At 46.5% G+C, this 114,197-nt stretch overlaps 4 protein-coding genes and 1 pseudogene across 9 annotated transcripts; 3 read left to right on the plus strand and 2 right to left on the minus strand.

The window, feature by feature from the left end:
• Window positions 1-9,715: 9,715 nt before the first annotated feature.
• On the plus strand, window positions 9,716-29,877 carry TFIP11 (tuftelin interacting protein 11). Of its 2 annotated transcripts, XM_017853053.1 has the most exons (14): window positions 9,716-9,829; window positions 10,048-10,124; window positions 11,931-12,148; window positions 15,320-15,473; window positions 15,788-15,944; window positions 18,563-18,690; window positions 20,299-20,451; window positions 22,367-22,894; window positions 23,024-23,130; window positions 25,089-25,257; window positions 25,668-25,911; window positions 26,846-26,988; window positions 27,481-27,646; window positions 29,437-29,877. In XM_017853053.1, exons 3-14 carry the CDS (start codon window positions 11,940-11,942, stop codon window positions 29,790-29,792), a joined length of 2,514 nt encoding a protein of 837 aa, XP_017708542.1. In that variant the 5' UTR covers window positions 9,716-9,829; window positions 10,048-10,124; window positions 11,931-11,939; the 3' UTR covers window positions 29,793-29,877. The 2 variants fall into 2 exon arrangements, with proteins under 2 accessions (XP_017708542.1, XP_017708535.1); XM_017853046.1 differs by lacking the exon at window positions 10,048-10,124 and having other exon boundaries at window positions 9,739-9,829.
• On the minus strand, window positions 29,865-37,889 carry SRRD (SRR1 domain containing). Its single transcript, XM_017853063.1, has 7 exons — window positions 37,702-37,889; window positions 35,746-35,786; window positions 33,503-33,762; window positions 33,303-33,401; window positions 31,568-31,722; window positions 30,719-30,764; window positions 29,865-30,331 (listed from the first exon to the last, which is right to left on the minus strand). Exons 1-7 carry the CDS (start codon window positions 37,866-37,868, stop codon window positions 30,122-30,124), a joined length of 978 nt encoding a protein of 325 aa, XP_017708552.1. The 5' UTR covers window positions 37,869-37,889; the 3' UTR covers window positions 29,865-30,121.
• A 7-nt stretch (window positions 37,890-37,896) lies between these two features.
• On the plus strand, window positions 37,897-68,894 carry HPS4 (HPS4 biogenesis of lysosomal organelles complex 3 subunit 2). 4 transcript variants are annotated; one of them, XM_017853079.1, is made up of 15 exons: window positions 37,897-37,994; window positions 39,477-39,996; window positions 42,315-42,405; window positions 44,528-44,671; window positions 48,714-48,821; window positions 49,230-49,346; window positions 50,356-50,433; window positions 50,952-51,046; window positions 53,082-53,154; window positions 55,678-55,714; window positions 56,657-56,753; window positions 57,378-58,287; window positions 63,651-63,783; window positions 64,263-64,371; window positions 67,566-68,870. In XM_017853079.1, the coding sequence occupies exons 2-15, from the start codon at window positions 39,956-39,958 to the stop codon at window positions 67,735-67,737; spliced, it is 2,205 nt and encodes a 734-aa protein (XP_017708568.1). In that variant the 5' UTR covers window positions 37,897-37,994; window positions 39,477-39,955; the 3' UTR covers window positions 67,738-68,870. The 4 variants fall into 4 exon arrangements, with proteins under 4 accessions (XP_017708568.1, XP_017708573.1, XP_017708560.1 ...); XM_017853071.1 differs by having other exon boundaries at window positions 37,905-38,085; window positions 67,566-68,894; XM_017853084.1 differs by lacking the exon at window positions 50,356-50,433 and having other exon boundaries at window positions 37,897-38,085; window positions 67,566-68,894.
• Window positions 68,895-76,271: 7,377 nt separating this feature from the next.
• On the minus strand, window positions 76,272-92,500 carry ASPHD2 (aspartate beta-hydroxylase domain containing 2). The gene is made up of 4 exons (XM_017853092.1): window positions 92,279-92,500; window positions 87,261-88,359; window positions 78,754-78,867; window positions 76,272-78,222 (listed from the first exon to the last, which is right to left on the minus strand). Exons 2-4 carry the CDS (start codon window positions 88,144-88,146, stop codon window positions 78,113-78,115), a joined length of 1,110 nt encoding a protein of 369 aa, XP_017708581.1. The 5' UTR covers window positions 88,147-88,359; window positions 92,279-92,500; the 3' UTR covers window positions 76,272-78,112.
• A 6,330-nt stretch (window positions 92,501-98,830) lies between these two features.
• LOC108515778 (40S ribosomal protein S3a pseudogene) lies at window positions 98,831-99,484 on the plus strand (annotated as a pseudogene). The gene has a single exon (XR_001881620.1). The product of XR_001881620.1 is annotated as a 40S ribosomal protein S3a pseudogene (transcript).
• Window positions 99,485-114,197: the final 14,713 nt, after the last annotated feature.

Raw genomic sequence — 114,197 nt, forward strand, 5'->3', positions numbered from 1 at the left:
TTTTTTTTTAGACGGAGTCTCGCTCTGTCCCCCAGGCCGGAGTGCAGTGGCGCGATCTCGGCTCACTGCAAGCTCCTCCCAGGTTCACGCCATTCTCCTACCTCATCCTCCTGAGTAGCTGGGACCACAGGCGTCCACCACCACGCCCGGCTAATTTTTTGTATTTTAATAGAGACAGGGTTTCACCGTGTCAGCCAGGATGGTCTCGATCTGCTGACCTCGTGATCTGCCCGCCTCGGCCTCCCAAAGTGCTGGGATTACAGGTGTGAGCCACTGCGCCCGGCTGAGCAAACCATCTTTTTTGAGCATTCCACTTTGGCTAGGCCCTTAGGCTGTTAGCAGTTTTCATCACTACTGGCAAAGCTGCAGTGGACGTTCTCCTGCACATATAACCTCTTGGTGCCACTGTATGAGTGAGTCTCTGCAAAATGAGAAGTAGAATTGCTAGGGTGAAAGGCATACATATTAACTTTTTTGATTAATTCCACCCATGTACCCTGATTTGGGCAGAATTTTAATCTCACTGTGAAATCAGGGCTTTGTTCTAGAGCCTTTCTTGGGGTTCCGTGGAGCAGTGGGTCAGCCGTCACTTGTGCCCTGGCGTATCCTCTGTCCAGCTTGGGCAGCATGCATCATCCATTCTGATTCCTTAATTTGCCACATGTGAAAGCATGGTAATCTATACATTACTTGGGTGCTATTACTATATATAACTAGCTTTGGAGTCAGAACTAGCATCTCATCCTGGCTCTACCACTTTCCAACTGTGTGACTGTGGCCAAGTGACTCCACTTCTCTGAGCCTCAGTTTTCCTCTTCTGTAAAATGGGGTAAACAGATAAGAACTGTAGGGGATCTCAGGGAATGGTTAAGAGAAATCCATGAGATAAGCAAACACATTATCTAGTTTAGTAAAGCTAAGCAATGAAGACTTACAGCCCCATGGTGAAGCCTTATTAAATGGTAGCTATAATGATTACTATTACTATTGTGAAATAAGAGATAGGTTGTGATGAACCAACCGTATCTTCTCATCGGGATGTGTGTTTGTCCAACTGAGAGCCAGCCATTTGTAGTCAAGACCTGGGGTTGGAGAATGGTCTTCTGCACATGTGCCAGATGGACTGAATATAGATCTTCACCCTCGTTAGCAGCCGCCAACCTGGTTGAACCATCCAGGGCCTCAAAAGCATGTGGCAATTTTCATCGAGGAAATAAAAGAAACAAACGCTTAACCTATGTCTACCCAAAGAATAAATCCGCTATCCCTCCAGGGTAAGGGATGGACAGCTGATGGAATTACAGACCCAGGAAGCTCACGGTCACCAGTCATTGGGTAGCAGAGGACATCCAGTCTCATCCATTGTTCCACTCCTCTTGCGGCACAACCAAGCAGCCCCAAGCTGAGTGACTTAAAGCAACTTGTTTGTTTTTTTTGAGACAGAGTTTCACTCTTGTCACCCAGGCTGGAGTGCAATGGTGTGATCTTGGTTCACTGCAACCTACACCTCCTGGAGTCAAGCAATTCTCCTGCCTCAGCCTCTGGAGTAGCTGGGACTACAGGCGCCTGCCACCACACTTGGCTAATTTTCGTATTTTAAAGATGGGGTTTCACCATGTTGTCTAGGCTGGTCTCGAACTCCTGACCTCAGATGATTCACCTGCCTCGGCATCCCAAAGTGCTGGGATTACAGGCATGAGCCACCACACCTGGCCACGACTTGTTAAATCTCTCAGTTCTAGCCAGGTGCAGTGGCTCATACCTGTAATCCCAGTATGTTGGGAGGCCAAGGCAGGAGGATCACTTGGGCACAGAAATTCCAGACCAGCCTGCACAACATGGTGAAACCCTGGTTTCTAGAAAAAAATAAAATAGCTGGGCATGGTGGCATGTGCCTGTAGTCCCAGCTACTGGGGAGGCTGAGGTAGGATCACTTGAGCCTGGGAAGTGGAGGTTGCAGTGAGCTGTGATTGCACCACTGCACTCCAGCCTGGGGACAGAGTGAAACCCTGTCTCAAAACAAAACAAAACAAAACAAAACAAACAAAAAAAAAAACCTCTCAGTTTCGGGAATTAACTAGAGTGAGCTGGTGGTTCTCTAGTCAGATGGCAGCTGAAGGTTTCTTTCATTTATCTGGTACCTGGGCTGGGATGGTTGGAGCGTCTAGAGGCTTAATGGGATATCTGTTATCCATGTAGTCTCTCTGCATGGCTAGACGGGGCTTCTTCAGGACATGGCCATCTCAGGGTGGTTAAACTTCATACATGGTGTTGGCTTCCTCCTGAACAAATGTCTCAAGAGTCCAGGAGTTCAAGACCAGCCTCGGCAAAATAATGAGACCTTGTCTCTACAAAAGTTTTAAAATTAGCTCGAGCTGGGCATGATGGCTGATGCCTGTAATCCCAACACTTTGGGAGGCTGAGGTGGGCGGATCACCTGAGGTCAGGAGTTCGAGATCAGCCTGGCCAACATGGTAAAATCCACCTCTACTAAAATACAAAATACAAAAAAAAAAAAACAACTAGCTGGGCGCAGGGTGCGTTGGATTACACCTGTAATCCCAGCACTTTGGGAGACCAAGGCGGGTGGATCATTTTGAGGTCAGGAGTTCAGGACCAGCCTGGCCAACATGGTGAAATCTCCTCTCTACTAAAAATACAAAAAAATTAGCCAGGTGGTAGTGGCGCATGCCAGTCATCCCAGCTACTCAGGAGGCTGAGGCAGGAGAATCGCCTGAGCCTGGGAGGCAGAGGTTGTAGTGGTTAGCCAAGATTGAGGCATTGCACTCCAATCTGGGTGACAGAGTGAGACCCTGTCTCAAAACAAAACAAAAAATTAGCCAGGTGTGGTGTCTCACGCTTGTAATCCCAGCTATTCGGGAGGCTGAGGCAGGAGAATCACTTGAGCCTGGAAGGCAGAGGTTGCAGTGAGCCGAGATTGTGCCACTGCACTCCAGCCTGAGTGACAGAGTGACACTCCATCTCAAAAAAATATATATTAGCTGGGCATGGTGGCAAGCACCTGTAGTCCCAGCTAATTGGGTGGCTGAGGTGGGAGGACCACTTAAGCCCAGCAGGACAAGGCTGCAGTGAGCCTTGATTGTGCCACTGCCTGCACTCCAGCCTCAGTTGACAGAGCGAGACCCTGTCTCAAAAAACAAAAAACAAACCACCACCACAACAGAAAACCCATCAACAATTGGCCACAGTTATCCTTAAAAAACAACTGATCAGCCTCAATCATGGGTCAGCAAATGGCTTTCAGATCTCTGGGATACACTGATGTCAGCAGAATGTTCCCTTTCTTCATTTTGGGGTAGAAAATGAAAACATTTCTTTCATCTGCTATTTAAATTAAGAGGCTGGGTCACCCAAAAACTCAGGCTTCTTTGAGGGTTTCCCCAGCCTCTTCCTTGGGACCAGGGACAACTGCCCTACCAATGGAAGTGTTCCAGGCCTCTCCGGATCCCACATCTGGGCCCAGAACCAGGAGGACACCTCTTACCCCTATCCTCAAAATTGGCCTCATTCTGTGTTCTAAACCAACACTGCTCAGGATAATTAACAGTAAGAATTGCATTCCTGCTGGACGTGGTGGCTCACACCTGTAATGCCAGCACTTTGGGAGACCTAGGTGGGCGGATCACTAGAGGTCGCGAGTTTGAGACCAGCCTGACTAACATGGAGAAACCCTGTCTCTATTAAAAACACAAAATTAACTGGCCATGGTGGCGCATACCTGTAATCCCAGCTACTCAGGAGGCTGAAGCAGGAGAATCACTTGAACCCGGGAAGCGGAGGTTGCAGTGAGCCAAGATTGTACCATTGCACTCCAACCTGGGCAACAAGAGCGAAACTCCATCTCAAAAGAGAAAAAAAAAAAATTTCGATTTCTTCAGACAGAACCCTTGGCTCCACCCATCAGTCCCTTCTCCAGTCCTTTCATGAATTTGGAGTTTTTTTTTTATACTGAGTCTTGCTCTATCACGGCTGGAGTGCGGTGGCGAGATCTCAGGTCACTGCAACTTCCACCTCCTGGATTCAAGCACCTCTCCTGTCTCAGTCCCCTGAGTAGCTGGGACTACAGGCATATGCCATGATGCCCAGCTAATTTTTGTATTTTTGGTAGAGACGGGGTTTCGCCATCTTGGTCAGGCTGGTCTTGAACCCCTGACCGCAGGTGATCCACCCACCTCAGCCTCCCAAAGTGCTGGGATTACAGGCATGAGCCACCACACCCTGCCAAGTCTGGATTATTTTGATCTAACCTTGCTTCCATTTCCAAACAACAGCTGCTTTTTTTTTTTTTTTTAATGGGTTGTTTATTAACTTTTATTTTGAAATAATTATAGACTCATGTGAAGTTGAAAAAGTAGTGCAAAGAGTTCCATGTGTCCTTCACCTGGCTTCCCCCAATGCTGATCTTATGCAACTGTAGTGCAATAGCAAAACCAGGAAATTAGCATTAGTAAAAACGGTTAACTAGACTACAGACCCTATTCCGTTCTCGCCATGTTTACATGCATTCATTTGTGTGTGCTTATGGATTTAGCTAAGGTTCAAAACCATGCATTTCAGGGTTTTATTTCCTTCTTTTAGCAACAGAACCCTCCATATACCCCTTATATGCCCATAGAGACAAATCAAATCACATGTAAAAACTCAATCTATAAAGCAAACGTGGGCTGGGTGAGGTGTCTCATGCCTGTAATCCCAACTCTTTGGGAGGCCAAGGTGGATCACTTGAGGCCAGGAGTTCAAGACCAGCCTGGGCAACATAGCGAGACCTCATCGCTACAAAAAGATCTTAAAAAATTAGCTGAGTTTGGCTACTGGAGCCTGTAGTCCAAGTTACTTGAAAGTCTGAAGCAGGAGGATTACTTGAATCTAGGAGGTTGAGGCTGCAGTGAGCTATGATTATGCCACTGCACTCCAGCCTGGAAGACAGAGCAAGACCCTGTTTCCCCTCTTCCCCAGGAAAAAAGTGGGTATTTTAATGAGGACCCCATCCCTGCACCAAAAAAAAAAAAAAAAAAGGGACCATTTTGATGAGGACCCCATCCCTGTCCCAAGCATCAGCTATTTCTCTCTGAAGTACTTTTATCATTGTTAAGGTTTTGTATTTATTTCCCTGCTGGGTTGATTCAAGTTGATTTTATTCAACAGGCTACAAACTGCATGAGTGCAGGAATCATTATTTTCATTGTTTACCATTTATTCCGAGTCTACCATGCCCAGCATGTTAAGGTTGTAGAAGCCAGCTTCCAAGATGGCCCCCAGTGAACCTGGCCTCCTGGTATTCACACCCACTTTGGCATATTTTTCAAAAGTTTGTGCACTGAATAGGGTTAGGGTTCCAGATTAAATACAGGATGGTGGTTAAATTTGAATTTCAGATAATTTTTTCGCATTTTGCAATATTTTACGATACATACATACACTATTATTCATTGTTTTATCTAAACTTCAAGTTTAATTGGGCATCCTATATTTTTATTTACTACATCTGGCAACCCTATATAGGGCTGAATGTGTAACCAATAAGATATTGCAAAAATGGGCCAGGCGTGGCCAGGTGCAGTGGCTCACGCCTGTAATACCAGTACTTTGGGAGGCCGAGGTGGGTGGATCACGAGGTCAAGAGATCCAGACCATCCTAGCCAACATGGTGAAACCCCATCTCTACTCAAAATATAAAAATTAGCTGGGCATGGTGACGCACACCTGTAGTCCCAGCTACTCGGGAGGCTGAGACAGGAGAATTGCTTGAACCCGGGAGGTGGAGGTTGCAGTGAGCTGAGATTGTGCCACTGCACTCCAGCCCAGTGACAAAGCAAGACTCTGTCTGAAAAAAAAAAAAAAGAAATGGGCCAGTCGTGATGCCCCATGCCTGTGATCCCGGCACTTTGGGAGGCTGAGGCAGGTGGATCGCCTGAGGTCAGGAGTTCGAGACCAGCCTGACCAATATGGTGAAACCCCGTCTCTAATAAAGTGGCATGCGCCTGTAGTCCCAGCTACTCAGGAGGCTGAGACAGGAGAATTGCCTGAACCTGGGAGGCAGAAGTTGCAGTGAGCCGAGATCATTCCAGCCTTGGTGACAAAGCAAAACTCAAGTCTAAAAAAAAAAAAAAATGCAGAAAAATGACAGTGTGACTCCAAAACTAGGCCATAAAAGACCCTGTGGCTTCTGCCTTGTTCTCTCTTGCTTTGCTTGTTTTGAGGGAAGCTTGCCACTATGTCATAAGGACACTTGGTAGCCATATGTAGAGGTTCACATGGCAAGAAACTGAAACCTGCCAACAACCAGCACCAGTTTGCCAGCTATGTGAGAGAAGCACCTTGGAAGTTAGTCATCGAGCCCTGGTCAAGCCTTCAGATGACTGCAACCCCACGAACGACCTTGAGTCAGAACCACCCAGCTAAACCACTCTCAAATTCCTACCAAAAGAGATGATGTGAGACAATGTTTACTGGTGTTGCAAGCCGCTACATTTGGAGGTAACTGTTACACTGCAATAGATAACACATAGGTACTCATTAAATATTTGTTCATGACTAAATGAATAAATGAATGATGAAGGCTGTGGTTTCTCCCCTTACTGTGTTTTGCGGTATGTGATTTACAGATAACACCCCGAGCCTATGGAACCTCACGTTCCAGCTTTCTATATAAGGATAGTCTTCACGAATTCTTGAAAGAGAAATAGGGTAGAAACCATCTGTAAGAAACATTTAGAGGGAAACCAAATTGCTAATCTCAGCTGATCTGGGTTCTCAATTCTGCCAAGTTCAGGACACCATATATATATTTTGGGACAAGATGCAAAATAAGAATAAGCCATGTGCAACTGTATAATGTCACTGTCCTAGAAAAAGTACATGTGCTAGTCTTTAAATATATCAGCTTTGAAATGCCACTTATGGATTGTTTCTATGGTACCAACCTATTTAGAGTCATAACTGAGCGAGGATTTTTTTCCCCCAAATCTTTTGTAGGCAATATGGAAAGTGTGCTGTATGGCATAGGCTGTAGAAATAAGAGGTTAGGAATGTGGACTCGGGGGTTATAACAAGCTACCTTGGAAGGTTGATGAATCAAAGCAATGATGTCTGAAGAGTTTGGCTCTGTGGCCCTGAACACACAGGAATCATGATGTGGGACCCTACGCATGCTTTTGCAAAGAAAGCACCTGCCTGGGTGTTTGAGTTCCTGGGTTTCAGGCCTGGCCCTGTCCTTAAACTCACTGTGTGGTGCTGGCACCTCCCCTCTGCCAGGGCCTCCCCCACCGCCTCAGCTGTGAAAGGAGAGGTATAGACCCATGAGTGTTGGAGGGCCCTGCCAGACTCCTCCTGCCCAAGGAGCCTTGTTGCTTGGTAACCCCTTCTGAGAAGGCCACATGTCTAAGCACCTCATTGGGAATGCAGAAATGAGTGTGGATGTTCCCAAATCTCAAAGCAACGTTTTTGTTCCCCCCCACCCCCCCGCCCGGGAAATGACAGGAGATCGCGATAATATGAGACCTTGAACCTAAAGTTCTGGCTGCCTTGTAAAACTTTTCCTTGTTTTTCAAAGTGTGGGCATTTGATCCCAGAAATCCTGAAAACCATGAATTTTGAGACTGAAAGGGGTATGACATTGGGTTTTTAAAAATGAAGGCTGGCGCAGTGGCTCACGCTTGTAATCCCAGCACTTTGGGAGGCCAAGGCAGGCGAACCACAAGGTCAGGAGTTCGAAACCAGCCTGGCCAACATGTTGAAAACCCATCTGTAATAAAAATACAAAAAGTAGCAAGGCATGGTGGTGCACACCTGTAATTCCAGCTACTCGGGAGGCTGAGGCAAGATAGTTGCTTGAATCCAGGAGGCATATGTTGCAGTGAGCTGAGATCATGCCACTGCACTCCAGCCTGGGTGACACAGTGAGACTCTGGGAGAAAAAAAAAATTAAATAAAAAAACAAAAATCAGCTGGGTGTGGTGGCATAACGCCAGCTACTCGAGAGGCTGAGGTGAGGCATGAGAATCACTACAGCAGCACCTGTAATGCCAGCTACTCGTGAGGCTGAGGCATGAGAATCACTACAGCTGTACCTGTAATGCCAGCTACTCAGGAGGCTGAGACATGAGAATCACTTGACCTTGGCACTTTCTAAGATTACAATTTTGTATAAAGCATGTCTCTTTATGTGGGTTTGTCTGATGTATCCTCATGATTACATCCACCTCATGATTACCTCATGACTCTGATCACTAAATCAGAGCCTGCACTCTTAACTACCCCATGACAGTCCACAAAGGTCCCTTCTTCAGAAGCCACAGAGTGAGTTCCACTTGGTGACGTAAATCCACTAGCATCAGTCCCTCATGATCAAAGTAATTGCAGCTCCATAAAATCTGCTGTAAAGCCATAAACATAGCTACAGAAAAGCCAAACTTATGTATGCTTTTGACTTTTGAGCCACAAACAGATTATATACATTCAGGCACAGACTAAAAACACTTTTTTCCCCTTTGTTTCCCTCACTCTGCTCCTGGCAGGCCTTGTAGTCTGTTAGACCCTCTCTCCTGGCCTTAAATGCTAAAACCACATTTCTTTCTTTTTCTATTTCTTTCCTGAGTATATACTATGTGTCAGGCACAATGATTCTACATGTCACTAGGAATACAGAGATCATTAAGACACAGACACCATTCCTACGCAGCCCACATTTAACTGGGTACACCAAAATTGTTGTTTTAATTCTTAACAACTACTTGACGGTAGACTTAAGTATTTGACTCCAAGTCCTGTGCTCTTTTTACATTCCAACGATTGCCTCTTGGATCTTTTCATCACATAAGAGCAGAGACAGAAAATTAAGCAAAATTAACAGCTAACACTTTTCAGCACCTACTGTTACCAGGTACGGTTTTCGTTGCCTACAGTTTTATCTTATTGAATCCTTAACCATTTTGCCGAAGAGAAAACAGGCTTAGATGTAATGACTTGCCCAAGGTCCACAGCTGCTAAATTGCAGAGTCAAGGTTGGAACTCCAGAGCCTGTGGACACTTATATGTCTACACGGAGTCCCTGGGCTAGTGAGGGCTTCCCAGGGAGGGCCCATGACTGTTCTGCTCATTGTATCACATTGGCCTAGCAGCACAGGTGAGGGGCACTCACTACATTTTAATTAGATCAGTGAATACATGAATGAATTTACCAGCCTGCTGGAAACGAAGAGAATGGAAACATGTCCCAGAGAGAATACTTGGGAACTCTAGAGTTTGCCCATTCATTCCTTCATTCCCTTTTAAACTCCTGCATAAAGGCCACTGCCCTGTGCCCACGACAGCGTCAGACACACAGGAGTCACAACCTTGACCTTCATTATTCCCATTTGAATGTTGTGTCCCAGGCCCCTTACTGTCTCACAGTATTTACCACAACTACCCTATGGGCTAATCCTACAACTCTATTTCACAGATTTACACTCTCAGAGTGGCAAAGTCTCCTTAGGCCAAGGTGGCTCAGCGGATTCCACACCAGTCATCACAGGCTGAGCGTCGGACTACAAAGCAGGCGCGGCAGCGAGGCCGACTCCGCGGGAAAACCACTCCCCAGCCATTCTGGACCTTGCAAATCCACCCCTCCTTTCTAAGATCCCAGCCGGCCGCTCTACAGCTATATCCCGTAGCGTTCCACGCTGCCGGGGCAGCCAGTAGGACAGCGCTGTCGACTAACGTCATTTCCGGCGCGCCGGTCACGACGCATCCGGGTTCTGGCGTAGGAGCGGCGGTCTTCTCGCGCGGATTGTGAAGCTGAGTTTTGGTACGCTGGACCCTCGGAGAGGTGAGCAAAGCTGGCTACGAGGGGACTCAGCGCCAGTGGGAGTAGGGGCGAAGACTCAGGGAAGGCGAGCTTCGGTCCAAGCCGTTGCGGTGTGGGGAGGGGAATCCATTTCGTAGACAGCTCTGCCGAGGCACGGAGAGGGGCGGTGCTGCTTGGGGTCTACTGGGATTTAGGGCTTGGGTTCAGTTAAGAACCTGAGCCTCCTTTGCCAAACCTAGACAGCAAGAGAGAGACAAGCCCGAGGCCTGACTTCTAGCTCTCCTGAGTTTAAGCCCTATGAGCAGTGGAACCTAGGGTAAGTTACTAACTTCTCTGAACCTCCTTTTTCTTATCTGAAGCATGAAAACTAATGGTACCTACTTTGCAGAAGTGTCTTGATGCAGACAGTTGACAGTCGTTCTCAAACGACCAGTTACCTAGCATCTACTGATGAGGGCTTCATAACTTGTGACTACTCACTCAGGGCTTATTACCACCTACTATGCCCACGGAGGCAGTGGTATTATTTAAGCTTATGTATTTGAGAGTTCTCACCTTTTCTGAAAACCCTTCTGTCCTAAACACTCCTGGAAGAGGTTGGGACCAGCTACATCCAACCAGTGCACCAGTGAATAGAAGAGGGCAGAGTTAACGTTTTGCCAGAGGTGACCAGAGTTGGACACTGCCTGTGGAAGTAGTGAACTCCGTGTGCCCTAAGGCCGCTTTCAGCAAGACAAGAATCACAATTGCTCTCACCTGTTGAATGTATTATTGTGTAGTGCACCATGCTTGGCGCTTCGCGTGCATTTAATTCTCATACACTGAGTGTCTGATAGAGTAGAATTGGAACTCAGGCCTTGATTTTAGCGTGCCTGATTTTACAATCACTTTGCTAAGTTTACTCCCTGTTGCCATAATAGTAATGATGATTGTGATGGTTAATACTGAGTGTCAACTTGATTGGATTAAAGGATAGGAAGTACTGATCCTGGGTGTGACTATGTGAATGTTGCCAAAGGAGATTAACATTTGAGTCCATGGGTAGGGAAAGGCAGACCCACCCTCAATCTGTGTGGGCATAATCTAATCAGCTGCCAGCACGGCAAGAATATAAGCAGGCAGAAAAATGTGAAAAGAGAGACTGGCCTAGCCTCCCAGCCTACATCTTTCTCCGTGCTGGATGCTTCCTGCCTTCCAACATTGAACTCCAAGTTCTTCAGCTTTGGAACTTGACTGGCTCTCCTTGCTGCTCAGCCTGCAGACAGCCTGTTGTGGCACCTTGTAATAGTGTGAGTTAATACTTAATAAGCTCCCCTTTATATATATATATGTCTATTCCATTAGTTCTGTCCCTCTAGAAATCTCTAATACAATGATTAACCTAATCATGGGACTAAAGTAGAAGCTATCGTTTCTTGAGCACTTATTTTGAACTCATTGAATTTGCCTTATAAGCATTCTCTAAGGTTGGTATAGTAGTTTATCCCAATTTAAGAAATACAACTGAATCTGGTCACTCAGCTACCATGAGGTAGATTCTCTATATCAATCCCTGGCCATCTAACTGTTAAAATAGTGTTCATAATTACTACAATCTTTCAGCTCATCAGAAGAAATTCATTTTTTGCGAGGAAAACTGAAAATTTTGTTTCATCAAGTGATGTATTTCAAAAAGCATATTCTAAAAAAAATCACTCCTAGGACCACCAAGGATCCAGATATAATTCTTTCCTCAGTAATAGAAAGAAGAATCTGGGATCTAAGAAGATATCCGCTCATTTTCTAAGGCAATAGTGTACAAAATAATCTACTTAGTTATTTTTGTGTGGTTTGTGTATGTGTGAATATGTGTGATATTTATGATATTGGCTAGGACAAAGAAATATATACTTTTAAAGAATCATAGACGGTTGGGACTAGTATTTTGTTCACCTGTTTTAGTACTGATTGTTTTCTAAAAGTAGGTTTTTAATATTTTTTTTATTGAATAGTAATGCCGATTTTAATGGACTTTGAATTCAGAGAAAGTTCTGAAGGCAGCAAGGAATAGAGACTCACAAGGAATCCTCCTACTGCTGCCCCCAGGACTTTTGACCTGTGCCCTTTTTGTCTCTTCCTTTAGTGACTGGCCATGTCATTGTCCCACTTGTACCGGGATGGGGAAGGCCGCATTGATGATGATGATGATGAGCGGGAGAACTTTGAGATCACTGACTGGGATCTCCAGAATGAGTTCAACCCCAACCGACAGCGCCACTGGCAGACCAAGGAAGAAGCCACCTACGGGGTGTGGGCAGAGCGAGACTCGGATGATGAGAGGCCCAGCTTTGGAGGCAAACGGTACTGCCTGGCATGGGGGCTGCTTCACCTTGCTTTAGGGAAGAGGGGGAAGGTGGGCAGGGAGTGGAGGAGATGCCCTGATAAGTATACTTCTCTCCTGGCCTTGCTGAGACTGTTAGCTGTGACATCATCTCGAGAGGTCTGGTTTCCTCTTTAGGCTAGAGTGCTGCTCTTTCACTTTTTTATTCTATTCTATTCTATTCTATTTATTTATGAATGAATGAATGACACTGTTTCACTCTGTTGCCCAGGCTGGAGTACAGTGACATAATCTTGGCTCGCTGCAACCTCCACCTTCCGGATTCAAGTCATTCTCATGCCTCAGCCTCCCAAGTAGCTGGAATTATCGGCACATGCAACCACCTCCAGCTAATTTTTGTATTATTAGTAGAGACGGAGTTTTGCCATGTTGGCCAGGCTGGTCTTGAACTCCTGACCTCAAGTGACCTACCTGCCTCAGCCTCCCAAAGTGATGGGATTACAGGCCTGAGCCACCATGCCTGGCCTCACTGATTTAATTATCAGTGTTTATTGAGCAATTACTATGTATTAGGCCTGTGCTGTAGACCCATTCTTGCCTTCCTGGAGCCCAGACTCTAGAAGATGTAAATAGGCATTTGAAACTTGTAACTGTGATATAGGACACGAGGGACATGAGGACATGAGGGAGAACACATTTTAGGGCATTTCACCTATTCTGAGAGGTCAAGGAAGATTTCTGTGGAGAAAATTGACGCTTAAGCAAGCTGATATGACTGACAGTAGAAGGTAACTAGGGTGGTAGAAGAGGTCTTAATATGCAGAGGCCTTTGATGGGAAGCATCACAGTATCCACAAGGATATGAAAGGCTTGGGGGCTGGAGCAGAGAGGGGGAAGGGTAGCATAGTGTGTGTGATAGAGAGGGTGTGATGTGGGGCTGGGTTATGTTTTGAGAAGACCCTTTTGCTGGTGTGCTCAATAGGCATGGAGCCACAGTGGAAGACTGTGAGGAGGCCAAGCCAGTGGTCCCTGCACAGGTAGTGGAGGCCTGGTCTAGGATAGTGGTGGGCGATGAGGATTCAGGCTGCATGTCTTCTCCCCAGCGCAAGGTTATATGTGCCCTGGCTGAACCTCACTCGACCAGGGTGTGCCAGGTTGGGGGTTTTTCCTCCGATGAATGGCCCCACCTGTGGCCTCTAGGCTCCATCCTATTGAGAGTGTGCCTTTTCTTTTCTTTTCTTCTTTTTTTTTTTTTTGAGATGAAGTCTTGCTCTTTCGCCAGGCTGGTATACAGTGGTGCAATCTTGGCTCACTGCAACCTCTGCCTCCTGGGTTCAAGCGATTCTCCTGCCTCAGCCTCCTGAGGCACTACATGCGCACGCCATCACGCCCAGCTAATTTTTGTATTTTTAGTAGAGACGGGGTTTCACCATGTTGGCCAGGATGGTCTTGATCTCTTGACTTCGTGATCCACCTGCCTTGGCCTCTGAAAGTGCTGGGATTACAGGCATGAGCCACTACACCCAGCTGAGAATGTGCCTTTTTCAAAGGAGGCTGGGGGAGAAAGAGTACAGAGATTAGTTGAAACTTCTCATCCACAATGATGTCTGCAAGTGGATGACAAATAGATCAGGGATCAAAAATTGCATAATCATAATAATAATAGCTAACATCTCTTGGCTGCTTACTTGTTCTGGCTATTTCACAAGCCTAGATTAATTTTCCTTATGAGAAAGGTACCATTATTATTCCCATTTTACAGATTAAGAGACTGAGGCTAATGGTCATACAGCTAGGCAGAGGCTAACCTAGAATTGGAACCTGGACCTATCTGACTCTAGAGTTTGGGATCTGAATCACTAAGTTATGTTACATTTTTAGGAATAAAGTCTCTAAATTCTGTTGTTGCCATGAGGATGTTGAATTACTAGGTTGGTCATTTTACAAGGCATCACTTTATTTGCTGTATTCCCAGGGTTTTTTTTGTTTCTTCAAAACACAGTCTCTGTCACCCAAGCTGGAGTGTACAATGGCATGACCTCAGCTCACTGCAACCTCTGTGTCCTGGGTTCAAGTGTTTCTCATGTCTCAGCCTCCCAAGTAGCTTGGGATTACAGGCGTGTGCCACCACACCCAGCTAATTTTTTGTATTTTTATTAGAGATGGGATTTTGCCATGTTGGCCAGGCCGGTCTCAAACTCCTGGCCTCAAGCCTCCCGAAGTGCTGAGATTACAGGCATGAGCCACTGTACCCAGCTCCAGGGTTTTTTATTGTAATTTTTTCTTTTTTAAACCACACAGTACAAATATATCAATTTTATTTTATACGAAAAGGACCTGAGGTTAATGGCTTAATGTAAATGCTTGAAGCAGTCAGAGTTTAAATCAATATATTTCATTTTACAGAGTTAATTTCTTATTTCTTAGGGGACTTTAGTGTAATTTTCTTTTTTTCTTTTCTCTTTTCTTTTTTTTGGGGGGGGGGGACATGGTCTCACTCTTTCGCCCCGGCTGGGGCACAGTGACATGATTATAGCTCACTGCAGCTTCAACTTCCTGGGCTCAAGCAATCCTCCCATCTCAGCTTCCCATGTAGTTGGGACCAGAGGCTTGCACAACCATGCCTGGCTAATTTTTATTTATTTTTTTATAGAGACAAAGTCTCAGTATGTTGCCCTGGCTGGAAATTTTCACATTCAATAAATTTAATGGATAGGAGCTTTTTCTGAGTTTGATTAATATAATTGTTATATGCTTTACATTCATATAATCTTTCAGTGGGTTTTATTTATTTATGATTATCCATCAAAATTTCTCTCTGCTTCTGTTGGATTTTTGTACTTGCAATAGTTTTCAAAACAAATGCTTTTTATGATAAATTAATTTTTTAAAATGTAGGAAAACTGTATTATCACATCATATTTTGAATTTATTATCAACCCTACATTGATGTGATAACTCTTCAGCCGTAGAGGAATATGTCAGATAAAATGTTAAATGTGACTACAGGAAGCCAAATCTGGGGTCCTTTAGATATTTTGACACATTAAAAAATGTGTTACTTTTTTTAAAAACCTTCCTTCATGAAGTTCATTCTAAGGAGTTTTCAAGCATGTAGTTTCTGCAAAGGGATTGCTGCAGAGAAAAGAGTTATTTACCAACCCCGTGGGGCTTTGTTTCTGTGCCTGCAGGGCCCGTGACTACTCTGCACCAGTCAACTTCATCAGTGCGGGACTCAAAAAAGGGGCAGCGGAGGAGGCAGAGTTGGAAGATTCTGATGATGAAGAGAGACCTGTTAAGCAGGACGACTTTCCTAAGGATTTTGGACCAAGGAAGTTAAAAACGGTAGAGTCTTTATTGCAGGATTGTGACTCCAGTAATATCCTTCAAATGTCATTGTGGCCCAAGCATTTTCTAGCCAGGGAGAAACTTATCTGGAATGCATTTTGTGACTATCTCCTTTTGGTGGCAGGCTTCTGTGAGTTGTGAAGTGTGTAGTGTAGTCTCTTCCTTCCTGACACGTATCACACACATTTTTGGTTCTTGTGACACTTTTCATAGAGCTGTGTAACTTAGACCATTTTCCTGTTGGCCAAGCTTTCTTAGATTTTTCTTCTTTTGTTTTCCATTAACTAAGCTTTGATTTATCTTCTTTGCAGGGTGGCAATTTTAAGCCCAGCCAGAAAGGTTTTGCAGGAGGAACCAAATCTTTCATGGACTTCGGCAGCTGGGAAAGACACACAAAAGGAATTGGACAGAAGCTTCTTCAGAAGATGGGCTACGTCCCTGGACGGGGCCTTGGGAAGAATGCACAAGGTATTACACTTTTGTCCTCTTGCGTGATGGAGGGCAGGCAGAGGGAAGGAGAGGGACATTGGGAGAGGAGGTTTGCTTTTCCCTTTTAAAAGCACTTTCTCTCTCTAGCCTGGTTTGCCAACACAAGACATTTGCACTCCTAAGCTACCTTGCTTTATCAAAGCTCAAGTTAAATAAGTAATTGTTTCAAGAGGAAGAAAAGGGTTAGGGTGTAAAATAGGCTGCAAACAGGTTGGAGACAGGCTTTTTTTCTGGTCCTGACCAGCTACTCAGGAGGCTGAGGCAGGAGAATCGCTTGAACCCAGGAGGTGGGGGTTGTGGTGAGCCGAGATCACACCACTGCACTCCAGCCTGGGCAATAGAGTGAGACTCAGTCTCTAAATAAATAAATAAATAAATAAATAGAATAAATAAAAACAAAAATGAATTAGTTGCTAATATTTAAAAAACAATTTCACCTAAAATTCTAGATTTTGCCTGGCAGTACTTAGTTGAGGCAAGTGAGAGCTGCTCCTGGGACAGTGGACATGGTCTTCTCTTGAAGGCAGTCTCCACGGCCCCCTGTTGTCTTCCACCCCAACCCACAGGAACTTTTCTTGGTCCCGAAGTCATTTGAGTTTGCCATCCCTACTCACAAGGGTTTTAGTTTTGCAGAAACAGTTATTTGTCCTTCAGGAATATCAGTAAAACATTGTGTGTAGCTTTTTTAATAACTAGAGCCATATGGCTGTAAAATTGGCTGAGCAAATCCTGCATTGGTTACTTCCATCTTCGTGTAGTAGCCCAGTCTCCTCCTGTTTTCTCATGGCCAGCCTCACTGAGACACAGCTCCTGTCACCCTCTTAACTCTTGAGACCAAAGCCTCTCAAACCAAACAGTTGGATTCTTCCTACAGGAACATTTCCCCTTCTTCTTGAGCTATTTCCTATGCATGATTGCCAAGTAGATATAATCAAATGTATCCTCCATATTCAAATTCGAGTCTCTAAGTAATACTAATAACATTATTTTTTGAGATAGAATTTCACTCGTTGCTCAGACTGGAGTGCAATGGCATGATCTTGACTCACCTGCAACCACCGCCTCCCGGGTTCAAGTGATTTTCCTGCCTCAGCCTCCCTAGTAGCAGGGATTACAGGCAGCCGCCACTACACCCAGCTAATTTTTGTATTTTTGGTAGAGGCGGGGTTTTACCATGTTGGCCAGGCTGGTCTCGAACTCCTGACCTCAAGTGATCCACCCTCCTCGGCCTCCCAAAGTGCTGGGATTGTAGGTGTGAGCCACTGCACCCAGCCTCTAAATAATTATTAAAGTGAAATCCAGGTTATGTGTTGAAAACATTAGGTACATGAAAAATACATGAACTTAAGCAAAGATACGCTGAATGAGAATGAGGGGACAGCTTTTTTCCTTTTTTTGATACAAGGTCTCACTCTGTTACCTAGGGTGGAGTGCAGTGGCATGGCATGATCATAGCCTACTGCAGTCTCAACCTCCTGGGCTCAAGCCTGCCGAGTAGCTGGGATCACAGGCACACTCTGCCATGCCTGGCTAATTTTTTCTTTTTTTTTCTTTTTTTTTTTTTTTTTTTTTTTGAGGCGGAGTCTCGCTCTGTCGCCCGGGCTGGAGTACTGTGGCCGGATCTCAGCTCACTGCAAGCTCCGCCTCCCGGGTTCCCGCCATTCTCCTGCCTCAGCCTCCCGAGTAGCTGGGACTACAGGCGCCCGCCACGTCGCCTGGCTAGTTTTTTGTATCTTTTAGTAGAGACGGGGTTTCACCGTGTTAGCCAGGATGGTCTCGATCTCCTGACCTCGTGATCCGCCCGTCTCGGCCTCCCAAAGTGCTGGGATTACAGGCTTGAGCCACCGCGCCCGGCAATTTTTTCTTTTTTTGTAGATGGGGTCTTACTATGTTGCCCAGGCTGGTTCAAGACCTTGGCCTCCCAAAGTGCTAGGATTACAAGCAAGAGCCACCATGCCTGGCCCAGGGATAGCTCTTATTTGAGACTTCAACTGTACTAAATGGAAGGGAGGCAGGGATGGAAAATTTGGAGGCGGGGCAACATCTTCATTGAAATGTTGTGGTCCTATTCGTAAACCCTTTTATGAGAAAAGCAACATTTATTTCTAGGGCTTAAACTTGTTATAAAAAAGTTAAACATAGGAGATAGGAACTCCTAAGTAAAATACATGAGGAGTCTTATATTAAATTGCAGCTTCACTTCAGTCAGAATCAATATAGTATCTTAATTATTGCATTTTCCCTAATAGAGGCTTCCAAAGAAGTGAAGTATAGAATTTAGTATGCTGGAGTTCTCAGTTATAAATGTAGTGTTCTGTTTTCTTCTTGTCCACTGAAACAATCCAAGTAGAAATGGAAATCTATTTGGGATATAAATAAACCAGTCAGCAGACTGTTCTGTGGTAGCATAAATGCTCATACGTTTCAAATCACAAGGGACAAGAGTAGTGTTCTGCGGGCAGAGAATAACTCTCCTTGAGTAGCGTGTTATTTTGTGGAAGGAGCAAGAAACTGTCATTTCACTGAGTGGCTGATTCACATACATGAATTGCTGTGATCATAAGACTCTCTTTTTATCTTTTGCTGAAATTCCTCAGGTATCATTAACCCAATCGAAGCCAAGCAGAGAAAGGGAAAAGGTGCTGTGGGGGCTTATGGATCCGAGCGCACCACGCAGTCAATGCAAGACTTCCCTGTGGTTGACTCAGAGGAAGAAGCCGAAGAGGTAACTGGAAGTCAGGAGACATGGGTGGGTGGTGTCCTGTCCATTTCTAATGGCTGTTCATTTATCCCTTCATTCTATTAGTCCTCAGATGTTTATTGTACACGTACCATATGCCAGGTACTGGGCTGAAGGCTAGGTGCACCATGATGAGGGGGCGCAGAGTTGACAGAGAGTAAACAAGCAGCTGTGGTGTGGAAGTGGCAGTTGAAATGGCAGAAGGTGCTAGGACCTGCCTAGACAGAAAATAAGGTTGGGGGTTGGGAGGTGGTGTTGACCTACTTTTATAAATAGGCTGGTCAGGGAAACCTTTGAGGAAAGGAAACATTTCAGTTGAGACATGGCAGAAGGGTGAGCTGAGAAGCCTGAGGACACTGAGAGGCTCTGAGCTTGCTAGTTAAGAAACCATAAAGGAAGCCGTTGTGGTGGGAGGGTGGTACACAAAGCAGAGGGGAAGGAAGTGCATTCAGAGGGGTGGGCGGGCCACAAGATGGGCCTTGACAGCCATTTTTAGGTGCTTGGGTTTCATCCCAAGTGCAGCAGGGAGCCATCTGCTGGCAGCTGTGTGTCCCTTTTCCCCAGTGATAGAAGGGGCCAGCTCTGTTGATTGAAGTATTACTCTTTTCCCATTTGAATTTATGGGGGAAAGCAGGATATGGCAAAGAAACACGTTACTCTTCTTGTCACTGACCTTTTGATGACACAGTCATCTGATAATGTGGGATTGACCACTCTGAGTCAGGGGTTCTCAGACTTAGAAGCCTACAGGTGCCAGGCACACCACAGAAGCAAGTAAGATGAGCCAGGTGCTAGACAATAAAGAGTGGTGGGGACTGCGGCACAGAGGTGAGGCCTTAGCCTGTCTAGAAGGTAAATCTTTATTCAGCTCTAGGTGATTGTTGCTTATGAGGATGTGGGCTTAGTATTGCCTGATCCTCCGATTTTCCCAAAGTAGCCAGATGTGTAGATACTTTTAGAGAAAAAAATGACAAGTCTTAACCAGTATGAGAAAAACATAATGACAACTCCAAAACCAACTTCTGTGGGCTGGATTCTACTACCGTCACGCTAAGAAAGTTTACAAATTTGCATTGGGCCACATTCAAAGCTGTCCTGGGCTGCGGGTTGGACAAGCTTGCCGTAGCTCCTCCTGTAGAAAGGTTTTGCAGACCCTCATTATAAGAGATACCTTTGCTTTGAGAGTCAGGGCCTGCTTATTTATCTTCATTTTAAAGTGAGAAACAAGATTTTGTGTACTTAAAAAATCCTTTACATTGCATTTCTAAGTTTTACATGAGGTACATTTAAACTAGTATAGTGCCTGCCCGTAGTAGATGCTCAATGCATGTTGTTTCCTTTATCTTTATTTTTGTTTCTCCCTCCCATCTGGTGTACCTGCCTTCTGAACCTCATTATTTGTAAGAGGGTAAATGGGGTCAAGGAGTTATCATTAGATAGTTTTGGTGTCACGCAGGTGCATCCTTTCCTTCCTTCATATAGAACCTGGAAATAAATCTAAGACAGTGAATGGTGACATCTGTTAATGGTCTCAGCTGTCTCACCTGTTGTAAAAAGTGGTTTGCTGCATCTGACTGTATCCTTCTGGTTCAGGAGTTTCAGAAGGAGCTGAGCCAGTGGAGGAAAGACCCAAGTGGAAGCAAGAAGAAGCCCAAATACTCTTACAAGACCGTGGAAGAGTTGAAGGCCAAGGGCAGGATTAGCAAGAAGCTCACTGCTCCCCAGAAGGAGCTTTCTCAAGTCAAGGTATGGGGGCCTTTGGACACCTGGTACAGGAGCCACACCCCAGAATTAATCACTGAACATGTTCTAGGGTTTTTTGGCTCTTCTGGCTAGGCTTTTTTTTTTTTTTTTTTTTTTTTGCTTTTCTCACTTATTTTATGGGAGTGTAATGAATACTATTAATATCATGTTCCTATTCATTACACTCCCATATTTAGTAATAGTTACCAAGTTCCTTCTCTGCCAGGCACTCTTCATGGCACTACACTGGTGAACCAAATGATGTTCCTGTGTTTCTGGAGCTTACATCAGTGAATTCAGTAACATTCTTATTATTAAAAACTCACTGTGAAGATTTATAATGAGTGCATAATTCCAGAGAGTGGCTGTACTGTATTACTTGATCCTACCTCTGTTGTTAGGCGTTGAGCTTTTATCGGGTTTAGTTTGGATTTTTGACTGGTTAGTTTGTATATAAAACTTTGTCTTTGAGACATTTTTTAAGGATAGACATACATGTGCAATCACCATGTTAAATACAAAAGTACTTAAGGCATTCAAATAGAAGGTTGTATTAACTCTGTCTGACCAGGAGGGCAGGAGAGAGTTCCCAGGGCTCCTTAGCCAGCATTGAGTATTTTCTTTTTTTAAGATAGATTAAATTTTCACTCACTGTTACATGCATATAGTGTATTATGTTTTCCATTACTTTTTCCAAGTAGTCAAAGAACAGTGGTGACAGTTGCCTGTTGTCATTTGCTGTAGGATATATAGTGTGTCATAGACCTCAAAGCCTTTAGTGGGGTTCTCAAACGTGTGCTGTTATATTATCTGGACGACCTGATAAGAAATACGGGCGTCTAGGTGCCTCCCAGGAATTTTGAGTTTAAACTGAACCTCAAGACTCTTTTTTTTTTCGATTCTAATGCTGGTGGTTCATGGATCACACACTTACTTAAAAAGTGGTGATGAATCATTCTGCTTCAGAAGTGCAGTCCATATTCACATTTCCTGTTTTCCTAAAATACTGGAATTAGCTCATTGCCTAGGTTGCCTTTGTTCAATTAGCCTTTTGTATGTTTTATTTTAAAATTAAAAGGCTGGGCGCGGTGGCTCACGCCTGTAATCCCAGCACTTTGGGAGGCCGAGGCGGGTGGATCAGGAGGTCAGGAGATCGAGACCTTCCTGGCTAACATGGTGAAACCCCGTCTGTACTAAAAATACAAAAAATTAGCCAGGCATGGTGGCGGGCGCCTGTAGTCCCAGCTATTCGAGAGGCTGAGGCAGGAGAATGGCGTGAACCTGGGAGGCGGAGCTTGCAGTGAGCTGAGATCGTGCCACTGTACTCCAGCCTGAGCACCAGAGCAAGACTCCGTCTCAAAAAATAAAAAAGTTTAAAAAATTAAATTAAAAAAGCAACTTCGTTATTATAATAGTGTGTAGTACATTTTAGAAAGTTAGGAAATAGGCAGAAATATAGGAAATATTTTCCATCCTTCCAAGATTACCAAATGTTAACATCTTGTTATACATCCTAGATCTTTTTCTATGCTTATGTGCATTTTTTTAATCAAAATGTGAGATTCTGATTGTGTTACCTTCTTTGATCAGTACAGCTTCTACCTTTCCATTAAAATAAATTTTCACATCTACTAATACTCAGTCCCTATTTAAATTTCATGTTTCACTAAAAAGTCTTCTCCATCTGGCTTGCTCAAAGTGATCCAACCTAGAACTGCTTGCTGCATCTGATTTTGTCCCTGGAGTCTCCTTTAGGCTAGGACAGTGTGGATCCCACTTTACAACACTGCCCTTCTCCAGCTCTGTTGAATAATGTGGTTTCTACACACTTCCCTGTCATGGGGCCTTCCCCTGAGCTTAGCTGTGTGTTTAACGGGGCCATGGTGGTGTTAACCTTCGTCCCTCTACGTTTTCCAAGGTCATAGACATGACAGGCCGGGAGCAAAAGGTCTACTACAGCTACAGTCAGATCAGCCACAAGCACAATGTTCCCGATGATGGGCTGCTGCTGCAGTCCCAACAGCTGCCACAGTCTGGCAAAGAGGCCAAGGCTCCGGGCTTTGCGCTGCCCGAGCTGGAGCACAACCTGCAGCTGCTCATTGACCTCACGGAGCAGGAGATCATCCAGAATGACCGGCAGCTACAGTATGAGCGGGACATGGTGGTCAACCTCTTCCACGAGCTGGAGAAGATGACCGAGGTCCTGGACCATGAGGAGCGGGTCATCTCGAACCTCAGCAAGGTCCTGGAGATGGTGGAGGAGTGCGAGCGGCGGATGCAGCCCGACTGCAGCAACCCCCTCACCCTGGACGAGTGTGCCCGCATCTTCGAAACCCTGCAGGACAAGTACTATGAGGAGTACAGGATGTCCGACCGTGTGGACCTCGCCGTGGCCATCGTCTATCCACTCATGAAGGAGTACTTCAAGGAGTGGGATCCCCTCAAAGTGAGTTGTTGGGAAAATCAACCTATCCCTGCCTCTTGGTTGGGCTTACCCTTGCTTGATGAGTTGGTCCAGTGGGCAGGGAGGGCTGGAGAGCCTGCTGCCCCTTAGCTGCTCTGCCTTTCTCCTCAGGACTGCACTTACGGCACCGAGATAATCTCCAAGTGGAAAAGCCTCCTGGAGAATGACCAGCTCTTGTCTCATGGTGGACAGGACCTCTCGGCAGATGCCTTTCACAGGTACCACGGGGCAGGGCTTTGCACTCCAGCTCCTTTCTCCTGGGGGGTTGGGAAGGACTGCTGAAGGTGGGGGAAGGCAGCAGTGCTGGCCTTGATTAATTCTCTGTTCATGCTGATACCGCTTTAGGAATTTAAATTCATTTGGCCATGAATTTATTTTTTATTTTATTTTTTTGAAATGTTTTATTTCCACAGGGTTTTGGGGAACAGGTAGTATTTGGTTATATGAGTAAGTTCTTTGGTGGTGATTCGTGAGATTTTGGTGTACCCATCTCCTGAGCAGTATACATTGAACCCAATTTGTAGTCTTTTTTTTTTTAAACGGAGTTTTACTCTGTCGCCATGCTAGAGTGCAGTGGCGTGATCTCAGCTCACTGCAACCTCCAGCTGCCTGGTTCAAGCAATTCTGCCTCAGCCTCCCGAGTAGCTGGGATCACAGGCATGCGCCACCACACCCAGCTAATGTTTGTATTTTTAGTAGAGACAGGGTTTCACCATGTTGGCCAGAATGATCTCCATCTCCTGATCTTGTGATCCACCCGCCTTGGCCTCCCAAAGTGCTGGGATTACAGGCGTGAGCCACCGTGCCCGGCTCAATTTGTAGTCTTTTATCCCTCACCCCATTCACTCTTTCCCCAAGTCCCCAAAGTCCATTGTGTCATTTTTATGCCTTTGCATCCTCATAGCTTAGCTTCCACTTATGAGTGAAAACATGTTTGGTTTTCCATTCTTGAGTTACTTCACTTAGACTAGTAGTCTCCAATTCCAACCAGGTTGCTGCAAATGCCATTAATTCATTCCCTTTTATGGCTGAGTCATATTCCATTATATATATACATACACACCCCAGTTTCTTTATCCACTTGTTGATTGGTGGGCATTTGGGTTGGTTCCACATTTTTGCAATTGTGAATTGTGGTGCTGTAAACTTGTGTGAGCAAGTATCTTTTTCATACAATGACTTCTTTTGTTTTTTTTTTTTTTTGAGATGAAGTCTCGCTTTGTCACCAGGCTGGAGTACAGTGGCGTGATCTTGGCTCACTGCAACCTCTGCCTCCCGGGTTCAAGCGATTCTCCTGCCTTAGCCTCCTGAGTAGCTGGGACTACGGGTGTGCACCACCATGCCCACCTAACTTTTGTATTTTTAGTAGAGATGGGGTTTCACCGTGATGGCCAGGATAGTCTCAATCTCTTGACCTCATGATCCGCCTGCCTTGGCCTCCCAAAGTGCTGGGTTTACAGGCGTGAGCCACCACGCCCAGCCATGACGTCCTTTCTTCTGGGTAGATACCCAGTAGTGGGATTGCTGGATCAAATGGTGGTTGTACTTTTAGTTCTCTAAGGAATCTCCACAGTTTTCCATAGTGGTTCCATTTGGCCATGAATTCAGCTGACACTTGTCAAATGTCTGTTGAGTATCATGCTTGTGCTAGGTGCTGGGCTTACCCTAGGAGTACAGCAGACAGCCTCTGTCTATAGTACAGCAGAAAAGGCAGATGGGAAATAGGGTAGTGAACAAATAAAGGCAGGATGCACACCAGGTACAGCGATAGAGAACTGGAGGAGCGACCTTGGAATGGGGGTTAGGACAGAGGTCTTAGAGGAGGTGACATTGAAACTGTGATCAGAGGGTGAGAGATGTCAGCTCATGAATAGAAGCCTATAGGTGGGAAAGCACTTGATACCTAGGAAGAGACTTTTGTGACCCTAAAGCAGCTCTGCCAGGTGGGCAGGCACTGCCTACGAGACCAAGGCCTCAGTTCGAGAGGAGAGTCACGAGAACAAGGAAGAGGCAGGCTCAGGTCTGGCCGGCATGGTGACTGGCCTGATGGTTTCCTCTGATCGGATTTCTATGCTGTTGCATTTTTATTTCTGATTCTAGAGAGGTGGGCGGTGGTGGTGGTCTTTGAAACCAATCAGTGTAATTAACCAGCCTGTCCTCTGCCTTTCTCCCATAGGTTGATATGGGAAGTCTGGATGCCTTTTGTTCGAAATATTGTCACTCAGTGGCAGCCAAGGAACTGTGACCCGATGGTGGACTTTTTGGATAGTTGGGTGCACATCATTCCTGTGTGGATCTTAGATAATATACTGGACCAACTCATCTTCCCCAAGCTGCAAAAGGAGGTGGGATGAGAGTCACAGGAACAGCTGTCATCACTAACCACAGGGACTTGTTCAGTCTATGTCTTCGTTATCTCAGTGCTGTTAAAACGCCTGGAATTAACAGAATTTGTCAACACAACTATTGACCTAGAGTGTTAATTCCAGCCTTTTTCTCAGCACTTTTCCCCCCAAGCCACCCTCAGGAAGGAATTCATTTTCTTGATTTCTTCACTAAAATTAGAATTATGCTATTTCTGATATGTAATCAAATGAATGGGCATATTTGTTTGGCGATGTACAAAGGACCGTGGGCCTTGGAGAGCATGGGGCCTCCTCCAGGGGCAGCTCTTGCCTTTAACCACACGGGTGTTATGTGACTGCCCCACAGGCGACATGAACTGTTTCTTCTGTTTCTTCTCCCCACTGTGCAGGTGGAAAACTGGAACCCGCTCACAGACACTGTTCCCATCCACTCTTGGATCCACCCATGGTTGCCCCTTATGCAGGCACGGCTGGAGCCGCTCTATTCCCCCATCCGTAGCAAGCTGTCCAGTGCCCTGCAGAAGTGGCACCCCAGCGACTCCTCTGCCAAGCTCATCCTCCAGCCCTGGAAGGATGTCTTCACTCCTGGCTCCTGGGAAGCATTCATGGTCAAAAACATAGTGCCCAAGCTGGGTAAGGATATGGGGAAAATGCAGTCCAAGCCCAGCAGCTTTGGTGCCCTGGTTTCTGTGGTCAGTGGTGATTTAAAGCATAGCCTTTGTATTCATGAAAGTGCTTAGTACACAATATTCCTTGCTGTTCAGAGGCTGAACATAAATGTAACTTGGGTCCTTTCTGCTGTTTATTTACAACAGCGACTAATAGTTGACAGTAACAACATCAGACTCTGTGCCTTGTGGTTTTCCCGATTGGCTTTGGCTTCTGGTAACAGGACAGCCCTTGGAGTTCTGAAATTTTTGTAGTATTTTATTCTAAATTATTAGGGAGTTATTTCTGGGTTAGCAAAAAATATATATATATACTTTTTTAAGAACTGCTATGTCAGGAGCTTAAATTTGACCTTTAAAAGCAGATTAAAGCCTGAGCAACATGGTGAAACCCCATCTCTACCAAAAATACAAAAACTAAACAGGTGTGGTGGCATGTGCCTGTGGTCTCAGCTACTAGGGAGGCTGAGGCAGGAGGATGGCTTGAACCTGGGAGGCAGAGGTTGCAATGAGCTGAGATCTGCCATTGCACTCCAGCCTGGGCAACGGTGAGACCCTGTCTCAAAAAAAAAAAAAACCGCCAGGAGCTGTGACTCATGCCTGTAATCCCAGCACTTTACGGGGCTGAGGTGGCAGATCACCTGAGATCAGGAGTTTGAGACCAGCCTGGGCAACATGGCAAAACCCCGTCTCTAATAAAAACACAAAAATTAGCCGGCCGCGGTGGTGCACACCTGTACTCCCAGCTACTTAGGAGGCTGAGGCACAAGAGTCACTTGAACCCAGGAGGCGGAGGTTGTTGTGAGCTGAGATGAAAACGGACATTGTCTTTGCTCTTTGTGCTTCTGTGGCTTTGCCGGTACTAAAGCTGTGCCTTACAGACCGCGTTTCTCTTCCAGGGATGTGTCTTGGTGAGCTGGTCATTAACCCCCACCAGCAGCACATGGATGCGTTCTATTGGGTGATCGACTGGGAAGGGATGATCTCTGTCTCTAGTCTGGTGGGACTTCTTGAAAAACACTTCTTCCCCAAGTGGCTTCAGGTACACTTTGTTTTGCTTGGCTTTCTGGGGGAAGGAACTGGCTGAGGATTAAGTTAATTTTCTGCCGAGGCCTGACTGTAGGTACAATTCCATAATAAAAATAAATTACATGGTAGGGTAGGAATGAGTTAGGTCATCTTAATAGTGGGCAGCATTTATTGGACATTTGCCATGTATCAGAAGCTGTTCCAAGCACTTCAGTTGCTTTATCTCACCTCCTGTCAGCAACCCTATGGGGTAGGGTCTATGGTATCCCTGTTGTGTAGACATGGAAACAGAGGCTCAGAGAGTTTACACGCAAGGGCACTGTAGCTACCAGGCTGACTCCAAAATCAATATTCCTGAGTCCTAGACTGTTTAGCTACTATAAATCCCTGTAAAGTGGTGTCACTAGCCTGCAGGACCAGGATCAAAACAAAACAAATGGCCCCTTCGGAAATCTTGCCTTCATTTGTTGCCACCATGGATGCAAGTAATTTTTCTTTTTGGTAGGTGCTGTGCTCTTGGCTCAGTAACAGCCCAAATTATGAGGAGATCACCAAGTGGTACCTGGGTTGGAAGTCTATGTTCTCAGACCAAGTGCTGGCGCATCCATCTGTCAAGGACAAATTTAACGAGGCACTTGATATCATGAACCGGGCGGTGTCCTCCAACGTTGGTAAGTGAGGATTCCCATTTTGGATGTCCTGGCCCTGAGTTTCAGATTTTACACATGTAAATGACACAGAATCAGAGTTTTCTGGTTCCTGTAGGCAGCCTAAACCTTAGGTCACACTTTTGCCCATAGCAACAGACTCTCACCCTGCTGATTGGGGTACATGGTCAGCTGGCACCCACTGCCCAGGTCTACCATGACTGAGAGGGGCGTCTTCCCTGAGTGGAGACTGACTTAAGCTGGATTCAGATGTCAGTCTAACCCCAGGCCCCGCCCTCTTAACCACTGTGCTGTGTGGCCTTTTAAGGCTCATTCAGCCCTGAACCTGCTGCTCAGGTGACACATCTTACAGTGTGGGGATGGGCACACGCTCTGACACTTGGTGATTGCTCAGCCTTCATCAGCCCCATTTGACCTGTTAAACAGTAAGGTCTACTTCGTAGGCTAAAAGGGGGACTGAGTTCATGCTTGTGTGTAGCCTTCAATAGGTGGTGTCTGTGTTGTCAAAAACAGGCAGTTCACTGTTCATGTACTATATCTATTCCCAAGTTCTAGGCAAGTCATTCTGCCTAGATCATAAGTAAATGAAAGTATGTTTATGTTTCTACATTTGGGAGCCTATTTCAACCAGTCCTGTGCTCCAGTGTTGCTCATTAGCCGGTTCACAGCATTGAAATGGGATCATCTAGTCTGTGTTTCACAGATAAGCCCAGTGAGGCTAAGAGCCTGTTCAAGGTCACATAGTTAAAGGGTGGCAGTTAGAACTAGAATTTCTATTTCCTGAGTCTTTAATTCTTGTTATTTAATAGTTAGCCTAGGCCAGGCGCCGTGGCTCACGCCTGTAATCCCAACACTTTGGGAGGCCGAGGCGGGTCAATCACAAGGTCAGGAGTTCGAGACCAGCCTGAACAACATGGTGAAACCCCATCTGTACTAAAAATGCAGAAATTAGCTGGGCGTGGTGGCACATGCCTGTAACACCAGCTACTCAGGAGGCTGAGGCAGAAGAATCACTTAAACCTGGGAGGCGGAGGTTGTAGTGAGTGGAGATCGCAAGCACTGCACTCCAGCCTAGGCAACAAGAGAGAGACTCAGTCTCAAAAAAAGAAAAAAAGAAAAGAAAGAAAAGAAGAAAAAATAGCCTATTCTGTGAAAACAGAGATTAAGTAATAAGGCAAATATACTTCTCTGCTTCCGTAATGATCAAGTTCTTTCTAAAAACTCTTCTTTAGCTACCCCTGGCCTCATGTTTCCAAAACTGTTCCCTGTATATACCCCTCAGTGAGCACTTAGCATTTATAGTCTTGTATTATCCTTCAACACCAATTTCAGCTCCCCAAATATATGTGAACTCCTTTCAGGATGTGGGGCCTTTGTGGGTAGGTTAAAAATAAAGCCAGCGTGGGCCTGTTTTCAAGGTACTAAAAGCTGCCTCTTTGGTGGTGTGAAGTGGAAACTCTATAGAGCAAGGTGGAAACAGGAGAGTGGCTGAGGACTCTCTGCTAATGTTTCCAGCTCTGAAAGAAGAAATCCCTTGCAGATACTTCATTTTAAAATGCTGAATATTTAATAATCTCTTTGGTTACTAGATACTAGCCAGAAACCTTCTGAACAGTTTTTATGTGATACTGGCCAGTTGTCTAAACTTCCTCCAAAGCTGTATCTTTGAGGCAGAACTGCCCTTCCGTGAGTCACAAGCACTCTGGCACACCCAGACCTGGGCCAAGTCAGCGTCAACTTCCATACACCTGGAAATACCTCTCCTCACTGCCCTGTCCTCCTGTATCTCTCAGGTGCCTACATGCAGCCAGGAGCACGGGAGAACATTGCCTATCTCACCCACACGGAGCGAAGGAAGGACTTCCAGTACGAGGCCATGCAGGAGAGGCGGGAGGCTGAGAACATGGCCCAGAGGGGCATTGGCGTGGCCGCCAGCTCTGTGCCCATGAACTTTAAGGACCTCATTGAGACCAAGGCTGAGGAGCACAACATTGTCTTCATGCCCGTCATTGGGAAGCGACACGAAGGGAAGCAGCTCTACACCTTTGGCCGCATTGTGATCTACATCGACCGGGGAGTGGTCTTTGTCCAGGGCGAGAAGACATGGGTGCCCACCTCACTGCAGAGCCTGATCGACATGGCCAAGTGAACTGTGGCAGGTCCAGAGCCAGCCAGAGACTTGCCCCTGAGAGGGATGTGTTGTGAATAAACAGTATTTTAGTTCACCTTCAAAAGCGTAACTTCTTTACTCAGGAGCTACTCCACATTGGGCCAGGTCACGAGGGAAGGATGTAAAGCGGGACAATGCCACTTAGCAGTGCAGGAATCTATACCAAGTCCTTGTGGGGTATCGTCCTCAAAACAAGACAGCCAAGTTGATGTTCTTTCCTGGCAAAGGAGTTCTCTGTAGTTCCTCCATGGCAGCCTTCCCTTTAGTCTCCGGTGGCAGCTTCTACCTCAGCCAACCTCACAGTGAGTTCAGTCAGTAGCAAAAGGATCTTCTGTCTTGTTCCTGATGATTTCAAGGTCCTCACAGTCCTGATAATCTGGTTCTTCCTGAAACTCCCAAATATCTGTGGAGAGCTGTTCTAGCTTTTGCACGGGGAACCAGTGGACAGAGGTATCATTAAATATGTCCATGTATTGTGAAGTCTGAGGAAACTCAAGCTCCTCCAGTCCTTTTAAAATCTGAGCAGAAAAATGCAAGTGTGAAAACTTTAGCTAGTCACAGTAATCCCCACCCTTCTGGGAGAAATTGCCATTTTACTTGTCATCCCATTTTCCTTTTTAAAAAAATAACAAATAGGATATTTCAATTTAAATGCTTTTGCACAATGAATTGGGCGCCCCAAGGACAGTGGATATCATGGACTGTGATACTGGGAATAAAGGAAATAAGGAAAAAACTAAGAGATGCATTAAAGAGTCATAGCTTTCTGGAACACAGACCCATGGAGAGAGCTGACAGTACACTAGCGCCACTTAGCCCCTGAGTTTCCTCCTACACCTGTAAAGATAGAATTCTTCACAGTTTCACACCCTTTTCCATCCCAGCCCCTTTATTCAGATAGATACCTTTGCAATGTAGGGATAATTTTTATGCAGAATCCTTGCCAACAACCTAGAAATTAAAAAAAAAAAAACAAAAAAAAAACCATGATTAGGAGGTATGAGGATAGTTTCATTCAACTTAAGACACAGAAGGGCAAGATGATTGAAGTATAGGAAGAATTCAGGAAAAAACTCGAGATGTGGAGTAAACCAGTTAAATAGTTGAAAATGCGGGCCAAGCGTGGGTAATCCCAGCACTTTGGGAGACTGAGGCGGGGTGGATCATTTGGGGTCAGGAGTTCAAGACCAGCCTGGTCAACATGGTAAAACCCCATCTCTACTAAAGCCGGGTGTCCTGGTGCATATCTGTAATCCCAGCTACTCCTTAGGCTGAAGCAGGAGAATCGCTTGAACCCAGGAGACTGAGGTTGCAGTGAGCTGAGATCACACCACTGTACTCCAGCCTGGGGGACAGAGTAAGACTCCATCTCAAAAGAAAAAAAAAAAAGAAAGAACATACTCCAGTAATTGTGCCCATTTCATCAAGACAAATGACTGAGCAGACTCCTAAGCACTGTGAAACAGAATGAGGATGTGGAGCTGTAGGCAGAGGAATCAAATAGCTTTTCCCTGTTTTCAAAACCATTTCTGTGTATCACAATGGAAGGGAGGAATTCGTGGCAAAAAGACTCCTTCACTTGCTTCACAGCTTGAGTCAGGGTTTGACACCTCCTGTATTTAAGCCTTCATCCCGTTCCCTATGGAAAAGCATTTCCCCAGTACGGAATTATCAAGGAAACGTTTTCTGTGTGTAGGTCAATCTGAGGTATGGGCTTCACCTCAGGGCCTGAATCTCAGCATTCTCAGACTTACCTCTCCTCAAGTCCTTTGAAACTGTTCCCAATGATGACCATCTTAGAAAGGGCATCTACTGACCAGTTACTCCACAAAAGATTGTTGTACAAGGCCGTCCCACAATGGAGCATGTAAAAGATGGTAGGCTCCCCGCGAATACTCCGTTTCCCTTCCTGGGGATACGATATTCATAGGTGTAAACATGCTCACAACCTATTATTTACAGTAAGGTGAGGGAGAGGTAAGGATGGGGTTAATCATGAGACAAACTAAAGGATCAAATGGAAAAAAGCTCATTTTGTGGAACAGTTACACTCGTATATGAAATCTATACAGTTAACAGAACTAGAGTCAGGAAATCATGATGTCCCGAAAGAACTCATGTTTACTTAACAAATGTGTGTCTCATGAACACAAAGTCTCATGAACACTAATGGAGGGGCTTCCTGGATCTATGATAGCAAGGACAGGAGGGATAGTGATGTTACTTACCCCATGTATTTCCCCCATGTTCGGTAATCCACACTTCCCATGTCACTTCCTGCAGATCTGTATAACTAAGTCCTCTTCCGATGTCCCTGAGGCACAATCACCCCTCCTGAGAACCACTGCTCTATGGCCAAATTCTAGCAGGGAACATAAGGCCCTTTGACCCTTGCCCACCTCTGGCCTGCCTCTCCTCTTCTTGCAGCTTCCCTTGTGTTAATAACAAACTGGCAGTGGTTTCCTGAACAGCCAGCACTGCACAGCTACCTGCAATCCTGGTTCTGTCCCACTAGCAAACTGCTGGTAGACCTTCAAAGCCCAGCTCAGACCCAGGAATCCTTCCTCCATCCCTCCAAACACCTCTCTTGTCTCAGCTCCTAGTACAAGGTTCTGCCTCACTATTTCACTCCTCATTCACTTGTTTACAGGTCACATGCCCTGATGTGACCACGGGCTCCCTGAACACTGGGACTGGGTCCCATTTTTTTTGGTCTCCCCAAAGCTCCCTGCCTAGCACACAGCAGGCACCCAGAAAGATGATCTGAACTGAGTGACAGTGTTTTAGGACCTTGCCAATATCAGGGAATGACTCTTCTCTCAACTTGAGCCATATTTTCATACATAAGCAGTAAGATGGCAGTTTCAGGACACACACAGGAATCAAATGATTCTAATCCCCAAGACAATGTAAAATCGAAATCGGAGGGATTTGCTCATACTGGTTTTGGCCCTGTGCTTGAGAGATGCATTTCTTTATTCCACAGGTCTCAGAAATGTCAAATCCCAGCTATTTTGGGGCGTGCAAATGTGAGCAGAGAATTAATCCACAACTCACAGCCAGGTGCTATGGGTTTGCCTGGGTTATAGCATCAAAGAGGAATGCTGCAACCCCTTTTATTACCTCCCTGGGACAGGGTAAAATCCAACTAGAAAGACCTCGCTTGAGGCACCTAGATTTTTATTTTTCAATAGCAACAGCAAATACCAAGTTAGCATAATTTCCGGACAAATAATTCTCACAAAAGTGGTTCAGACCTAACGTGTTCTGGTTCATGCCATCTGTGTAATTTCTTTCTGATGGGCACAACACAAGCCAAAATGTAGGTAACTGATTGGCTGGTTACATCGTTCAGGTACTACAAAAGTGAGCAGGCAGTAAGAGAGGAATGGCTGCCACTGCAAAGAATGCTGGTGTTAACAGGCAGAGCCTGGAGTGAGTCTGGTCAGGATTTTTATACTCCTGTCTGCTCCCCTTTAAACCACTTACCTCGTTCTCACTGAGAACAGTCACGCCAAGGGTGTTTAGTACTTCAATTTCAAGTTGGCTAGACAGAGGGTCATACACCCAACAGTGACTTCTGGGAATCTAGAAGGGAAGAATGAGTTGTTTACTTCAACCCAAACATCTGTGTGCACCCATATATAAGACCAGAGGAGGAGGAGATGAAAATGAATCCAAAAATGTACCTGGCACTTTTCCAACAAAAGCAGCAAAAACGTTAGCTGGTTTCTAGCTATGATGCAGGTGGCAAAGTTCCCAATGCCGTAACACACACACTTCAAATGGCACGTTCCTGTGACCAGGGTCTCTCTTGGGATAGAATCAGGGGCCACATCTGACTCATCTGGCAATGAGTCAAGATGCAGGTTTCCAAAGATGTCCGAAAGAGACCCCACAGGGGCCTTCAGCTGTTCCAGATGTTTTGTGAGACATCTATTGATGGTTTCTGAAAGACCAGGCCCCCAAATGCAGTTAGAGGGCATATGCTCTGACCCTGTGAACCAAATCATCCGCAAAAGAAGTTCACAGATTTGGGGAGAAAGAGATCAGGGCAGTAAAAGGTTTCAATCCTTCAGAGAGAGAAGCTGCCGGCCTCATTCCCAAACATGCCTGGACATACAGTCACATTCACCACCAACTGACAGGCTGTCCCGGCCCCTGGACTCCCATGGTCCAAAACCCAAGAGCATGTTGCAAGCAGAAATTGGGTTTCACTCAAGGGCAGTTTCCATCTAAAACTATAATGTGAACTCATTCTAATTTAACAAGAGGCTCCTAGTAAATGTAGACTATGCTCTGAAATGCGTACTTTTAAGGTTGTAACAGACCAGGTGTGATGGCTCATGCCTGTAATCCTATCACTTTGGGAGGCCGAGGTGGGTGGATCGCCTGAGGTCAGGAACTGAAAGACCAGCCCGGCCAACATGGTAAAACCCCGTCTCTACTAAAAATACAAAAAATTAGTCAGGCGTACTGGCGCACGCCTGTAGTCCCAGCTACTTGGGAGGCTGAGGCAGAAGAATCGCTTGAACCAGGGAGGTGGAGATTGCAGTGAGCCAAGATCACACGGCCGCATTCCAGCCTGGGCAACAGAGGAAGACTCCATCTCAAAAAAATAAAATAAAGTTATACTCTGTTTAAGTCTTTTCATGTAGAGGCAGATTCTCTTATCTCTCCTTTTATTGTACTGGTACTGAATTTAGCAAAACAAAAAAAAGCCATGCATTCCAACAATAAGATACCAATTTTTCACTTAAACCAGCAAAGGGCCGGGCATAGTGGCTCACACCTATAATCCCAGCACCTTGGGAGGCTGAGGTGGGCAGATCACTTGAGATCAGGAGTTCAAGACCAGTCTGGCCAATATGGTGAAACCCCATCTCTACAAAAATACAAAAATTAGCCAGGGGTAGTGGCGCACACCTGGAGTCCCAGTTACTCAGGAGGCTGAGGCAGGAGGATTGTCTGAACCCAGGAGGTGGAGATTGCAGTGAGCTGAGATCACACTCCTGCTCTCCAGCCTGAGTGACACAGTGAGACTCCGTCTCAAAAGAAAAAAAAAAAAGAAAGCAAGCAGCAAAGATATCTTTAAATAAGACCCCAGGCCAGGAAAAACTGGCTCTTCAGGTCAGTTTTGATAAAATAATTGGTGAAAACTTTTTGGATAACCTGACAATAGATATCAAGTTGGTCACCACCTTTTATTTAATTCCACTTCTGGGAATATATCCTAAGAAGATCACCCTAAGTTTGGTAAAAGCTGTATGCATAAAATTGCCCATTGCAAAATTATGTATAATAACTTCAAAAGGCTGGTTGTGGTGGCTCAGGCCTATAATCCCAGTGCTTTGGGAAGCTATAGGTGGGAGGATCACTTGAGCTCAGGAGGTAGAGGCTGCAGTGAATTATGATTGCACCATTGTACTCCAGCCTGGGTGAAGAGTAAGACCCTGTCCTAAAATAATAACCGAAAACCAAAGGAAGAAAACTCAATGTCCCACAATAAAAATGTTACCTATGGTATGTCCACTCCATGCATAAATATTATGTTTCCACCCACACACTATGTTTAGGAAGAGATTATCACTGCATGAGAAAAAGGCTACATTGTAATATCACGGAAAAGGAACAGGATAAATATAAATTTCAGCAATAATAATGACAACATTTATTGCCTTGTATGCAGCAGGCAGGCGTTTAACTAAACAGCTTCAATTCCCAAAACTACAGGATATACACATTATCCCCATTTCACAGATAAAGAAACTGAGGGTCAGAATTAAGTGCCAAAAGACACACAGATATAAGTGGCGGGGTGGGGGGAGTTAGAACCCAGCAAGTTATCCCTCTGTGAAGCAAAATGTCCTCAAATGAGGACAGATTCTCTTTTCAGCCCCATAATCCCTACCCTTGGCCACGTCATACCCACCTAGTGCTGAACTCCAGAAATCAGAGATAAACAGGTCCTTCCTGTTGAGAAAAAAAAATGGCACAGTCATGTCCCATCCATTTCAGGGCTGCCCCAACAGTAACTTTCCTGATCATGACCTGAATGCATACAGAATGAGGTGCCCTGCAATGCAGGGCCCACACTTACCAAGTGATAAGAGGGGGATGTATGTTGAATATGTCCAGAGCCAGAGCACATACTGCTGGGGCTCAGAGACTGCAGGAGAGAGGATGCTGGAGGAGGTCCTTGATTCCCAGAGAGAGGTCTGGGTTTATTCTCGCTCTACAACAGAGCCTAGTATAGAATTGCAGCTCCATAAATGGTTGTTAAATGCTCAGAATTAGCCTTTCTGAGCTTTAGTTTCCTCATCTCTAAAATGGGGATAAAAATCATTCCCAACACAGAGGAGTTTAGAGGCATAAAATGGGTTAACATTCTTAGCACAGTGTCTGACATAGCAGGTGCTCAACAAATGTTATTTGTTATTATAAATAGTTCTAAGGGGAAAGTAAAGAGACAAAACCAACTGTCTGGGCTTTCTTTATTCAAGTCAACTGGTTTGACCCAGAGCAAAACAAAGTCAACAGTGAATTAAAATGAACTGGATTTGAACTGACAAGCCACGGCCAGAGACAGTGATTATGGGTTCAGAAAGGGGTACAGAGAATTGAAAGTCGGCCCTGAGGCTGCTGCACATTTCTCACAGAGGGTAAAGGAGAGAGTTCTGATGTACGCAGGAATGTTTTATGAACTGGTAAATGCGTGCATAGATAAGTGCGTAAAATGCTGGCCCAATCTCAGAGCGATGGGATTGCACCACACCTAGGTGTTGGGAGAAGCAGGGAGCTCCTGGGGAATACTGAAGCAGTTGAGGAAATCGTGACAATGTCAAGGGATATGAAAAATGTCTTGAGTTCTCCAAGCACCAGCCACATTTACTCTTACTGGCACCCTCTGAGAGCTTAAAAAGAATCACAGGTACTTTTTATTCAGGCTGAGCCAAATGGTCAACAACTTTCTCTTCGGACGTAAACTCTGGGACATTGCTGCCTCTTGACCCTAATTCTAGTGGAGAGGAGCCCACAAAATTAATCCAATATCTGCCCTTGTGATGGTCCTTCAGATGCTGATCTTCAGTGCTAACTAAAGCTGTTATGTATCGAGCCTAAAAAGAACTGCAAATAAAGGTAATAATACTAAATAACATTAATAGGTAACATTTGTGGAGTGCTTCCTCTGCATTAGGCACTCTTTATGTACTTTCTAAGGTATGGAGCAAGGTATGTGAGAATCTGAGCTGGGATAAGCAACCAGCATAATGGAGAGCTGGAAGCACTGGTTTTTGTCACAAAGACCTGGGTGTGAAATCTGGTTCCACACATTTTCTTTGTCTCTCTGAGAATCACTGAGCTACCAGGGTCCTAGCGTGCCTGCAATGTTTAACATAAAGTGTGCAGAATGATTAAGCTAGTGTCCGACACATAGCAGTTGCCTGATGATAGCAATCCCGTGTTCGTGTTGCTTCCCTTGTGTTGCCGCCACCAATAATACCAACATCGGCATAATATTAATAGCAAACATTGGTACAGTGCTTATCACGTACCAGAAAATGGTTTCCGTTTACCAATTCATTGAATCCTCGAAACAAACCTACGTATGTACTGTTTTCATCCCCATCTCACAGATGAGAAAACTGAAGCACAGAGATTACAAATTGTCCAAGATCACGCAACTGTAACCGTAATAACAGGGAAGGCAACCTTTAACTGAGCGCTTACTATAATCCAGATCTTTAATGAGCTCGTTACCTACGTTAAATCTTCACAATAACTCCTTAAAGGGTGTGGCTTATATCGCCATTCTACAGATGGGGAGACTGTGGCTCAGAATTGTCCACGGGCGCAAAGATTCCACCAGGGCCCACCCCGCACTCACTCAGCCTCCCAGATGCGACGAAGCACGACTCCGCTGTCAGACTCGAACTCCGCCTCGGAACTCCGGGGCGCCGCCTCCCTCAGCCGAGGCCGTCGAGCCGCCGAGCGCCTCTTCCGCGGAGCCGCCGCCTGCCAGGATTCGAGCGCGGTACCTGCGGCCGCAGCCATTGGTCCCTGACGTCAGCGGCGCGCGGCTCACTCGGCACGTCATCACCGCGCGCCGGCTCGCCAGGAGCAGGAGGAGGCGGTAGGCGGGGCGGCGCATGACCTAAGGCCTCTCTGCCGCGCGCGCAGGTACTGGGCCGGAGTCGCAGGTTCCCAGCTGCCGCCCACATTTCTGTTCCAGAGTCCCGAACCCGGAGCACTGGGATGCCTGGCTACTCCGGTGGGTGGGCGGCGCTCGGAGGCGCGGGGATAGAGAGGGGCGGGCCCCCAGTCTAGAGTGTGACCCGACCCCGCCTGATCTTTAGGCCTTCGCCCACCATTTCCCAGTCCCCTGGAGGTGGGGCCAGACACCGCACAGCCCCCGTGCTGTGACCCATCGCTGCCTGCGCCCCGGGGGCTGTGCCCAGCAGCTTCCTGGCCCTTCTCCAGCCATTAGCGTCCGTTTTGCAGCCCTGCTGCTCCAGTGAGGCCCCTTCCCCAGGTTGTTACTATCCCTTCCCAGGCTACCAGAGCCTTTTATGCTTACATTCCGACGTCTGTCCCTACGCCAGGGCCATTAGTGGTCTCTTCTGGACCTTTCAGAGATAAGAGAGGACCTCGGTAGTGTAGGGCCCAGTCCTCTGGTAACAAGGGATGGGGAGTTTTAGGCTGCTGTCTTGGTTCCAGGAACAGAGATACCCCTTCCACAGGCACCCAAATATGCTCCACAGAGTACAAAGAGTATAGTCCTATGGAGGCCCAATCCAAAATATCTAGAGCTGAGAAGAGATAGAGATTTTACAGGCCGTCAAATATTCAAGACTTTAACAGACTGTATTTGTGTACCCATAGATTGCAGAATGGTGAGCAAGTATTTGAGACCATGTTGCTAGGGCATTAGGCTTGGAGAAAGTGACAGTAGGAATGAGACAGTAGTTTTGAAGTGACCAAGAGGTTGTCACATGGAAGAATTAGACCTTGTTTTGTGTTTTCCTGCCGAGTGTTATCCAGGGTAGCGAGTGGGAGGCAGATGTAAAATAGGGAACGCTGATTTTAGTTTGTTGGAAAGAGAAATGTAACGTCGAGAACCACGTATTTCGGGAGGATGTAAAGCAGAGACAGCCAAGATAATTTTTGGAAAAGAGTGCAGGAGAGTAGAGTAAATGATGCCAGGGTTCCTTCCGACTCTGAAATTCCATGATACACTGAACTGTCTTTCTCTCGTGGAAGTTTGAAAGCCGTTTGATAAAGTTCTTTTCATTTTTTAGAAACTTGCCCCGCTCTGGAATTCTGCATGTTCAGGTTACTTTTGGACTGTCAAGATGATAGTTCCTTAATTTGGGTTCCACTATTAACACAGCAACTGGTTTATTTGTATAGCTGTCCACACCTAGAGCATTTTCACCCTATCATTTGATTTTATCTTCTGTGAAGCTTGTGGTGTGTTTCCCTTAACTGTTCAAGAGACTAAAGCCCTTACTCTGAAGTCTCTGCAGGCCTCCCTCTTTGATTTTGAAGTATCATTGTCACCCTTACAGAAAGCTCTTTTGAAATACACCATTCGTTTAATCCTGCTGGGTCATATGCTCTCTCACGAGTTTCTGAAATATCTATTCCTTGTGTTTATTTCAGAGCCAAGGCACTGATGTTTGAACTGGAAACTTCAAAACTTTTAGTAGAATCTTCACGATGGGTTTGAGCTAGACAAGCTAGAAATTTCTTTAGAACCCCTGCTCTAGCATGCATCTCCCACGTTTGGCTTTCCTGGAGAGGAGCTTGAAGTGGTGGTTCTGTGGACAGCCACAGTGACACTCAGGAAACCAGATAAATGAATTTGACTTTTCTGCTAGGATTCTCTTTGTTATAGTTTCTCCCTGAGTTGTAAGAGGCATAGAAATATACATGAAACTGAAGAACCTGCAAGGAAGGGAAGTGGTACTTTCCATGCTGAGTGAAAACTAACCAAGTGGCAGTGGTGACTGAAAACATTGAAACCTGCCACATCCAGATTCGCTGGATTGGGAGATAAAGGAACGGTCACAGCTGGGGAGAAAGAACTGATACTGGAAAAGAAAACCTAAATGAAGAGGTTGAGGATGACTGCAAAGTAGATGGCCACCTCCACCTCCACAGAGACAAAGTCAGCCTCGTGGTGAGTAGCAGGGCCTGCCATGGCATAGCTTTCGCTGGGCTGTTGGATAGATTTTTGGGGTTAACATAACAAAATACCACTTTCCTCGGAGCAGCTGAATCAAGCACATGAGCCATTTCTCTCCGAAGCTAACGTGTTTTAATCTTGCGAGCCTCTCCCAGTGTTTGAATGAGTCTGGCATTGCTGGAAGATTGTAGAAAAGATAAGCCACAGCCTGATCATGTAGCCAGCTTTGATGATAATGTGGGTATTGTAGTCTTCAATTTGCAGAGATGAGGTATGGTTGCAGTTGAGAATTACACCATGTGGAGAGGTTTGGCCAGATTGGGTATTGAAGGGTATTACTCAATGTCTGTCTGAAACCCGGTTCCCTTCTCAACCCTAAATGCATTAATCCTTTCCCATAATTAGGTTTAGCAAACATCAGTTGTGAAGGAGATGAAGGTGAAAAGCAGGTTTAGCTAGAATTAGTAGGATTTAGTGACTGATTATTTATGTGGAAGTCAAAAAGATGGTGCAGTTCAAAATGACACTCAAGTTTTCTTTTGTGTGCCCACACAAGCAGGGATGCTTTCACCCAGAGAACGTGGGGACAGGGGAGGATGGGGTGCACATGGAGTTTCTGAGTTGCCTGTGAAACTTTTTTGAGGCTTTTTGATCTGAGCTTACTCTGCAGCCATTTATACATCCAGCCCTAGGTATTGGGAAAGTGGACAGTGCCAGAGACCAAGTTGGTGCTTTATTTATTTATTTATTTTTGAGACAGGGTCTTGCTCTGTTGTCCAGGCCAGAGTGCAGTGGTGTGATCTCAGGTCACTGTAGCCTCACACCCCAGGCTCAAGTGATCCTCCTGCCTCAGCGTACCAAATAACTGGGACCACAGGTTCACCCCACCATGCCTGGCTAATTTTGTCTATTTTTTTGTGGAGATGGGGTTTCACCGTGTTGTCCAGGCTAATCTCAAACTCCTGAGCTCAAGCAATCCTCCTGCCTAGGCCTCTCAAAGTGCTGGGATTGTAGGTGTGAGCCACTGTGCCCAGCCAAGTTGGTGCTTTTTCATCAGGAAGGCAAGGTGGGAGCCATGGAGGGAGGCCTCAGAGAGGGCGTAGATCCAGGGGAGAAGAGAGCAGATGACAGATTGGTCCCATTGCTGCTTTATGTTATAGTCTCATAAATGTGTTCTCAGAAACTTAGAAGTAAAACAGGTCCAGCCGGGCATGGTGGCTCACACGTGTAATTCCAGCACTTTGGGAGGCCAAGGCAGGATTGTTTGAGTCCAGGAATTTGACACCAGCCTGGGCAATATAGTGAGACTCATTTCTACAAAAATTTTTTTAAAAAGTAGCTGAGCATGGTGGCACACTCCTGTAGTCCCAGCTACTTGGGAGGCTGAGGCGGTAGGATGGCTTGAGCCTGGGAGGTTGAGCACTGAACCGCAATTGCACCACTGCACTCCAGCTTACAGGGCTACAAAGTGAGACCCTGTAAAAACAAAACAAAATTGAGGCCCAGCCTTTGAAGTGTTTGTTTTATGGTCTTAAAGAGGTAATTAGATAATAACATTAAGTAATATAGTTATACTGCAGTGTAGTCTATAAGAGTCTTTGAGGAAGAACAGAGGGTCATGGAAATTCGGAAGAAAGAGGTTATCTCTGGGCCGAGGGAATCAGGAGACGGTTAATGAGGAAGTGTGCTTGAGTGATACTTGGTGAGGTTTGGCATGGTAGAGAGGAGTTCAGAGTTTCTCTGTAAATTCTCACAGGCCTCGTTTTTTCCCTGTTACGGACTTATGGACTCACTGTCCTGCATTGAAACTGCGTGTTTGCTCAGCAACCGCGGAGCTCACTGTGGGCCCTCAGTCAGTGTTTAAGTGAATGCATGAATTCCTGGTAGAAGGGCTGTTCTGGAAATCTTTATGCTCAGCACTTACGAGGAGTGCATCTAATATATCCTTAACTTCTTTTGTTATCAGAGCCTTAAAAGACAGTGTATCAGACCATGTGGTTGTATAGTTAAGGTTCAGTGTTTCAAATAAGAGCAGTCATTGTGGGCGCCTCATTTTTTTTCTAGCTACTTATGTCTTCTTTGGCAGATGGTCTAACGGCTGGATAGAGGCATATTTTTAGTTTGAATTTCCTGCGCTTACAGAACGTTTTTATCTAATTTGTAGCTACTGGGGTTGTTTCTTCTCTGGGGCCACCTGAAGTCTTTCAAACACAGTAATGAGCCCTCCTCGGGCTGGGAAATAGGAAGCTATGTTTTAAATGCCGTGATCACTGGATGAAAGGAAACATGGCTCCATTCTGTTCTCTTGCCAGGTGGAATTATTTTTTTCTTTATGATGGTTCCAAGGTAAAGGAAGAAGGCGATCCAACAAGAGCTGGCATTTGTTATTTTTATCCTTCCCAGGTAAGCCACACAGCATTTTATTGTTCGGTGGGGATCCCAGTGCCTCCAAGTGATAACTTTTCAGAAGTATAGGGTTTACATTGGGACAGTTGGGCTAATCCAGACAATGACATTTCTACTGTCTTATTCTTAGTTGTACTATTTCTTGTGGTTCTGGTCTTAAAATTTCCAGGCAGCTCAGCACTTTCATTGTCTTTAGCTTTCTATTTCCATCGTGATTTTTGTCTGCCTCCCTCTACCCCCAATTTTTTGATCAGCTCAGTTTTTAAACGTTAGTATTCAGCTGGGCACGGTGGCATATGCCTGCAATTCCAGCTCGTTGGAAGGCTGAGGCGGGTGGATCACCTGAGGTCAGGAGTTCGAGACCAGCCTGGCCAGCATGGTGAAACCCTGTCTCTACTAAAAATCCAAAAATTAGCCGGGCGTGGTGGCATACTCCTGTAATCCCAACCACTTGGGAGGCTGAGGCACGAGAATCACTTGAATCCGGGAGGCAGAGGTTGGAGTGAGCAGAGACCGCACCATTGCACTCCAGCCTGGGCGACAAGAGTGAAACTCCATCTCAAAAAAAAAAAAACAAGTTTGTATTCAAACATATACAAAAACAGAGAGGCAAGTATCATGAACCCTCATGTGCCATTAGTAACTTCAACAATTATCAATACTTTGCCTTTTTTTTTTTTTTTAAGACGAGTCTTACTCTGTTGCCCAGGCTGGAGTGCAGTGGCACGATCTCGGCTCACTGCATGCTCTACGTCCCGGGTTCACGCCATTCTCCTGCCTCAGCCTTCTGAGTAGCTGGGACTATAGGCGCCCGACAACACACCCAGCTAATTTTTGAATTTTTAGTAGAAACGGGATTTCACCATGTTAGCCAGGATGGTCTCAATCTCCTGACCTCATGATCCACCCGCCTCGGCCTCCCAAAGTGCTGGGATTACAGGCGTGAGCCATCGTGCTCGGTAATACTTTGCCCATTTTATATGACATATCTTAACCTCCTCTTCTCTCTCTTTTTTTTTTTCCTGGAGTAAATTCAAGGTGTTGCATTATCTCACCAGTATCAAGCAACATCTCTAACTAAAAAGGACATTATTTTAAACATTACCACACCTAACAAAAGTTACAGTAATTAGTAACAGTAATTCCTTCATACTACCTGATACCCAGACTATATTCAAATTTTGCCTAATATATTGTCTTGGATGTTACTTACTCTGCTCTTTCTTCCTTCCATCCACGTATTCTTCCATCCTTCCATCTTTCTCTTTTTCCTAATAAGGATCCAAACAGCATCCACATATTCTATTTGGTTATTTTGTATTTTAAGTCCTTTTAATAACAGTCCTCACCCAGCCACTCATCTTTTCCCCCCTCCTCCATGCCATTGAATTATTGAAGAAACCAGGTCATATGTGTAGTAGAGTGTTAGAATGTCCCACACTCTAGATTTGGCTGCTTTGTTTCTCATGGTGGTGTCATTTAATGTCTCCTATCCACTGTATTTCCTTTACATTAGTAGTAAGATCTAGAGCCTTGGTTAGATTCAAGCTCAGTTTTCTAGGTAAGAATTCTTCCTGGGTGCTGTCTACATTTCCTGTGCAGCCCATACTGTCTGGCTGTCCTGTGCGTTAGTTAAGACTAAGGTTGATTAGGAGATTCTGTATTTTCCCTCCTGTGACCATGCTCTGACATAGATAGTTGGGGTTAATCTGGGTCACTCTGGCCACTCTGTGTGGGAGATTTGAGTAGGAGTGAAAGGCTCATGCTTCTGCTAAGCATATGCCTATAATCCTAACAACAGAAATGCAGTTCTGTGCAGTCATCTCATGTGTTCCTGCTCGGTGTTCTCTTAGAGTTAAGTCATCTCGGGCAGGGGTTGGCAAACTTTGTAAAGGGCCAGACAGTAAATATTTTAGGCTTTGCAAGGCACATAAGGTCTCAATCACATATTCTTCTTTGTTGTAACCTTTAAAAAGTTTAAGAACCATTCTTAGCTTATGGGCCATAGGAAAACAGGCAACAGACTGGATTTGGCTTGCAAACTTCAGTATGCTGTAAGAAATGATGCAAGAGTTCAAGAATTTCAGCTTCCTATCTGGAATGTGCTCCTTTCCCACAGACCCTGCTTGACCAACAGGAGTTGCTTTGTGGACAGATTGCTGGAGTTGTCCGCTGTGTTTCTGACATTTCTGACTCTCCTCCTACTCTTGTTCGTCTGAGAAAACTGAAGTTTGCCATAAAAGTTGATGGAGATTACCTTTGGGTAAGTTGAATAGGCAGAATCAGTGCTGAAGTGTTGCAATGATAAGTTTAGGAAGTTACGCTGTTTCTGAGTCTTGAATTTAGAATTATGCCCCCAACCACCGCATCCATGTACTGTGTTTAGTAATCACCCTCGCTTCCTGTGGTACTCTCTGCATCTGCCCATCATTGTTGAGTGCTCTCCAAAACATTTCTAACATATCCTGCAATGCACATGGCTGGTTTCTCCTTTCCTTTCAAAGACTTAGGCCAACTTGTGGAAATTCTGTTTACTCTGTGTTGTAAATTGAATTTTTATCATCATCTTTTCTTCTCCATACTCTCTACACTTACTGGGTAAGTGACCCAGAAAAAACACTGATAGATATGTGTTAGGTTTCAGAGAACCCATTTAAAAAAATAAAAGAGAGTATTGCTTGAGTCTAGGAGTTCGGTATCAGCCTAAGCAACATAGTAAGACCCTACTTTACCAAAAAAATTAAAAAATTAACCAGGTGTGGTGGCTCATGCCTGTGGTCTTAGCTACTCAGGAGGCTGAAGAGAGGATTGCTTGAGCTTAGGAGTTTCAGGCTGCAGTGAGCCATGATTGCCACTGCACTCTAGCCTAGGCAACAGAGTGAGACCCTGTCTTAAAATAAATAAATAAATAAAAATCATTCCTTTACATTTTAATAGTAGCATATAATCTAAAGTGCTGTTTCTCATGGCTACATTTATTTTAAGGCTTCCTGAGGTAAAGGGATGCTTAAGTGTGGGATGCTGTATTCAACTTTGTAGGTATTCTTTCCAGCATTTTATTATGAAAATTTTTTAACATACCGAACAGTTGAATTTTACAGTGAATACTCATATACCTCCTTAATTCTACAATTAGCATTTTATTATAGTTGTTTTATTACCTATCTATTCATTCCTTTACCCTCCCATTAATTCAAATTATTTTTATTTTATATTGTTGAGACAGGGTCTCAATCTGTTGCCCAGGCTGGAGTGCTGAGATGTGACCTTGGTTTACTGCAACCTCCGCCTCCCAGACTCAAAACGATCCTCCCACATCAGCCTTCTGAGTTGCTAGGACCACAGGCATGCACCACCATGCCCAGCTAATTTTTAAAATTTTTTCTAGAGGCAGGGTTTCACCATGTTGCCCAGGCTGGTCTTGAACTCCTGAGCTCAAGGAATCCTCCCACCTTGGCCTCCCAAAGTGCTGGAATTACAGGCGCAAGACACTGTAACCCAGCCCCAAATTATTTTGTTACAGTTTTCAAAGTAAGTTGCACACGTTAGTGTACTCTCCATGCAGATACTCTATCATGCATATCATCAACTAAAAAATAGTGTTTGGGGCCGAGCACTATGGCTCACACCTGTAATCCCAGCACTTTGGGAGGCTGAGGCGGGCGGATCACCTGAGGTCAGGAGTTCAAGACCAACTTGAACAACATGGAGAAACCCTGTCTCTACTAAAAATACAAAATTAGCCAGGCATGGTGGCACATGCCTGTAATCCCAGCTACTCAGGAGGCTGAGGCAGGAGACTCTCTTGAACCTGGGAGGCAGAGGCTGCAGTGAGCCGTGATTGCACCACTGCACTCCAGCCTGGGCAACAGGAGTGAAACTCCATTTCAAAAAAAAAAAAAAATTTAATGTTTGTTTGTGGTTACATGCTTTACAGGCATCTGTCTTGCCACTTAACATTTGTGAAATTAGTTCATGTTGTTGCATCTATCAGTGTTCATTCCATTTTATTAAACAGTATTCTGTTGTCTGAATAGATCACAATCTAGTCTTCTTTTGATGGACATCTGAACTGTGTCCTATTGGGGACATTAAGGATAAGGCTTCTAGGAGCATTCCTATACAAGTATTTTGGTGAACACATGTTTTCATCTCTCCTGGGTGAATATCCAGTCCTGGAATTGCTGGGTCATAGAGTAGGTGTATGTTGGATTTTATAGGAAACTGTTAGACCTTTTCCTTTAGTGGTTGTACCATTTTACATTCCTACCAACAATGTTTGAGAATTCCAGTTACTCCACATCCTCGTCAGCATTGAGATTGACAGTCTGTTCATCTTAGCCATTCTGCTGCATGTGCAGTGGTATGTTACTGTGGTTTTAATCTTCACTTCCCTAATGATACTGAGGCCTTTTCATGTGCTTAATGACCACTTGAATATCTTCCTTTGCGAAGTGTCCAAAGCCCTGCCCATTTTTTAAATTGGGTTTTATTTTTTTAATTGTATTTCTTTTTATATCTTAGATACCAGTTCTTTGTCAGATACATCTTTTTAAAATAATTTCTCCCAGTTTGTGGCATGCCTGTTAATTTTCTTGATGTCTTTTGATGAGCAGAAATTTTTCATTTTAATGAAGTCTAACTTATCAATTTTATCTTTTTATGGTTATTGCTTTCTGTGTCCTGCCTGAAAAAAACCACTGCCTATTCCATTGGAGGAGATAGTCTCCCTTTTTTATTTTTGTAAGAATTTTATAGTTTTAGCTTTTAAATTTAGATCTATAATCCACTTTGGGTTAATATTTGTGAATAGTGTGAGTAGAGGTCAAGGATCTTTTTTTTTTTTTTTTTTTTTCCACCTGGATGACCAGTTCTTCCAGCATCATTGTTGAAAACATTTTCCTTTCCCTGTTGGATTTCCCTTTGGTTCCTTTACCAGAGATCAGATGACCATTTAAGTGTGGGTCCATTTCTGGACTCTCTTTGGCTTTTCCACAGATCTGTTTGAAGATTATGTGTGAGTACCACATTGTCTTGACTTCTGTAGCTTTATAGTAAGTCTTGATACCAGATAGTATAAGTCCTCCAACCTTATTCTTTTCTCAAGATAGCTTTGGATATTTCAGGTTCTTTGTGTTTTCGTTGTATAATCAGTTTATCGGTTTCTGAAGAAAAGCTGGTGGGATTATGATTGGAATTGCATTCGGTCTGTTTATCAATTGGAAGAATTGAACACTTCTTACATGCCAGACTGTTGTAAGGTCTTGGATTACATCTGGGAAGAAAGCAAAGATCCTTGTGCTACTGTAGCTTACATTCAGAGGGAATTTTTGTTTATTTGTTTTCTGTCAGGGTTTATTAGTTTAAATATCTGATGATTCCCTTAGGACAGATTCCTAGAGGTAGATTTATTACATCAAGTAATAGGAACTTTTTCAGACTCTTTAAACGTATGACCAGATTACTTTCTAACTCAGCAAGCACTTTTTTTTTTGAGACGGAGTCTTGCTCTGTTGCCAGGCTGTGCAGTGGTGCCATCTCAGCTCACTGCAACCTCCGCCTCCCAGGTTCAAGCGATTCTTCTGCCTCAGCCTCCCGAGTAGCTGGGTCTACAGGCGCACACCACCACGCCCAGTATTTTTAGTAGAGACGGGGTTTCACCATGTTGGCCAGGATAGTCTCGATCTCTTGACCTTGTGATCCACCGGCCTCAACCTCCCAAAGTACTAGGATTACAGGCATGAGCCACTGCACCTGGCCAAGTATTTATCTCCTATAGAACTAACCACTACTCTCAGCATTTTGGAGATCTAGAGCTGGGAAGATTGCAGTCAGTTCTTGCTCTTAAAGCACTCCATCCAGCTGGAGAGACATGATGGCCATTCATGAAGGAGTTTGAGTCCTGTCCATTGTTTGTAATGGAATCCAGATTAAACATCCACTGTCCAAATAACAGTCCTAACAATGCAAGGGTCAGAAGAAAGGTCAGCATTATTGGCTCGAGTTAATAGAACAGACCTCATGGAGATACTGAAATCTGGTGGGCACTGAAGGTTATGAGTAAGTTCTGGGGAAATGAACAATAAGGAAGAGGACATTTGAGATTGGGCAACATGAATTGAGGTACAGTACTTACTTGTCTGTGGAGATTAACTTGGCCAGAATGGAGGGTGTGGACTCGGATAATAGAAGATCGATTTCAATGGGCCAGTGAAGTCAGGTAATTGAGAGCCCTGGATGCCAGGATTCTGGGCTTGGACTCAAAGAGAAGGAAAATGCTTGTCTTCTGGTTTCTCTCTTTACAGGTGCTGGGCTGTGCTGTGGAGCTCCCTGATGTCAGCTGCAAGAGGTTTCTGGATCAGCTAATTGGATTCTTTAATTTTTACAATGGACCTGTTTCCCTAGCTTATGAGGTATGAGTATGGGGTTGAGGAGTCTTATATTGGGTCTCTTTATAAAAACCGATATTGCCAGAATGCAGCACTTACTCTGGGGTCTGTTATACTTCCTATAAACACATTGTGTCCGGGGACAAGATCAGGGGCTCTCGGAGCCCCGTCATATGCCTTTGGGCCTAGTGAAATAGGTCACATTTATTCCAAATGTTTATCCCCTTCTCCTCTCTGGGATGTTTAGAAAGCACAGGCCTTGCTTGCCACCCCCACCTGGCAGGTGGATCCATGATTGGGTAGGTTTAAAACAGGTCCTCCCTTCTGGTCAGTTTCCTGTGTGAGGAACAATTTTTGAGGTAGCTGGGACTCTGGCCAAAGAGTCTGTCCCTCAAAATCTCAGATATTGACCTGAGGCTCTTTCTGTTTTAGAACTGTTCTCAGGAGGAACTGAGCACGGAGTGGGACAGCTTCATCGAACAAATTCTGAAAAACACCAGTGATCTGCATAAGATTTTCAATTCCCTCTGGAACTTGGACCAAACTAAAGTAACATTTTCATCCTTATTCATTTTATATGTAAGATTAGGACTTCTGGATACTTTTTAATATTCCCGAAGTGAACTGTATCTGGAAAAGTGAGTAGATTGTCACTTCTCAGGCAGGGCCATGACAAGGCATGTCACCTCTCAGCCTCATTTCCCTTTTCCAGAGAATGGTGTCAGCATACCTGCCTTCTAGAACTGTTTTGATGGTCAAGTGAAGCCGTACCTCAAATGACACCAAGTAAATGCTCAGTAAAGGGAATTACTGTTTTGTTCATGCCTCAGAAGTGTTGAACTCAGTAATCTGAAGGCCTTCTCTCTTGATAGTCTTACCATATGATCTAGTTATTCCCAGCATCAAAAATGCCCAGCATGAACATTACAAACACACGGTTGCTGTCTTTTAGAGACAGTGTTTGGGAACTGTTTTTGTATCTCTGAGCCACTCCATGTGCAGTTAACACTCAGTGAAACCGAGGCTGCTTGTGTGGCTGGCCTGACCACCTGTGCTGCCCCATTAAGAGGCAGCTACCTGGGCCCTGACTCACAACCCTGTCCTGTGTCTCACTGCAGTAGTAAATAGTGTCCCTGTAGCAGGGGTGTGGCGCTGTGATTCAGCCTTCACAGAGCATGACTCCACCAGACATGGGGAAGGGTTTTCCCTGCTCCAGTCTGGAAAACTTCCTGCAGCTGGCCCCAAAACTTTATAGAATGGCTGACTGGGACAGAGCACAGTCTTGAGGCTATGAGGAATACATTTCTTAATGTGTCAGCAGCTCTGGAGGCTCCATTAACACTAGTTCTAACAGCTGGTGGATACTTGCTGGTTCTAGCTGGCAGGTGGAAGTCTGAGGAGGCTGCTGGCTGTTGCTGGCTCTTCCTGACCAGGTCCAGATGCTTTTCTTGTATTTTTAGGGACTTCTAGGCCACTGACTCCATACAAGGAATGTGGAACTGAGGCATATTTCCCCGAGTGAAAGAGCATGATGTTTTCATTTTTTGTGATGGAATAGAGTCATGGAACCTGGTCAGACATCAGGCCACCTGTATCACCATGGGGATTGTGCTTCAGAAGGAAGGTGGAGGATAGGGTAGGTGGGTTTCGCCTGGTACCATGACGTGTATTTATAGGATACACCCTCCTCTTCTGCTGCCATCAGGTCTTAGCATTGTCAGTGTAGATAGGGTCTCCCAGGCCATCTACTCTGACCCCTTTGGCAGTTTGGTGGGCATCTTGCTCTTTCTGTGTGTTTGTGCCCACCAGTACATATATGCCTATATTGATTTTGTTTATTTTTGCTATCTCCTTAAATAGGATCACATGGTTTCTTAGTGCATATAGTACATATGCCATATTTGCTGTACCTTCTAGCTTCTGTACAGGCCTCCTTGTTCTAAGAATTTGGCATTTAGTGGTGTCAGCCATTCCGGGTATAGAGAGGTAGAATAGTCCCAAGCCATGGCACAGGTTTTACTGTGTGATGCATTCTCCTTTTCCAGGCTTTGAGCTACACCCTGTCCAGCTGTTCTGTACAACCCTTTCCCCTTTTCTCCCTTCCTGATTGTGAGCATGCTGATGGGTGGGCATGATGCCTCTTGCCCTGCACAGGTGGAGCCCCTGTTGTTGCTGAAGGCAGCCCGCATTCTGCAGACCTGCCAGCGCTCGCCTCACATTCTCGCTGGCTGCATCCTCTATAAAGGACTGTGAGTAACTCCAGACCCCTCTCCTCCACCCCCATTCCTCTGCTGCACAACTGACCATCAACCACCTCCAGATCATGATGGGGAGCTCAGTCTCTGGCCAGTTCTAAATGGGCTAGTTTTGTCTAATATCAGGTAGTTTAGAAAGACAGGTGTGTACCGGTCTTTGAGCAAAGCTGAGAAATTGGAAATAGTTGTGTTCGGAAAAGAGTTAAGAATATACAAGGAATCCCTATAATTCTCAGTATAGGGCATGCTGGAATAGTTGTCAGTCTGCAAAATGCTGATGCAGAGTCCCCAGCTTTGCCAGCAGCCAGCACTGTAAGTCAAGAGACATGGAAGGAGCCTGCTGTGGCCCTCCTCCTCCTGCGGCCCTCCTCCTGCTGCTGCCCTCCTGCTGCTGCCCTCCTCCTGCTGCCCAGAGGCCCTGGTGTGCTTACCTCGGCTCGGCTCTGCAAAGCAGCCTTACAGGCCCTTATGCAGCTGCCTTTCAGCCTCTTGGCTGGGCCTGTGTCTTGGTTGGCCTCTGAGAATTCACTGCACTTCTTCATGTAATTGGAGGGCCTCTTCGTGAGTCTGAGTGCCCAGAGCCACTCTAGGTCATCTAAGGCCTCTCTCCTCATGGAGGGTTTGTTCTCACAGCCCAGGGCAGGCAGGGCCATTGTGCTGTGCCCCAGATTCTCTTTCTTTTGCCAGCCATGTGGCCTTGGGCGAGTTGCTTAGCCTCAATTTTCTCTTCTGGGAAATAGACATCCCTTGTGAAGAATGAAGTAAGATGACAGATGCGGAAGAACCGAGCATAGACCCTGGTGCGCTTTGCACTCTTCTTCCTTGCTCTGGTTCTTATCATGATGGTTCTGAAGCAGCTGTAGGACTTCCAAGTTCGTCAGCGACATACCCACCAAAGAGAGTACTTTTTCCCCTTTTCTCATTTTGCATTTCTTAAATATATATATTTGTCTTTTCCTTTTTGTAGGGACGAGGTCTTGCTGTGTTGCCCAGGCTGGTCTCAAACACCTGGCTTCAAGCGATCCTCAGCTTCCCAAAGTGCTTGGATTATCGGCATGAGCCACTGCACCCAGCGTGTATTTAAATTATATAGCTAATATAGGAATGCATTTTCACTGTAAACAAATCAATCAATAGAGGAACACACAGAGCACAATTTAAAACCCCCTTTTTTCTTCCTGTTTTTTGTTTGTTTGTTTGTTTGTTTTTGAGACACAGTTTTGCTCTGTTGCCCAGGCTGTAGTGCAGTGGCATAAACACAGCTTACTACAGCCTCAACTTCTTGGACTCAAGTGATCCTCCCACCTCAGCCTGGGACAGCAAGCACATGCTACCACACCTGGTTAATTTTTTTTACTTTTTTTTTTTTTTGTAGAGATGGGGTCTCACTATGTTGCTTGTGGAGGTCTCAAACTCCTAAGCTTAAGTTATTCTCTGACCTCAGCCTCCCAAAGTGCTGTGATTACAGGAGTAAGCCACTGTGCCCAGCCTCTCCCTCACTCTTAACCTGTCCTCATCATTGGCAGTTTGATGGGGATCTTGCTCTTTCTGTGTGTTTGTGCCCACCAGTACATGTCTGCATATGTTGATTTTGTTTATTTTTGCTGTCTCCTTAAATAGGATCACATGGTTTCTCAATGCATATAGTGAGGATTTATTTACCAGTTCATATGGGTCCACCTCATTCTTATGAGGGCTGCACACTCTTTGGGACTCTGGCTGTGTTGTGCTTTACTCTCTTGTTGATGAACATTTTGTTGGTTTACTCATTTTTTAATTGTTTTTACCATTCTCCGTGTAATGAATATTCTTATGCATACATCTTGGTACAAGCTGAGTCAAAGTGTTTGGATATTTTAAATGTTGGCAGGAACTACCAGAGTGCCCTCTGTAAGGGTTTTACCATTTGAAACTCCCACCAGCCAAGTCCCCAAGATCCTTGTCAACACAGGCTGTTAGGCACCTTTAAAATTCAGTGTTTTGGTGTATTTCTTCTCATGGTGTTCTTGTTCTGTGTGTGGCCTCCTAGGATTGTCAGCACTCAGCTCCCGCCCTCCCTCACTGCCAAGGTTCTGCTTCACCGAACAGCACCTCAGGAGCAGGTATTGTAAAGTCCACCCACCTGACTGGATGGCATCCCCCAGAGCACCGGTCACTGAGCCTGAGGCTGGAGGGATCAGGAGCAGAGAGCAGTTGTTTCTCTCGGGCTTGTCAGGACCCCGAGCCCTCCTCAATAATGAAGCCATTGGCAAGGCTGAAAGAAAATGTTTTCTTCCACAAGCTAGGCTTGGATAGTTTTTTTTCCTTCAAACCAAGTAAACCTGTGAGAATTCCACTTTCCATTAGAATTTGATATCTCTTTATGTCAGGGAGATGTTAAGACTTTTCAGAGACAGACTGTAAAGGGTGTGTCTTTAGAAAGATTTAGGGGGCCAGGCACAGTGGCTCACGCCTATAATCCCAGAAGATCACTTGAGGTCAGGAGTTCAAGACTAGCCTGGCCAACGTGATGAAACCTCGTCTCTATTTAAAATACAAAAGTTAGCTGGGTGTGGTGGCACACACCTGTAATCCCAGCTACTCGGGAGGCTGAGGCAGGAGAATGGCTTGAACCTGGCAGGCGGAGGTTGAGGTAAGCCAAGATCGCACCACTGCACTCCACCCTGGGTAGCAAGAGGGAGACTCTGTCTCAAAAAATAAAAATAAAAAAAAAAGGAAAACAGACTCTTCTAAAATACTTCCATTTTATATTTATTTAATTGTTTTTATATTGAAAAAAAAAAGTCATGCATGCTCATTGAGAATAAAATTGCCCATCATTGAACTGTACGGGGATAACCACTGCCAGCATCTGGCATATTTCCTTCCAGTCCTTTTTTTCTTTTGTGTATGAAGCTGTGGTTTCCAGTGTATCATGAGACTCTTTTTACATTTATTAGATGAGCAGGCCTGTGAAATGCTGGTGGGGCTCTAGTCAGCCTCCTCATCCACTGTTGCTGTAGGTGTCAATTTGAGCAGCCTTGCTGGGAAACATTTTGATAATGAGAACGTTAAGGATGCCCTTTATTGTTTCCTAATAATTTGACTTCTAGGAATATATCTGAAGGAAATAATGTAACTGCTGAAAAAAATTTATACTCAAAACTTGATCACGACAAGCTTTATGAAAGTGAAAAATCAGACAAAACTTGAATGCTTAAGGTAGGAGTTGGCAAACTATGGCCTGTGGGCCACCTGCCTACAGATGAAGTTTTATTTTGGCTGCTTTTGAGCTATAATAGCAGAGTTGAGTAGGTGGGACAGAGCCCATATGCCCTGCAAAGCCAAAAATATTTACTGTGTTGTCTTTTACACAGAAAGTTTACTAATTACTGGTCTAAGGTAGGTAAATGATTAATTGACTCATATCACTTAAACCTTCATAACATTTTAATCAGCCACTTAAAATGGCCAAAGATGTTTTAATGGCAGGAATTGCATGTTACTGTTTTAAGCAGAAATACGGACTTTTATATATTGTGGTCTCAAAAGTATAAAAAATGCATAGGCTTAAGGGAAAAATACCCAATATTAATAGTACTAGCTTGGGGGTGAGGGATTATATGTAATTGTTTTGTTTTTTTTTTTTTTTGAGGCGGAGTCTTGCTCTGTCACCCAGGCTGGAGTGCAGTGGCCGGATCTCAGCTCACTGCAAGCCCCGCCTCCCGGGTTCCCGCCATTCTCCTGCCTCAGCCTCCCAAGTAGCTGGGACTACAGGCGCCCGCCACCTCGCCCGGCTAGTTTTTTGTATTTTTAGTAGAGACGGGGTTTCACTGTGTTCGCCAGGATGGTCTCGATCTCCTGACCTCGTAATCCACCCGCCTCAGCCTCCCAAAGTGCTGGGATCACAGATGTAATTGTTTTTTTGTTTCAACACTTTGTCTAGAGTAAACTGAGGTTAGGCTTAGTAATCTAAAGCATGATTTTTTAAAAACATGAGAAAAGAAAGAACACCATATGATTCTAAGATTGAAAGTCATTTTGGCTAGAAGAGCAGTTCTTGTTTGGTTTGATTTTGGTGGGTTCTTTTGGAACCCTCAGATTGAGATGAGAGATGTTTTCATTTTTGAGAAAATCATCAGGTTTCAGGCCTTGATTGTGAACCAGAACAAACGAGAGATCTGGTATAGCATTTTGTTTAGGTCACGTCCTTTATAGTGAGAGTCACAGTACTTTGACGTTTTTATTATAATGGAATTTATGTGAATTCTACATTGGGGCTGTGGCAGATGTGACCATATTCTAGAATGAGTTGCCCAGAGGTGTGAAAGAGAACACGAATCTTCGATTTGATTCCCAGAAGGGAGAGTCTGAGAAAAGCAGAACGTAGAGTGTGACGTGAGTTTGGGTGGAGCTGCTGCCTTGAAGCCTGTGGGGGCCTAGGTTCTTGCTTCATCCCAGCCATAGTGGGAGCCAGCAGGTTGGGGGAGCTTCTGTTCCATCTGCTTGGCTCTTAGCATGTGGTTGGGACAAGCTTTCTGGGCCTGGCTAAGTTTTATGAACAGATGGCACAGCAAATTCCTGATGGTTAGGTCAAGAGGAGAATGTGGTGCCCAGCGCCAACTTCTGTGTGTGTTTGTTTTCAGAGACTCTGTATGGGAGGGCATGCCCCGCAGGAACATGGTAAGTAGTGAGGCACATGGTTGCCTCTTGAGAACGGAGGTCTTTTATGCTACCTGTCCCTGTACAAGTTATGTGATGGGCCGAGCCATCCACATGTTTGTTTCCTCTGCTCATAAGATTAGGAAAATGGTTGTAACAGAGCTTCAAGAATCGAGTTACCCACCAGAACCGGAACCCTAACAGTAAAGCTATGATTTTAGGCATGCCTGTCAAATTCCTGCTTTCAGACCCTCCTTAACTTCATATTGTGAGACTGCTCGGTCCAGTGCCAGGGGATTGTGGTTGGGAGAGGGTAAAGATAAACAGCGACTGACAGAAAGACCTTTTGCAGGATATGGAGGCATCCTCAGGAGAGTTACTTCAATTTATTCTGAAGCCTAAGTTGGAGCAGATCCCTTTCTTAGCTTATATTTTATTTTAAAAGTGCTTTTCAACCTTTCCCTCCTGAACATCTTCCTTCTCCAAAGCTGGGAGTCATGTTGCCTGCAGGGACTCTTTCCTTATTGGGGCCAGGAATTTGAGCTACAGTTGGGCAACCTGTGTCCTGGGCTGTGGAATGCCTTCACAGCACCCCTTTCAGAACTGGTGTGTGGGTTGGATGCATCTCAGAGCCAGTGTGTGGGTCAGATGCATCTCAGAGCTGGTGTGTGGGTGGGATCCATCTCAGAGCTGGTGTGTGCGTTGGACGTGTCTCAGAGCCGGTGCCTGGGTCGGATGCATCTCAGAGCCGGTGCGTGGGTCGGATGCATCTCAGAGCCGGTGCGTGGGTCGGATGCATCTCAGAGCCGGTGCGTGGGTCGGATGCATCTCAGAGCCGGTGCGTGGGTCGGATGCATCTCAGAGCCGGTGTGTGGGTCGGATGCATCACGCCAGTGCAGTCATTGCCCCTCTGCCCTCTCTGCCTTGGGGGAAAGCCCTGTTCATGTTGCTTTGCAATTCCAGGAGCATCATTGCCCCCAAATGTCCAGATTATCCCTGTTTTTGTGACCAAAGAGGAAGCAATTAGTCTCCATGAGTTCCCGGTGGAACAGATGACAAGGTAAGGGAGTGCACAGAGGGTTATCCTTACACCACACCTGAGGGACCCCATTGCATGACTTGTTAAAAAACAAACCTCTGATACATCCCATGCTTCCTTAATTCCATCTCCCCCACGCCCTGTCTTGTAAGGGAACATCTGGATCTTGAGTTCGTTAAGGAACAGAATAGCATAGTGAGATGATACTGGCTTTCACATCCCAGATCTCTTACTTACCAGCTGTGGGACCTTGGGCAAGTCCATTCCCTGCCTGAGCCTCACTTTTTTCATCTGAAAGGCAGACACAATAGTATCCCTTTCGTGAGTTCATCATGACACTTGAAAATAGTATATGTACAGCACCTAATATAGGGCCTGATGCATAGGAGACTTTCCAAATGTGGGTCAGTCTTATTCAGTGGGCTCTTCTATTTTCGGTAGGTGAGCCTGGTGTCACTATGTGAAGCCCAGAGGGCCAGAAGTTTCTGTATTTTGACTCCTGTGATTTAACTCCAGTGGCCTCTTAGGCTCTGTGGCCTCAGACACTACCTTGTCCTTGATGCCTGTGCTTTAGTTCTCACTGTGGAAGGGCACTTGCTCTGCAATCTGTCGACGTGCCCCTTCCTCACATCTCTCGTTTGCCAGATCTCCAGCATCTCCAGCAGGATTCCAGGATGGTTCAGCCCAGCACCATCCAAAGGGTGAGAGTACATCTGCCCTGAAAGAAAACGCCACCGGCCATGTGGAATCCATGGCCTGGACCACCCCAAAGCCCGCATGCCCTGACAAAGCTTGTCCAGATGGCAGGAAGGAGAACGGATGCTTGCCTGGCCGTGATCTGGAGAGCATCAGGCCCACAGGACTGCACAGCACTGCCAGGGACGAGGTTCTTGGCCTTAGCTGCTCCCTGGGGAAGGAACTAGTCTTTCTCCAAGAGGAACTTGACTTGTCTGAAATCCACATTCCAGAGGCTCAGGAAGTAGGCACATCCTCAGGTCATTTTGCCTTCCTACATGTGCCTGTCCCAGATGGCAGGGCTCCTTACTACAAGGCATCTCTCAGCGCCTCCAGCAGCCTGGAACCCACGCCTCCTGAGGACACAGCTGTCAGCAGCCTGCACTCTCCCTGCGCTCCTGAGATGCTTACCCAGCCTGGAGCCCAAGAGCAGCTCGAAGACCGTCCTGGCTATAGCAGCCAAGCCCCCATTCCCAGAGCAGACCCTCTCCCCAGAAGGACCCGCAGACCCTTGTCATTGCCTCGCTTAGATCCAGGACAGAGAGGAACCAAGCTTTCCACAGGAGAACAAGGCCTGGATCAAGATGTTGATGGGTTCTGTGAAAGCCACGCAGCCCCCGGTCTGGAATGCAGTTCAGGCTCAGCAAACTGTCAGGGTGCTGGCCCCTCTGCAGATGGAATCAACTCCAGGCTGACACCAGCAGAGTCCTGCATGGAGCTCGTGAGGATGAACCTCTACACTCACTGCATCAAAGGGCTGGTGCTGTCCCTGCTGGCCGAGGAGCCGCTGCTGGGAGACAGCGCAGCCATAGAGGAAGTGGTGAGTGTCCTCAGACCTTCCCCTGCCCCTCTGCGGCCTCTGCTGATCTCCTGTGCTTCCCTCACAGCACTGTGCCAACACCCAGGGAAGGGATAGAGGCTCAGCCCTCAGTTGTGTGACCCTGGGCAAAACGTTCTTGTTTAGAAGATGGAGGTAGCACCTGCCTCTGTGGGGTTTTGTTGGGGTAAGAGTGAGTCAAGCGCATAGCACTGGTGGCACATTGGCATCCAACAGGTGTTCTCTTCTTGCGCTGCTTCTAGTTTTGCAGAGTGCAGGCCTTGGAGGAAGGGAAGGCCTGAGATGGAATCCTGGCTCTTGTCCTCTAGCTGTGTGAACTGGCCCAGACCTTTGTCCCCCTGAGCCTCAACTAACTCCTCAGTCATACAGGGGTGGTGGTAGACCCTCCTGTTCCAGATGCAGTGAGATAATGCAGCCAGAGGCTGCATGCACACATGCACAGTCACTGGTGTGCCGCCCCTGCTCATGGCCTCATTTCCTAGCATGGACAGCTCTAGGTTCCATGTCAGCTGAAAACTCCTCTGCAGTGTGTCACAGCCTGGGTTGGAAGTTCCCTGGAAACCCTGTGTTTCCCTCCATAGCCCCAGCATCGTACCTGATCTGAAACTCACTCCTAGAAGGCTGGGACATCTGAAATCCTAACTGGCTCTGGAGGGCTCTTAAACTATTCCAGCCCCTTCCTCGCTTAGAGGCTTAGAGTGGTAAACTGACCTTCCCTGGGGCCCACGCTGGAGATTCGGTTGCTATAGTAACAGCCTTGCTTTAGTAGGCAAGGAAAGTGGTAGCAACAAGAACAGCAGGTTGAAATTGCTGGAGGGCAAATGGTGTCTTGGGGCTTTCCTTATTTTTATTCTTAAAACGTATATTATTCTAAGCTGATCTTAGTAGCATGCAGGGCTTGTGACCCTCCATAAATGAGCTAGTCATCTTGGAACACAGAAGAAGAGATAAGACTGCACAGCAGCTTCCTTGTACAGAACTCCTAGCAAGAGAGTGCTCTCTGGAGCTGTCAGGCTTCTCTGTCCCCTTTCCACAGACACTGGATCACTGAGTTACAGCTCATTTGCTTCCTGTATCCCCATTCACCATAGCTATAAGTGACTATCCACCTCCTTCTTATAAGAGTGCAGGGAGTTCTGGCTGCAGTGTTACACGCCTCATCTCCCTGCCGATGCCTTGGTTTTCATGGTCTATTCTGCACAGTGTTGAGCCTTAAAAATGTCATTTTGAAGGGCCCAGTGTTTGAATGCAATAAAGTGGATATAATACCTTTCTTTTACCTTACCCACAAAAGGAAAAAATAGCACAGGCTGCTCTTTGAGGAGATGTATTCTGTACCAACTATATGTGAAATACTTTGCATCTCTTATTTTAGCCAAGCCTTAGAACAGTTCTGGGAGGTAGGCATTGTAACTCCCCTTTGCCAGTAAGAAAACAGCCTCATTGAGATGAAAAGACCTCATGCAAGTGGCAGGTCCAGAGTTCTTGCTGGTTTCTGGTTCCCTGCCCCAGCCTCTCTGTCCCCCCCACTGCCCTGCCCTTGCTGTGATAGCTGGGAAGCTGAAGAAAGAGGGTCAGTGTCCTGCCTTCTGTGGCTCGTGCTCTATGGCCTTATCCCCTGGTTTGTCAAAGTCTGTCCATGCTGTTACGACATCAGCCTCCATGGGTTTCCATGGAAAGCAGGGTTTGGTGCTGGCTAGGCCCCAGGAAATAGACTGCAGTTTTATGGAAGAAAAAAAGCTAATCTTTTCTTTTTTTTTTTTTTTTTTTGAGATGGAGTTTTGCTCTTGTTGCCCAGGCTGGAGTGCAATGGCATGATCTCAGCTCTGCAACCTCCGCCTCCCAGGTTCAAACGATTCTTCTACCTCAGCCTCCCAAGTAGCTGGGATTACAGGCATGCACCACCAGGCCCAGCTAATTTTGTATTTTTAGTAGAGACGGGGTTTCTGCAGGTTGGTCAGGCTGGTCTCGAACTCCTGACCTCAGGTAATTTGCCCGCCTTGGCCTCCCAAAGTGCTGGGATTACAGGCATGATTGCGCCCAGCCCTGAAAAGCTAATCTTTTCTAGTATGGAGTGACTAACTTTGATCAGCCCACTGGTTTGAGAGTGGGTTTGTTAATCAGACCCAGAGGATTTCTGTTTTATAATTGAGAGAGGTGTTTGATTGCCTTTCCAGACTAGCCTTGAAAATACTTTACCTGATTTCCCTGTAGCCCCTCTGCTACTGTCTAGAAAAACCAAATACCCCCAGTTATGTTGAGCACACCTCTTTTGCAAGGGCTCCTTAATGATGGAGGCTCCTACATACTCCCTTATCCTTAATGATAAGGGCTCCTACATACTCCCTAGCTGCCCTCGTGTCATTTGGCTGTCTTGTCTTTGGCTGGATCAACTTCCACAGGGAGTAGGGGTGGGGTGAGGGGCAGCAGGGCTTGGGATGGTGGAAGGAGCTGTGGGTGGAGCAGCCAGGAGAGTTGGGGTTGGGGCTGGAATTCCCTCAGAGGGAGCGGAATAGGCTCACACCAGGGGGCAGCATAGAGCCGATGATAGTCCATTACTCAAAACCCAACATAATCTCACTGACCTTCAAACACAGTGATCAGATTATTTATTACAATAGGACATTGAGCTTCTCTGTACAGTAGATGAGGCTTGATGTTAGTGTGAGAGTGTTGCCATAAAACATTTTATGAAAAAACACCTTCCCCCAAGTAGGAAACTGGTACCTCTAAGGGAATGTGTGTTCCACATATTACTCCTACATGCTGTGTCACATGCTGACATTTGTGCCACTTGCTTTTGTGTGCAGTAGAAGTCAGAGGACCCAGGAATTAGCCTCAGCTCTGCTTCGCCTAGGGCCGTTGTGAGGATCACATTATATAGCAGTATATATCGGGACCTGGCAAATGTTTTATGTAAAGGACCAGAAAGCAAATATTTTCAGCTTTGCACAGCTTTTCAGCTCTGCTGTTGTAGTACAAAAACAGCCATAGACAGTATATAAATGGTATGGCTGTATTCTGGTAATTATTTATGGACGTGGCATTGGAACCTCATATAATTTGTACATGTTACAATATTATTCTTTTGACTTTTTTCCCCAACCATGTAAAAAATATAAAAACCATTCTTAAGTCTCAGGCTGTACAAAAACAGGCAACAGGCTGGATGTAGTTTATAGGCTGGAGTTTGCCGACCCCTGGTATATGTGAAAGCACTTGGCTATCAGTAAAAAATTATCCACATGTCATCTGACATAGCATCTTGTGATTAACTGTGTGTTTATTATTAAGTGATCCTATCTTGAGTGCAAGTTAGGCAGAAGATTCTGGAAGCAGAGCTCAGCGCCTGTGGGGAAACAGTTTTCGGCATGGCTCACTCTCTGTTCCTATTGTTTCTTCCTCTGGATACCAGCTCAGCATAGAAGGGATGACTGTTAGCAGATTCTCGAGGTCCAAAAACTTTCCGTGAGGCTGTGGTTTGACTTCATGGTGAATGCTTGTGTGTGCCCATGCGCGTGTCGGTGCATGCACACACACACACATCTGTTCAAATAAGAGGCTCTGTGTTAAACTCAAGTGTTGGTCAGGCTCTCTCAGTGATCTGAACATGAGATATTATGCTTGTCTTTCCTGAGTACTTACCTTTTTACATAACTCTACACCCTTGATTTAAACCAAATAGCTCATAAGTTGGCAGTGCTTGGCATTAGATGTGTTCATTTAGTCATTCATTTACTGGATTCATTTACTGAGCACCTACTAGGAGTCAGGCACTCTACTAAGCATTGAGGATACAAAACTGAGCGCATAGTAGAAAATAACTTTGTATGTCACACCTATGGACTTGAAATATCATTTCTGAGACATTCGTTCAGGAAAACTGATTTAACACCCCAAAATAACATGTAAGCTTCATGACATTTTCTTCAGAAGCATTCTGTTTGCATCTCTATACTTTTTATGTGCACTTTTTTTCTTACATAGCTGTTGAGAAATAGTCCACAAATTATCTGTGATCTCTAAAGAGATACCGTTTCTTTTGTATGATTATTTTCATTTCCTTGACTCTGTAAAAAGGCCCTGCCTCAGGATAGCACTTTAGAGTTTATGAAGGACTTTTGGATGTGTCATTTCATTTAAGTCACTTGGCAGTCCTGTACTGTTCCCATTTTGCGGATGAATAGAAAAATGAGGCACAGAAAATTTGGTAACTTGCTCCTGGTCATTTGACTAAAAAGAGGCTGAACTTGGGATGTTTTTTACCTGGGAACTGCAAATGCTGGGGGACAGTCGCCTTCTTTCTTGTGGCTGAAGCAGGCCCAGGAAACCCCGTTTCAGACCAAGCCCATTACGATGGGCCTGGCGTACTGAGTCAAGCCCTCAGTGGAGCTTGAAGAACGCCACACAGCCATTGAAGAATTATATGATAGAATATTTAAAGATGAGAAAAGCAGTTCGTGCTTCGTTGTTAGGTTAAAAAACTATCAGTCATTATTTATGATTTGATCTCATTTTTACTTTACAGAAAAAGAGTTACACAAAACAATATAGTCCAGTGTTTTCAATTGTACTTAAACTTCATCTCCTTGGAGGTTTGTAAAAATACAGGTACTTGAACCCACCTCCTTGACAGTCGTCCTCAACTGTGTACCTCCTCTGAACCATCAAGCGCAGAAAGCTGTTTGACTGACAGTCCTTCCAAGAAAGCCAGGACTAGGCTATCAGTGCTAGATGTTGCAGAGAGAAGTTACCTTGTTACATCCGGTGAGGGACTTCTCTCCCAGGGGCCAGTGAGAAACACTGGATGGTCCCAGGCTGTTTGTATGGTGGAATCATGCAGCCTGGGTAGGAAAGCCGTGGTTAAAATAAGATACACCACAGTGGCTATTACTGGATGGTGAAAAGATGAGCAATTTTTCTTATTAGTTTATTTTTTTACTCATCTCTTTTCTCAGTCTCCTACAATATAATCATTAATTTAAAAAATATTAGAACATAAGGGTGAAAGAAAAATGTTGGTGAGAGTCCATTTTGCTGGATCAAGTAGGCAGTAAGATACTCCATGAATGATTTTTTTATTTTTTTATTTTTTTGTTTTTTGAGACAGAGTCTCACTCTGTCACCCAGGCTGGAGTGCGGTGGTACGGTCTCGGCTCACTGCAGCCTTGAACTCCTGGCTCAAGTGATCCTGCCGCTACGGTCTCGCAAAGCCCTGGGATTACAGGTGTGAGCCACCATACCTGGCTGGAGGATTATTTTTTAACTAAGTCTGTGGTTAACTAACCCTCAGAAGGCTTGCTGAGGTCAGCCCTACAAGCCCATGGCCCTCTCCCCGTTTGCAGTACCACAGCAGCCTGGCATCGCTGAATGGGCTGGAAGTCCACCTAAAAGAGACGCTGCCCAGGGGTGAGACAGCCTCCACGAGCAGCACCTACAACTTCACACATTACGACCGCATTCAGAGCTTGCTGATGGGTAAGAACCAGGCAAGGGACCTGGGGCGATGGGGATGCCAGATTCTAGAGACGGGTGGAGGTGAGAACTCGAGCCCCAGCATCGTGATGACACGGCTGTGCACAGAGTTGTCGGACCTGCATTCAGGGCTCTCTCCTCACCGGGAGCCCACTCCCACTGTGTGTGGCGTTCGCTGGGCAGACGCTTCTCTGCTTATGTGTCTGTTTTTGGTGTTTCCCAGTGTTTTGAGAGAAGTTCATGTTCATATAACTGTGATAGGTTTGTCTCAGAATGTTGAGATCTGCACACAGAAACCGGGTGCTGCATCGCATGGCGGCAGCAGCAGAAGCCCAACGCCCCAGGCCTTTGTCTCTGCCCCGGGCAGCCACATTCATAGCCTTGAGCCGTGCTCAGTCCGCGTGTTCAGTACCAGGCTTCAGGGGGTGGGAGGGCGGAGGGTAACTGTCTGCTCTTCACAACACTGTGTCCTCTTCTGGAAGCAAACCTGCCGCAGGTGGCCACCCAGCAGGATCGCCGCTTCCTCCAGGCCGTCAGCCTGATGCATAGCGAGTTTGCCCAGCTGCCCGCACTTTATGAAATGACCGTCAGGTGAGCCTCCCTGAGTCAATCCCCCACTACTCTCCACGGTCCTGCTCACGGGAACCACCTGTGGGGCCCAGGCAGCGCCTTATTCCTAAGTAGATGAAGAACTTTCTAGTTACTCTCCTTAAGGCCTTCCTTTGTTCCTGTTGCCGCCATTATCCACTGTTGTGCAGTCACGTGCCATGGACTTTCTGCTTCCCTTCCTACTTTAGACGCTTGGGGTCCAGCAGTGAAGGAACCTGAGGTCCTCGCCATCATGGAGCTACATCCATTACTAGGGACGGCGGCTCCGTCTCCTTGCCAGAAACAGTGTTGAAATATTGTTGTCTTTCTAATTAAAAAGTCATATGGCTGGGCACAGTGGCTCACACCTGTAATCTCAGCACTTTGGGAGGCAGGCGGATCACTTGAGGTCCAGGTTCAAGACCAACCTGGTCAACCTGGTGAAACCCTATCTCTACTAAAAATACAAAAAATTAGCTGGACAGGGTGGTGGGTGCCTGTAATCCCAGCTACTCAGGAAGCTGAGGCGGGAGAATCACTTGAACCCAGGGGGCAGAGGTTACAGTGAGCCAAGATAACACCACTGCACTCCAGCCTGGGCGACAGAGTGAGACTCCATCTCAAAAAAAAAAAAAAGTAATACATGCTGATTATACAGTCATGCAGAATGCTTGGAAATCTATCAAGTAAAACATTTTCCTCTCACTTCACCCCATCACACACCAAGAAATAACCACATTTTACAGTTTGGCATATATTGCTCCAGGCTTTATTGGTTTTTGGTTTTTATTTTTTGTACATATTGATTAATTGTATTTTTAATTATTTTAAGTCTTCTAGAAAATAGGATCCTACTAATATATAATTTTACAGTTGTCTTTTTTCACATTATGGCATAGCTTGAACATCTCCATGCCAGGAGAAATATAGATCTATTGATGATTATTGTAATTTATAGTTTTTAACCAACCGAATTTGGTTTTTTCTTTCTACATGCTTCTCTTATGAAACTGGAAAGGGAGTTTGGGCTTTAGAGATCACTTTATAAAAGCCCTGGGAGGCTGGGACCTGAGAATTCAGTTGACAACTGGTAACAGAAAATAAAGCAAGGTAGCAGGTCAAGGGCAGTGCTGGCAACGTGTATATTAGTCCACGTAGCCCTTGGAACCATATGGTCAAGGGCATTATTTTTTATTTATTTATTTTGAGACAGTCTCACTCTGTCGCCAGGCTGGAGTGCAGCGGCTCAATCTCGGCTCATTGCAACCTCTGCCTCCCAGTTTCAGACGATTCTCCTGCCTCAGCCTCCTGAGTAGCTGGGACTACAGGCACCTGCCACCATGCCCAGCTAATTTTTGTATTTTTAGTAGAGATAGGGTTTCACCATGTTGGCCAGGATAGTCTTAATCTTTTGACCTCGTGATCCACCCACCTCGCCCTTCCAAAGTGCTGGGATTACAGGTGTGAGCCACTGCGCCCAGCTTCAAGGGCATTTTTTAAATTCTCATTTTACAGATGAAAAAATTGAAGGATAAGCAGCTTGCTCAGGGTTGTATTCTTCTTAAGTGGCAGGGCCAGGATTTGAAGCATTTTCTCCAACTGTTCAAGCACATGTATGACCTTTCCACACAGGTTTCAGTGTCACGGCAGTGTGGTCCAGTGCGAGGGGCATGGGTGGTGAACTGACAGCCGGGTGGGTGATTAGGATGGTTCCGATGCCCTGTCACCCGCCACACTTGAGTGCCAGGTGTTCTGCTGCCTCACACTGTTTCCAGCCAATATTTCAATAGATCTTTCTGTCAGAAATGTGTCTTCTCTGGCTTTAATTCACAGCTGTCCCAGGCTGGCAACCCAGAGGCGACTTGCATCGACAGTCACTGGTTTGGGAACTGGCTGTGTTGGGGGGCATGTGTCTGTTTTGTGGGAGGTGGAAACAAGTAAAATGTCAGCATCTGCTCCACCAACAACCTTGTGGCCCTGCAGTACGTCACCTTTCTTGGAGCTGAGAGGGGTTTAGTGTTGAGATACATAGCTCAAGGCATTTGTTGAGAGATTATTTTAATAATAGTAATAGAAACAACAGCTACCATTTCTTAACTACTCACCATGTGTTAAGCACTCACTTAATCTCATTCTTAAAAAAAAACACACACACAGAACTTCACTGAGGGCACATACTGTTGGAACATCCACTGTACAGATGAAAAAGCTGGGACTCAGAAATGTTGAATAGCAGCCCAGGACACACCCTAGGAAGTAACAGGGCTGGGATTAGCACCTGAGTGTGTGTGACTCTAGATCCATGCTCATTACCACCTGGCCTCGGAGCCCTCCCACAGGGCTATAAGAAGAGATTGTCCTGTCGGGCCAGTGGGTGCACCCACTAGAGACACTGAAGCTTGGAATAGGGTGGGATTTTTCTCCCTTCTTACAAGGAAGGAGAGAATTGAGTGCGGGGAGCCTTAGCAGTCCCTGACTCCACCCTTTTTCACTAGATTTGGGGGGAAACTGAGGCCCATAGGATAGTTGGAGAGGCAGGATCCAGAAACCAGGGGGTTTACCTTGGCCTGGAGTTGGCTCCTCCCAGGTGGCTCTGCCTCTGTGTGGTGCTCTTATCCCTCCCTCTGTGTCCACAGGCTTCCTGTCACTTCCTGTCACATCCCACTCCTGTCCTTCACTCCCCCTCAGTCTATCCAGCTGCCCCCAGTGTGGAGAACAGACTAGACTCCTTTCTCAGACACTGCCATTGCCTTGTCATAGAGGCAGGGCAGCCCCAGCTACTCACTTTGAGCCTCAGGGTCCTTGTCTGTGAAATGGGATTATATCACCGCTGCAGAGCTTATGTGAGGGGCAAAGCAGAGACTATGCAGAGCACATTGCATAGCTGCCAGTATATCAAAAGCCGGCACTCCACAGTTCCTTTATGCAGCACTTATGACTCCCGTCTCTGTGGCTGCTGCCACCGTGGATGGTCCCGCCACGGACTCTTCCAGCATCTAGTGAGCTAAAAGGAAGGAAAGATGGTATTGGCACTGAAGCCTGAAACTCAGCTGAATAAATAGAATCCCGTTCCATGACAGCTGCACATGCCACATTGGGTGTCCTGCGTCCTCTGTGACAAGAACCTTACTGAGGTCTCTGTGTGGTCTATTAGCACCAGCAGCATCGGACCATTGTCTTCTTTCTTCTTCCAACAGAAACGCCTCCACGGCCGTGTACGCCTGTTGCAACCCCATCCAGGAGACGTATTTCCAGCAGCTGGCACCTGTAGCACGGAGCTCTGGCTTCCCAAACCCTCAGGATGGCGCCTTCAACCTCTCTGGCAAAGCCAAGCAGAAGTTGCTGAAGCACGGGGTGAACTTGCTCTGAGCTGCGCCCAGGAGGTGACTGGGAAGGAGAAAACCAGCAAAGGAAGTTCTGCCTTTTATAATCGAAAAGGCCTCTCTATTTTATTTTTCTTGAAAACATTCCCTTTTTTAGGAACATAATGATATTTGAGTTTTTGTTACTCCTTTTGCAGATTGGGATGTGTTTGCGGGCAGGGGTTAGTTCTTTATTTAGGTCAGGAGACCTAGAGCACTTGATAAAGAACTGTATTTCATCGGTGGTGTTGGGGCCGGGATGGGCTTGGCTCCCTCTCTGCCACACTGAGCCTGAGGTATTTCATATCTCCTGCTACTGTTCCATCCCAGCTTGAACTGGTGCCATAAGATTCCAGGTTGGCATTTTTTCTAGAACCTGATCGTCCACTAGCCCAGAGTGTGTGTTCAACCCCGACACCAGGTGGGTGGTAGGCGGTGTGACTGCACAGTGAGGAGCCGGATCTGTGAGCAGGCAGACTCCATGCCCACGTCGCAGGTAGGTTTCTCCAGTGCGGTCCTGCTGGGAGGTCCAGATCATTCCTGTAGGGAAGCAGCAGCACACGGAGACCGCCTGGTTGAATTCTGTTGGAACTCGACTCAAATCTAGGGGTGTCTTCTTTGGACCCACAATGGGGGCAAGCCTTAATAATACGGAAGGGAGTTTGGGCTTTTGAGATCCCTTTATAAAAGCCCTGGGGGCTGAGCCCTGAGAATTCAGTGACAGCAGGACCAACCTGCGCTGCCTTTGACTACAAGTGGGCTGTGCGGCTGATTCCTCTTGAGCGAGTGTCCCTAAATAGGAGTTTACAAGATGTTTGGGGGTAAAAGCAACTGTGCTTTTCAGTGGTGGCTGTGTGAAAGGGAATGACATTCATTTGTGTGTTCCTGGACTTGTGTGGTACTTAAAACCTCAGTTCTATTACATTATAGTCAGGCATTTTTTTGACAGTATGAGACAGATTGCAGGATGAAAATACTTGTCAAAATCTTAACTGAATGTTTACTGGAAGTACTTGAGATTCCATTTGAAAGTTGTATGGTTAATAATTTCATGTCAGTGAACTGATATCTGATGTTTATGATTTGGTGTCTTTTTCTTGAAACAAGCTTCCAAGGACTAAAAATAAAATAGCCAAAAAACACTATTGAGTTCTGAGTAATTAAGTGGCAGCATTTTTTGTGGCAAAGGTAAGGGTTAAGACCGTGTGTGTGTGTGTGTGTGTGTGTGTGTGTGTGTGTATGTGTATGTAACGTGGGCACATCCCTCTTTTCCTTCCCTGAGTTCAGTGTGGCTGGGTAAGGACCGTCTGTTTGCTGGGGTGCCAGGCTGCTGCCTGCTGCTCCAGGGAGCACCAGCTGCAGCTGATCTAATACACCAAGCCTGTGTGACCCTCTTCTGTCACCTATCTCCAGGATCCCTCCTGTCTCTTGGATCCCATCTCCCTAGATGGAAGAGTGTCCTATCTGAAGCTAGGATAAATGTTGTCTTACTCCTCTACTATGTTCTCCCAGAAAAAAATTCATTGCAAGTTCTCTGCTGTGGTTGCTGCAGCTCCAGGAAGCCCCTGCAATGTCTCGCCTTATCTTTGACCAGTGGTCCCCAGTACCAGGCCAGAGAAGACAACTTTATAATGTCATTTGTGTTGTGAAAATTCTTCCACTGACCCAAAATGGAACCGTACAAAGCCTATCCCTGTATATGGAAAAGTCTCATCCACCTGGATTAACTCAGAAAAAGTAAAGTCCTGAAACTTGACTTTGCAGGTGAGCCCCTTTCTTACCTCCTTTGATCCTCCTTAGTTTCTGCAGTGGAGGTTCTGCTCAGAGCCCCAGGGCACTGGCAGCTGCAGCTGTTATCTCTAAAGCTTGGTAACTGGCCCAGAGGCTGCAGAAAAGAAACACTTAGCCCGCTGTTTTCTTGTTTTAATATTTCAGAGGTTTCAGGGGGTCACTCAGGACACGGTTTATCCCACAGCCCCAGGCCCATCCCCTCAAAATTAGCGCCCCCAGAGTACAGGCCCAGCGACGGATGGCCAAGCAGCATGTTCTTGCTGGAGTGGGCACCACAACCTCCTATAGCCATGTTTCCCAGGGGAAGGCGGTGTTTGTAGGACAGCCTGCTCACCCTGGACTCCTACTTGACACCGAGTGCCACTGTCAGTGATCCAGGACCACAGATTCTAGTGGCTCTTCAGGGCAGAAAAGCCTCTGTTTTGGCTCCGTCTGTGCCAGCCATCTGCCACCTGTGAACTGGAAGGATAAAGGTCCCATGAGTGATTAATAGTGGTGTATTAGTCCGTTCTCACACTGCTAATAAAGACATACCCGAGACTGGGTCATTTATAAAGGAAAGAGGTGTAACTGACTCACAGTTCCGCAGGGCTGCAGAGACCTTGGGAAACTTACGATCACGGCAGAAGGGGAACCAAACACATCCTTCTTCGCATGGTGGCAGCAAGGAGAAGTGCAGAGTGAAGTAGGGGGAAAGCTCCTTATAAAACCGTCAGATCTCGTGAGAACTCACTATCACAAGAACAGCATGGAAGTAACCACCCCCGTGATTCAATTACCTCCCACCAGGTCCCTCCCACGACGTGGGGATTATGAGAACTATAAGATGAAATTTGGGTGGGGACACAGCCAAACCATATCAAGTGGCAATGCGATTCCTACTGGGAAAGGACCCCCTAGAGGGGACGTTTGAGCTAATCAAACTGTCTCCTCCCCTGGAGGGAAGCATCTAGACTTCTGGGCCCTTGTCACTTCCACAGATAGTGGTGGTAGCAAGTGGAGCCTAGGGGCTTTGTTGAAGTCGCTTTCCATGGTGTCTGTCTTGCATATTTAACCCCCTTGGTGGTCCCTTCCAATGTGGCTAAGATGTACTTCCCATGCTGCCCAGTTACTGCGCTCTTAACACCCCGCCCTTAACACCTCACACCTCTCTGGTGTGAGCCTGCCTGCCACAGGCCACTTCCCCGTGTGTGCAGTGAGCTGAATGGTGGCCCCCGAAGATCAGGTCCCAATCCCCAGAACCTGTGAATGTTGCCTTGTTGGATCAGATGTTTGCAGGTGTGGTTGAGTGAAGGATCTTGGGATGAAGAGATGATCCTGGCTTATCCCGTGGCCCATGCCCTCAAGTGTGCTTTTAGGAGAGGGGCAAGGGGAGGTTACTCACACGGAGGAGAAGGCCGTGTGAAGATGGCAAAGACTGGGGTGATGCAGCCGCCAGTCAAGGAATGCCAGCAGCCACCCGGTGCCAGAAAAGCAAGAAGTGGATTCTGCCCTAGAGTGTGCGGAGAGCCTGTGACTGTCAACATGCTGAATTCGGTCCCGTGAAACTGATTTTGGACTTTGGCCTCCAGAACCGTGAGAGCATGGGTTTGTGTTGTAAGCCTCTGGGTGTGTGATCATTTGTTACAGCAGCCACAGAAAACAAATCCATCCTCCTGCAAACTCGCTTTCTCCTTGTGATGCCCAGTTCCCTCTCTCTTAGTAGCGCCAAGCCACAGAGCACAGGTAGGGCATGAGAAGAGCTGGGGCCCCACACGAGATTCCCATGGTGCGGGGCACAGGGGAGCCTTTAAGCAGGGGAGTGGGACGGGCGCAGTGTCACGCCTGTATAATTCCAGCATTTTGGGAGGCCAAAGCAGGTGGATCACTTGAACTCAGGAGTTCAAGACCAGCCTGGCCAACATGACGAAACCCCCTCTCTACTAAAAATAACAAAAATTAGCCAGGTGTGGTGGTGCGTGCCTGTAATCCCAGCTACTCGGAAGGCTGAAGCAGGAGAATTGCTTGAACCTGGGAGGTGGAGGTTGTAGTGAGCCAAGCTGAGATTCATTGCACTCCAGCCTGGGCAACAGCGAGGCTCTGACCCCCCCAAAAAAAGAAAAAAAAATGCAGGGGACTGACATGAGCTGATTCTTGTGAGGAAGGTCACTAGCTCCTGAGTAGGGGATAAGCTGGGCAAGAGTGGAGACCACCAGGAGGCTGTGGTCGTCCAGATGGGAAGGGGAGTGGCTGAAGCAGAGAGGAGGCCAGATAATGGGCAGACACACATGGGCACAGATTAGGTTTGGGGCAGGGAGGGACAGCACCAGTGGAGAAGGCAGCCAATTCCTGCCCTGAAGGAGCTGGCGGAGGGAGTGACAGGAAACCCACACTAATACTCAGCCTGTGTTCCCAACACACACACGCCTGTCCCAACCCCTCAACCCACCGCTGCTCCTGGGAAAAGGGCAGTGGGTGTGGGAAAGCACTTGTCCTCTGCTTTGCTTCTTGATTCTGCTGCCACCCGGCTCTCTGTGAGGAGACGGGGGAGGGCAGGTGTCAGACCCACGCTCGGCATCCTAGCTTAGAAATAAAACCTACTCTAGATCTCTCTCTCTTCAACATGTTTGTTGAGTTTAGGAAGCTTACAGTGAAGATTCTAAGGGCTTCAAGGTGAAAATAGGACACCTTTTCTGTTGATCCAGGATTTAAATGTCCAAACCTGAAATTAGCTGTACTTCCCCTGAGAATAAAACCCAGAGAGTGCTTTGGAATCCTGTCAAGAGCTGGGAGGTGTTTTATGATTGCCTGTGCATGCTGAGGTCCAAGCCAAGAGTTGGAACCCTTCTCCCCTGCCCTGCCTTGCTATTGGCTGGGCCAAGCACCCCAAGGAAAGGCCTTGGGGCCCTGGCCGCCGAACCCATGGGGAGGAGAGGGAGACAAGTTTTCTGCCGAGTGTGCTGTTAAAAGGCACCTTGTTTATCCTTCCTCCCCACCCAGGCCAGGCCGGCTCCTGTGGCTGTGGCAGGAGCACATGGGCTTTGGTGTCAGACAGCTGGATTCAAATTGCAGCTCTGCAACTTATTGCTGGAGATCAGGGCAGCTTGCTTTTCTGTCTTGGAGCCTCAGTGTCCTCTTCTTTAAAACAGACAGGAAAAGGAAATGTATGTAAGGACTTGGCCTATCATGGGCCCTCAGCCAATGGAGGGCCCTGTTGAGTGTTCTGAGAAGGCAAATAGCCTCCCAGGACAGGGAGAAGGACCTGGGGGCCAGAGGGGTGTGGTCCTTCTGCATGCTGAGGAAGTGAGGCCTGGATGTGTGTCCAGACTGCAGAAGAGGCACTGTGCTGTGAGCCTGGATACTCGGCTTCCAATTCCCGCTCACCCTCCGGCTGGCCGCGTGACCTTGTTCATGTCAACTGCCCGCTCTGAGCCTGTTTTCTCATGTATTAAATGTGCAGTTGACAAGGATAAGATAGGGGAAGGAACCTCGTAGGGTGCACAGTACTCTCCATGCTCAAAGAAGCAGGTGCCCTCACGTTGAACTTGGGGGTGGCTAATGTGTGGGAAGCAGGGAGAGATGGGGAAGGGCAGGTACCCAGAAGTTAGAAGCAATGTGTGTGCCTGGGAAAGAGGCGGAAAGTAAACCAATCCCCGTGTGTGCTGCCTCCTGCCTCCTAAAGCTGCAATCTGCTTGAGTATTTTCCCTGCCATCTGTCAGCAGTTCTAAAATATGTGGCCTTATTCTGTCCTGTTCCCTGTGTTTACATCTGGTTAGCAAGATTCGGCTGGGGAGTTAAATGTTATGGAAGGTTGCTGGCAGCAGGCGTGATGGTCCTCAAAAACCTCATTTTGCCAGGCGCGGTGGCTCACGCCTATAATCCCAGCACTTTGGGAGGCCGAGGCGGGCGGATCACGAGGTCAGGAGATTGAGACCATCCTGGCTAACACAGTGAAACCCCATCTCTACTAATACAAAAAAATTAGCCGGGCGTGGCGGCAGGTGCCTGTAGGGAGGCTGAGGCAGGAGAATGGCGTGAACCCTGGAGGCGGAGCTTGCAGTGAGCCAAGATCGTGCCACTGCACTCCAGGCTGGGCGACTGAGCAAGACTCCGTCTCAAAAAAAAAAACACACCTCATCTTGTGCTTGGCCTCTGCTACTCATATGTATATTTTGACACTGTATATGGAGTACCTCTCCCATCCACCCAGACCACGACATAATAGCATCTGACCAAAAGCTCACTTGACACTCACAGAGTGGATTAAGACTTTTGGTGGCAAGGGATAGAAACCACAACTCAAACTTAGCTTACGAATAAAAAGCACGTTTATTGGCTCATGTAACAGAAAAGTCCAGAGGTAGAGCTGGTTTCCGGCAGAGCTGTGTTGAGGACTCACGTGATCTCCACAGGGCGGGCCCCGCTTGCCTCCGCCGGTTTCTCTCTCGGCTTCTTTCCCTTCACCCCACCCACCCAATAAAAAGTGGCCTTTCTTTCGCAGTGGTCCCAGAAAAAGAACTTGGATCACGTGCCCAGCCCTGACCCAATCTCTCAGTAGCGCAGAGTTTGGAAGACTGATTGGTTTGGAAGACTGATTGGTTGGATCTGGATCATGGGCCCAGCTCTGGAGACCCAAGGACTGAGCCTGGGGATGTTATGGTCTTGCAAGAGGCTCATACTGTTGGCAGGACAGCGTTAAAAGCAGTGGCTGCCGGCCAGGCGTGGTGGCTCACGCCTGCAATCCCAGCACTGTGGGGGGCAGAGACGGGCTGATCACTTGAGGTCAGGAGTTCGAGACCAGCCTGGCCAACATGGTAAACTCTGTCTCTACTAAAAATACAAAAATTAGCCAGGCATGGAAGCAGGTGCCTGTAAGTCCAGCTACTCGCAAGGCTGAGGCAGGAGAATCACCAGAAGGTGGAGGTTGCAGTGAGCCAAGATTGTGCCACTGCACTCCAGCCTGGGCAACAGAGTGAAACTCTGTCTCAAAAGCACAAAAACAGACAATAAAAAAACAGTGGCTGTCCTCTGGAGACCAAGGTTAGGTGGCCTGCCTGGTGTTACACAGGGGCATAGCTCAGACTTTAACCTCCAGGCTGCGTGGTTTCAAAGGCCTTACCCTTCTTGCTACTCACAGCAGCGACTCTCGACCCGAACTACACATTATAATCATAACCAGAAGTGAGTTTAAAACAAAGACCCATGCCTGGACCCCACTCTCAGAACAATGAAAAAAGATGCTTTGGGAGTGGGGTGTGGACTTTGGGGTTTCCCACAAGTTCCCGGGTGACTGCATCGTGCAGCCAGTCAAGGACCAGCACACCAGGATCACTCCTCTCCCCTACAGTATGCTACAGAGCACTCAATGTTAGAAGTTCAGTCGCTGTCACCAAGGACAGAACCCAGACAATCTGGGTGACTCTAGGGGCTGATGAGCAAGTGCCTGGGAGAAACGGTTTGGGATCAGAAGACCTGGGGTGTGACCTTGTACAAATAGTAATTGGTCTGGCCTCGAGTACACGGGAACAGAGGGAGCTTGAGGCCAATCCAGGATGTCTCGGGTGGAAATCAGGATTCCCGTTTGCAGCCGGCTGGCTACCCTTTCTCACCTTGAGCCTCCAGAGCTACAAGATGTAAATTAGTTTAGCAATTGCCTAGTTGGCAATGCATACTTGGGGAGGGTGAGAAACATCACAATCCCAGGCGAGTGGTGCTCTTCCCTTCCGCTCGCTGTGGCAGCCCAGCCAGGACTGCTGGCTGGAACCCCGCTTGCAGGCGAAAACATGCGACAGCCCGGCTGCTTCTAGGGCTCCTAGCTGGGAGACCCCCTGTCTCCCTCTCTTCTAAAGGGAAAAACATGAAAAACGTAGCTACTGAGGGACATGTTTCTTCCCCTGTGATCAGACACAGGCAATTGAAAGTAGCCACTGGCTTCTCTGGCCACACCCACTGCTGTCCCGATGTATTTTCCCATCTCTTCCGTCTGGCAGCCTTCCTCTTCACCTGTTTCTCTACTCCGCTGTGGCAGAAAGGGAAACAGTGTTGTTGGGTGCCCTTTATATGGCAGGTACTGCACATACCCACAGAGGAGAAACTGAGGCTGCGAGAGGCTAAGGGACTTGCCCAAGATCCCGAGGGTACAAACTCCTGGCACGGAGTCCTAAATCCTCAGCTTCTCGGAAGCCAGAGTCCTTGTTCTTTGCCCAGTTTGACATCTATTGCTCCTTAACATACCCTCGATGTGCTCTTGTTGCCCCCACCCCGCTAGTCCCATTACTTTGGGACATTTTGCTTCATTCACTATCCACAATCAGTTCTGTTGACCCACCTGTCTCTGTGACATGACTCAAAACACAAGAGCCTCAAAGTCATTTGCCCTCTTCTGCCTGGCAAGTCTTTGTTTTTTTTTTTTTTTTTTTTTGGACAGTGCCTTGTTCTGTCCTTGTTCTTGGCTGGAGTGCACTGGCACGATCTAGGCTCACTGCAGCCCCCGCCTCCCAGGTTCAAGTGATCCTCCCACCTCAGCCTCTCAAGTAGCTTGGACCACAGGTGTGCACCACCACACTCAGCTAGCTTCTTTGTTTGGTAGAGACAATGCCTCACTATGTTACTCAGTTACTCAGTGCCTCACTATGTTACTCAGGCTGGTCTCAAACTCCTCGGCTCAAGCGATCCTCCCCACTCAGCTTCCCAAAGTGCTAGGATTACAGGCGTGAGCCACCGAGCCTGGCCTAAGTCTTTCTTTACAACAGATGACCTCATCACTTCACTCTGGTTTTCAGCAAGATCCTTTATTTATCTTCTGTTCCTCAACCACGTCACATGAATGCAGGTAGCTAGGTACCTGCGCGGGCTGTTGGTTTTGTAAACGCAGAGCAGAGTAGTCAGGATGTGTATAAATCATGCACCTCAGTGATTCTTTAACAAGATACTTAATGAGTAAAAAACTTCAGGTGTGTTTGAAATGTCTGCCTTTTCCTGCATTCTCGTGCCTGACAAATATCTGTGTAGACATTTTACTCAAATGTAGACATGTGCTCTTTGCACACTTGCTAGTACCTGCCTGGTGGTGCATTTCTACTGTGTTTTCTTTGGATGGTTGTACCTCTTAGAAGCTGTTGTTTTCCATTCGGGTCTAAACACTGGACCTGCACCTGCGACCAGCTGTATATTCCAAATCACTCCTCGGCTTTATAAATCTGACACTGCTCATACTATATTATTCAGAAAAGGCATCTCTAGTGTGGTTGGCTGGCTATGCTTTCACACATCAGCTAACACAGGCTATTTCTAGACTGAGTGCTTCAAACTGGTCTCCTGGGACCTTTTCCTTCAGGAAGAGATCCACATGTTCTTCACAGGAGACCAGAAAATCAGCATGATGGCCACGGGTCCTCTGGGCGTGTAGGTCTTCTCTGTCTCCTCACTAGCACACACTGGCTTGGGCCATCATCACGCAGTGCACACCTTTGTGCTGTGACAAAGACACAGGGCCAACTCTTCCACTATCTCCGAGTCTAGTGTTTGAACATTTATGTACAGACAAATAAATGAAAACAACAACAACAAAAAAAAAAACAAAACAAAAAAACCATAGGCAACAGAACTCCAAAGCAAAACAGAAACTTTGGTCAGATCTATTATTCCAGTTTTGCCGGAGAAAGGCTTTCCCCGAATGTCGCTGGGTGAGTAAGGTCTTATCCCCCTACAGCTCCTATAAGCCAACCTGGTGGTCTTAACGTTCATCGTCGTGGACTCAAAACAGCTAAAACTGGGAATTTTCCAGGCCCAGTGTGGCAGTAGGGCTTCTGTAGGCAGTGAGGTAAGTGGATCACACGTTCCGTGGCTGATCTGTGTGAGCCGAAGCTTGGCGCTGGGGGACACCAGCTTCAGCTTTGCAGGAAAGCCGTGTTTAGAGTAGCCTCCAGTCCTGCCGGCCCAATGCTTTTGCCATCAGGGACCTGACAAGGTTTAGGGTGAGGTGAGCGATGGTGACAGTATCCCTGGGCTGGACACTGTGCGCCATCCTGACCGTGTGTGGCAGCCTCTCCACCCAGCTATGAAGCCAGTCAGGTGCGGGAGCTGCAGACTGTCCCTCCGCCCTCGGGCGGCTGAAGGCCCCCCTGTGTGCCAGCATCAGCGGCCAAGTTCTCCAGCTCTCTGGTGTGCAGTTTTTAAGTTTAGTTTTTTTGTTTTTTTTTTTAAAGATGACCACAAGAAGTTTTACATTATTACATTCAGACAAATAACCATTTAGTTACTCTAGTTCAGAGCACTGAAAAAAACAAGTAGCAACAGAAGACAGACTTACAAGGGCTCTAAGTCTCTGGTCACAGAATCAAAGGAATGCGCTGTTAGGCCAGAAAGGAATCTCCGAAGCAAATGATTGGAAGGAAAAAAAAAAATCTAAGGAAATCCAAGCTGATAAGTTTCCATTTACAATAACCAAAGGAAAGAGGGACCCGACACGGTATAAAATCCCAAATAAGAGCTTTCCGCTGAGGCAGGTTTCTGAGCATGGAATCATAACACTGGTAGGGTCTGGACCGGACCACAGTCTGCCCGGACCCCGCCTCGGCCCCTCTTGCCGACTCCAGCACAGGAAATGCTCTCATCGTCCTGGAGCAAAGATGAAATCAAGGGCCTGCCGTTCAGCCGCTGCGACGTTTGGATGCCACAAATCCACCATGAAAACCACCCGAGGGCCATCCTCTGCTGAACCTGGGGGGAAGGAGGGGTGACAGGAGAGGTTCAAACCACCCTGGAGCCAGGACCCAGGATCCAGGCAGGGCTGGACCCTACGTGCTCAGCTTTGGGGCAGAGACCCATCCTGTCCCTCGGCTCGGATCGGACCACCTCCTCTCTCACTGAGAACAGAAACCTGGCTTCATGGGCTTCTGAGCAGGGTGGACAAAAGGAAATGGGGAGATAGAGGGATCTTTAAGTGGGAATTTTTAGGGCAGTGAAACTCTTCTGTATGATACCGTCAGGGTAGGTCTGTGTCATTATCCATTTGTCAAAACCCACAGAATGAATGGACAGCGCCAAGAGTGAACCTTAATGTCAACGATGAACTTCAGGTAATAACAACGCATCAATACTGTGTGTGTGTGTGTGTGTTACGGGGTGATACGAAGGGGCCTCCCTGGTACTTTCTGCCTGATTTTTTTGGAAACATAAAACTTCTCTAAAAAATAACATCTATTCATTGAAAAACAAAATAATAAGGAAGCAGGAAAGGCAGCCACTCACCTTCATGGAACGCAGCATGCAGGAAAGAGTCATCAAAGAGAAGGCAGCGCCCTTCTGCCCAGCACTGGGGCTCTCCCCCCACCACCAGCTCACAGCCATTTGGAGTTTTCAGACCTTGTAGGAAAACCAGAGAAAGGAAAGTGAAGGCAGGCAAGATTCAGGGAAGGCCAGGAGGCAGGGGGTGATTTGCCTTAGTGAGAGTTTTTGACTTCTAAAGCACCTGACCTGCCTCCCCGGCTCTGGAGCCCTTGCTATGGTCTGAAGGCTTGTGTTCCGCAAAATTCCTATGTTGAAACCTGACCCTGAGGTGATGGTGTTAGGAGGTGGGGCCTTTGGAAAGTGATCAGATCACGAAGGTGGGGGGCGTAATAAATGGGAGTAGCCCCCTTATAAAACAGGCCCAAGGGAGCTTCTTTACCTCCTTTCACATCTTTTTTTGAAACGTGAGTCTCTGTTGCCCAGGCTGGAGTGCAGTGGTGTGATCTCAGCTCACTGCAACCTCCGTCTCCTGGGTTCAAGCGATTCTCCTGCCTCAGCCTTCGGAGTAGCTGGGAGGCACTGGAGTAGCTTACAGGCACCTACCACCTCACCCGGCTAATTTTTTTTGTTTTGTTTTGTTTTGTTTGAGACAGAGTCTCAAACTGTCTGGAGTGCAGTGGTGCGATCCTGGCTCACTGGAACCTCTGCTGCCCGGGTTCAAGCGATTCTCCTGCCTCAGCCTCCCGAGTAGCTGGGATTACAGGCACCTGCCACTGTGCCAGGCTAATTTTGTAGTTTTAGTAGAGTCGGGGTTTCACTATCTTGGTCAGGTTGGTCTTGAACTCCTGACCTCGTGATCCACCCGCCTTGGCCTCCCAAAGTGCTGGGATTACAGGCATGAGCTACTGCACCCGGCCGAATTTTGTATTTTAAATAGAAATGGGGTTTCACTATGTTGGCCAGGCTGGTCTCGAACTCCTGACTTCAAGTGATTTGCTTGCCTCAGCCTCCCAAAGTGCTGGAATTACAGGCATGAGCCACAGCACCCAGCCTGACATCTTTTTTTTTTTTTTTNGGGTTCAAGCGATTCTCCTGCCTCAGCCTTCGGAGTAGCTGGGAGGCACTGGAGTAGCTTACAGGCACCTACCACCTCACCCGGCTAATTTTTTTTGTTTTGTTTTGTTTTGTTTGAGACAGAGTCTCAAACTGTCTGGAGTGCAGTGGTGCGATCCTGGCTCACTGGAACCTCTGCTGCCCGGGTTCAAGCGATTCTCCTGCCTCAGCCTCCCGAGTAGCTGGGATTACAGGCACCTGCCACTGTGCCAGGCTAATTTTTGTAGTTTTAGTAGAGTCGGGGTTTCACTATCTTGGTCAGGTTGGTCTTGAACTCCTGACCTCGTGATCCACCCGCCTTGGCCTCCCAAAGTGCTGGGATTACAGGCATGAGCTACTGCACCCGGCCGAATTTTTGTATTTTAAATAGAAATGGGGTTTCACTATGTTGGCCAGGCTGGTCTCGAACTCCTGACTTCAAGTGATTTGCTTGCCTCAGCCTCCCAAAGTGCTGGAATTACAGGCATGAGCCACAGCACCCAGCCTGACATTTTTTTTTTTTTTTTTTTTTTTTTTTTTAAGATACAAGGTCTTGTTCTGTTGCCCAGGCTAAAATGCAGTGGCTCCACCATGTTCACTGCAGCCTCCACCTCCTAGGCTCTAGAGATCCTCCAGCCTCACTCTTTTGAGTAGCTGAGACTATAGGTGTGCACCATCATGCCCAATTAATTTAAATTTTTTTTTTTAAAGATGGGGTCTTGCTATGTTGTCCAGGCTGGTCTTGAACGCCTGGCCTCAAGCTATCCTCCCACCAAAGTGTTGGGATTACAGGCAAGAGCCACTGCTCCTGGCCACCTCATTTCACCAGGTGAAGTCACGGTGAGAAGGTGTTGTTTCTGAACCAGAAGCAGGCCCTCACCAGACACCAGATCTGCTGGCACCTTGATCTTGGGCTTCCAGCCTCAGAACTGTGAGTTCTACATTTCTGTTGTTTATAAGCCACCATCTAGATCCTCACTGTGCTCTTGGCAAAAATTCATTCCTTCGTTGGCTTCATCTATTCTGGGTCATGGATTCCTTTGATGAAAGTCACAGACTGACATTTGTACTACACTTTGAAGCCCAACCAGGGGACCCCCAGAAATCGAGGGAGGTTGGGTTTAGAACCCTGCCTTACCCAGTAACTGTGTTTACTGTAGTCTCACCTCTAGGACTATCTCAGTTATGATTAAAGAATCAAAGGCTCACACAGTGTTCTCCTCTTTGGGTTCTAGCCTTTTAATCCATTTTGAGACTGGAGGATGGCATGCTCTTTGTCTGCCCTCATTCTGGGAAACTGGAGGACACTTCTAAGGTAATGGCTGAGGTTCAAGAGGAAACAGACTGGAACATTTGTAAGAAGCCGTATGCTCGGCCAGGCATGGTGGCTCACACCTGTAATCCCAGCACTTTGGGAGGCCAAGGGGCGGGCAGATCACACGAGGCCAGGAGTTCGAGACCACTCTGGTCTCAAACATGGTGAAACCCTCTCTCTACTAATAATCCAAAATGAGCCGGGTGTGGTGGCAGACGCCTGTAATCCCAGCTACTTGGGAGGCTGAGGCATGAGAATTGCTTGAACCCAGGAGGCAAAGGCTGCAGTGAGCCGAGATTGCACCACTGCACTTCAGCCTGGGCGAATCACACCACTGCACTCCAGCCTGGGCAACAGAGTGAGACTCTGTCTCAAAAATAAAAAAAAAATTAAAAAGAAGCTGTATGCTTCAAAGGCCAGTGGGGTCTGGTTGGAACACTGCCATGTGTGACTCTCAATCACACTTTCCAACGCAAGGGTCTGCAGAAACACTTGGCCCCCATCACTACCTTGATGTCCAGAAAAGAAGGGGCCACCGTGGCTGTCTGGTGATTTCAGAATGGGTCTGGTCAGCCCAACAGCTCTAAGGAAGGCCCACCCAGGGGGAAGCAGAGTCCTGGAAGAGGAGGTGGGATGGGTGGTGGTCTCGTCTGTCTTCAGTGACTCACTGTAACCACAATGACCCTGGGCAAGTTGGCATTCCCCTGATTGAATGTCCTTTAGCACAAAAATGAAATAGCTTTCCTTCCAGCAGCCAGAGTATTTTAATGTATTCTTTGAACCAGAAATAATGGTTCCAGGAAGTACGTTCAGAGTAATAATTCAAATAAAGAGGCCACATGGAGGAAAGAGAAGGACAGAGGACTTGGGGACAGATGAATGGTTGTGACCCTTATGTGCTGTGTGACTTTGGGCAAGTCACTCAGCCTCTCTGAGCCATACCCTCCTCATCTGTAAAGAGGGGACATTAGCATACTGAACCTTCTAGGGCTGCTATGGGATTTTATCCTTGTTACCAATAACTGAAGACCTACTGTGTCTTCCTACTCGGCTTTGTGCTAAATACACACTTTACAGGCATCACTTCACCCACTTTCCAGATGGGGTAACTGAGAAGTTAAATGACCTGCTAAAAAGTTACCATTTAGTTTTGCTGAGTCAACCTCGCTCCAAAGAACAGGCTGTTATAAAACTGGACATGATGATATAAATGCTAGTTGTTATACTATTAACAGAAGAATTAAAGTGATTGTGGATTTTTCTTTATTATTACTCTTTTTTGAGATGGAGTCTCGCTCTGTCGCCCATGCTGGAGTGCAGAGGCACGATCTCAGCTCACTGCAGCCTCTGCCTCTCAGGTTCAAGCGATTCTCCTGCCTCGGCTTCCCAAGTAGCTGGGATTACAAGCGTGCACTACCGTGCCCGGCTAATTTTTGTATTTTTAGTAGAGATGGGGTTTCGCCATACTGGCCAGGCTGGTCTCAAACTTCTGGCCTCAAGAGATCCACCTGACTCGGCCTCCCAAAGTGCTGGGATTACAGGCTTGAGCCACTGTGCCTGGACTGATTTTCTTGTTAATATGTGTGATGGTTAATACTGAGTGTCAACTTGATCGGATTGAAGGATACAAAGTATTAATCCTGGGTGCGTCTATGTGGGTGTTGGCAAAAGAGATTAACATCTGAGTCAGTGGGCTGGGGAAGGCAGATCCACCTTTAATCTGGTAGGCACAATCTAATCATCTTCCAGCAAATATAAAGCAGGCAGAAAAACAAAAAAGTGAGACTGGCCTAGCCTCCCAGCCTATATCTTTCTCCAGTGCTTGAAGCTTCCTGTCCTCAAACATCGGACTCCAAGTTCTTTGGTTTTGGGACTCGGACTGGCTCTCCTTGCTCCTCAGCTTGCAAACAGCCTATTGTGGGACCTTGTGATCGTGTGAGTTAATACTTAGTAAACTCCCCTTTACATATATATATAATATACATTATATATATTTATATATCCCCATTTATATATATACACATATATAATATACATATATACACACACATATATACACTGAGAGTTGAAACATATTAGGGTCCTCTTAGAGGGACAGAATAGGATACATATATACACACACACACATAATATATACATATATACATATACATATATATGTGTATATCTGTATATATGTGTATATCTGTATATATATGTGTATATCTGTATATATATGTGTATATATTATATATATTATATGTGTGTGTGTGTATATATATCCTATTAGTTCTGTCCCTCTAAGAGGACCCTAATATGTTTCAGCTCTCAATGCGCATTTCATTAAATCAGCTGAGACTGCTCATCCTGACAGAAGCCATGATTTCCCGCTATGGTTAACAGCAGCTGGAGGAGTTAGGGCTGTAAAGACGCCCAGATGGAGGGCCTCACAGGCTGCGTTTTCCTTTTGCGTGTGCCCCTACTGACTGGTTCAGGTGGTGAAGGCCTTTAGGAATGGGCAATTCTCTGCAGGGACAGCCACCCCGGGGTTTCAGAAAGAAGCTCCCCTTTCTCTGGGCCATGAAATGATTCATCGCCACGCGCCATGGTGCAATAGAAAAATGGCCTGGCCTGCTGGCTCGACACCCCCCTGCTTCTCGTTCTCCGCCTCCCCTTCATTCTGCTCCTGCCCCCATGCCTGCCTGTTGCCCACAAACAGCTTAGTTGGCAGAAGAGCTCAATTCTTCCCTAAACAGATCATTCCAGTGGCTCTTGGGGACAGTGACAGGCCCCACACATGGCCTCAGATAGTACCATATGCTCTTCTACGGCTCAGCGTTTGCTGCTCTGTCCCTAGCGAGCCCTGAGGAGGCAGGAAGGAGGTTAGAGAAAGGGCTCTGTCCACCGGCGGCCCCCACTCTTCAGGCGGCCGGCAACCGGGCACTCAGGGTGGGCAAGGGGAACATGAGTTGATCTACTGTTACCATCCAGCTAGACCACCTAGAAATCTGATGACATGCAGAAAAGAAACACAAGAGTCTAATTGTGCTTCTTTAGCTAGAATTTGCTGAACATACTCATGCATTTTCATGAAGTGTCTGCCTCCCTGATAACATCTGCCTGGTGAGTTTCAGAGGAGTTTCAGAGGTGGTTTTCTGGAAGTTTGCGGCAATGCAGTTGGAATATCCCAGCATTGTGTACGATGCTGAGTGGGGGGTGGGCCTGAAGCTGTCCTGTGGTCCCATATGAAGTCAGGACTGGGTTGCCACCTCTAGAAGTAGCTCACAGCAGGGCTCAGCAAATATGTCTTGAACAAATGGGCTGTGTTAGTGAGGAGCAGTGGCTTCAGTGTTTCGCAGGGACAATTCCATCAGTCACAGCTCAGGCAGAAGGCAGAAGAGGAGAAAGCATGGGCATTTCAAGAGCACAGTTCTGGAACCGCAGGTGCCTCCACCTTCATTCAGCCAGGTAACCAGCAGAGGTGTGGCCACCAGGTACGCACCAGGCTTATCCTGCTTCTGACCTCATTCTCTGGACTCCCTCTCTGTCAACACACAAGGTCACGTAACTCCGACACACCTTTGTTTCCTTCCTGGGTGGATACTAATGTGGGCATGACAGTGTAAAGAAGGAAACGCTGAGAAAACCCAACCAGGGAGCTCTCCTTGGCCACGGACAACAAGCCACACCACAGTGGGACATCTTCCAAGAAGGTTTCCTGCCATCTACCGAACATGGAGGGCCTACTTTTTCTGGCAAGTACCTAGCTGGGCTGAGAAGGAAATGACAGGCCACAGGCCACGGTGTGAGCCAGTGTGGGCATCATGTTTTACACACACACACTCATGCATGCATATCGTACAGATAAACAACAAGCATTAATCTACAGGAAGCAGACCCCAGATTTTCCTTGCTACCATCGCTTCCTACTCACACCTGTTTGAAATTCTACCACATCAGTCCCCAAATGCCCTTCCCCGATGTCATTCTGAAGTTTTAAAACAGTACATAAAGGCAAACCTTTCAAAAGAAGAGCATCACTCCCCCTTGCCCACGGCCTCCATTCTCAAGCCTGGCATCAAGGGCCTCTGAGGTTTGCTCCCACCTGACCTGTCCAACCTCAGCCCATACTACTGGCCTCCCCAGCAAGCCTAGACCCGGCTTCCCCTAGTCCCAGGGGACGACTCCACTCCCTCGCTCCACCCTGGTGGCACCTGATTTCTGTGTGGGGATCCTCCAGCATCAGACCCACCTCCCCAGGACACCCCTCGCACAGCAGTTTTGCTAATGACCATCACCTGGATTATCATCCCATCACTTAGATTAGCTTACTGTCCACTGCCCTCTACCTGCCACGCATTTTACGCATATTACTTCCCACTCTTCAAAACAGCCCGCAAGTGGGAATCATGATCTCTGTTTTAGAGAGGAGAAAACAGAGGCTGAAGGAGGTTCAGAGCCCTGCCCAAGGTCACTCAGCAAACGGGGCGAGGTCAGGACCTGAGTCCAGATCTGTTTGCTTCCAGAGCCTGTTCCTTTCCCACTGTTTCCTGGGGGTAGGGTCCATGTCTTATGGATCATTTTTCACACGGTCCAACACAGTCCTTGATAACAGCTACTAGCTCCCATTCATCAAATGCTGTCACGTGCCAGGCGCCCTGCCAAGGGGCCATGTAAGATACCACTCATTGAATCCTCTCAACAATCCTGTGAAGTAAGTAACATCTCCCCATTTTACAGAGGAAGAACTGAGGCAGAGAGAGACTCAGTGACCTGCTCGAAGCCTCACGGCTGACCGCTGACCAGGAATTCAGGCCAACTCCCCCAGAGCCTCCACCCAGTCCACCCTTTACTCTTGAAATTCCTACCATGTCAATTGCTCAAATCTAGTTATATTTCTTTCTTTTCTTTCTTTCGTTTTTTTTTTAACGCAGTGACATCCTCCATCCAAACCACATCTTACTCAGAATCCCCACACAGACAGCAGGAGAAGCAGAGCTGGTAAGGGTGAAGAGGGCTCGGGGCCCCCAGCTCCGGCTCCTTCCCAGGCAACCCTGAGGCTCCTCTGCAGAACATGGTTATGAAACTCCTGCTCCAACCCATGCACCAGGTTCCTCCGCTGCTCTTCCTTCCTCCCTTCTGAAGCTGAGGCAGCGTTGTGAACTTTCTAAAGCTGGACGCTGCTGAGGCTCTCTGCACACTCTAGTCTGGGATGCTAACCGGTGATGCCACCATCCCACAGACCAGCTTTTTATCGCCACTCACCAGGAATAAGGCATTCTGTGGAACTAATATCTCCATGACCAAGTTGTTTTAAGCCTACTTTTATTGAATGCTTGCTCTATTTTAGGCTCTGTGTGCATACATACTTTACAATACACGTTATCTGATTTGATCCTCAGAATAACTCTTTAGGGGAAGATCTTTTTACCTCCACTTCCCAAATGATGAAATTGAGGCTCAGAGAGGTGAAGTGACTTGCCTAAAATAGCACAGCTCGTGGTGGGGCCAAGATGCAAACAAAGGCCGTCTAACTCCAGCCTTTGTTTGCAAAACCACAGTCACACACACAGTATACATACAATCAATTTTCTCAGAATCAGAGTAAAAGAAGCTTAGCATTAAGGATCATTTCATCCTTGATGACTGCAAAGGTGCTTAAGTATCTTTCACAGCCTCCTGGACATCATTATGAACCTCGGTAATCATTTTAACAAGTCTTTGGCTCTAGAACGACACTGTCCCCATATGGTAGCCACTAGCCGTATGTGTCACTGCTATTTAAATTAAAATTTAGTTCCTCAGTTACAGGAGCCACGTTTCAAGCACTCAGTTAGACACATGTGTCTAGTGGCTACCATTTTGGACAATGAAGATGGAGAACATTTCTGTCACTGCAGACAGTTCTTTGCACAGAGCTGCTGTCAGAAATTAGGTTTGCACCAATCACAAGATTTCTTTTTGACTCAATCTCTGCTGTCAAAATTGTTTACATGCAATTCATCAGTTTTTGCTAAAAGTGAAAAATGCGAAAAGGCACAATTCTGACCATTTGAGCTTTCGCGATGTTTTGATTCCCATGAGTGAGAGAGGCTGAGCTTGCAAATGTGCATGCCGGGAGACCCCCGTCCCTGCAACATACCTAAATGGCATCGGATGCGGATGTTGGTGGGTCCATAGTGCTCCGTGATCACAGTCCCAGGGCTCAGCACAGAGATGCACGCGTTCCCAAAAACATTGTTCCCAATACAGGTCCGAAGGCTCCCGAGCAAGCGGTACGTCCGTGGACACTTCCTACAGTTCCTGGGAACACAAACCCCCTGATTGACCAAGTAAAAGGTGAACCACTCCCCGCTGGGGGTGCTGTTCATTTTCCATCCTTGCGGGAGGCTGCAGTTTGAGAAAGCTTTGTAGAGGGTCTCAAACTCGCACAGGATGGTCTGGAAGTTCCGTTCCAGCACTTCCACGTCATGTTTCTGTGCATCCCGGGAGAAATAGGGCGTGGTGGGCAGGTCGGGTAGGAAGAAGACCTCGGGCTTCTGGATGGAGGGCCGGCTGTTGAGGTACCGGCCCTGCTCGCGGATGCCCTTGTGGATGCGGCCCATGCCGGACCAGGAGTAGCGCTTAGCGTACTCCTGCAGGTTGTGGTACAGCTTCTGGTTGAGACCCTCGTTGTGGGTGCAGCGCACGCACTCGGGGGACTGGCAGTACACATAGCCATTCTGCAGCCCGTTGGCATCGGCAGCCTGCATGAGGGAGTTGACGGAGACGTAGGGCCGGGGCTGCTCCCTGCCCACGTGATAACAGTACCACACAAACAGGACCAGGAGGCAGGCCACAGTGATGACAGCGGTGGTGTCGCAGTCCCGCACGGACTGGATGCCGGTGGCGATGCAGTCCCTCAGGCCATCCAGCGACCAGCTCCAGGCCACCAGCCACTCGAGCGACATCTTGGGGGAGTCCTTACTGGGGGTGTGAAGCAAGGTCAGACAATCAGTCCTTGGAGGTCCCAAGGGCGCCCACACCATGCAGATTAGCGTGGGGGGGAAGGAGCGGCTGGGGCAGGGGGAGGCATGGCTGCCACCAACCCTCAGATCCTGCCAGGGGCGGCATTGATGAACGACAAGGTCGGCCGTGCCCACTGCTCCACTTCTGGCAAAAGTCACTGCAGTGGGGTGGAAGAGGCTGGTTTTTGTCACATTATCAAGTGCTGTGAAAGGATTTGTTTAGGAAAACCAAACCTGGGATGGAAAAAAAAAAATCAGCGTAAATTTTACACCTGGAAAAGTCCTCAAATGAAATGTAAAGTGTTAGATCATTCTGTAGGATCCTAGCTGGTGCGGGTCACACTTTGCAATCTTGTGTATTGCCTCCCCATTCTACTGCCACCCCCATTTCCCAAAAGGCCAGTAGCATTTCATCTGCGTCAAGTACTGCTTATAATTACAGCGGTCCCATCTGCTTTGTGCCCGCCATAGGAGGTGCTATTATCCCCATTTTACAGATGAGAAAACTGAGGCTCAGAGAAGTAACGTAACTCATAAGAGTTATACAGCCAGGGCGGGGACTCAAACACCATCTGACTTCAAGGCCCATGTCTATCCATTTTGCTGCGCTATTTCATCATAGGTATTTAATCAATGCGTATACTCCTGTAATTGCTGTACCTTTAATTCCAAAGAATCCTGGATTCAAAAGCATCTTAAAAATGGCAAAAGGACTTAAAAACTGCATATTCTCCATTTCACTTTCTCTTTGCAAGCATTTCATCATCCTTATTTCATTCTGTTGCCCTTCTGACAGGTTGGGCTAATACCAAGTTGGAAGAGGAAGTGGGCACTCTGAGGTCATGCCTGCGGCAGACAAAGGGTGTTTTCTGTCTACCCACTTGGAGACTACCTACTGGCCTCACCCACAGGGTCATGAAAGGAAAATAAGGGAGGTAGAATGACAATAAAAGCCCTTCCAGGTCTCTGCCTCAGTTTCCCACAGCCGACAGCATCTCCAAAACAGCCAGAAATGCTTTGCTACTTACCTAGCTGGGGGTTAGGGCCAGGGCCCAGAACCCTCATTGTCCTAATAACCTAAGAGGGCCTGAATATCATGCTGCGTAAGTCTTTAAAACCCCAGCCATGTTTCCCAGCATTCTCCAAAACCTTTTGTTCATCCTGCTTCTTCTAATACAATGAGAACAGCCAGGTCTCTGCTTCTACAAGTCTGGTACTCAAGGAGCACAACGTAGAATATTCCTTTTGTACTCTACGCTCTCACTTCTCTCTCAGAAATATGGGAGGGCAGCTTAAAAAATGGAAAAGTTGTACCCTCCCTTTTCCCAGGGGACTAAATTTGGCCTGAAAATTCTTGCAGCGTCGTAGCAGAGAGGAGCCAAATGAGAGATGGGCCCAGCGAGGATTCATCCCAACCTTGGGCAGATCACTTCTCCTAAGTCTCAGTTTTTCTTTCCTTTTTTTTTTTGACAGAGCTTCACTTTTATTGCCCAGGCTGGAGTGCAATGGCACGATCTCGGCTCACCGCAACCTCTGCCTCCCGGGTTCAAGCAATTCTCCTGCCTCAGCCTCCCGAGTAGCTGGGATTGCAGGCGTGTGCCACCACGCCTAGCTAATTTTGTATTTTTAGTAGAGATGGGGTTTCTCCATGTTGGTCAGGCTGGTCTTGAAATCCCAGCCTCAGATGATCTGTCCACCTTGGCCTCCCAAAGTGCTGGGATTACAGGTGTGAGCCACCATGCCCAGCCGCCTCAGTTTCTTTATCCGTGAAATGGGGTTCATGTTCATCTCACTGGATGAAGATGAATGATGGCGGATGGACAACGATCAAGTCATAATGAGCACCCAATATATGCAGGCGATGGCTAGGATGGGTGGCATCCCATAACAAGTAGCCGGCATTCCAAAGGTGGGGCATGGGAGAAAGGTATCGCAAGACTCAGAATTCCAACAGTTAAAGGTAAATCCTCTTGTTGCCACATGTGTCAAGCGGATTTTTTGTCCCCAGACTTGCTAAGCTAAAAATGAAAGGGAAGCCTTAGGTGCTCATTAACTGCCTACTTGCTTCTTCCCAGTTTCGGTTGAATAATCACTTGACTATAATGTTTAGTAAGTCAAAAACACACATGCTGAATATTCATGGAAATTTTTTATGTTTCTAGGAAAAATACAAGAGTGGGGAGGTTAGAAGCTAAATTGTTGTTGTTTTTTCTTTCCCACACGTTCTCAATTTCTTCTCAGATTGAGGAGACGACGAAAAGGCTATGACTCACTAGAGGTTAAGAAATCCCTTCAGCCCCCTGTTTCTCTCCTTGTTAGACCATAAACTGGCAGCTATTACCTCTTTAGGAAAACGAAAGAAAATCCAGATGAAAGATGTTTTGTTTGCAAGCCACCTCCCAAACAGAACCCCAGAGTTCCTGAAATTCAGTGTGAAACGATCATCTATGTGACGCCAAGCACTTTTACTAAAAGGATTTCCCCCACCACTGAGCTAAACCCCTAACTGGAACTTTTCAACTGGGTTTGTCAGGAGGAAAGGTTTTTTTCTTAAATGTTCTAAGAGTGAGATGGTGACAATTTAACAAGCAACTGTAAAGTGTGAGTTCCCATCAGCCCTGCTAATCACTTGAGTCAAGCAAAATGCAGACACAAAAAACAGTGGATGACGGAGAAACCTCTCCACTGGACACCCCAGCCCTTACCCTCTTCTCAGGAAAGCCTCCTTCTGTACAGAGCCAGCCATGAGCCCTCCCCAAGGCCGAGCTGTAAGCAAAAGAATGTAAAAGATTCTGAACCCCAGCTTCAGACCCTCCTTCCGAGATCATAAATAGCACTGAGAGCTCAAGTGAGGACTTTTCATAACTGTCAGTCACTTTTAGTCAAAATATGCCTATAGGCCCCTGCATCCAGAGGTGGATTTACAAGCTCAAAGCTGAACTGTGACAATAAAAGAAACACTTACATTTGTAGAGTGACTGGCAGTTTATTAAGCACAGCTTCAAACATTTGATCCTCACAGCTACCCAGTGACAACTCCCCATCTCCCCAGTGGGGAGGGGAGAGACTCTCTTCCCTGACAGCTCCTTGCCCAGTGACCACAGTAGCTCCCAGCTTCCTTCACGCATTTGTTCACTGTCATCTGTGTTATTTCTGTCCTCATCAGGGATGGGGACATCTCACCGCAGCTCTGCACTTTAATAATATGCAACCCCAGATCTTCCAGCTCAGTTGACTCTGGGGAATTGAGTTCAAATCCATGGCCAGTTGGAGAGCAAGTCCAATCCAAGACAACTTCTGACACCATGAACACCTGGGAAAGCCGGTCTCAGGCCTGACCTGGTCAACCTACTTCACATGTCCATTCCCAGAGGCTGCCCAATGCCAAAGAGTGTCTGCTCACCCTCAGGATGAGACCAAGTCACCCTGGAAGCCCCCCAGTGAGCAGCACAGCCCTGGGCAAGGTGTGTGATGCATGTCACCCTCTCCACTCAGGAGCCAGAGATATGCCCTGGGGCCAGCCCTTCCCGGTGCAGACCTGGGGATCTTCCCTCTCTTGGCCAGCTTCTCAGCACCCACCTGCCCTGGAGAGTGGGGAAGAGGGGAGGGCTGAAGATGGGTTAACACAGATGGTGACCACCAGGAGTTCTGGAGAGGAGGGGGATGGGACGATGGAAAGGTGAGTGTTGCTAGGAAAAGTGGGCGATCAGCTCACGATTGTGGAAGGAGGTTTATGGCGCCTGGTAATTCGTGGGACAGGGGAGGAGGGTCACCACGTGAAATATGGGAAGTGGGTGATGCTGAGGTCTGGGGGAGGGGGCCAGGAGGTGAGGAAAGAGGGGTCACAGGGGAGGAGGCAAATGGAGGAAGGGACCACGATGGGGCAGGGAGGAGGAGAAGCAGGAGGTCTAGGGAGGGTGATGCCCGGCTCCGAGGCGGCGGCACTCAGCACGTACGAGCGCTGGCCTCGGCCGGGCCAGGATGCGGGCGCCCGGGTCCCGGAGCATCCTCGGCGGGGGCGGCGGCGGCGGCGCCGGGAACGGAGGGCCGAGGGCCGCGGCCTGCAGCGCCAGCACTCCCGCCTCCAACCCCCTCCCAGGGTCGCCGGGCCCGCGCAGCCTCCCCCCAGCAGCCCCCGGAGACGAAGCTTAACCTGCGCCCGGGCCGCGCGGCGGCACTGCCGGGACCGGGGCAGGAGATCCGCCGCCCGAGGGCGCGGACCCGCGGACGCCCCTGCCAGGGCCCCTGCCGGGCCGCGAGCTGATGCCCGGCGCTGCCCAGCCCACGCCGCTGGAGCCAGGAGCCGGAGCCCCAGCCAGCCAAGCGCCCGGTGCCCCCGCCGGTGCTCCGAAGCCGCGTTCGCTCCGCGGGCCGCGAAGAACAGCCAACTCCACAATGCTCGCGCGCTGTGGCGGCGGGAGGGGGCGCCGGAGGGGCGGGGGTCAACGGGGCGTGGCCGGAGGACCCCTGCACACCGGCACCCTGCGCTCGCGCTGCGGGTAGCACGACCCAAGGCCGGGCCGCCCAGCTCCGGAGTGTCCCTGGCATTCTGCGCCCCGAAACGCAGCGCCGCCCAGCCGAGGGATGCGCGAGCCGGACGACGCAGTGGTGCAGTCATTCATACATAAAGACTCCCGCTCGCTTCCTCCCGCTCTTCGTTTTTCGCTCTTCTCTTGTTTCTCCCTCCCTCTGCTCTCTGTTCCTCTCTGAGCTCGCCTCGTGCCTCCATCTTTCTTCCTTTTCATTCTCTTTCACTTCCCGCGACTCACTTCCTCTCGCCCTAACGCCTTCTTTCTTATTTGATGGAGCTCAACAATGGACGTTCTGAAGCCCTTCAGTCCTTGAAGAAACCCGCAAATCAAACCGATTCTTAGTCTCATGGAAAACTCATTCGCTCACGCTCACAGTAATGATGGGCCAGGCCCTGGGTCCCCGTCCCTGCCCTCCTGCCTGAGCGATGCGCGCGGCTGAGCCGCTCAGGAGGCCCGTCCATGCCCTCAGTGAAGCACCCTCATAGCGCGAGCTCTGTGACCTCAGTGACGCCCCGCTCTAGCGGGCGAGGAGAACCCTCCACCCTCCTGGGTAGGGTTTGGAGGCGCGAAGTACAGGCAGGACGCGTTGTCTGAGACTAGGCGGAACTCATAGCTGCGATGATGGTCCCAAGGAGGATTGCTTGAGAGGTGACCGTTTGAGCGTAAGACCTGGGGATAGACAAGCTAACAGTGGCTACGGGATCGTTTAAGGGGCGCCAGGGAAAGACTGCATGGGTGGGTTCTGGGAGCAAGATGGGATGGCCCGCCCACAAATCCATCTGTCTCTGTCCAGACCACACCTCTTCTGCGTGTCCGCAGAATTTATACTCTAACATAGGCCCAGGAAGCCACCCTCAGAATGCCTCTGTCCCAGAATCTCATTTCTCATCCTTGATCCCAGAACCCGCACCTGGTCCAGTACCCAGAACCCACCTCCTCCTTGTCCAGAAAACCCACCTCCAACCCTGGTCTCCTAGAACCCCACCTCCTCCCTGTATCCAGAACGGTACCTACTTCTCTGTTCCAGAACCCCCACCATCCTGTACCAGGATCCCATCCTCCAGTCCATGTCCCAGGACGCACCCTCCACTCTGTCCCACCAACCCCACCGTCCTCCCTGTTCAGAAGCACCGTCTCCCCTGTTCCAGAACTTACCTCCTTTTTTGTTACAGACCCACCTCCTGCATGTACCAGAACCCCACCTCTCACCCTAGTCCCAGAAACCCACTTCCTCCTGTCTCAGACCCACCTCCTCCCTGTTCCAGAACCCACCTCCTCCCTGTCCGCAGCAACTCAAATCCTACCTGTCCCAGATCCCACCTCCTCCCTGGCCCAGGACCCCCCTCTCTCCCTGTGTCAGGTACCCACCTCCTCCCTGTGTCAGGACCCACCTCCTCCCTGTCCCAGGAGCCACCTCCTCCCTGTCCCACATTGTACCTCCTCCCTGTTCCAGAACCCACCTCCACCCTGTGTCAGCACCCACCTCCTCCCTGTTCCAGGACCCACCTTCTCCTTGAGACAGAACCCACCTCGACCCTGTTCCATAATCCACCTCCTCCCTGTCCCAGAACCGGCCTCCGCTCTGAGACAGAACATACTTCCTCCCTGTTTCAGAACTCACCTCCAACCTGTCCCAGGACCCACCTCCTCCCTGTGCTCTAGAATCCACCTTTTCCCTGTGCCAGAACCCACCTCCACCCTGTTCCAGAACCCACTTCCCCTCGTTCCAGAACCCACCTCCTCCCTGTTCCACAACCCACCTCCACCCTGTTCTGTAACCCACCTCCACCCTGTTCTGGAACCCACCTCCTCCCTGTTCCGGAATCCACCTCCACCCTGCTCCGGAACTCACCTCCTCCCTGTTCCGGAACCTACCTCCTCCCTGTCCTGGAATCCACCTCCACCCTGTCCCAGAACCCACCTCCTCCCTGTCCCGGAACCCACCTGCTCCCTGTCCCAAGACCCACCTCCACGCTGTCCCAGGACCCACCACCTCCCTGTTCCAGGACCCACCTCCTCCATGTTGCAGAACCTACGTCTACCCTGTCCCAGAACCTACCTCCTCCCTGTCCCAGAACCCACCTCCACCATGTCCCAGAACCCACCTCTCATCTCTGTCCCAAAATCCACCTGGTCCCTGACCTAAGATTCTGCCTCTACTGTGATAACCTAGCATCCACTCCTCCCTGTTCCAGAACTCAGTTTGTCATGTCCAAGAACCCACTTCTTCCATGTCCCAGAATACACCTCTCCCATGTCCCAGAATGCACCTCTTCCACGTCTTAGATTATACTTCATCTCTCATTTCTCCCCTTTTCTCAACTCCAAAAGAGGAAGAATGTTTTTTCTCTTTTATTCTACTAAAATAAACCGAAACACATACATTGGGAAACCATAATATGCACAGATTTGCTCAGAGTGTGGATAATCAACACAGGCATCAAATTTAGAAACATTAAACGGGATGTCTCTCTTCACTGTCAGCCTAAGAGGGGTTGAGCCTGGGTGGGGTGGAGAAAGTGGGGTGGGGGGTATTTGACTCATCTCACATTCAGAAAGTTGCTCAAACTTAGAATTCTCCAAAGGCACTCATACATTCAGTCAAAGCATTATCCTGGCAGGTTTGAAAAAAAAGATATTTTTATATTGTACTTGTAAATGTGTGTTCCATTCCTGGACCATCTCATTTGTACCGTATTATGAATTAATATTGTCTATTAATCCTATAATTGTCCTTGACCAGTGCAATTACATGATATCTGTAGACCACTGCTCTGCATTTGTTAGTATTTATTTGTTCAATGGCAATATTACCATACACACAATTTTGTTAACCCCGCTTACTATTTATTCATCTTTTTAATTAGCTGGGAGTCTCAATAAATGGAAATGACCTGGGCCTCTGTCAACCCCTGGGAGACCCTAGTTGGTGAATTCTGCAGAAAAGGGTATCCATGCCTTTCAGAGGGGGATTTTGGGTGAGAGCTGCAGATAAATTGTCACTGTGCTCATGGACGGGCTAAGAGGAGGACCAAGGGCATCTGAACTGCCTGCCTTCAGCTTGGCTGGCACCTGCATCCTCCTGCTCTCGCTGCCTTCTTTAGGGCAGTCATCCTACCCACTCTGAGACTACACAACCTATCATTACACCATCTCATACACTCACGGGGTCCACCCAACTCCCTCCTCCTACAGATGGGAGCCCAGAGAGAAAACATGCCTTGCTCAATCAAGGTAGCAGCAAGTCAGTGGAAAGCATGTGTGCGGTCAGCCATGCTTACATTATATGCTAACACCTATAATCCCAGCACTTTGGGAGGCCGAGGCCGGTGGATCACCTGAGGTCAGAAGTCCTAGACCATCCTTATCAAAATGGTGAAACCCTGTCTCTACTAAAAGCACAAAAATTTTTGTATTAATTAACAATTAATTAATTAATTAATTAACAATTAATTAATTAATTAACAATTAATTAATTAAGGTGTGGTGGTGCACGCCTATAGTCCCAGCTACTCTGGAGGCTGAGGCAGGAGAATTGCTTGAACCCAGGAGGCAGAGATTGCAGTGAGTTGAGATTGCACTACTGCATTCCAGCCTGGGTGACAGAGCAAAACTCTCTGAAGGAAGAAAGAAAGAGAGAAAGAGGGAGGGAGAGAGGGAGGGAGGAAAGGAAGGAAAGAAGGAAGGGAGGGAGGGAGGGAGCGGGGGAAGAAAGGAAGGAAATGTGCTTGCTTGGTTGCTTGGTGCGTTAAAGAAACTGGTATGGTCACTTTGGAGAGCAATTTGGTAGTATTCCTTGAAACAACAACAAATGTGTATACACTGAAACCAACAATTTCGCTATGCTATATCTAACCTAGAGGGATTCTGGGATGGATGAAAGAATAGTTGTTTTTTCATATTACATAATACTGTGAAACTATTAAAAGCAGGAGCTAGATGTATATATAGCAATGTGGATAAATCTCCTAGACAAATAATAGGGCAAAAAAAAAAAAAAGCAGAATTAGGATTGTGGTATAATTTTGTCTACATAACACGCACATGTACACTTGTGGGTATACACATGTATTTATGTAAAAGCAGGGAAAGCACTAGAAGAACACACTGGTATGTTACCCTATATAAAATGCAAAATAATTACATGTTTGTAAATACAAATAGTATCCCTCAGAGGAAGCATACCAAATTCATAAGAGTTGTAATTTCAGGGGGGACCAAGAAGGAACAAGGAATTGGGAGCAGTAGGCAAGGGAAACTTCAGCATTTTTTGTGATGTTTTAATTTAACATTTTCAAAGGTGTTTAAATACTCCTGGAACAATATGTAGAAAGTTACTGGGTCCACTTCACTCTCCTATCCCTCAACCACTTGGTTTTCTTTAGTTAAGACAGCCATTATAACAAATTTCTTATTCATCTTTTTAGGGATACACTTTGCATTTGTAAATATTTGAAAATAGCTTAACTTTTAACTTTTAAAGAGTAAGTTTAACTTTTAAAAAATAAGTATTAGTATGTTATTTGTGATATTAAAATGGTTTTTAAAGCTGGGCATGGTGGCTCGCACCTGTAGTCTCAACTATTTGGGAGGCTGAGGTGGGAGGATTATTTGAGACCAGGATTTCAAGACCACCCTGGCAACATAGTGAGAGCTCGTCTCAAAAAAATTTAAATAAAAGAAAAATTTTATTCACATTAAATATTTTTCAAGAATGTAGAATTGTTCAACACCAGAAAGTATTTTAATATAATTCATTCTATTAGCAAAGTAAAGGAGAAGAATAACACCATGATCGCAACAGATGCAGAAAAAGCATTTGACAGAAGTCGAACATCCATTTATGTTAAAACTCCTAGAAAACTGGGAATATAAGAAAACTTTAGGCTGGGCATGATAGCTCACACCTGTAATCCCAGCACTTTGGGACCCCGAGGTGGGTGGATCACCTGAGGCCAGGAGTTCGAGACCAGCCTGGCCAACATGGTGAAACCTCATTCCTACTGAAAATACAACAACAACAACAAAATTAATCGGGCATGGAGGTGGGTGCCTGTAATCTCAGCTACTCAGGAGGCTGAGGCAGGAGAATTGCTTGAACCTGGGAGGCAGAGGCTTCAGTGAGCCCAGATCATGCCATTGCACTCCAGCCTGGGCAACAAGAACAAAACTCCATCTCAATAAAAAAAGAAAGAAAGAAAACTGAAAAAATGGGATAAAAAGTATCTGTCAAAATCTACCATGCTACAGGTTAATATTCTTCATAAGGATAGACACATGCATCATTAACAAAATAATAACTAATCAAGTCAAGCAACATTAGAAAACATAACATGTCTGTATAATGAAGAATTTAGCTTGTCTTTATCCGCAGTTCTTAACCCCCAAACCTTTAGAATTTCCTGAGTAATAAGTGTGTCTTTGTTATTTGTGCATTTGTGGTAGACCCCTCAGGCCCTACTTGATAGTTTGTGCTAATGAGATAACTCAGGATGGGGGTTGGCCACACCAGAAAGACCAATCATGTGATTAGAGTGTTGAGACTTTGAGCTAAATGGTATCATCTCCAGGGAAGGGAGGGGGATTGGAGATTGAGTTCAATGGTATAACTGGTGATTCAATCAATCACATCTACATAATGAAACCACAATAAAAATTCTGGACACTGAAGCTTGGGTAAGCTTTCCTGGTTGGCCATACTTTTAGAGTATTGCCACACTTTGATGCCCAGAGATCAATGTGTCCTTTATGTTTCAAACCCTCTCAGACTTTGTTCTATGTGTGTCTACTTTTGGCTGGTTCCAATTTCTATGCTTTGCTGTAATAAAACTGTAATTGTAAGTATATTGCTTTCCTGAGTTCTGTGACTCATTTTTCTGAATGAAACCTGAGGAAGTCTTTTGGGATGCTCAAACTTGTCGCCAGCTAGTATGAAATAAGGATGGCCCTAGGTACCCCTAGACTTGCTGCTGGTATCTGAAGTGAGGGCAGTCTTGTGGAGAACTCTGCCCTCATATTTGTAGCTTGGCACTCATTGCAACATCCTATGGCCAAGTGGAGCTTATCTCAGGAATGCAAGGTTGGTTCAACATTTGAAAATTAATTATTGTAGTTTACCTTATTGACAGAATTTCTTTTAAAAACCCCTATGATCCCCTTTTGGCTTTCTGAGCAGCACCATGGTGATTGGCAAGAACAAGTGCCTTATGAAAGGTGGCAAAAAGGGAGCCAAGAAGAAAGTGATTGATCCATTTTCTAAGGAAGATTTGTACAATGTGAAAGCACCTGCTATGTTCAATATAAGAAATATAGGAAAGACGCTAGTCACCAGGACCCAAGGAACCAAAACTGCATCTGATGGCCTCAAGGATCCTGTGTTTGAAGTGAGTTTTGCTGATTTGCAGAATGGTGAAGTTTCATTTAGAAAATTCAAACTGATTATAGAAGATGTTCAGGGCAAAAGCTGCCTGACTAACTTCCATGGCATGGATCTTATCCATGACAAAATATGTTCCATGGTGAAAAAATGGCAGACAGTGATTGAAGCTCATGTTGGTGTCAAGACTACCAATGGTTACTTGCTTTGTCTGTTCTGTGTTGGTTTTACTAAAAAATGCAACAATCAAATATGGAAGACTTCTTATGCTTAGCATCAGCAGGTCCACTAAATCTGGAAGAAGATGATGGAAATCATGACCTGAGAGGTGTAGATAAATGACCTGAAAGAAGTGGTCAATAAATTGGCTCCAGACAGCATTGGAAAAGACATAGAAAAGGTTTGCCAATCTATTTATCCTCTCCATGATGTTTTCATTAGAAAAGTAAAAATGCTGGCTGGGCGTGGTGGCTCACGCCTGTAATCTCAACACTTTGGGAGGCTGAGGCAGGTGAATCACGAGGGTCAAGAGATTGAGACCATCCTGGCCAACATGGTGAAACCGTCTCTACTAAAAATACAAAAATTAGCCAGGCATGGTGGCACATGCCTGTGGTACCAGCTACTCAGGAGGCTGAGGCAGGAGACTTGCTTGAACCTGGGAGGCAGAGGTTGCAGTGAGCCCAGATTGTGCCACCGCACTGCAACCTGGTGACAGAGCGAGACTCTGTCTAAAAAAAAAAAAGAAAAGTAAAGTAAAAATGCTGAAGAAGCCCAAATATGAATTGGGAAAACTCATGGAGCTTCATGGTGAAGGAAGTAGTTCTGGAAAAGCCACTGGGGATGAGATAGGTGCTAAAAGATGAGCAAGTTGATGGATATGAACCACCAGTCCAGTCCAATAATCTGTTTAAAGTTTGGACTTATAATAAGTGGGAAATAAAAAGTCCTATTTGTGAAAAAAGAAGAATTTGACAAAATTCAACACCCATTCATGATTAACAACTCTCAGCAAACTAGGAATGGAAGGGAAATGGCAACCTATGCATTATGAGAAAGTTTCTGAAAGTGTAGTAAGACAATTGTTTCATGAAACTTTTGTTTTACTTTGTGTTTGTGTGTGTGTGTGTGTGTGTTGCACTGGATCCTAGAGAAGTTTTCAGAGTAGATACATGCACAAGAATGTTCGTTGCAACATTTTGTGAAAAATTTGAGGCAGCATTCATGAAAAGGAAAATGCACACACAAATTCGTACAACAGGCTGGGCACAGTGGTTCATGCCTGTAATCCCAGAACTTTGGGAGGCTGAGGTGGGCGGATTGTCTGAGGTCAGGAGTTCAAGACCAGCCTGACCAACATGGAGAAACCCCATCTCTACTAAAAATACAAAATTAGCCGGGCATGGTAGCACATGCCTGTAATCCCAGCTACTCAGGAGGCTGAGGCAGGACAATTGCTTGAACCCGGAGGCGGAGGTTGCAGTGACCCGAGATCATGTCATTGCACTCCAGCCTGGGCAACAAGAGCGAAACTCCGTCTTAAAAAAAAAAAATTCATACAACACAATATGATGTAGTAGTTAAAGTGTATGAGCCAGAGTTAAATGCATCAAGATGGATAAATCTCCAAAACACAATGTTGAGCTAGAAGAGCAAATTGCAGATTGATGTTTGTAACATCATATTTTGTGTGTGTATGTGATAGGGTCTTGCTCTGTTGCCTAGGCTGCAGTGCAGTGACATGATCTTAGCTCATTGCAGCCTCAACCTTCTGGGCTCACCTCAACCTCCTGAGTAGCTGGAACTATAGGCACGTGCTACCATGCCTGGCTAATTTTTTGATCTTAGGTAGAGATGGGATTTTGCTGTGTTGCTCAGACTGGCCTTAAGCTCCTAGGCTCAAGCCATCCTCCTGCCTCTGCCTCCAAAAGTGTTGGGGTTATAGGCATGATCTCATCTGGCTGTATAATCCACTAGGGGAAAATGTATATATTAATATATATTTATAGGAAAAATCTTTCATGGGGATGATCAATACAAATTCAGTGTGGTGGTTATTTCTGAGGAGGAAGGAAGGAGGAAAGGAGAATGAAATTTGGGAGGAGCACATGAAGGGGCTTCAACAATATTTGTAATATTTTACTCCTTTAAAAATAACCAAAGCAAAATGTTAAGATTTGATAAAGTTGAGTGATGGGTACATAAAGATTTGTTCTACTTTTCTTTAGGAATGTTTGAAATATTATGAGATTATAAATTATAAGAAGGCAATTTGACACAGTAAAAGTAACCCTTTGTTTTTGAAAGTTTGAGCTGTGAGTTTCCAACACAGCTTGAGCTACTTGGAGATTCGCAAGTGCAGCTGCTTCAAGTGTGTTTCAAGAGGTTCCTGGTAGTCCCCGCACGTGGGCAACAAGAGAGAGGGGCAGAGAAAATGCCCAGGTTTCCCAGTTCTTCCCTCTGATCTGCTTGACCTTTCCCAGCTTTTTATATTGGCCTCTGTATTTGGAAGCTATTATAAAATATCCTAGGACTAAAATAACTTTGTAAACCACTGCCCTAGGCTACCCCAAATAAAAGTTAGGAAGTTTTGCTCTGGGAAATACGAAGTTAAACCTGAGTCACAAATTCTAGGGAATAAGTTTGCCTAGAATATTATTTCCCTAGAATAAATTAAAGGGAATAGCCCTCCAAATGGGTTTATCACATTGGATGATTTAATTTGGTTGGTTGACACATACACATGAGTAATTCTATCTGTCCAGAAAGCAGAGCCATACACACGTGTTAGAAGATGATGAATGTGTTCCAAGAACAAATCGAAATCACCTTGAACTGATCCAATAAAGTGCTGCTAACATCTATTTAGCATTTGAACAGACGATGAACTTCCTGCTTATGGTGCAAGTAGGTAGAGCTAGACATGAGCCTGCTGTTTGTGAAGCCTGGGGAAAAGCTTGCTTTTATACACTGGGGAAAGTGAATTAACTAGAACCTCTTCCTAAAGCCATTACCTGTTTCCACCACTGCCTTCCACTGGGTCACCCTGCATTTGTTCCACCTCATGACCTTTATCCGGATGCCTCCAGTCATTCCATGTTCTCTAGCAGCTTTGGAATAGCTTTGGCTAGGCATGGAAACTAGGTGTGAGAGCCTGTATGTCTCCCAGATGGGAAAATAGAAAGGAGAAGCGTGGCCAGATTCCAATAAGAGATTTGAGAGAATCAACCCTCTATAAAACCTGGAATATAATTCAATACCTAAGTGAACTAGATCTTGTTTTGACAACACACGTCATTTCCCACCTCCATGAGCCTTTCTTGGTGGTAACAGATTATGACCAGTAATAGGTTTCCATTTCTGCACCCAGTTGGGGGTGATATTAAGATTACTTAACAATCTGTACACCATGGTGCCAACCATCAGAACGGATGCTGGCTATAAAAAACAGACATGGCCATGTCATTACTTCCTGATTCATACACCAGCCCCAGTCTGAGTGATACAGAAATCTAATCTTCGAGAAATTTCTGGTGGGTTGCATCTGAGTCCAGCAGCAGCTATACCTTAAAGCTTCCAGCTATAATGGAGAAGCTTCCTTCTGTTCTGAATCTACTTTTAAAAAATGTTCTCAACAGAGGGGAGGTGAACTACCTGTCAGCTACTTCTAAATGCTGAGAAGTCAACTGGAAGGCTATTCAGTTATTCAACACATAATTATTGAGCATATACTATGCTAAGCCCACTGAACATACAGCAGTGATTGTATACCAGCAGCCTCTGCGTTAAATCCAACACAAAGATATGCTTAGTGTGACCTGCACGGAGTTTTAAAATTGCCAACATTTAAAATTAGGAGACACCATATAAAAATCTAGATTTTCAGCTTCTCTTGGAAAACAGCAATATCTGGTCACCCTGGGTCAGATTTCTGCAAAACAGCAAATTGGCTGGTGTGTGGTTTGCTGCAGTGCTCACCCAGTCCCTCTTGCTCTCCAGCTTCAGTGATAATTGTCACTTGCCGTTCTCATCCTCTTTGCACTGTGTATGAGTACGTGTATGAGTATGTGTGTGTGTGTGTGTGAGTGTTTATAGTAAGGAAATATTTCTCTGCTTCCACGTCTCTGTCAAAAGGGGAAAAACAAAAGCCAGACCAAGAGGGCAGAATGATTTTTATTAGTCTTGGCCCCTTCTCTTGTTTCTGTTACCTGTCATGTTCCAAAGACACTTGAGTTTGCAGCTCCTGGAACACAATGATGCCAAAAAAAAAAAAAAAGAGTCTGCCTCAGGGAGTTTGCAGTTTGCAGGAGAAAGGATTAAACTTGACAACCTACAATAATCCCTCGCCCAGGACCTGGTAGCAGGCAGAGGGAAGGAAGAAACTGCAAGTACAAAGGCTTATCTGTGTGAATAAGCTTGGCTTCAAGCATGGCAAAAGGCCCGCTGTGGCTGGGACAGACGAGAGGGACCGTAGAGGGAGAGGAATTTGGAGAGCCAGCTCAGACCTTTTAAGTCATGGTAAGGAACTTGGGTTTTATTCTAAGTGGCATGACATAGATTCTTCTCACCCCTCCTTAACAAGGCTTGGATTTTGTTACTTCATGTAGCTACGGTAACAGCAATGGCAGGAGAGAGGAGAGGCAGGTGAGGTTTGCATCTACCTAAACTATTAGTATTGCTCAGATGTCCAGCGGTGGGGAGATGGTATGCTCCCACATTGGGTCCTTTGAAGAGGGCTTGCTATTTATTTACTTATTTATTTATTTTTAGAGATCAGGTCTCGCTTTGTCACCCAGGCTGGAATGCAGTGGTGCAATTATGGCCCACTGCAGCCTTCAACTCCTGGCCTCAAGTGATTCTTCAGCCTCAGCCTTCTGAGTAGCTGGGACCACAGGTGTGTGCTATCATACCTGGCTAATTTTTAAATTTTTTTGTAGAAATGGAGTCTTGCTATGTTGCCCAGGCTGGTCTTGAACTCCTAGACTCAAGTGATCCTCCTGCCTGTCCTCCCAAAGTGTTGGGATTATAGGCGTGAACCACTGCACCCAGCCTGAAGAGAGTTTAATAAAGGAATTGAGCAGGGTTGAAGAAAACTCCAAGGAGGATATGGTACCCCAGACTAGTAACAGACTAGTAATAGGGGAAGACTAGGAACAGGAGACATGTTATCCCCTTGGGCCTGAATGGGCAAAGGAAGGCTACCAGAACCTGGAGAGTGGTTAGCAGAACCTGGAGAGACCCATATTGTTTAGAGAGGGCTGGATTATTCTCATAAAGCACATAGTCAGCTTGTGGTGACTCCACAAAGAGAAAGCCGGAAGAAATGACCTCACTCTTCTCCCACCTTTTTATTTCCTGCCAGGACTGCCTATAGGGTATACCTAACTGAAAGCCAGAGAGAGGGCACTCATTGATGGGGTCTACACAGTTAGCCTCCAGGAACCTAGGACAGAGAGGAGGTGGCCATAGAGTGGCTTTTGGAAGGGCACAAGATACTCTATTCACCATCCAGGACACAGGACAAGAAAATAGCATCCTTATTTGTAGTAGTAGGGATAAGATTCAGGTGTGGTGTCTGTAGACGATATTATCCAATTCCTCCAACTTCCGGGGAGAATAACCTCCCGGTTTCAGGAAGCCCAGGGGCCAAAGCAAGGAGAACCTTTGGGATCTGGCAAAGGATCTGAATAGATAAGCTATTCAGATGCCAACTCAGGGCTGCCAAGATGGTGCAAGAAGCACCTTCGATTGGTAGGGTGAACCTCGAGAGATGTTCCTGATCTGCTATTACTGGAATTTGCAACTCCTGTAAAAAGCTGCCTGGGGCATGAGTCACCCAGTCGCCGTCCAAACCACTGCCTCTGCAGCACACCATCTCATTCCCCGATTCTCCTCTCTCTTTCTGCAGCTGCAATCCGAGAGGCATTTGTTCCCTCCAGGGAGGGGCCCCAGGACCTGAAGCCAGCATCCTTTCCTGGCCAGCTGCCTTTGCACACTGCAGGTAGTCAGAGTTTTCTGGGTTCCAGGGAGAAAGAAGCCTGTCTGAAGAGCCCAGACAGTAAGTCTCCTCATCACCTAGCACATACCTAGAGGGAAAAGGTGAGCACCAATAGGCCATAACTGGGAGTCACCTGGATCAATGTTACGAGCTCAAGCATGATAAATGAATTTAGGACAGCTCCATGGAGCTAAGTTTTCTTTGCATTTCTTTTTTTGTTTTGTTTTGTTTCAGCCTAAAACAGCATCTAATTCTTTGCATTTTTTAATAATTAGTTTGATCTGAATGCATCTGCTAGTTTTGCAGAAGCCTCAATCAGATGCATTAGGGGTTAGTTCAGTTTTGTGGTTTGTTTTTCTTGCAAGCTTCCTTTTCGTTGTCTTTTTGTCTGTATTCTCCCCTCCCTTACACCTGTCTAAGGTAGTTATGTATCATCCCTGCCAGATTCTATCTAGTTGTTTCAGCAGTGGAGTGGGAGGGTGTTCAGGTCATGATGTGACTGTTATAAACTCAACCTACTGGCTGACACACATGACCTACCTAGAACTGAGAGGCTGTGTACTCAATGTTCCTCTGAGTCTTTTGCTGGCAAAGTCATCATGATTTCTGTTAACCCAAGAGGCACTGTTCAGAATTTTTGCCTTTACAAACTCTCACTTCACTTGGTGGAAGAAAGCAAGGAGCTTTAGGCTCAAATGTAGGTTTGAATCCCTGTTTTACCCATCACTGGCTATGCAGCCTTAGACATGGGTTACTGAAGCTCTCTGAGCCTCCGTTGTCCATCTGTAACAATGGGCTTATTACCAACCTCACAGTATCGTCGTAGCAATCAAATGAGATAATATAAGCAAACCACTTACACACAGTCTGACGTAGGAACAGCCAACAATTTTAGTTTCCTCCTGTGCTCAGCCTCCTTACCCACCAAAGCACACCCATTTTAACCATTTTTATTCAAGCTACTGACTCCAGGGTCTTGCTTGACCACAAGAAGAGTTAGCATGAACATGAAGAACTGTATCGTTATTCACAGCTTCCATTACTCCTTGTAGCTGCCTTGACCCAGGCAACACAGCGCCCTCACCAAACCTTCTGCCAGGTTGTGTCATATGAAGATTGTGATGTTTGATGCACGTGTTGATTTGGGAGGTGGTAGATTCAGAACAATGAGCTGGAAATGCAGGAGGTGGGTGGGCAGAGGTCATGGAATGTAAGGGTGTGCCAGGGACTCAGGGGACTGGAGAGGGGCTGTGAAAAACTGTGGGACTGCTGAGAATCCTAGGGAATGAAATGTAAGCCTCCCTAATGGGGCCATGCAGGGGATATTGGACAGGTTTGCCAGGCACACAAGAGGCCCTCAATTAATATTGGTGAATGAATCCATTTAGAGGATTGGTGAATGGGCAAACCATTGGTGGTCTCAGGGGACTTAGAAGAATTGGGTTCCTGCTCAAATGCCCCTTATCAGAGAAGTATTCTTTGACATGCACAACAGCACTCCATCAGGCCTTTCTCACAGTGCTTATTATCATATTGCATATTTATTATTTATTTATTTTTTCTTGAGACAGAGTCTCGCTCTGTCGTCCAGGTTAGAGTGCAATGATGTGATCTCGGCTCAGGGCAACTGCTGCCTCCTAGGTTCAAGTGATTCTCCTGCCTCAGCCTCCCAAGTAGCTGGGACTACAGGCACACGCCACCATGCCTGGCTAATTTTTGTATTTTTAGTAGAGATGGGTTTTTGCCATATTGGCCAGGCTGGTCTCAAACTCCTGACCTCAGGTGATCCACCCGCCTTGGCCTCCGAAACTGTTGGGATTACAGGTGTGAGCCACCACGCCCAGCCATATTGCATGTTTATTATACACTTACTTGTTTACTGTTTGTCATATCCACTAGCATACAAGCCCTATGAGGGCAGGGATGTGGTCTCTTTGGGTCTCTCCTGTATCTTCAGTGACTAGAGTAAAGCTTGGCACTGAGACTCAGTAAATTTGTTTGTTTATTTATTTATTTATTTATTTATTTATTTATTTATTTATTCTGAGAGAGGGTCTTACTCTGTAACCCAGGCTAGAGTGCAGTGGTGCACTGATGGCTTACTGTAGCCTCTACCTCCCTGGGCTCAAGTGATCCTCTTACCTCAGCCTCCTGAGTAGCTGGAAGGCTACTTGGCATCCCAGCTAATAAAAAATTAGCAGGGCTAGTATTTGTAGAGATGGGGTTTTACCACATTGCCCAGGCTGGTCTTAAACTCCTGGGCTCAAGCAATCCACCTGCCTTGGCCTCCCAGAGTGCTAGGCTTACAGGCGGGAGCCACCATGCCCAACCTTCCATAAGTGTATTTACGTAAGTGATTGCAGATGGGAGAGCTATTATAGAGGTGGGTGGGAATGAGAACACCTGGGAGAAAGACTTGCAGTGCTTCTCAAACTTCAGTTGCCTGAGACTCACCTGTGGTTGGGTTGAAATTCCTGACCTACTCAATCAGAATCTGAATCAGGAACATGGAGGCCTGCATTTATCAGCTGCTCTGGTAGTTCGAATGCAGATGTTTTGAAGACCACATTAAGAAATATTTGCCTCACCGGGCGCGGTAGCTCATGCCTGTAATCCCAGCACTTTGGGAGGCTGAGGCGGGTGGATCACGAGGTCAGGAGATTGAGACTATCCTGGCTAACACAGTGACGCCCCGTCTCTACTAAAAATACAAAAAATTAACCGGGCATGGTGACGGGCACCTGTAGTCCCAGCTACTCGGGAGGCTGAAGCAGGAGAATGGCGTGAACCCAGGAGGCAGAGCTTGCAGTGAGCCAAGATCACGCCAGTGCACTCCAGCCTGGGCGACAGAGCAAGACTCTGTCTCAAACAAACAAAACAAAACAAAATAAAACAAAAGAAATACTTGCTTCATAGAAATGGATGGATTCCCCCCAACAATATATCTCCCTTCTGGAATGGACTTTTCCTCTCTACTTATCTCCAAATCACTTTGCAACCTCCAGGCACTCGATCTAAGAGCTCTTCACAGCTTTACAGATCACCTTGGTGAAGGCCACCCAGAATAACTTGATGAAAAGGAAGAGCCAGATTTCTCCAAACCACTCCATTCAAAAATGATGCTCCAAGTCTCCCAAAACACTCCTTCCTAAATGCCCCACTTGCTTTCACATTATAAAATATTTATTTATTTATTTTACTTTTAGCCCATTAGTGTCCATTATCTAATAGCCTCTAGTCTCTTATTTCTTTTTTTCTTTTCTCTTTTTTTTTTTTTTTTAGACTGAGTCTCGCTCTGCCACCCAGGCTGGAGTGCAGTGGCATGATATCCACTCACTGCAAGCTCCGCCTCCCAGGTTCACGCCATTCTCCTGCCTCAGCCTCCCGAGTAGCTGGGACTACAGGCGCCCGCCACCACGCCTGGCTAATTTTTGTATTTTTAGTAGAGACGGGGTTTCACTGTGTTAACCAGGGTGGTCTCGATCTCCTGACCTCGTGATCCGCCCGTCTCGGCCTCCCAAAGTGCTGGGATTACAGTCGTGAGCCACCGCGCCCGGCTAGTCTCTTATTTCTAAATGATCTTTTGTGTTTGGATTGTTCTTTTTAGCAAGTAACCTCAAAGAATGAAGATTGCAACTTCTATTTTCTATCTTCTCTTAGTGCCAGCTGTTCAAGAGGATGCTCGCTTAATGCTCTTAACTCCTGGACCAATTAACAGCCACAGCAGGGCCCTGAGTAGGGGCTTGAAACACGAAAGTGAGGACAAGTGCAATACTAATAATAACAGCTTGTTGGAAATAACAGCTTCCAAGTTTCTCCCTTTCCATGACACCAATGACTTGATGTAAGGAAAGAGGAATTTACCCTTTCTCTTTTTTTGAAACAGAGTCTCCACCCAGGCTGGAGTGCAGTGGCATGATCATGGCTCCCTGCAGCCTTCACCTGGGCTCAAGTGGTCCTTCTGCCTCAGCTTCCCAAGTGTCTGGGATTATAGGCACATGCCACAATGCCTGGTTAATGTTTTATTTTTTTGTAGCGATGGGGTCCCACTATGTCACCCAGGCTGGTTTCAAACTCCTGGCCTGAAGTTATGCTCCCACTTCAGCCTCCCAAAGTACTGAAATTACAGGCCTGAGTCACTGCGCCAGGCAAAAAAGGAATTTTTATATTGCTATGTGACTTTCACTTCTTCTTCCCTACTCTTTTGCTTTCTTTGCTAACCCGTCAGCATTCTCTGGCTCTAAAGGAAATTATTCATGTAGACTTAAGAATATGTTTACAGTATGGATTTCTAGGTTAACACAGAGATGAGACTTTGCAGGATGAACGAAAAGGGATGCTAACAATTTTGCTGTTGCTGACTCACCTTACATTTAAAGCATAAATTGTGGCTCACGCCTATAGTCCTAGCACCTTGGGAAGCTGAGGTGGGAGGACTGCTTGAGCCCAGGAGTTCAAGATCAGCCTGAGCAACATAGGGAGACCCCATCTGTACCAAAAATAGAAAAATTAGCCAGGCATGGTGGTGTGCACCTGTAGTCCCAGCTGCTTAAGAGACTGAGGTGCAAGGATCGATTAAGCCTGGGAGTTTCAGGCTGCAGTGAGCCATAATCATGCCGTTGTATTCCAGCCTGGATGACAGAGCAAAACTCTGTCAAAAAAATTAATAAAGAGGCATATGTTGGCAGGACAGATGCCTCTTGCCCTCTGAATTTGTGGAAATGTTATTTTACTCCTGTGCCCGTCACTGATGATAAAAGCAGTGCTGGAAGAATGAAGGCTAGGACTGACCTGATTAGCACCTATTGCTGCTGGTGGTGGTGGTGATAATGATAATGCATATCTGTGCATGTATGTTGCAATAAACAGTCTCATCTTTTATTAAAATGCTTCTGACGATTCTTCAGTCCTTACTTCCAGCCCTAAATCTGAAATCCTGCCATCTTTTCCTTTTCAGTTACTGACCCTGCCATTCTCCCAGAGCCCTTGTTTTGAATATTAGAAGCCAACTTTGATCCCTTTCACTCATAAATGCTTGCTACATCACGTGCAGTCTGCCTCCCTTGTCTTTCTCACAAGCATCTCTTTCCCATTCTTTTTGCTACCATGGTAATTCCAATCTGCACAATTCCCCGATCTGTACCCTCTTCCCCATTCATCCTACATATCCTTCATGGTTTAAGCCTCCTAAATCAACAACTTGGTTTCAATGGCTATCAGTTAATCCATGGAAAAGATATACAAACCCATCAGCCTGGTTGTCAAGACCTTCCACAAGAAAGACCCTATCTGGCTAAGTATATCCCCTATACACTGACATTTTCATGCTTTAGGTATTTGCTCAGGCTGTGTCTATGTCCAGGAATGCCTTCCTTTGGTGTTGTGTGTCTGTAAAAATCTTTTTTTTTTTTTTTAATTCTTTTTTTGAGACAGAGTATCACTCTGTCGCCCAGGCTGGAGTGCAGAGGCCAGATCTCCGCTCACTGCAAGCTCCGCCTCCTGGGTTTATGCCATTCTCCTGCCACAGCCTCCCAAGTAGCTGTGACTACAGGCGCCTGCCACCTCGCCTGGCTATTTTTTTTTTTTTTTTTTTTTTTTTTTTTTGTAGTTTTTAGTAGAGACAGGGTGTCACCGTGTTAACCAGAATGGTCTCGATCTCCTGACCTCGTGATCCACCCGTCTCGGCCTCCCAAAGTGCTGGGATTACAGGCTTGAGCCACCGCGCCCGGCCTAAAAATCTTTTTTCACTATTTGAAGCCTCATGAAGTGCCTATAAATCAGCCTTTTGGTTTAGCCAATCTTGACTGAGTATTTTAGGCACAGTGCTAGGTACTAGGGAAGACAAATAAATAAAGCATGGTCCCTGCTCTCGGAGGAGTTCACAGCCTGATAGGGAAGAGGGACAGAAGAGCAGATAATTCAATAAAGCTAATAGTTTCAAGGATTCAGATTTCTGTGGAGTACTGAGAAGGGGCACCTGACTTAGACCTTTTTGTGGGATGGAAATGGTAAGAGGATAGGGAAGTTGATACTTGGGCCAAGTCTTAAGGTGTGGGCAAAAGTTACGTGAAGATTGTAGGGCAAGGTATGAGCCAAAGATGGAGATGGAACAAACATAAAAAGGTGGGCTACTGAGCAAGCCACAGCTCCACCAAGAGGCACAGCCAGTTGCCCAGTCACACGGGACATATCTGAGCAGGCTGTAGAGAGACACTGTGCCTCAGAACAGTTCATCAAAGAGAGGAAGAGAGATGAATTTTTCCCTTGTTTCCTCTTGACTCTCATTAATTAAAGTTTATTTCACAGAGCATTAAGTCTCCACACTTAAACTAGCATTTCTGGGAAGCTGCTGGGAAGGCCAGATCCCAGGCTCTGTTGCATGGTGCTTCATCTAAATCTAGACATCATGAGCACAGTCAAGTCTCCATGAGGCTGGTGTGGTCAGGAACTTGGGTGTCCAGCTGCTATGGCTCCTGCCATGGTGAATGCAATGAAGATTGTGCCTGACCCCAGCCTTATCTCAGGGAAGGCAAGAAGGTCAGCACTGGGGCAGTGGAGGCTTTGACTGTAATAATGGTGTCTGGGCTTTCCAAGAGGGGGAGCATCAATTGTGACTGATAAGTCCACCCCTGGAGCTCCTCAGCTATACTTATGCCTTTTTATGATATCCGGCTTTCATACTGTAATATCCGGCCTCAATTTTTGGAAGACAGGGCTACTACATGGAGGGTGGATCTGAGGAGGGCAGGATCAGGAACAGAGAGATTAGGTAGGATGCCACTGCAATAGTCTTAGCAAGCATCTCAACTGGGACAATGATCATGGCAATGAAAAGGAGGAAGAGAACTTGAGAAACATTTAGGAGTTAAACAAAATTTGGCGATTGATGGATGTGGGGGTTAAGGGAGAAGAAGAAATCCGGTTGAGTCCCAGCTTTCTACCTTGGGTAACTGGAGGAAAGATAGTGATTCCAGCATCTGAAATGGAGAAGTCAGATGTTTTCCATTAACTATTGGAATCATGGATAAAAACCAAAAGGTTAAGGTCATAGTTTTCTAATGGCTCAAATGAAGTTTACCAGAAAATAAAGGCCAGAATGGGACCTTTGTCAGAATAGCGAAGTTTTATATCATAACAGAGAAACAAACATTTTAGTTTCTCTATTTTTTGAATCTATTTTTTAAAAATAAATTGAGTGTCCTCTTTAGAAGCTCTCTTTTAAAATTTCTTCTTATGTTAATCTGACAGCTGTTAGAAGACGCTATTATCTTTCGTTTCGCATTACTGCCTTACAGAATAGATTTAAAAAATAGATATACTGTATAATCACACAAGTCAAGGAGCTCTTTTTTAGCCCTGAGAGTGGGAGGTAGATTGGCATGCGAGAGATGCTGGGTTCATTCTGTAAGCGTATTCGCAGTCATGTTGTTGCATTGACCTGTCAAAATTTAAACTCTGAGAAGAGCAAACTGGTTTCTTGCCCACAATAAAATCATATCTGAAGTCAGGAGCTTGCAGATCAGCAGGTCTGCTTCACCCGAAAGCTGCCCAGAGCTTGGTTTTAAAAAGACAGAAAAATCCAGACAGGATGTTGGGATCTAGAAACAGTGTCAAGCCGTTCTTGTGATGGTTTGTTTTCCTTTGACCTCTTTGCGGAGTTGTGCTATCGTTTCTCTTTCACATCAGGTCTTAGAACGTATATGGCAGGGTAGTTTTGGACATCTTGCCTTGAAATTTCCAGCAGCTCTTCCAGCAAGTGCTTTTTTGTCTCCATGGAAACCAACAATGTTTTGAAGAGGCGGTGACAGGTTGAGCACATAGGAGTTACCATGGGGAGTGCATGTCAGTCTATCGGTTAAAGTCAATGGCAAAATACCCACAATTCTGGGGCTTTCTCTAGCACACCCAACTTGACCTTCCAAAGGAAGAGAAGCAGAATGATGAAGATGAAGTCATGTTCCCCCTCAGCATTTCAAGCCTATACACTGGTTCCTCTTTACATCACCAATTCATTCTTCCAATTCATCTTCAGCACTCCCACTTTTCAGCCACCAGTGGGGCAGATGCGGTGACTGACGCCTGTGTGAATCTTGTGATCACAGTGCTAGGGAGATGGCTCTGGCAAGGGGAGGCTACTTTTCCATTGGCTGATATTTCCTTGCTTGTGGGATTCATTCCCAGGAACCCTAGCTCTTCTTACTAGTAAATCTCAGTTTGGGGCAGTTGCTTTAAGAATTCATGGTTTTCACATGTGCATGTGTGGGGAGAGAGGAGCATGCATTTTCACAAACCCTGGGATTCTTCTGGATTTGGGGAGACATTCCTGACTGATCCATAGAGACACGACCCACCTGCAAAAATCCAATTACTTGGAGGCCAGGCATGGAGCACTATCAACAGGAGAGCAGTACTGACCTTCCACTCCAGCTTCCTAATCAGCTGGTAATAATACGTTTTTATGGGAACAAATATATGTAGGGTGGGTGTGGGGGCTCATGCCTGTAATCCCAATGGTTTGGGAGGCCGAGGCAAGTGGATTGCTTGAATACAGGAGTTTGAGACCAGCCTGGGCAGCATAGCAAAACCCTGTCTCTGCAAAAAAAAAAAAAAAAAAAAAGGAGTCCAGACATGGTGGCTCATGCCTGTAATCCCAGCATTTTTTGGGAGGCCGAGGCGGGAGGATTGCCTGAGCTCAAGAGTTTGAGATCAGCCTGGGCAATACGGTGAAACCCCATCTCTAGTAAAAAAATACAAAAAATTAGCCAGGCATGGTGGTGTGCACCTATAGTCCCAGCTACTCGAGGGGCTGAGGCAGGAGAATCGCTTGAACCTGGGAGGTGGAGGCTGCAATGAGCCAAGATTGTGACACTGCACTCCAGCCTGGCGACAAAGCAAGACTCCATCTCAAAAATAAATAAATAAATAAATAAATAAATAAATAAATAAACTGGGCATGGTGGTGTGTGCTTGTAGTCCCAGATACTCGGGAGGCTGAGGCAGGAGGATCCTTTGAGTCCAGGAGGTCGAAGCTGTAGTGAGCTGTGATTGTGCCACTGCACTCCAGCCTGGGCAGCAGAGTGGGACTGTGTCTCAAGAAAGAAAAAGGAACAAAGGAAGGGAGGGAGGAAGGAAGGAAAGAAAGAAGGAAGGAAGGAAGGAAGGAAGG

Source organism: Rhinopithecus bieti, unplaced genomic scaffold (assembly GCF_001698545.2).
Source record: "Rhinopithecus bieti isolate Rb0 unplaced genomic scaffold, ASM169854v2 scaffold_2314, whole genome shotgun sequence".
NCBI classification, from domain to species: domain Eukaryota; kingdom Metazoa; phylum Chordata; class Mammalia; order Primates; family Cercopithecidae; genus Rhinopithecus; species Rhinopithecus bieti.

What these genes read in the sequence shown, in the direction of transcription:
- ASPHD2 (XM_017853092.1), bottom strand. Translation starts at nt 88,146, where the DNA reads ATGGTGTGGGCGCCCTTGGGACCTCCAAGGACTGATTGTCTGACCTTG. An exon ending in CCGCATCCGATGCCATTTAG is followed by an intron (nt 78,868 to 87,260) that starts GTATGTTGCAGG and finishes TTTTCCTACAAG; the next exon opens with GTCTGAAAACTCCAAATGGC. An exon ending in GCATGCTGCGTTCCATGAAG is followed by an intron (nt 78,223 to 78,753) that starts GTGAGTGGCTGC and finishes CCTTCCCCCCAG; the next exon opens with GTTCAGCAGAGGATGGCCCT.
- HPS4 (XM_017853079.1), top strand. Translation starts at nt 39,956, where the DNA reads ATGGCCACCTCCACCTCCACAGAGACAAAGTCAGCCTCGTG. An exon ending in GGAACTTGGACCAAACTAAA is followed by an intron (nt 49,347 to 50,355) that starts GTAACATTTTCA and finishes GTGATGGAATAG; the next exon opens with AGTCATGGAACCTGGTCAGA. An exon ending in CCGGTGGAACAGATGACAAG is followed by an intron (nt 56,754 to 57,377) that starts GTAAGGGAGTGC and finishes CTCGTTTGCCAG; the next exon opens with ATCTCCAGCATCTCCAGCAG.
- TFIP11 (XM_017853053.1), top strand. Translation starts at nt 11,940, where the DNA reads ATGTCATTGTCCCACTTGTACCGGGATGGGGAAGGCCGCATTGATGAT. An exon ending in GACCAAGGAAGTTAAAAACG is followed by an intron (nt 15,474 to 15,787) that starts GTAGAGTCTTTA and finishes TCTTCTTTGCAG; the next exon opens with GGTGGCAATTTTAAGCCCAG. An exon ending in TCCCCAAGCTGCAAAAGGAG is followed by an intron (nt 25,258 to 25,667) that starts GTGGGATGAGAG and finishes CCCACTGTGCAG; the next exon opens with GTGGAAAACTGGAACCCGCT.
- SRRD (XM_017853063.1), bottom strand. Translation starts at nt 37,868, where the DNA reads ATGGCTGCGGCCGCAGGTACCGCGCTCGAATCCTGGCAGGCGGCGGCT. An exon ending in CGTCGCATCTGGGAGGCTGA is followed by an intron (nt 35,787 to 37,701) that starts GTGAGTGCGGGG and finishes TTTTCTCAACAG; the next exon opens with GAAGGACCTGTTTATCTCTG. An exon ending in TTTTGTTGGAAAAGTGCCAG is followed by an intron (nt 33,402 to 33,502) that starts GTACATTTTTGG and finishes CTTCCCTTCTAG; the next exon opens with ATTCCCAGAAGTCACTGTTG.